The sequence below is a fragment of the Argopecten irradians genome, chromosome 1, assembly GCF_041381155.1.
Source record: "Argopecten irradians isolate NY chromosome 1, Ai_NY, whole genome shotgun sequence".
Classification (NCBI taxonomy): domain Eukaryota; kingdom Metazoa; phylum Mollusca; class Bivalvia; order Pectinida; family Pectinidae; genus Argopecten; species Argopecten irradians.
This window is the reverse complement of record NC_091134.1, coordinates 16,091,451-16,213,346: the sequence shown is the minus strand read 5'-3', so window position 1 is coordinate 16,213,346 and position 121,896 is coordinate 16,091,451. Positions and strand designations below refer to the sequence as shown.

The 121,896-nt window shown below is 35.9% G+C and overlaps 4 protein-coding genes and 1 pseudogene across 4 annotated transcripts; 2 read left to right on the top strand and 3 right to left on the bottom strand.

Moving 5' to 3' along the window:
- Window positions 1-4,059: 4,059 nt before the first annotated feature.
- On the top strand, window positions 4,060-50,538 carry LOC138318968 (uncharacterized). Its single transcript, XM_069261826.1, has 35 exons — window positions 4,060-4,214; window positions 17,964-18,273; window positions 19,027-19,205; window positions 19,807-20,024; window positions 20,387-20,678; window positions 20,950-21,095; window positions 21,770-21,965; window positions 22,215-22,349; window positions 24,901-24,989; window positions 30,015-30,152; window positions 30,992-31,087; window positions 31,251-31,334; window positions 32,440-32,585; window positions 32,842-32,938; window positions 33,492-33,653; window positions 33,881-34,000; window positions 34,275-34,400; window positions 37,029-37,186; window positions 37,351-37,557; window positions 37,964-38,101; window positions 38,365-38,538; window positions 38,870-39,038; window positions 39,336-39,488; window positions 39,797-39,977; window positions 40,152-40,227; window positions 40,551-40,640; window positions 41,685-41,817; window positions 41,970-42,071; window positions 42,270-42,389; window positions 42,970-43,151; window positions 43,474-43,613; window positions 47,254-47,406; window positions 48,249-48,347; window positions 48,476-48,567; window positions 48,965-50,538. The coding sequence occupies exons 1-35, from the start codon at window positions 4,172-4,174 to the stop codon at window positions 49,070-49,072; spliced, it is 5,052 nt and encodes a 1,683-aa protein (XP_069117927.1). The 5' UTR covers window positions 4,060-4,171; the 3' UTR covers window positions 49,073-50,538.
- LOC138308162 (piggyBac transposable element-derived protein 4-like) lies at window positions 26,280-28,280 on the bottom strand (annotated as a pseudogene).
- Window positions 50,539-54,615: 4,077 nt separating the features above from the next.
- On the bottom strand, window positions 54,616-59,917 carry LOC138318962 (zinc finger MYND domain-containing protein 12-like). The gene is made up of 8 exons (XM_069261813.1): window positions 59,697-59,917; window positions 58,778-58,919; window positions 58,288-58,459; window positions 57,014-57,183; window positions 56,520-56,642; window positions 55,935-56,058; window positions 55,488-55,633; window positions 54,616-54,873 (listed from the first exon to the last, which is right to left on the bottom strand). The coding sequence occupies exons 1-8, from the start codon at window positions 59,801-59,803 to the stop codon at window positions 54,766-54,768; spliced, it is 1,092 nt and encodes a 363-aa protein (XP_069117914.1). The 5' UTR covers window positions 59,804-59,917; the 3' UTR covers window positions 54,616-54,765.
- Window positions 59,918-65,468: 5,551 nt separating this feature from the next.
- Window positions 65,469-80,348, bottom strand: LOC138318958 (methylenetetrahydrofolate reductase (NADPH)-like). Its single transcript, XM_069261802.1, has 11 exons — window positions 80,229-80,348; window positions 77,886-78,100; window positions 76,227-76,468; window positions 74,845-74,961; window positions 74,257-74,450; window positions 71,351-71,917; window positions 70,127-70,309; window positions 69,631-69,729; window positions 67,795-67,917; window positions 67,315-67,546; window positions 65,469-65,994 (listed from the first exon to the last, which is right to left on the bottom strand). Exons 2-10 carry the CDS (start codon window positions 78,080-78,082, stop codon window positions 67,319-67,321), a joined length of 1,950 nt encoding a protein of 649 aa, XP_069117903.1. The 5' UTR covers window positions 78,083-78,100; window positions 80,229-80,348; the 3' UTR covers window positions 65,469-65,994; window positions 67,315-67,318.
- A 6,596-nt stretch (window positions 80,349-86,944) lies between these two features.
- On the top strand, window positions 86,945-96,797 carry LOC138318954 (transient receptor potential cation channel subfamily A member 1-like). Its single transcript, XM_069261787.1, has 3 exons — window positions 86,945-87,014; window positions 89,091-89,221; window positions 89,700-96,797. The coding sequence occupies exons 2-3, from the start codon at window positions 89,099-89,101 to the stop codon at window positions 93,249-93,251; spliced, it is 3,675 nt and encodes a 1,224-aa protein (XP_069117888.1). The 5' UTR covers window positions 86,945-87,014; window positions 89,091-89,098; the 3' UTR covers window positions 93,252-96,797.
- The last annotated feature ends 25,099 nt before the right edge of the window (window positions 96,798-121,896 follow it).

The following is a 121,896-nucleotide window of genomic DNA, read 5'->3' as shown; positions in this document are numbered from 1 at the left end:
TTATTCCAGAGATATGTTAATCCTAATTTATTTAATTCCCCTCGTATATTTAAAATCCAACTGTCATCAGAGCGTATTCTGTCTTCGTAGCAAGCTCTTAATACACAGTTATTTGAGTTACGAATTTTAAGCCAGTATTTAATTATACGTAATTTTCTTAATGTTGACAATGGCAATCTTCCGAGTTCACAATATACTAAATTATTACAAGTGCTCTTTTTTACCCCTAGTATTTTTTTACAAAAATTTAAATGAACCTTTTCTATATCTAAGGCATTATGAAAACCCCAAAACTCCGCACTATAACTCAATATACTATTTACATATGTGTCAAATACAGAACATTGTGTACTTACATTAAATTGATGATTTTTGAACTTATTATTGATTGCATAATAAGCCTTATTGCCTTGTTCAGCAACATGTTTTTGAGTTACATAAAATTTCCCATTATAATTGAAAAAGCATTCCAAGATAATTGAATCGGTCAACAATTTGTAATTCGCTTCCATTATAAAACCACTTTTCATTGTTTCTAATAATGCCCCCATTCCTAAACAACAACTATTTTTGTCTTATCAATATTCAAATTAAGGCTATGTTTATTATTGTAAGACTTCAGAGCATCTAATATTTGCTGTAATTTCTCTGGTGTTTCTGCAAAAAGCACTGTATCATCTGCATACATTAAAAGAAAAATACTTATTAAATTAAGTTCAATTGATGGACAGCATTCATTAATAAAGTGCATTTCACAATCATTTACAAATAATGAGTACAAAATCGGGGAGAGAATTTCTCCTTGGAAGAGACCGATTGTATTTGAGAAAAAATCTGAATAATAACCATTATGCTTAACACAAGATTTGACCGAGCTATATAATGATTGAATTATTTGATCATTGTGTACATGTAGCTTTTCTGTGTCGTTTACAACTGTTTTAAAAGAAAAAAAGGGAAGAAAAAAATAAAAGTATCTTTCCTTCCCCCATTAGACTGAAATAGAGTTCATTTATTTACATTTCCATTGCAGTCCCACTAAGTAACCTTACCAAACCCAGTTGGCATCAGTATTGGCTATGAACTGTCATCCGCTTACTATGACGTCATTATCATTGTGTCGTCACAATTGCTGTGTCAGCGATCACAAAAAATAGCTGTTCCATCCTCGACGATAACGAATATTGTTTATTCGTTATAGATACAAAATTTCTTCAGATTTCATTATGAAATTGTTATCAAATGTAAATATAAGCAACTAGACAGAGGCAGATTCAACATGAAGCGCTAGCGCACTTCATGGAATTTGCCTCTGTCCAGTTGGCATTCATATTGGCTATGAACGCCAACTGTAATACTTTCAATGCTTAAATATTAGTGGCATTAAGGGTATCATCATCCTTCTGGGATTACTTAATATGATAAAAACAAAAACAAAACAAAAAAATGTCTTCAGTCTACACAACACTTGTTCCTTCGGCTGACAGATCTCCAGACCCATGCAGATCTGCCACGAAGTCACATTCAAGGAATCGGCCTTACTTGTTGCTTTATGGGAGGGGATAGAGGAGTGGTGTGTTACTAGTACTAGGGAGTGAAACGGTACGGGGAATAATGATGATGGGAATGGGGATGAGGGGTGCGCAAGTATTTTGCAGGTAATTGTATTTCCATAGCCCGTTGTATGCTGCAAATATTGTATTGTGCCTTTGCGTGTTGCTGCTAACGTGTAAGATTATTTAAATTGTAACTTATTCTCAGGTCCCTGTTTGAAGAACGGGGATCGAACGGTTGATAACATATTACATTTAGTATATTATGTATGCAATATGGCGGATGAACCAAACTGTTTGGCGGGTGACCGTAAAAAATGTGAGCTTCAGTTCGCTGCATATTGCTTTGTTCCTTCTGAAAGTATTTCAAGGTCAAGAAAAAACTGTCAGTCACAAATTTTCAAACCAGTCTAATCAATTAATTTCATTTAATCTCATAATTAATGTATCCGTATTTTTTATTGTTTTTATTCTTTAAAGGGCTCCACCACTCACAAAAGGTTTTTTTTTCTCTATCAAAACCAGGAGCAGACGAATAAGAATTTTTATTCAGTTGCAAAAGTTACTTGCATGTACTTTACATCATTACCACCATTGAAAAGTTTTAGCTTCTAATTTTATGAAAATATTAAAAATAATTAATTGCATCCCGAAAAAAATTCCGTGGCACTATGTACTAAATGTCATGAAGTACTGATTGCGCATGCACCAAAAGCAAAGTAATAATTGTATTTTTGTGTGTGTGTTAATTAGACATATATATACACGATTTGAATTTTTCAAATGATGAGTATCATTTATGCTCTGTCGGCGGTGAATCATCTTTAACCTGAAATCATATGTAGCGGGATTGGACTGGGTCGATCATCGGTGACCAGGTAGCTCAGTCGGTAGAGCACTCGGCTAGTATTCTGAGGGTTCCGGGTTCGAATCCCGGTCTGGCCGCTACATTTTCTCCTCTCCTGTTACAGAATTGGCGCCCAACTAGATAACCCACGGTGGTGGTGTTTGGAAGGGTCTCGTGTGTCTTCGAGGGCGAAGACTTCGAGAAAGGAGGGAGGAGTGTAGCGGGATTGGACTGGGTCGATCATCGGTGACCAGGTAGCGCAGTCGGTAGAGCACTCGGCTAGTATTCTGAGGGTTCCGGGTTCGAATCCCGGTCTGGCCGCTACATTTTCTCCTCTCCTGTTACACATAATCCCATGTCTAGTTTGTTAATTTTTCTTCGCAACGGTAAAGAAAAAAATTGGGCATAGTTTCAATTTCCAAAGATGTCCATGGCTCTTTACAAAACCGAACATTGCAGATTGATTTTGTAACTCGATCTACATATAAATGTATGATATTCAACGAATTGAGAAGTGGATTTGTAAGGAGAATTAACAAATCAGTAAAATGGCATTAAATATGCTTGACAATGACCTTTGGAGTATCGAGGAAGGCAGAGGGATCGGGTCCGTCCAACCTTGGGCCCGCGTCATGATCATGACACATTCTGAATCATCAGAAATAAAAGATAACTTTCTTCGGTGGTCACGGGATCCATGGGATCACTGATCATTGCACGGAATAGGCCTAGATCTAAGTTAACATTATACAATAAATGTAGCACTCGGTACAAGTTACAGTAGGGGAAAGTAGTCAAATTTCGGACACCTTAGTAGTAAAACCTTATATGTTTGAAACCTATCCACATACCCCCATAACTGAGGTATGAGCAGAAAGATAATTTTCTTTTCTTGCATTTATCACTTGAAACTCGACACAGACACTAAATTTGTGTTATACCAGTACAAAGTAATCAGCAATGTATAGCTGTTCGAATTTCAGACAGGGGTGTTCATAATTCGGACATAGGGGTGTTCAAATTTCGGACAATTAATTCCCACTGTATTGTTTATTTTTTACTCAAAATACAATAAAAGGATGTGTTTAAACAAAAACAAAAACAAAATAAAATAAAAAGTTTAATGAACACACTGAATAAGACATGTTTGACATGGAGTTCCATATTGCGTCATTTGACCAGTTCATTTTTGTATATTCAACCGCAGGAAAGGTCGCAGTCACATATTCACATTCAAACTTACCATGCAAAATATAATGCTCACATATCTGTTCTTCAGTCTTATTAATTTCCAATTTGAAATAAAGCATCTAGGTCAGTTACAATGACTTTTTATTAAATATCTGGTCTATTTTATGAGTTTTTAAGTATTTTCTAATTACTGTCCGAAATTTGAATCCGTCCGAAATTTGACTACTTTTCCCTACAAGTTCCGGGTTTTCCCCATGAAGTCACCAATGGATAGAAAATAAGTAGATTCTAAATGAGAAAGAGGCTGGAAAATTAATATAGCAATATCTTTTGCAATTTCAATTGTACTTATTAAATTTAAGGAGACAAAATACTTCTATGTGCAAATATTGACCTTATTTAGATAAGCAACACAAAATATAGTGAAAACGAAAGTACTTTGACTGGCAGCCATGTTGTGACGTCACGTTTAGAAAGTCCGCACGCGCGCGTTTTAGGGACGCAAATTTCAATGGCGGATTTCATTTCGCAAGAGATGTAGCCCAAGATTGGACGTGAGCGACAAAATTATCAAGAAAATATGAATTTAATAGTTGCAGCAGTGTTGCTGTTTTTATCTACAGGTAAGATTGGTATGGTATAAGATTGAATAATGTGTTCCCCCCATTATACGACTGGAAACGTCAGAATCGTTGTGTAGACTAGGCCTACTTGAAAATGAATAAGGTAGCTGCCCTACACTACTACTTTCATATTCTGTCCCGGTCGATGATTGACTGTGAACTTATATTTGAATATTGCATGGCCTAATAAATATATTCTTTACAATTTGCTTTGTTTGATTATATAAATATTAGCCTTACATGGGGGTGTATTATGTTATCGACACGGTGCCAACTGTCCGCATAAAATTCAAGATGGCCGACGCCAGAAAATGGAAATGGTGCAAAAATTCTTTTGCTTATATACATATGTAATCGACACAGAAGTGATATCTTGTCCTAGTTAACATATATGCTTTTATTCTCTCTGTTTGTATAATATTTTGTTTTTTTCTTTATCAAATTATCTTGTGTTTTACTAGTGAATAGATTTCACCCAACTTTCAGAGGGACAATGAATTTTGTAGCGCATCCTGATTCTGAGTGTCCCAGATTCAAAAACCCTGTCTGGCTGTATATTTTTCTCCTACTACAGACTCGTCCAGCTCCTACAAAGTTCAGATGAGCGATAATGATTCAGAACTTTTGATAAAAAATGAAATAAATATTGAACGTCGCTAAGTGGGTTCCATTTTCAAACAAGCTGAAGTTAGCCGACATTGTAATTAGTAACATCATTGCGGAGAATGTCATGTGACTACCGTAACTATGTAATGTCTTTCTGAACTTTTCTGAAAACGGGTCATGATCTTTCTGACTTCCGTTCAGCAATAATCGTAACTTCTATGGCGACTACAGTACCATGTCAAAAGTATTCGGTCACAATGACGGCGCGTTTACATGACGGTAAAAATGAAACAAATTTCAAATTAATTTTACTGATATACTGAACAGTCAATACTCCGTTTCCGGAATACAACATTCAGTCATGTTGCCAACTCATTCCATTAATTCCGTTCTGGGCAGTTTTTTTTTTTGGTCAAATCTACAGCCGAACTTCGGCTGTTTCCCCTAGCCAAAAAATGCCTTATTTTCCCAATTTTGAAGTCAAATTTCCGAATAATAACTGATCAAATGCAGTGACATCTGTTTTGATAATTTGTACCAGATTTTCATTCCTAAAATGTGTAAAGATAATCTACATTACTTAAACAAATAATTTGGGATTAGAATCAATTTTTATTTCACAAAATGAAAACAAAATCGAAATGAGCATAACTAGGTCGCTAGGTGCACCTTCAGTTCAGAGACGTTTTACAGACATTCAAGCTGACAAAAACATAACGTGACGCTACCCAAATTGGAACACTTTTTGAAGATAATTGTAAAAATTTTCTTACTTGTGGTTGAATCCAGATTTTTTTCTTAACATTCCACAAATAGATGCTTTTATTATTAATTTCATGATTTGTTTACTTGTCAGCAGTGCATATATTTATAAATACAGAGCTTGGAAGCATGCTCGGTCCAGCCCTGTGTTTCAGCAGGTTTTGAGTACCCAAAATGGAACACCTCCTAAATAAAGTTTGATTAATAAATGCCCAGGCATGATAAAAAATGTTTGAATTCATTAAAAGAAAGTTAAAACATTTTTTAGTTTATTCAAGTCACATGTCTTCCAAAAATATTCCATTCAGCATTTATTTTTCTTATTTTAAAATATATGGTGTTTATAGGGTTGTCGCACGACGTCGTATCCCGGAGTTTTTCAAAATTTCATTATTTTCATTTTTAAATACAGATAATAAGCAACTGGAAAGAAAATGACATATTAAAATTGTCACAGTTATTAGTCAGCACCTTAATTTTTGTTCAGGACTGTCGGTGTTTTTCCTGCCTATATATTTGGGGCCGAAATTCGGCCCCATTCCCAATTGTATTTCTTGTTATTTTTTCCCAAATCTATGTCTAAATTTCCCAAAACAGTGAGTTGAAGCGTATTTTGTGTGACGAAACAAAAAAAAATCTGGAAATTCCAAGTTTAAACATTGTATTTTAGTATACATTCTTACTATGATTCTTAGAGAAGGATAATTGTTTATTTCTACCTTTTCCAAAATTTCCATAAACACCGTTAAAATTTTTCCCAATTTCCTACTTTTATCGCACAAAAATTCCCAATTTTCACCAGGTGGCAATTTCCCAAAATACCCAGGAAAAACACTGACTGTTATTGTTAGTTTAAGATTGTAAACTGAAAATTCTGTATCACATATTTTAAAAGTGTTTCATTTTGGGTAGCGTTCCAAATTGGGTAGCGTCACGTTATAACAATTTTCCATAGTTAACTTACATAATTAGTCGTCTAATTATTTTTTTTCGACATAAGCAAGGAGTTTTTCTGTGTAAAAACGATCTTTGTTCAAGGTAGGAAGTAGTACTTGGGACAGGTAATATTGAGCCGGAATCCGGTTTCCGGAATTCAGGAATTCAGGAATTCAGAAAAAAAAAATTTAACAGAGAAATGAAAAAAAAGTTTTAAATATGCAAATAGTGCTGCAAATTAATTGTTTTATTTTTCTTCTAATAATAGAAGGAAAATATCTTGTGAAATAGCATTAGAAATGTGTATTGTATCATTCTAAAGTTTTTGATTTTCAATTTTCTAGTAAGTACAGTACTACGATGAAAATATGGTATTTTTGGGGGCAAGTGGACTTTAATTTTGGCAATTGCAAGTGAATTATTGGACTCTACTTGCCCGTAGCAAGTGATTTTAAAATTTTTTTCACCTCTGAAATTTTTCCCAATTATTCCCAAATTCCGAGTTATTTTCCCAATTGAAAAGGCATGGGCTGATGAAAATAGTAAGTGAAAAAAACACTGCTGGGCGATGTAGTCTTGGGTGGACCTCGCACGGTGAACTGGAGCATTGTCGTCTTGGAAAAAATAGCCACCAGTAGGAAAACGTCTGGCAAGAACAGGCTAAAGATTTTCCTCCAAAACCACCTGATGTTTTTTGCAGCATTAATATTTCCTTCAACTCAAGCTAATGTCCCCATACCGTTCCAACAAATACACCCCCAAATCATAACCTCGAGTTTGTTTTGGGTATTACGCAGCTGCACAAGATCCGGTCGCCATCCTTCACCTCGCTTTCTCCATATATAAACCCTGTGGTCCTGTCCAATAACTATTTTGCTTTCATCTGAGAAAATAACTCGCTTCCAATTGTATATTGTCCATCTCCGCTTTTCTCTACACCAAGCAAGTCTCTCAGTTCGGTTACTCTGCTTCACGACAAGTTTCTTCCTAGAAATACACCTAGTATACCCATGTTGGCTTAGATGTCGCTGAAGTGTTCTTATAGAAGTCGTAACATTCCTTTGCTCATTGTATTTAAATTTTAACAGTAATATCATGCATTAAGGGAATCCCTCCTATTGTTTTTAACCCTTTAAGCGCTATATACTCTGACTATACAATGGGCCTCACTGTTTAATTAATTTGAAGAAATACAGAAATAAGGAATACCTTTATTTAATGTTCAATAACATTTTTTCCATGCCATTTTCAATAATAGACATATATACAAATTTTGTTCAGTAGATGTTTAGGTTTACATACTCACTCACTCAGATTGTAAATTTGTCTCTAAAAAATTGTCAGGTAAGGATTTACAGGTAAATATTACAGGTAAATAAATACATTTTCTTCAAAATTCCATAAAGTAGGAGTATTTATAATGTAAATCACCTAACTATCATTCTTTATTCCTGTTCTTCAGCAAGGAATAGAATTAATTAGTTTTGGTGATTAATTGATTCAAATTTCAGGTGTGAACAGGTAAATCATAGCTCTAATTGACAGGTAAACATTGTTGTTGAATTATTAGGTCATCTGACCCAAAGGGTCAGGATGACCTATTGTCATCATGCACCGTCCGTCGTCGTGCGCCGTCCGCCGTCCGCCGTCCGCCGTCCGTAAACTTTTCATTCAAACGACTTCTTCTCAATAACCAGAAGGCCCAGGGTACTCATATTTGGCCTGTAGGTTGCTGGGATGGAGGGCTACCAAGTTTGTTCAAATAAATGACCTTGACCTTCATTCAAGGTCACAGGGGTCAAAAAGGCTAAAATCTTTAAACGACTTCTTCTCAAGAACCAGAAGGCCCCGGGTACTGATATTAGGCCTGTAGTATGCTGGGATGAAGGGCTACCAAGTTTGTTCAAATAAATGACCTTGACCTTCATTCAAGGTCACAGGGGTCAAATAGGCTAAAATCCTTTAAAAAAACTTCTTGTGAATAACTAAGAGGCCTAGAGACCTGATATTAGGCCTGTGACATGCTGGGATGAAGGGCTGCCAAGTTTGTTCAAATAAATGACCTTGACCTTCATTCAAGGTCACGAGGGTCAAATAGGCTAAAATCTTTAAACGACTTCTTCTCAAGAACCAGAAGGCCCAGTGTACTGATATTGGGCCTGTGACATGCTGGGATGAAGGGCTACCAAGTTTGTTCAAATAAATGACCTTGACCTTCATTCAAGGTCACAGGGGTCAAATAGGCTAAAATCCTTTAAAAAACTTCTTGTGAATAACTAAGAGGCCTGGAGACCTGATATTAGGCCTGTGGCATGCTGGGATGAAGGGCTACCAAGTTTGTTCAAATAAATGACCTTGACCTTCATTCAAGGTCACGAGGGTCAAATAGGCTAAAATCTTTAAACGACTTCTTCTCAAGAACCAGAAGGCCCAGGGTACTGATATTAGGCCTGTGACATGCTGGGATGAATGGCTACCAAGTTTGTTCAAATAAATGACCTTGACCTTCATTCAAGGTCACAGGGGTCAAATAGGCTAAAATCCTTTAAAAAACTTCTTGTGAATAACTAAGAGGCCTGGAGACCTGATATTAGGCCTGTGGCATGCTGGGATGAAGGGCTACCAAGTTTGTTCAAATAGATGACCTTGACCTCCATTCAAGGTCACGAGGGTCAAATAGGCTAAAATCTTTAAACGACTTCTTTTCAAGAACCAGAAGGCCCAGGGTACTGATATTGGGCCTGTGACATGCTGGGATGAAGGGCTACCAAGTTTGTTCAAATAAATGACCTTGACCTTCATTCAAGGTCACAGGGGTCAAATAGGCTAAAATCCTTTAAAAAACTTCTTGTGAATAACTAAGAGGCCTGGAGACCTGATATTAGGCCTGTGGCATGCTGGGATGAAGGGCTACCAAGTTTGTTCAAATAGATGACCTTGACCTTCATTCAAGGTCACGAGGGTCAAATAGGCTAAAATCTTTAAACGACTTCTTTTCAAGAACCAGAAGGCCCAGGGTACTGATATTGGGCCTGTGACATGCTGGGATGAATGGCTACCAAGTTTGTTCAAATGAATGACCTTGATCTTCATTCAAGGTACCGGGGTCAAATAGGCTAAAGTCTTTAAATGACTTCTTCTCAAGAACCAGAAGGCCCAGGGTACTGATATTGGGCATGTAGCATGCTGGGATGAAGGGCTACCAAGTTTGTTCAAATGAATTACCTTGACCTTCAATCAAGGTCACGGGTCAAATAGGCTAAAATCTTTAAACGACTATGTTGTATTGTACTAATAGTCAGATGACCGTTAAGGCCCATGGGCCTCTTGTTATGAAATAAAACAAATGATGTTGTAAATTCTGACTTTGTGATTATTATTTCACATATTTCTTGTGAGTTTACCTGCTCTGAAGGACTGATTCAGGAGGTAGATATTTCATCAGAGTACTCGTCATTAGCAGGTAATAATACCTGTCAATAATTTACATACATGTGTAGGTATGAAGGTTACGTTGTCACACGGGTGTGAGTTTGAGAGAATATTTTGGAAACGATCTTTAGACATTTTGTCTCCGAAAAATGGAGTAAAAATAACGTTCTCAGTTGCCCAGTAAGTATCGGTTTTATGGACAATCCCATCGCTATAACAAGACCAAAAAATACTTTCATCTCCTCGAGTGACACCTGTTTCCACTCGAAGATACGCGAGTGATTTCCTTGACGACCTTGATATTTTGCGGTCGGCATATAAATCTGTTGGACAACAATATTTAAAAAAATCGTCATTTAGAAATAAGTGAAAAAAATCTATAGGTTCCTGATTTTCCATATTAATGATAAGTTTTGATTCCCTTGTAAATGGGGCACACAAAGGTGGCCCCGATGATTTCATCCAACCCTCGATCCGCTTTGTCCCAGTAGTGGCATTCGTCGTCATTCTCGGGCGAGAAATCATCCATATCAATGTGAGCAATTACTGCTCCATTCCTAACAATATACTCGGGCCCAAAACCTTTAAATTCAGTTTAACTGTCACTATTTTCATTGAAAATATTTTCAATATTATCGTCTTCGTCACTGTCCCAGTCTGAGTCAAAAGCGGCCGCCATGATGAAATTTACAAATTGTTTACGTTTGCTGTCGGGGCCTGTTCAACATAGCATATCGTAATACTCCCGCCGAGAGTATCGGTACACCCACGCTGTTATGCTAGTTTGAGGCCTAAACTACCAATCAGAATTGTTTTTATTTATAAACACGTGGATGGGAAATACCTAAGAGCCATGTGAAAAAGGTTGGCAACAGAACGACATTTGCGGTGACCAACATTACGAGACCGATACTAGCGGAACGACATTTGCGATGACAAGCGCTTAAAGGGTTAACAATCATCTCCAAAGAACGATAATCCCGCAAATTCACTAACTTTGGTCGTCTGCTTCTCGGCCTGTTTTCCACTGAACCACATGTACAAAATTTGTTTACAATGTGCATTTTTAGGCCATCTATAGTCTTCATGTTTCGTCCATCGTCGTGTGCCGTCCGCCGTGCGTTAACTTTTCACATTTTGAACTTCTTCTCAAGTTCTACCAGTGCGATTTGGCTGAAACTTGCATGAAATGATCCTGACATGGTCCCGACAAAGTGTTGTTATTTTTCGGGTCGATCCAAAATCCAAGATGGCCGCCACAGCCGCCATCTCGAAAACACATTTTGAACTTCTTCTCAAGTTCTACCAGCTCGATTTGGCTGAAACTTTCATGAAATGATCCTGACATGGTCCCAACAAAGTGTTGTTATTTTTTGGGTCGATCCAAAATCCAAGATGGCTGCCACAGCCGCCATCTTGAAAATATATTTTGAACTTCTTCTCAAGTTTGACCAGTGGCATTTGGCTGAAACTTGTATGAAATGATCCTGACATGGTCCTGACAAAGTGTTGTTATTTTTCGGGTCGATCCAAAATCCAAGATGGCCGCCATCTTGAAAACACTTTTTGAACTTCTTCTCAAGTTTGACCAGTGCGATTTGGCTGTAACTTGCATGAAATAATCCTGATATGGTCCCAACAAAGAGTTGTTATTTTTCGGGTCGATCCAAAATCCAAGATGGCTGCCATAGCCGCCATCTTGAAAACACATTTTTAACTTCTTCTCAAGTTTGACCAGTGCGATTTTGCTGAAACTTGCATGAAATGATCCTGACATGGTCCCGACAAAGTGTTGTTATTTTTCGGGTCGATCCGAAATCCAAGATGGCCGCCACAGCCGCCATCTTGAAAACACATTTTGAACTTCTTCTCAAGTTCTACCAGTGCGATTTTGCTGAAACTTGCATGAAATGATCCCGACATGGTCCCGACAAAGTGTTGTTATTTTTCGGGTCGATCTGAAATCCAAGATGGCCGCCACATTGAAAACACATTTTGAACTTCTTCTCAAGTTTGACCAGTGCGATTTGGCTGAAACTTGCATGAAATGATCCTGACATGGTCCCGACAAAGTGTTGTTATTTTTTAGGTTGATCCAAAATCCAAGATGGCCGCCATCTTGAAAACACATTTTGAACTTCTATTCAATTTTTACAAGTGCGATTTTGCTGAAACTTGCATGAAATGATCCTGACATGGTCCCAACAAAGTGTTGTTATTTTTCGGGTCGATCCGAAATCCAAGATGGCCGCCACAGCCGCCATCTTGAAAACACATTTTGAACTTCTTCTCAATTTCTACCTGTGCAATTTGGCAGAAACTTGCATGAAATGATCCTGACAAAGTGTTGTTATTTTTCGGGTCGATCCAAAATCCAAGATGGCCGCCACAGCCGCAATCATGAAAACACATTTTGAACTTCTTCTCAAATTTGACCAGTGAGATTTGGCTGAAACTTACAAATGATCCTGACATGGTCCCGACAAAGCGTTGTTATTTTTCGGGCCGATCCGAAATCCAAGATTTCCGCCACCTTGAAAACACATTTTGAACTTCTCAAGTTCTACCCGTGCGATTTTGCTGAAACTTTCATGAAATGATCCTGACATGGTCCCGACAAAGTGTTGTTATTTTTCGAGTTGATCCAAAATCCAAGATGGCCGCCACAGCCGCCGTCTTGAAAACTCAATTTGAACTTTTCAATTTCTACCTGTGCGATTTGGCTGAAACTTGCATGAAATGATCCTGACATGGTCCCGACAAAGTGTTGTTATTTTTCGGGTCGATCCGAAATCCAAGATGGCCGCCACAGCCGCCATCTTGAAAACACATTTTGAACTTCTTCTCAAGTTCTACCTATGTGATTTGGCTATAACTTCATCTGCATGAGATGATCCTGACATGGTTCGACAAAGTATTGTTACGTATCTGGTTGATCCCAAATCGAAGAAGGCTACCATGACACTATATCTGATTAATTTCCTACATGTTAAGACCCTTGGGCCTCTTGTTTGAAATAAAATTTGTTGAAGGAAATGGAAAATGATCCTGACATGGTCCTGACAAAGTGACACCATATGAAATTAATTTTACTATTGCCAAGGTAGTCAGATGACCGTTAAGGCCCTTTGGGCCATTTGTTCGGATTAAAATCTGTAACAACAGATCCAAGATCTTTGAAATAGTGTTCAACTACAGTTGAATTCGACATCCGTGCCCTAATGTTTCCGAGTTTTTCAGGCTTTCTGAGGCGATCTCGGGATGCCTGTTTTTCAAGCCATACCACCAGTGTTTGGACGGTGTAGTATTTATGAACCCCTTGATGTTCCTTCTTTTGCAGAAAATCCCCGCTCTTGTCAATAGTTGTTGTCTAGACAACCCAAACCCCTTTTCTGCATTTTTTGTTACGTTTTTTAGGATTTCATTTTCAGTTTCCGTATCTAGCACCGGCTTTCGCCCTGGTTTTGTTTTCAGATCAAACCTTCCTGAAACACGATCATAGAGGGTAGATTTGGGGAGTCCGTATCTCTCTGCTGCTGATCTTACTGAAAGTTCCCCAGATTTAACAGCTCTGACAGCTGCCTCCATATTCTCGTAGTTATGTTGAATATATTTTCTCTTTTTATTTGGTGAAGTCCTTTTCGGCATTCTGAAAAAAGAAACAATTCAACTTTTATTTTATTTCAATATTTCAAAGAATTTTTCCAATTCATCAAATTTAAAGTTGTATGTCTATCACTTTTACTCTTTTTGTCATAGTGAAAACTCTTCTAGAGTTATACCCATTTTCTCCGTCTGCCCGAGGTCTAAACTTTCTACTTTTACCACTTTTTATAAAGTTGCAGCACTGGAAGTATTTTTAATTATAGAAATAAAAAATCTTTTTACTGTGTACATGTTTAAAATAGCTTGGAAATATACGAACTGTTTCGATCTATTCCGATCTGTACTGGTATTCCCGATATTGAGCACGTGATACGACTTGGAGGTTCCGATCTATACGGGTATCGCTGATGTCAGTCACGTGATGCAACTCGGTTTTCCGATATTACCAGAAAGTTTGAAACATGGTGTTGATTGTGGCGGTTCTTTCAAAGCGTGTGATATTTCATGCAACATTTACCGCTATGTCAATAGTATATTGGTGTTTTCATGGATCTGAACCATCATATATAAGCATTCATATTCACAAATCGTATGTTTTATAGGAGTTTGTGATGGTGAAAAATCAAGAAATACAACTTAAATGTACTGTCTGAAATTAACAGAGTCGTGAAAATGATGTCCGGCAATGTGGGACACTTTAAAATATCAATTTATTTATAAATTATCGTTGAAATATATTTTTATTTTCATATTTTATTATTTAATACCATTTAAATATTTATAAAACCAAAGTTTTTTTGCATAATATGAAATAGAATACTTACATATCAATGATTGATTCAGATACCTTTGTGATTCATATGTTCGCGGGACAACCTTGCCGTAAAGGGTGAAAAATATCCGGAATATTTTCCGTTTCTAATCGTTATACACGACTTCATACCGTAAGTATATTTATAAACGACGAGCTCACAGTCGAAACGAAGGCATGAGGAAATAAAAAGCTTAATGCAAGACATACATCTTAATGCAACTAACATTTTATTCATGTAATGTCCGCACATACCGGCTGTCAAAGATTTGCAGACATTACCCTAATTGCTAAAATTAAAAACAATATGATTCAAGATGGAATTTAAGTGCCTAAACATTTGTCATTCCAAGTGTTATACTGAAAAATAATGGCCTGGTTATGGCCTTGGGGAATAGGGAGGGATATGTGGAAGAGAATGATAATATCATGTTCTTTTCTTTGTTTACTTTCACAATTCAGAGCATTGCAAATTTTACCCTAAGCCCTATTGTAGATATCGTTATTTTTAAAGTACAAAAAAGTGACTTTGTTGGGCACTAGATGTGTTCTGCTAAAAACATATCTTTTTTGCTAAAGAAAAAAGAAAGGTTTTAGCAACTTTTGCTAAGGCGGCTTTGATCTAGAGTTACCAGTAAAGCCACAGGCCCCAATTTCCCAAAGGAGTGAGAAAAAGCTCTGACTTGATTGGTTACCAAAAATATATGTCATTGTCATACATTCTTGCACTAGTCTGTCCCAATTTTCAACAACAAAATGTTCTCAAACTATCAATCTAAAGTTTCCAAATTCCCCCCCAAAAATATTTTTGTAACTGAGCATTAGTACACTGAGTTTAAATAACGAATACACATTTCGTCAATTTAGTCATATGACTTTCATCACACCATGTGACTATTTAGGGCACATTTCAAAACAAAAATGGGCCCAGGGGGCATTATTATTCAATGGACACTGGTTGACTTGTTTGAGAGTGCAATATTAATAAAAGATAATGACAAGACTTACAAAACATAGAGTACTAAATACAATTTTTTTTTTTGAACTCAAATTGAACTCACCTGGCATTTGCATGGCTTGAGGTTTTTTTTGTGTTTAGGTCACCTGACCATAGGTCATGGTGACCTATTGTGAAAGCCTTTTGTCCGTCTTCGTGCGTCGTCCGTCTTGTGTTAACTTTTTGTTGTGAACACGATAACTTGAGTAAATGTGAACCGAGATTAATGAAACTTTGTATGTAGCTTAATATTAACAAGATCTCGGACGAGTTCGAGTTTCAGGGTTGCTGGGTCAAGTTCAAGGTCACTGCTACTATTTTTAGAAAATTCCTATCAGCACTCTAGCGGCTTCATTCCTTGAGTGATTTTGATCACACTTAACACATAGACAAAGGATCATAATATCTCGGACAAATTTGAGTGTGAAGATAGCCAGACTAAGGTCAAGGTCACTGTTACTATTTTTAGATAATTTCTTTGTCAGCACTCTAGCGGCTTCATTCCTTGACTGATTTTGATCAAACTGCACACAAATACAAAGGACTGAAAAATTGAGTTTCAAGGTTGCAGGGTCAAGGTCAAGGTCACCGTTACTATTAGAAAATCCTTTTCAGTGCTCTAGTGGCTTCATTCCTTGAGTGATTTTGATCAAACTTCACACAAATTTAAAGGACCATAATATTTTCGACAAGATACAGTTTCAGGATTGCCAGGTCAAGGTCACTGTTACTATTTTTAGGTCAGCTGACCATACGTCATAGTGACCTACTGCAATAGCCTATTGTCCATCGTGCGTCAACTTTACTTTGTGAACATGATGACTTGAGTAAATGTTAACCGAGGTTGATGAAACTTTGTATGTAGCCTTATATCGACAAGATTTCGTACGAGTTCAAAAATGGGAATTATTCGACAGTAACGTACAAGTTATTGCCCTTTATTCTAATTTTATCATTGTGCTTGTGAACAAGATAACTTTGGTAAATGTGAACTGATTTTGATGAAACTCTGTATGTATAGCCTTATAATATATCAACAAGATCTAGGGTGAGTTTGAAAAAGGGAATTTTTAGACGGTAACTATATTATAGAGTTCATGTCCTTTGTAATAATGCTATTATTGGACCTTGTGTTCTAAAGATATTGTGGTGCTTTATCAGAATTGTGAATTTTATAACCATTGGCTTCTTTGTTTGCCCCTGGGGAGGAGGCTTAGTTTGTTGTAGTTTATATTGAATACTTCTTGGGTATATTTTGTTTATTTTCTACTGGAAATTGTTCAAACTTTTGATTCACATTTTAACCACAAGAGGACATTTTGCTATTATGTCATTTTGACCCTGTCTCATCCCCAAAGGCTGAGGGGTGGAGCCCAGTGGGGTCCAAATGGCTCAAATGTTTAGGTCACCTGACCATAGGATGATAAAATTAGAAAGAAAAATAACAACCATATGTCAGTTATGATAAATTGTTCCAGTATGCAAATTCATCCAAAACCTCATTGCATACAGAGTTTCATCAACATCAGTTCATATTTACTTCAGCTTCTGTGTTGAATACATGTGTTGAATACAGGACAGGGGTGTAAAAATCCACTAGCCCGACGCCCGGGGCTACCAAATTTTCAGCTTGGGCTAGTGGAAATTTTAGCCATACTAGCCCGGGGCTAGTGACATTTTTCAAAGATATTTCAAAACGAAAAACATCAATATTAAGTCATAATAACACTTTAAAATTAAAACATTGCAATTCTATGTAATATTCGTATCTAACTTTAAATCTTAATCTGGAGTCATGTTGTCTAATTTATTTACGACTGTAGACAGGTACAGTAGACCCCGATCACCACAGTGAATAGTGATGCATAGCATTTCATGTGAAAGTTACGTAATTTGCAACACAAGTTCTAGAAAAACAATATACAAACCATCAAATAAGTCATCTCAGCTATCAGATCAGTAAATTTTAATAGTTACAAAAACGATGTTAAAGAACTTTAATTTAAATAAAAAAAAACTAGATGCAAATAATAAAAAAAACTCACTCAATTAAAAATATTTGAATTTATACAGTATAAAAAATACTGGTATTATAAATTTTCCATTTTTTTTTTGGCTGGGCTAGTAGATATTTAGGCCGGGCTAGTGAGATTTTGGTGTCTACTAGCCCTGGGCTAGTGCTTTGAAATAAATTTTTACACCCCTGACCAGGGTAAAGTTTTAAAATAACACACCATGTGTTAAAGATCCTCATAGCTATTATGTTGGCCCTTAAATGACAAATTACTATTTGATGTCAGGTGACCGTTAAGGCCCATCGGCCTCGTTTTTTTTAATTTATGACTTCCCCATATAATTTTGAAGGACAGATAATTCCTCTACCTCAGTGGCCGATTTGTCTTAAAAACGAATCAACCTTGAGGCAGTTAAATTATTTATTTAGATAATAAAAGGACATTTTTCTGAAAGTCCATTCTAATTATTTCTTCTGGGATCCCATTTTGTCTGAAATGGATCCCATTTCTGGAGTACCCCTTGCAAACCTGATATGTTTACTCACATATATATCTAACTTCATTTTCATTGTTGTGTTTTCCAGGATCACTGGAGGCAGCAGTTACTGTGGAATTGGATCCAACTTATTCACCAGGCCCTGTCCCAGCCAATGATTCCGACCGAATCTATCACTCAGCATTGTACCATCCAATGAGCAAACCTATTCTGGCCTACCTAAAGGTTGGTGGTATAGTGAAGAAAGATTTCTATGGCTCATGTAACATAACAACTGTTGACATATACGCTTACAACTCAACTGGCGGAGTGACAGATACCTGGGAAAGTACTGGAGGACAGCTATGTCAATACGTCAACAGAATGCAATACCCAAAAAGTTATGACCCAAGCTTTAGGTAAACATTTTTTCTAACTGACTGAACTGACTGATAATGAATTAATTTTTGTGTTTAATTGAAGTCCTACTATCTGTATCTGTCTTATTTTTTTCATGATTTAGAAGAATGGTGAAGAAAATAAAACTGTTATAAATCATGCAGAGATAGGACTAAATCGAAGTAAAGATGAGTGAAAATGATTCAGAAACTTTTGATAAAAATAAAATATTGAACATTGCTAGGTGGGTCCCATTTAGTCAAACAAGCCAAAGTAAGCTAAAATTGTAACATCATTGCTGAGAACGTCATGTGACTACCGTAACTACGTAACATCTTTCCGAACTCTTCGAGAACGGGTCATGAACTTTCTGACTGCCGTTCGGCAATAATCGTAACTTCTATGGCGAGTTTAAAGTAAAAGTTTAAAATGAAGGCATGTTTACAGATATCGACTTTCAACAACTGCTGTACCAAAGTTATTAAGAAATCATTATAGATATTCTTTGATACAACTTAATTTCAACTACATCTACAAATACTAACAATATCGGGGTTGAATCTAACTTGACTTTTTTTGATAGTTAAGTATAGTGTGGCTCTAATCTTTTGTGTTTTTCTATATTATTCAGAACACTATCTTATTTGCAGATGTAATAAGGAAAGTGGTAAAAATAACAAATTGTTATCGAGTTAACTGGTTGTGAAAGAGAAAAAATGTATCCATATTATTGAACTACATCAATGTATATATATTTCTTGTTGTAATTTCAGTTGGATTTGTGGTAATAGTACAACTTTAGTTGATGTGCCTGTTTATGCAGGTGAACTAAGAGCAGATGCACTTTACCATGCTCATACCACAGTTCCTCCCAGGGATCGAGCTATATTGTTTTCTGTCGATTACGAGGGCACAGTTTATACCGTTATTACAGACCCTATTGAAGTTACAGGTAAGCTACAATCAAAAGCTAGTTATTTAGGTCATCTTAGGCACAATAGATGTCAAGTTCAGCTACGATTTTTTTCTTGAAACAAATTCAATACTAAAACAATGCTAATTTCCTTATTTGTAGACTGATAATCAAAGCATTTCTTGAGTTGTTTTGACATGAGTGCAGTGATTTACTTACTCAATTATTCCAGGGCCTGTACCTTTTGAATTGGGAAAACATTATATATTGCATCTTTCTTGAAACATGTATATTTTAGAGAGTTTTTCTTTATTTGGGAAAATATTTACAACAAATTGGGAACTTATAGCAAAATTTCTCTAGGGGAAGGGGCCTTTATTTGGCCCAAATGTATCTAAAAACTCACTGTGGATAAACCAGTATTTCACCCGTATAGGTATGAGACACAGTATTCTGTTTTCCTAAGGTCTGTTGTTGTCTTTGCTAGCCAAAATAACATCAATAGAATTGTTAGATAAACATAAAGGGCTATTGTTCATTTGGAAAAGACTCATGTGTTTGATATAAAGAGAGATTTCATGTTCATTTCTGAAAAGACCAAAGGTTCCCTAAACATGTGTGATTTTGTCTTACATTTCAGAATATGCTCAGAATATAACTCTAGCAACACCACCTCCTACTTCCACTATGGCCAATAAAGGTTTCAATATGGATGTACACATCTTGGATTCCAGTGGAAACCTGATCACATCTGGCCTTGATTCCACTTTAGATGTTACCATCAAGGTGGCATGGCTGGAAGGCTTGTCTGTCATGTACCATGACGATGGCTACCGTAACATGCTGTTCTATGAAAGTGTGAGTTACTATTCCAATATGCACCTGTAAGTTGAATCATTACTTGATGTCATGCTGGTACACTCCCTACCCTCTCTTGTGTTTCTATGCATTCAATGTTGAAGCAAATGCATGAGCATGACCATGTAAAGTAACATAATGTATCAGGGGGGACTGGGGAAGGGGTTTGATTGACAATTGGTTAAGTTTCGGCTGCAAACAGAAAGTTGGGACACCAATTCAATAAGTTGTAGGATTCAATTTCAAACAAACTCAATAGCTATTTTTAATCGTGAAATTTCATGGTCTATTTTACAATATGTTAAGTTCGTATTCAGTGTATGGCCATCAGATGGATAAGAGAGATGATTGTTATCTTGTAGGTGAGACTTGGAGGTACTGATGCTGTACAGAGTGTGAGTACCCATAACAAGCTGATTACCAAACGAGCCATTGGAGGAGTTGCTTCCTTCACAGATATCCGTCTACTGGATGTCCACTCGTGTGTCCGTCTCAACATCACCCTTACCATGCCTAGATATCCTCTGTTTAGATTACCAACCACCATGAATGAGGTGAAACATGTCCACACACTGACCAATGGACTCAATGGCTATTACATCAATAGTACAAATGATGGCGGTGTTTTCATCACAGACTGCATCACTGTCACAGGTTAAACAAATAATTGTTTTACTTGTATGATAAATTAATGAGATTAAAGCATTTTCTGCTTTATTTCTTAACAATGGGGTTGCTTCAAAGCGTTGTGGATTAAATATATTGAGTGAAAAATATTGTATCGCTAGTAAACATTTATTGGTATGTTATTCTATGACTGCATTAGTAAGATTAAAAGTATTTTTGGTATTCAATACATTTTTCTTGAAAAAGTATCAGGTGGACGGAGTAGTGATTTTATAATGTTACAATTTTGTTTTTCCAGAACAAACGGCTGCTACAATAAACCTGTTGAATAGTGCTGATATACACACCACTGTGGGAGCTAACTTTCCCATAGAGGATGCTGCTATACTGGAAATTAGGGATGCCGCTGGTGACAGAGTCTATTCTGGTCAAGATGCCAATTTGGTAATATAGCCTAGCTTATTGTTTGTAAGAACTATTCCTGGGTTATCCACGGGGAGGAGTGGGCTACACAATTTGATGGGTGGTAGGGGTAAATCCACAATTTTCTAACATTCCTTATACTCAATATTTCTTAGATCGTGGGGTCATAGAAAGTATCTCTTGCCGCTGCCTTATTGAAAATTTTGGGACAACCTTGATTTACATATATTTCAGTTATTGGAATTAAAGGTTTTTGTAATAGTTCAGTAATATTTATAATTGTGTGTAGTAGAGGTGCATGTTGGTGTGTTTTTCCTCATTGTGTAGATGCAGCAGATACTGTATAGCGGATAACTTTTGTGATTTTGCAAATCATTGCTATGATCATGAAAATTTGATCCTCGAAATATTGAGAAATGGTTGAATCATATGAAAGCTGAAAGCCATATATATTGAACACTTAAAACTGCTAAAAGTTCATTTCTCTGTGTAAGATAAAATCACAAAAAAATTAACCTGGGTAAATAATTGACTTAAATATTTCACATATAATTATAGACCTTCACATCAAATTCATATGCCTTAGCAAATACTTTGAAGGCCATTAAGGCTGCTAAAATTAATATAGTAAATACAGCAGAAATAGGATGACACAGAGTTAATCAGAAAACGGAAAGTTTTATTACTTTTGCCAGACACTGACTGTGACATCATCAGGTGGTGGCTGTGTATCCTCCGACTCACAGACTGTGACGGCCGCTCATGGACAGGCAGTGTATGCTGGCTCATTCTGTGATGTTGGATCTGGCTTTGTTCTCTCCTTTGCTGGAAACAGCTTAGTGACACCCGGCGCTTTGACTGGAACAAGTACCAATGCTTTTACAGTGACAAGTATGTATGAAGATTTCTTGCAGTTGTGAACTTGACAAGGTGTTGTTAGATAACACAAAGTTGTTAAACTACAAACTTTCATTTATTCAACGTTTAATTAAGCACTTATGATTTAAATTGTTAATCACAAGTAAAAGTAAAAAAAAAAAGTTACAAACTTTTGTGCTAACAAAATAGAAGAAGAAAATAAATTCATCATAATATGAATGTATGCAGAATGTAACCATTGCAGACGTTGATATGTTTCAGACAAGATTTATATTGCGAATTTCATTGACACTTATGGCTCATCCGCAACATCAGATACAGGACCATTTATTGATGCATTTGCCACATATGCCATAGAAGACATAGCCAATGGGTATTTTCCAGATCTATTGCCAGGTAAATAAACTAAGAATTACAGTCAAACCTGTTCTAACGACCAACTGTCTATAATGACTGGTTTTTAGGTCATCTGACCGAAGGTCAGGATGACCTATTGTCATCGCGTTTCGTCCGTTGTCGTGCGTCATGCGTAAGACTATTCATACAAAAGCCTACTCCTCCTTAACCCTTTAGTGGATTACATCCATATTTGGTGTGAAACATCATTGGGGAAGGACAATCATATATTATATAAATGAGCCTGGTCCGACCCCTAGGGGGTGAGGGGTGGGGCCCCAAAAGGGCAAATTTTCTTAATTTAAGCTTTAAAATCCTACTCCTCTTTCATCTTTGGATGGATTTCATCCATATTTGGTGTGAAACATCATTGGGGAAGGACAATCATATTTTATATAAATGAGCCTGGTCCGACCTCTAAGGGCTGAGGGATGGGGCCCAAAAAAGGGCAAATTTTCTTAATTTTAGCTTTAAAATCCTACTCCTCCTTCATCCTTGAACAGATTTCATCTATATTTGGTGTAAAATATCATTGGGGAAGGACAATCACATTTTATATAAATGAGCCTGGTCCGACCCCAAGGGGCTGAGGGATATGGCCCCAAAAGGGCAAATTTTCTTGATTTTTGCTTTAAAATCCTACTCCTCCTTCATCCTTAGATGGATTTCATCCATATTTGGTGTGAAACATCATTGGGGATGGACAATCATATTTTATATAAATGAGCCTGGTCCGATCCCTAGGGGCTGAGGGGTGGGGCCCCGAAAGGGCAAATTTTCTTAATTTAAGCTTTAAAATCCTACTCCTCCTTCATCCTTGAATGGATTTCATCCATATTTGGTGTGAAACATCATTGGGGAAGGACAATCATATTTTATATAAATGAGATAGATCCTATCCCTAGGGGCAGAGGGGCGGGGTTCCAAAAGGGCAAATTTTCTTAATTTAAGCTAGATCCTACTCCTCCTTCATCCTTGGATGGATTTCATCCATATTTGGTATGAAGCATCATTGGGGAAGGACAATCATATTGTTTATAAATGAGCCTGGTCCGACCCCTAGGGGCTGAGGGGTGGGGCCCCAAAAGGGCAAATTTTCGTAATTTTAGCTTTAAAATCCTACTCCTCCTTCATCCTTGGATGGATTTCATCCATATTTGGTATGAAACATCATTGGGGAAAGACAATCATTTTTTATATAAATGAGTTAGGTCCGACCCCTAGGGGCTGAGGGGCGGGGCCCCAAAAGGGCAAATTTTCTTAATTTTAGCTTTAAAATCCTACTCCTCCTTCATCCTTGGATGGATTTCATCCATATTTGGTATGAAACATCATTGGGGAAAGACAATCATTTTTTATATAAATGAGTTAGGTCCGACCCCTAGGGGCTGAGGGGCGGGGCCCCAAAAGGGCAAATTTTCTTAATTTAAGCTTTAAAATCTTACCCCTCCTTCATCCTTGGATGGATTTCATCCATATTTGGTATGAAACATCATTGGGGAAGGACAATCATATTTTATATATATGAGTGTGGTCCAACCCCTAGGGGCTGAGGGGTGGGGCCCCAAAAGGGCAAATTTTCTTATTTTAAGCTTTAAAATCCTACTCCTTTTTCATCCTTGTGTTGATTTCATCCATATTTGGTGTGAAACATCATTAGGGAAGGACAGTCATATTTTTAGGTCATCTCAAATGTGATATTTAAATATCATGACATTGTACTTATAATTACAAATATCTGCCGTAATATCAACAACAGAAGCCATGATGGCCTCCCCGGTAACATGAGTGCAGCAGTAAACACATGTGTGATTTTCTCGGTTAATTTATTCAGAGTTTTATATAGTAACACTGTGCCAATTTTTGATTGATTAGAAATTTGGTCACGTCTATAATTAGATTGTAAAGTCTGAACACAGGTGGCGCTTTTATCACGTGATACGAAGCTGGCAAAACATTGCTAGTCAAAATGGCGTCCAGAGTCGCTTGTATTGAGATCGTGTACGGGCGTCCAGAGGCGCTTACATTGAGATGGTGTGGGGGCGTCCAAAGTCGCTTACATGGGGCAAGGGGTAAAGGCGTCCAAAGGCGCTTACATGTGGTAAAAGGTTAAATATCCAATAACAGGTCTGTTTTGCATAAATATAATTCTGTTTTATTTACTGACTCGCTGGTTGGCACGAAAGTCCCAACCTGTCTATAAAGGCAACTTGTCTATAGTGACCGTTTTTCTGTCTCCCCTTCAGTGGTTGTTATAGACAGGTTTGACTGTATTATAATTTTTGAAGTAGTTTAGCCTCTATGAATGCTCTTTTTTGTCCTGCTAAAGAAAGTTATTTACAGATCTATTACATCAAGGCTTCATGGTCCATACTTTTAGCTTTTTTTGCTTTTTTGAAGAAATACTACAATTCTAAATTTATATATGTATATCAATATTGGTTGTTTTGCAACCAAATCCTGAAAAAAAATTTGTTAAGGTGTAAAGGACTATTGCTGAATATTCCTGGTTCAAAATCAAATTACATTGGGTGTCTAATTTCCATTCAAGGTAGAGAATTGCACATGAACAGCTATGATGTTGGAAAAGATGGCAGCAAGGCTCCAAGTGCATTTCAAGGGATGATTGACCAAGGCAAGGTATATACACATGACGCTAATAAATATCAATATGGCTCATAGATTTTTATGTATTATAGATATCATTATTGGGTATTGCAACCTTTTTATATGTTTACATGTTAAAGTGTAGTCAAGTACAAGTAACTTTGTTACATTTGAAAGACCAAAATTTCAAATACCTTTAAATTTATTCTTTCAAAGATATTAAAGTCAAATGTTCTTTGTAGTTTTAAGGTCTTTAACACTTTCGTCACTGAATAAATTGCATGATGGGTATTCTGGCCCTGAGAAAATATGCACGTGATTTTTCCTGGCCTGAATTATTTACGTTTTATTGAAGTGTTGATTCGGTCATATTTTAAAAAGCATGTTATGTCATAAATACATCGTAGAATTGAAGAAACAAACACTTATAATTGTGAATAGGGATTATCGACGATATATTTATCAATCTTAAATATGTGTCGACAAACATACGTTGAGAAAATATGTTTATAACTTGCCTTCATTACGTTTATTCTGGCGGAGAACACGCACGGAGACCGATAAGAAGAAAATGTGTACGTTCGTTTAATCGTTTTGTACCACGATTAAATGTATATTCAGCACAGAAACATATAATCCATAATCCTGGTGAATTACGTAAATTCCACGCCTTAATTTTGCATTTGGAAAATGCATTAAATTGCTGTGATAGATGGAAATGATGTGATGCAAATTCTCTACAATCGTTGTTAACCGCTATATTGATGACGTTGGTCAAGAGAGATAACTCTCACCGCAATGAACTTAGGTAGCATAGTACCAATTTTAAACGTTACATAGGAACATACGAAGAAAATAGGTGGAGATTCGAGAAAAGACAATAAACAACACAGTGACTTTAGTATTAAACGCTTGCACCATGAGAGGGTAGTCACATGCAAGCATGAAAGGCCAGCCCTTTTTTTTTTTTTTTTTTTTTTTTTCTCATTTTTTTTTCTCCATTTTTAGTAAACTGTTGCAAACTTCTTTTTTTTTCTTTTGTTTTTTTTGTTTTTTTTTGTTTTTTGTTTTTTTTTCTTCAATTTTCTTTTCACAATACATACAGAGCTTGGTTGCAATGAATAGGCTACTAAGCGGCTCAAGCAACTTCGTACTGCTCGGACATTTTTTAATATACAATGTACAACTTTTGTTGCAATAAATTGACTACTAAGCGGCCCAAGCAACTTAGTACTGCTCGGACATTTTTTAATATACAATGTACAACTTTTGTTGCAATAAATTGACTACTAAGCGGCTCAAGCAACTTAGTACTGCCAAGATATTGTATAGTGACTGTATGACACTTTCTAGAATACTAGAAGTATTTTGCCTGTGAGTGGTAAATTGTGAAGCATGTTGGAAGGCAGAGATGTTTTCTGCATTCAATGCAGCCAAATTTAGTCTGGCTAGCCTTGTCCTGCATTCCACTCTTAGTGCGCATATAACAAACATGGCACCATGACCTGGATGGTAAGGTTCCCGGTAAATGTCGTTGAATGAGGCGGTCATCCAAGGGCTGCAGCGATGGTCTCCCTTTCCTGGCGACAGACGTGAACCCATCTACCAGACCTCTTATTAGGTATTGGGTGAACTGCAGGAAGGAAAACTGTTGTTTTCCTGGTTCTGGTATGTGATGCACGCTTTGTAGGAAGAGTTGGTACGCGTTCAGCTTCATGACTTCCAGGAGTCTAAAAAACACCTTGACAGTCCATTTTCTGGTCTTGTGGTTGAACGAGTAATATTGAAGATACTGGTCCGCCTTGTCTACACCACCCATGTGGGAGGTGTAGTCGGCAATCAGTTTCGGGCAAGCCACATTCTCCCTGATAAATGTGCCATCTTCTTGTTTTACAAGGCGTGAAACCTCTGTGACAGACTCGTCATGAATTGTGGAAAGGGCAGTAACACATTTCTTGTCCTTCCAAACTACAGCCAGAAGGGGACCTTTTTGTCGGAAGGCCATATCACCCCTATTTACAATTCCTGCAGGCTTTTTTTGCATAATAGCCTTTGGTAGGCCCCGCCGGTTACACTAACTGTCCCACATGCGTAAGTTTTCTCTTCAAAAAGAGATGTGAGCAAGTCTGGGGAAGTATAGAAATTATCCATGTATACATGGTAACCTTGCCCCTGAATGCCAGCCCCTTCCAAACATTTTCTCACAACCCTACTGGCTAGGGCTCCTTCTGAATGATGGTATCTCCCTGTAATGGAATAAATTATCAACACATAAGATCAGATACTCTAGTATGTTAATGAAATTGGTCTTGGTTGTATTTCATTTTAAAAGGTTTATAAGCTATTCACACAGTACTCCTATGTAAGATGAAGATTGTCTGCAAAGCTCTGGCAACTATACTGAGTATAGACCATAAATACCATAGGAAGATAGTTTAATGCTTAAATATTAATAAATTTATAGATAGGAAGAAAAGTAATAAAATAATCTAAAGTGTTCAGTTCACTAAATACATGTATTTACCTGGGTAAATGTCAACATAGCTGACATAGCTGCAGTCCGATTCAGCCAACACCCACACTTTTACACCCCATTTTTGGGGTTTGAGTCTCATGTACTGTTTGAAACTGACTTTGCCTTTGAAAGGCACCATGCATTCATCTACTGTTACACGCCTGCGTGGAACATATTCTTGCACAAATTTCTCATTCAGGTGAGAAACAAGACCCTTAATTTTAAATAAGGGGTCATATGTAGGGCTACCTCTCTCTGTTTCCAAATCATTATCTACAAAGTGTAGGTATCGCATAATCTGACTAAACCGATCTCTTGTCATTGTTTTTCCAAAGAGGGGTGTTTCAGAGTATGGGTCAGTACACCAGTAGTTTCACAGAAGGTTTCCTAGTGACACCCATTGCCATGCACAGTCCAAGAAATGCTTTCATTTCAGGGATAGTCACTTCTTTCCAAGGCAGTTTGTTTTGAGCAGGGTGCCTCTCTATTTGTTGCCTAGCATATCTATTTGTTTCATCTATCAAGAGAGCCAAAACAACTGGATCTAGAAACAGTTCCAGAAAATCTACAGGGCCTTTATCCCCTGTCAAGGGTCGTGTTGGCCCTGTGTTCCCCCTTGGCATAAAAAGGTGTGGTAGTCCTCGTTCGAAGTACTCGAATCCTGCATGCCACTCGTCCTGATCATCTAACGCTCCCCCAGGACCAAGCTCTACCTACGGTTCGTCGAAGTTTGATTCCACATCGCTTACATCACTGAAGTCATCATTACCAATACCCTGCTGCCTATGATATGTAGTTATTTTCAGCATCGCGAGCTTCGTCCGGCTCAAATCCGGCAAAGTTTTCGTCGTCTGAAGTTCCTGTGTCCGAAGACATTTTCAGATATTGATATCGGCGAACGAACGCCTAATAAATACCATGACAACTAGGCTCGCTTCGTTATTGGTCAATAAAATCATATGTCAAGTGACGAGAACGTAAACATGATAAAAATTACGTGTTCAAAGTTTAAATAAATCGCTAAAATATAACAAAATCATGATTTGTATCATACGACTTTACTCACTGATTCCGTACACCGCCATGTTGGATAATAGTGGTCATGTGATCAAGGTCTGTTACTAAAATTAGAACACTAGGTTTCTTCTTCTTCCGTATGTCATAAGTCACTCAAAACCCATATTATTAATTTGATTTTGTCTTTAAATATCAACAGAAATATAATACTGAATAACACCAATAACTCTTCAGAAAGATTTTGAGTATTTCCGACAGAGAAAATCAACCATTTTCTGACCTGTAAATGTTTTTAATAATTTTTTAAGTCCTCATATTGAATAATATTTGGAAATGATAGCATCACTGTGTAGTTTGATTCATTTTGAAGCAACTTTATTATAAAAACATTTCTCAAAAATAAACATGAAAGTAAATAAATCCAACTTAAAAACGTATTATCAATCCAGACTGAAAACTTCAAAAAGTGCCATTGAGATGGTCATACACTTAACAGATGTTGCAACAATGTTCGTGTTGAACATTGTATACTTTCCTCATGGAAGCCTGGTGATGCAGTCTACTAGTTTGCATGTGGGAAAGGGTTTTAATGCATCATCAGGGCTTAAAGGGTTTTAACTTAATGGTCCTTTATTAGCCCCTGCCCAACGAAGTTGGTGGGGGATATACAAATGGATTCCGTCCGTCTGTGTCCGTCCATACGAATGGTTTCCGGAGCATAACTCTAAAACCAGTAGAGATATATGCATGGAACTCCATAGGCACATTAGTCTTATGGTCTAGTAGTGCCTTTTGCTATTTTAAGGTTTTCACTTTTTGTACTTTTTTCTGTAACCATGGAAACATTGCTGAAAATGGTAGATTTTTGTGTAAGAATCGTTTACGGAGCACAACTCTAAAACCAGCAGAGATATTTCCATGAAACTTCATAGACACATTGTTCTAATGGTCTAGTAGTGCCTTTTGCTATTTTTAGGTTTTCACTTTTTGTGCTTTTTTCTGTAACCATAGAAACATTGCTGAAAATATCATATTTTTGTAGCAGGTTCATTTCCGGAGCATAACTCTAAAACCAGATATTTCCATGAAACTTCATAGACACATTCTTTTTATGGTCTAGTAGTACCTTTTGCTATTTTTAGGTTTTCATTTTTTGCACTTTTTCCGTTACCATGGAAACATTGCTGAAAATATCATGGTAAATGGTAAATGTTACTTTGCAAAACTCCACCCATCTTTGTGTATATAGTCTAATATCAATGTCAAGGCTGTATACCTGATTCAACAATTGCAGCCCCGCTCTACTTGAATTATACTCCATCTTTCTTTAGCTCAACTTTCTTTTTCCTGTTGTTTTTTTCATACACATAAGTCTCCACAATCAAACTTACTTCAGCTTTGATATCTCCATTGGCGGGGGATCTGAATGACTATGTCCTTGTTAAGATTAAAAATGTTTTGGTCTGTAGGATAAATAAATACAGTAATTATTAAAATATATAAAAAAAAATCTTTGTTTTAAAAAGGCTGATCCAAGCACAAAAGTTAGAGGAATTATAGGATTTGGTTCCAATACTGCAACAAAGAAAATGGCAAGCTACCTGTCAGCAAATCAAATGCCATCTTTAGCTACTAGGGAAGACGAAGCAGAATTTACAGACAAGGTTTGTACCTGTGGTTTTGGTATTTAATATACAACAGTACAGGCTGGAGACATCTAAATGAACAGGATTTCCACCCATTTGCAGCTTGCACCCTGGTACTTGTACTTATAGTCTTAAGTTCATTCTTTTGATTATGATCAGTCTTCTGGTAGATTGCAGAGTTAAATTAGTGTAGGATTTTACATGATAATGAATTTTCAGTACATTTGTAAGTGGATAAATTTGACTACAGTGTATGGTTTTGGGATGTTTTGAGTATATGTACAATGCATGACTATAGAGAACACTGTTGACAAGTGTGAATGGGGAGATATGTGTGGAGTAAGGCCAGTCGTAAGCATTGTAGTGGTCTTTGTAAAACTGTTTGAAACAGGTTAGCAGGCTTGCCAATTTTGTAACAGTTGAGGAGAATATTAATGGCTATAAGCTTGTTCAAACCCAGAACCATTCTAGCTCTAGACAGATGTTCTACCAACCAAGCTATAGTATATTGTGTGGTTTTCTGGTAACAAATTGAATTTTCCATAAGATTTTGAATTGGGGTGTTTTGTATTTTGAAAAGTTTGAATTTTGTACGAAATGTAGCCGGGTGGTGTCAAATATGACAAGGCTAAAAGTACATTTCTACATAAATATTAAGGATACATTCTCACCACTTTTATTAATACTAATACTAATATTTGATAATTTAACACATTACTAGACATCTACAATCGTGGAATATCCTGTCACCGAACTTGTATGAGAAGTTGTGGACACTGTAATTTTATAACAGAATGTTTTGATCTTTGTTTGCTATTATACATGTATTTTATGATTTCACAATGATTTTGTTACAGACAGTATATCCATACTACAGTCGACTGTCATGGGATTTGGCTGCTGTTGCACAGTGTCTAATGATTGCTTGCAGAGACCGAAACTGGAAAAAAATGGTAAACATGTTATAAACTCTCCTGAAAAATTGCTTGATCTAATTTATTTTCACAAATATTTGTCAGTTGTTTTTAGCAAATAATTATGGTTATAATCCCTTTTGTAGATTGCCTGGTAATTAATATTTGAATTTAGAATCAAGATGAGTTTTGTCTATTTCAGATTATTGTTAGAGAAATTGACTACCAGATACATCAGGTTCTCTATCAGAAAGCTGCCTTGTTCGGCTTGGATATTACAGAAGAGGTAATGATCGAGGAGTTGTGGGTTTTATACTTTTAGTATTTATCAATTATCATAATGGCTAGCATAGATACAGCAGCACTAATATTTGATGTGAACAGAGTTTGATCTAGCTTCATGTACTTATATTTTTGCTTTATTAAACCACAAAATAACTTCCCATTGTAAATCCTTTAATTTGAACTTGAAGGGTTTGTTTATACAGCAAAGAATATTTTATCCCACTTTGCTCAGATCAACCAATTTTTTTCTGTTTTAGGTCATCATTCCCAAACTATTACCAACACAGTATACACCAGGTTGTTATAGATACACAAATGGAAAAAATCAAAAACGCAGGAACAAAGATTATTCACTTGTTTGCTTACGCCCCTCTACAGTGGTTCATCATTAGTGAGGCTATCAGGTAAATAGACAGTATTATCTATGTGGAAAGATGAGTTATATAGCAAAATAATAGCACTAAAAAATGTGTAGTACTGATATTTTAGAATGTTGATAATTAATGTATAGAAAGTGCGTTTAAAATATTCAATATGATACATGCAGAATTGTATAACAAACATTGTATAGGCTTTATAACTTCATATACGATGTTCAATTTAAGATGTTGAATATGTATAGTGTGCACACATCAACCTTTAGTTTCTAATCACTTGTTTTATCATGGATTTATAGACACAATATTTCCTGCTACCACGGATATGAATGGGGTCTTCTCAATGATGTTGGCTGGCAATGAGAATCAAGATGAGTTTTGTCTATTTCAGATTATTGTTAGAGAAATTGACTACCAGATACATCAGGTTCTCTATCAGAAAGCTGCCTTGTTCGGCTTGGATATTACAGAAGAGGTAATGATCGAGGAGTTGTGGGTTTTATACTTTTAGTATTTATCAATTATCATAATGGCTAGCATAGATACAGCAGCACTAATATTTGATGTGAACAGATTTTGATCTAGCTTATGTACTTATATTTTTGCTTTATAAAACCACAAAATAACTTCCCATTGTAAATCCTTTAATTTGAACTTGAAGGGTTTGTTTATACAGCAAAGAATATTTTATCCCACTTTGCTCAGATCAACCAATTTTTTCTGTTTTAGGTCATCATTCCCAAACTATTACCAACACAGTATACACCAGGTGTTATAGATACACAAATGGAAAAAATCAAAAACGCAGGAACAAAGATTATTCACTTGTTTGCTTACGCCCCTCTACAGTGGTTCATCATTAGTGAGGCTATCAGGTAAATAGACAGTATTATCTATGTGGATAGATGAGTTTTATAGCAAAATAATAGCACTAAAATTGTAGTACTGATATTTTAGAATGTTGATAATTAATGTATAGAAAGTGCGTTTAAAATATTCAATATGATACATGCAGAATTGTATAAGGCTTTATAACTTCATATACAATGTTCAATTTAAGATGTTGAATATGTATAGTGTGCACACATCAACCTTTAGTTTCTAATCACTTGTTTTATCATGGATTTATAGACACAATATTTCCTGCTACCACGGATATGAATGGGGTCTTCTCAATGATGTTGGCTGGCATTTCCCCTGGGCCAATCAGCACCCACTCTGTCAAGGTGTAAGTGTTGTACCTTTATCATAAGGATGAGCAAAGTTGCTTTTATTTGTGGCTGATTGGATTTCTAGAATTTACTACATATGCGATCAATTCAATTACTGCTTCAGTATATGGAAAGAATGTTGAAAGAAAGATTACCTGTAGAATTTATTTGAACAATTCTCTCCACAAATTAATTTCAAAGAGAAAATTATGAAATGCCATAAAAATTGAACAATTTGACAGTGTTTTTCATAAGTCTTAAAGAACAAAGGACATGAGTCATGACCTCTCAATACTGATTTTTGTGGCACTACATCAATACTGACCCCTTATGATATGAGGTGGGTAAAGTGGTACCCATGTTTGTCCAATCTTGTCACATTGTATTCCGTCAGCTTACATCCTGTTTTGAATTCTTATGGGATTGCTGAGCATTATTTGTCTTCCATGTGCTTGTATTTCTAATTATTGATATTGATTTACTATTTTTTTTGAGCTGAAGAGGTAAATATGATATTTGTTTTACCAAGAATGATTGATTATGTGTTGGTATAATTATTGTTGGTTGTAGCCAATTACCTGTACAATGGCTTGGATTGGTTACTTTGGTGTGGGCGGTACCTACAATGTCAGTGGAATGATGACACCACTCTGGGAGCATGTCATGATTAAGCATACCAACTTCCGCCGAATTAACTATCGTGGTACTGCACCAAGACGTTCCCTCAATGAGGTACAATATAGAGCTTAACAAGAATACATGGATTACAAACAAAACACCAAAATAAGAAGCTCACAATAATAAACCCTTTGAAATATCTTGAAGACATATATTTGAATAAAATATTTTAAAGGCAAAAGCTTCCTTTAACTGGCCATATTGAACCACTTTAAATTAAAAGAATATGTTGGTTGAATTGAGGGGAAAAACCTCCATTAATATGCTAAGTTTTATTCTAGGTAATGGCAGAATGGGGCAAAGGATATGATGCAGTAAGAACGTATGCCACAGCTTTCACAAAGATGATCAATGAGAGTCTGACAATTACTGGACCATCTTTGACAGCTGCTATCAGACAGGTATGATAAGTAAGAATTGCTCTTCATAGCATCAAGACTCAATCTCTATTTTCCATTATTTATTTCCCTCAGCACTTGGATACAACATGAATACTGGTTGAACAGTGGAAAAGGGGAGACAACTTCCATTATATTGTACTAATTGCATTTAAAATTGCTTTCAATAGACTATATCTTTAGACATTAGAGTTAAATATCCACAAATTCAGTTTTGGATGTTCTATTTGATAAACACATTATTGTGAGGCTGACTTATTTCAAATCTATTTTCAAGGTTGATATAGAAGGCTTGTCTGGAAGGATCCATTTCCAATCAGATACAGGTAATCGGCCTGGGTTTCTGGGAATGTGGGTTACCAGTAATCCCCATCCGTTTGATAAAACTTCGAGCACAGCCACGGTAAGTGCATATCCATCCATCCTTAAATATCACAAGGCAAATTAGAAAATCTATCCTCAGAAATTATGTACTACTTAACTCTCAATGATACAGTGTAACTTCCCTAAACCGAACCTTCTCAAAACTGATCACCTTTAGAAACCGAACACAGATGTCATGAAAGGAATGAATTCCTCTTTAATAATAGTAAATAAAACTCCCAAAACTGATCCCTCCCAATTCCGAATACTCTGAATAGTCAAATGTAACCAAAATACACTTCTGAAAATCGGCTTTAGCTGAGCGACACCATAGCTTGCATTGAGGTCTGATCAACCGACCGTGAAATACACATGTACCTGCGTCCATAGTTGTTGCATGCCATGTCCTGGGGCATGTATACAGGTGTGAAGGCTATATGTATGTACACTGTAATATACCAGAGATGGTGGTGTAATTATTTAATCATGTCTATTGCTTAGATATTTAAGGAAGGTCTGCCACGTGCATGTGGTTTGTTTACTGTAGGAAAACAAGCAGAGCTAGTAAAGATAAAGTTTTGTATTCAATATTAGAGCCTCACACGGGTTATTCATCAAGGCCGATTCCACCATTTTTCAAATGGCGCCCCTGGCAGCTGGATTGGGAATTTCATATTTTTTTGGGGGGAATTTTTTCGACCTCACTGCATTAATTTTCTCAATTAAATGAAATCTAACATTCTTCTATATATTACAGATTTCTATATAATTATATTCATTAACATAAATATTTTGTGTGTGAAGCTTTTAGACATAAGCTTTTCAATATTATCATAGAAGTTTTGGAATAATAATGTCATGAATATTAAGTTAAGCTTTTCTCTCAGTGAGTAAAAACATCAGAAATGGAAAGGTTTCTCGACTGTCATCCATCATAAATTAACATAAAAGTATTTCATTTTTTCTTGTGTAAGCAGCTTTCCTATTCAGAGAAATATTGCTTTCACCTTTTAAGAACATGCAATTGAATGAAATACTGATTTGCTAACTTTGATAATCGTTTTAGACACGACAGTATATCATGTCTGATCCATATCCAAGAAAATCGTCGTCAATATTTAGACTTCAGTTTCACTTTGAACGCCGACGACTGGCGAACTGTTCATATTACTCGGTGCGAAGTTGTGAGAAAATTTAGCAAATTTTTGAAGTAAAATCATTATTTACATGACTCAAAGTCATTACTGTTTTATTTACTTACTATTTCAAATAAATTAATAGCCAATAATAAAGTGATAAACGAAGTGACAGATATGACTTTAGACTGCTGTCTATGCGCAGACTGCCAGATGATCGTTCAGTTGTTTCTAGGAAATAATAATGTGTATATGTTGTAAACTAGTTCATTTATGTTAACTTCATTGTTAATCAATTTATCAAATCATTTTTTACAAATTCCACTTGCCTTTTTTTTATGTTTTCAACTTGAATTGTTTCATTTCAGTGTGTTTGATATTTTGATCACATAGACGCTTGCATTCAAGTGCTACACATCTAAACGCTTGAAATGGCATGACTAAAATACGTAACTGTAATTTCCAGATAATCTTAAGAGTTTTTACATTGAAAGTCACAGATCACAGGCAAGCTGTTAGGAATTTTAAGAAAAATCAGACAATTTAAAATGGGACCGCTAGAAGGGGAATGGGGCCGTTTAGCCGTCTTAAAATGATAGTAGAATCAGCCTTGTTCATTTAGTTGCTGGATAATGCAAATTCTCTGTATGAATTAAGAAGCTGAAGCCATGTATTGTTTTAGAAAGTGACTACCAGTATGTCATATAATGACCGCATCGCCTGATCATTGATCAATTAGACCATATTCAATTTGATTCTTGGTGTAACCGAAAGCGATCGGCCGTATGTAGGTTAGTGCAGACGAGAACATCCCCACACGAACATTCACACAACTAACTACGTTAATAAGCGGTATTAAACAAAGTCAAAATTGTTGTAACCCATTCCTTTTAAACATGATTCTCTCGTTTTTGATAACATTCACATTAACATTAACATTGGTCAGTTATAACAAACACTTAGAAACACATGTATAGGTTACAGTGTAGTGTAGAAAAAACCCGATTAAATCAGGATCGTAATGATTGATATTCTGTTCATTTCTCCAAACCGAACCCTCTCCAAACTGGGACAAAATTCTATGCACCGAACATGTTCGGTTTGGGGAAGTTCCACTGTATTATGGCAATATTGTTTTCTAAATCATTACAAACATTAAATAAAAGTATAAATGTGTGTCATTAATTTCAATACTGCTTGATAGATTTTTATATTGAAAAAGTCAATCCTGTCTTTCAAGACCACTCATTGCAAAAGTGGTCTCTACAGTTAAGTGGGCTTTATTTATACACAGGTCACTGTTAGAAAATTTGTAGGTGGTCTTTATACCGACGTGGTTACTAAGGCAGGTTTTGCTGTATATATTTTGTTATGTTTTCAAGTGAAATAAAAGGATGACTGTAATAAGACAATACATACTTTTAAGTGCAGTTTCTTTTTATGTATATATTCAAATTGCATTGAGATTTTATAAAAGGTCGAAAGAATATTTGTAATTTAATTAGACTAATTCATTGGTATACTTTATTCAGACAGTCACATTTGCTCGTATATTGGAACTGGCTCAGGAGAATGCAACAATGATCACAGAGTATAAACAGCAAGCAAAACGTCCTATGGATTTGCCACCCTGGAATCATGTGATTGCTAACGACACCATTCCACCAACACAATACAAGAACAAATGGAAGTATGTTAGCTTTTGCCTATTTGGTCATAAAAGCATAACAATTTTTGTCAGCATCTCTCGTTCATATTTCAAAAGAGAAATTACAATAATTAATTATGTAATTCCTAACTATTGGCTGACATTAAAACCATGAGTATAGTGTTTTGTGTTGATTTGATCTACAGTGTGACTACCTCTACTGGAATGGTGAGCGCTAGTACACAACAGCTCATCATCATTCCACCGGGAACAGGTGAACCAGAACAAGTGGTGGAGACTGAGTACACTGTCGCACCATTCTACTGTGTCGACGGCTGTGGTGGTAATGCCATCAATGAGTACGATATCACACAGTACCAGTTTGGTGACTGCACCAACCAGGATGTCTGCACGTAGGTACATACAGAAGCTTACTAACAGTGTTAGCACAGATGGTTATAGATGTAACTCAGTGGTTATTGGATATAGAATCTACCTCACACTCTTGAGGTATTTTAAAAAGAAACAAGTTTTAAAGAGTGTAATATTCTAACTTCATAATGAACTTGTGATAAAAAGACAGAAATTCAGTCTTTTTAGCAAAATATTGATTGCAAACTCAAGGATTTTTGTAACATGTCAAAATGAAATGTTGATGAGAATTATCTATTTGAATACAGTCTATACATAAAATATTAAGATATGAAAACTTTATATTATTTCCTGGAGATTTCATAAAAGACCAGGTTAGGCAATACCAGAGTGAGTGCCATAACAAAGCTGGGTGATTATGTCATTTATTTACGTTTTTGTTTGTAGATGTCATCCTGGTTACTATGGAGTTACCTGTGATAAGATGGTTTGTAGCTGTGTGTTTGGCCATTGTGATATTCCTGAAGTCTGCATCTGTCAAAATGGTTATAAAGGAACTCGCTGTGAGATCCCAATTTGTAACACGTATGTATGCATGTAACAACTTTTTATATAGATGTTAGTCATGTATTCTTCCTCCAGTGTTCTGTCCTAATGGATCATTCTAAACCCTAGAACTGGAGCCAAATAATTCAAAATAAATAATTTTATTCAAATAGATCCCAGCAGGCTTGATTCATCTATCAAAAATATGTTTCTAACTTTAATGTGGATTGATCATTTAACTTATAGGATTTTTCGTGGTACATCACAACTAGAATTAAACTTTTCTTACCTGAATGAAATAGGATCTCTTGTGGATCCAATGGTCATTGTTCGGCTCCGGAGACCTGTACCTGTGACTCTGGCTACATTGGATCGTCGTGTGGACATTCCCTAGCTGCTGTCGTTGTTGGCTCCCTATTAGGTGCCATTGTCTTAACGATCTTGCTTGTGTTCATCATCAAATATTTACTGAAGAGGTAAGTGGAAAGAGAAACACCATTTTAATTTAGAATAATAAAATTTCCTTTACTATGACAAACCTCTCTGTACAGAAATAAATGATTTATAAAACGATAAATTCCCTAACATAGTTTATTTATAGGATACTAAGTTAAATGTGCATTTGGGTTCATTTAGAGTTAAAAATGCAGAAAGGAGCAGGGAAAAAATATCTTGATAATGAATGCTTTAAACATAAATACATGTATGTGGTTTTGTTTAGATACTAAATATGTTCCATTCATAACTTCCTTGCACAAGAAGAGTAAAGTAAAATACCTGCACTGTTGTACTTGTGATGACTTTTAGGCAGAGGCTAGCAGCTGCTCTAAAGAATTTGGACTGGCTTGTCAAATGGGATGAGGTTATGGTAGGAGATGCGAGAGCTCTTAGTTTCCTTTCCACTGCAGGAGATGAATTCATGCAGTCTAATAAAACCAACATCTGTACCTGGAGGAGCCAGAAGTGCTTTGTTCAAGTATGTATACTAACCAAGGCCTACCTTCTTAACTATCTCAAGACATTCTCTGAAAGATGTGTTCCCTGCATACAGGTTGAGCTGTAAGACTCTTATCCTTATTTAGAGAACACCGTAGAAAAGTTGAAAAAAATAGTTGACAGAGACAACTTTTTCTCTGAAGCAGTTAATGTAAATGCAGCTGATAGTTGACATGATATAACTGATATGATTTGAAGAATTTGCAGTATGTGAATTAGGTATCATCAGAATTTTTTTAATTATTATTTTTTGTAATTCAATGTGTATTGTTTGTAGCAATTTAACTGTGTGTCCTTGAATGTGGAAGATGAAGCGTTAAGGTATGAAGTTGTCCGCATCAAAGAAACCCGACACAACAATCTGATTACCTTTGTGGGAGCTTGTCTGGAATATCCTTATGTGGGACTTCTAACAGAAGTGGCACCAAAGGTAGGATAGGTTATAAAATCAATTGAAAGTTTTTTCTGTCCTTCAATAGCTCAAAATATTATCTTTAAAATGGCTTAAATAGGAGAGGATTAGGGATAGATAGACAATAACCTACATGACATAGCACCAATTTGAGTTTAGATAATACTTATATGGAGAATTTACATTTTGTTTTATTTCAATCTACCTTTCACATATTTAATTGAAAAATAGGTGAAGTATTAGCTATGCTTACAATTGATTTTGTATATCATTAAAGAGGGATTAACAAGCCAGCCTACCAACTAGTCAGTTGTATTCTGTTTCAGGGAAGTCTGGAGGATATGCTGTCCAATGAGAGTATCAAACTCGGATGGGATTTCAGGTTTTCTCTTCTAAAAGATATTTGTCGTGGAATGGAATTTTTGCATAGGTCTGATATTGGATCTCATGGCAGACTGAAGTCCTCCAATTGTCTTGTCGACAACAGATGGACATGTAAAATTGCAGGTAAAATATGTCATTATAAATAGCTCCTGAAAATCATCATATTTTGCTGCAAGGAAAGAAAAATAGTTTCATCCAAAATCATATGGTCGTAAACACATTTTTGTCGTTTTAGAAATTTACATTTCCTTTGAATTCAGATGCCATTAGATAACATATGACTATTTGTTGCCACAGGATTTGGTTTGCCTACACTTCGCTACAATGGTGTAAGGAAACTTCGGCCAAATGTAGAAGATATACCTAAACCCAGGTATGCCATTTAACACAAAAAATAGAAGTTAATTTATATTGCACTATGTTTTGTGTTAACCACTGCAAAATTAGAACTGCTTTTCCAGAATAAAATTGTAAAACAATTAGACACAACTCTCCATAACTTCCTGTATAATTAGGTTGTGTCCAAGGTTTGCCATTTGCAATTGGGCACAGTTTTACTGTTTCCTCAATATATCGTATATATTTTTTTCATACCTACAATAAGGCATAATGGGAAATGCCAGACTTTATGACTATTTGTTATCCTTTGAATGAGCAGTTTTGTTATACTATATGTCAGATAATTTATTCTTACAGTGAGTTACTATGGACAGCACCAGAATTTCTTTCAAAAGCCAAAAGACTTGATGACGTACGGAATGGATCTAAAGCCGGTGATATCTATTCGTAAGTATATGTTGGAGAGATGAATATATAGGCTACTACCTTCCATATAACTTTATTGTGTGAACCACTGAAGTCATTATACCACCTTCGGGAAATCAAGGTGCATGCCTATTATCGTGACGATCCTATTATCATAATTAAAGTTTTTTTATATATTTAAAAAAAAAAAAAAAAAAAACATCTGAAAACATTTGATCAATATAATTTAATACAAACCTTATATGTTGGAAAATCACAATAATATGCTGATCGTGGTAATAGGCATGTACCCGGCTGTAAAAGTCATCAATATAAGGATGAAAAACCATGTTCTGATCAAACCTAATGACATTACGTTTAATACAATTAATGAATCATACTGATGGTAAACCAGGGAAGGAACTCTTGCTGTGTCAGCAGTAGAGGATCACAGAAAAACAAATAAAAGATGGGTCAATTATAGCTAATATTATAAGACTCTTTCATATGTGGATAGAAGGATAGGGATATTCTACCCGAGGGTCACAAAATGTAGTACAACCTGAGGCTTGCCCAGGGTTTTGTAAATTTTGTTACCCCGAGGGTAGAATTTCCCTATCCGTCATATCCAGTTATGAAAGAGTATTTTTCTTTCATACCTCGACATTTTATTGCAATTTTACAACTATAAATATCCCGCCATTTTGAAATAATTTTGAAATCCACGACTGAAAGTTAATTTTCCATACATGAATACGCGATATTTTCAACCAAAGTTCCGTTGTTTGCATCTTTTGTAGTAAAACCAGTCAAGTTTGTGGGGAAAAAATGTTAAAATTTTACCAAGGAAATAGAAATTTTGTTGACGCCGTGACGTCACGAGGCTTTATTGCATGGGTATATAGCCATGCAATACAGCCTCAGGCGACATGAGTGTATCGCTCTTGACCAGCCAGTATTACACCTGTACATGTAGGTATGAAAGAAATTTAGATATATTCCACAGATTAGGAGAAATATACTTATTAAAACTAAATATTTATTTACTAACTTCAAAACTGTTTTTTGATGGTTTTTTGCTTGTAGGTTTGCAATTTTATTGACTGAAATGTGTACAAGAGAGGAACCTTACACAAATGAACTGAGCTATCTAGATGTTGCAGATGTTTTAGTTCTGGTACAGAACAAGGATGCCCCACAGGCTGCTGAAGCCAAACAGGTATAACTGCTAGCTGTTTGAGATTGGCTTTCCAGTTTCCCTTGGCTGACCAAAATATTACGTAGAATTTTTGCAGTTTTAGTCGGTTGAGATTTCTTTAGAATAATATAAAAATTTAATAGCTAACTCATAAGCTAATGTATGTTTTCCAGATCTGGTACAAAAATGGTGGAGACACAACAAAATCATTCAGACCAAAGCTAGCTGATGACTGTTTACCAGAAGAATATGCAGCTAAAACTGGTATGAGAAAGGTCAGTAATAATTTCTTGGGAGATTTCTTCTTGCAGCTAAATAGAATTAGTATAAACTCTTATTGACATCTCTAATTCTAGCTTTGAAGGCTTGACGGCTCATTTTTTAAAATTTTTGTTTTTGATGATAATCAAGACCATCATGTTTTGAAAATGGCCTTAGAATTGATTTTAAAACAAAACTTATTTTATTTCCAGCTCATGGAATCTGCCTGGGGTGTAAACCCTGACAATCGACCAACCTTCCGTCAGATGTTGGACAAACTGAACGAGATCTACCCCATTAAAGGAGAGCTCATTGATAACCTTGTCAACATGGTAATATCCCAATCATATACAATACAGTATAAATTTCACTGTTTTTACATAGGTGGATTTCTCACTGTGATAGTGTCAGGATATTGAGCTAAGCGTCACTTCAACATAGAAACATCTTTGTTTGAGGAGGTGGATGTGGCACAGTGGTGTAAGCTGCTGGCATATTAATTTGGCTAAGTGATTTGGTGCCTTCGATTGTGAGTTTGAGCGTGGCGCGGTGGCCGAGTGGTCTTCAACCTCTGGGTTGTGAAGTTTGAATCCCATGTGGGGCAGTTGCCATGGCCAGATACTGACTGCTGGTCGGTGGTTTTTCTCCAGGTACTCCGGCTTTCCTCCACTAATAAACCTGGCACGTCCTTACATGACCCTGGGTGTTAATAGGACGTTAAACTAATAAAACTCAAGTTGTGAGTTTGAGGTCTGGCCTATACAATAATACTATACTGTTTGTTACATAATTTTGTATTCAATTACACAGACAAAAAGAAGATGCAAATGAATAAAAATTATCAGCTGTTGCTTCTCAAAATCCTCTCATTTTATATTCAGAGATAATTTTATACTTCCTCATATGTTGTAGCTGGAAAAGTACTCGAGTAATTTGGAGGTAATTGTAGCTGATAGAACAAAGGAATTGGTGGCAGAGAAGGCAAAGACAGAACAGCTGCTAAGTCAGATGTTACCAAAGAAAGTTATGGAGGACTTGAAGCATGGCAAACCTGTGGAAGCAGAATCATTTGAATGTGTGACAATTTTCTTCAGGTATTTATTGGATCAGTATGGACATGAAGCAAACAATTAGAATGATAACTAATTATGTTGGCAGAACTATTGATGTATTAGGACAGAAGCATTTACAGAGATAGCATTAATGCTGTCCCCATATGATATTTGAGAAAAGAAAATCAAAAGATCCTGCCTTTTTTTTTCTCAAACTCAGTTCTAATTACATTAGGGGACCCCATCTTATCTGAGTAGGGCACAATTTATGGAACACCCAGCACAAACCTAGCATATAAATTATGTCAATGAGATTTTTTTTTAATCTAAAAGTTTTAGATTTCATTGATTTGTGTTTTGCCAGTGACATTGTCGGATTTACCAAGATTGCTGGAAACAGTACGCCCCTACAGATTGTCGACCTCCTCAATGATCTCTACACCTGTTTTGACTCCATTTTGGACAATTATGATGTATACAAAGTGGAAACTATTGGAGATGCTTGTAAGTGTATCAACTTCTTGTTCAGGAGCCAGTATTACAAATGTAAAAAAAAATTCAAAAGAGATTTGAGGAAAGAAATTTAGATATATTCCACAGATTAGTAGAAATATACTTATTAAAAACTAAATATTTATTTACTAACTTCAAAACTGTTTTTTGATGGTTTTTTGCTTGTAGGTTTGCAATTTTATTGACTGAAATGTGTACAAGAGAGGAACCTTACACAAATGAACTGAGCTATCTAGATGTTGCAGATGTTTTAGTTCTGGTACAGAACAAGGATGCCCCACAGGCTGCTGAAGCCAAACAGGTATAACTGCTAGCTGTTTGAGATTGGCTTTCCAGTTTCCCTTGGCTGACCAAAATATTAAGTAGAATTTTTGCAGTTTTAGTCGGTTGAGATTTCTTTAGAATAATATAAACATTTAATAGCTAACTCATAAGCTAATGTATGTTTTCCAGATCTGGTACAAAAATGGTGGAGACACAACAAAATCATTCAGACCAAAGCTAGCTGATGACTGTTTACCAGAAGAATATGCAGCTAAAACTGGTATGAGAAAGGTCAGTAATAATTTCTTGGGAGATTTCTTCTTGCAGCTAAATAGAATTAGTATCAACTCTTATTGACATCTCTAATTCTAGCTTCGAAGGCTTGACGGCTCATTTTTTAAAATTTTTGTTTTTGATGATAATCAAGACCATCATGTTTTGAAAATGGCCTTAGAATTGATTTTAAAACAAAACTTATTTTATTTCCAGCTCATGGAATCTGCCTGGGGTGTAAACCCTGACAATCGACCAACCTTCCGTCAGATGTTGGACAAACTGAACGAGATCTACCCCATTAAAGGAGAGCTCATTGATAACCTTGTCAACATGGTAATATCCCAATCATATACAATACAGTATAAATTTCACTGTTTTTACATAGGTAGATTTCTCACTGTGATAGTGTCAGGATATTGAGCTAAGCGTCACTTCAACATAGAAACATCTTTGTTTGAGGTGGTGAATGTGGCACAGTGGTGTAAGCTGCTGGCATATTAATTTGGCTAAGTGATTTGGTGCCTTCGATTGTGAGTTTGAGCGTAGCGCGGTGGCCGAGTGGTCTTCAACCTCTGGGTTGTGAAGTTTGAATCCCATGTGGGGCAGTTGCCATGGCCAGATACTGACTGCTGGTCGGTGGTTTTTCTCCAGGTACTCCGGCTTTCCTCCACTAATAAACCTGGCACGTCCTTACATGACCCTGGGTGTTAATAGGACGTTAAACTAATAAAACTCAAGTTGTGAGTTTGAGGTCTGGCCTATACAATAATACTATACTGTTTGTTACATGATTTTGTAATTCAATTACACAGACAAAAAGAAGATGCAAATGAATAAAAATTATCAGCTGTTGCTTCTCAAAATCCTCTCATTTTATATTCAGAGATAATTTTATACTTCCTCATATGTTGTAGCTGGAAAAGTACTCGAGTAATTTGGAGGTAATTGTAGCTGATAGAACAAAGGAATTGGTGGCAGAGAAGGCAAAGACAGAACAGCTGCTAAGTCAGATGTTACCAAAGAAAGTTATGGAGGACTTGAAGCATGGCAAACCTGTGGAAGCAGAATCATTTGAATGTGTGACAATTTTCTTCAGGTATTTATTGGATCAGTATGGACATGAAGCAAACAATTAGAATGATAACTAATTATGTTGGCAGAACTATTGATGTATTAGGACAGAAGCATTTACAGAGATAGCATTAATGCTGTCCCCATATGATATTTGAGAAAAGAAAATCAAAAGATCCTGTTTTTTTTTCTCAAACTCCGTTCTAATTACATTAGGGGACCCCATCTTATCTGAGTAGGGCACAATTTATGGAACACCCAGCACAAACCTAGCATATAAATTATGTCAATGAGATTTTTTTTTAATCTAAAAGTTTTAGATTTCATTGATTTGTGTTTTGCCAGTGACATTGTCGGATTTACCAAGATTGCTGGAAACAGTACGCCCCTACAGATTGTCGACCTCCTCAATGATCTCTACACCTGTTTTGACTCCATTTTGGACAATTATGATGTATACAAAGTGGAAACTATTGGAGATGCTTGTAAGTGTATCAACTTCTTGTTCAGAAATGTAAAAAAAAATTCAAAAGAGATTTGAGAATTAGGCAAATATAGGAAAATCCCATGGTGGTGAAATGCGTGTGAAACGTTCAAACTCGCTCGCGGTCCGCCATGACACATTGTGGTCGAACATCTTATATGCCGAACCCTGTCCCTTGCTCGTAGAGTAATGCTGCTTTTGTCTAGAACTGTTCAAATCGCTCTGACAATAGTGTGTTTACCTTATTATGTGAATTGTCTTGACTAAAAAATCATTTTATCAACTCCTCAGTGGTAATGTAGTTCATTTGTTTAACGTGCTTGACTTTGGCTCGGGTTTGGGTACAGCATACATATTGTACCTGCTTTATCGTATTGATCAACGATTTGTAATTACAACGGTATCAATTAAAAGTACTAAACAATGACATGGAATTTGTCAATATTTCATGTTATATGTTTCATAAGAAATGGAGAACAATACATTTATGCCATATTTTGCTGCTTGGTTATGTAAAAGATTTAGCCTGAGTGAATTGTCCCTTTAATTTGGGTTTGTCTGTCTGTCTGTCCGTCTGTCTGTCTGTCCGTCTGTCTGTCTGTACCACTTCATTTCCGTGCAATAACAGTAACAAATGTAAGCCAATTTTCTTCAAACTTGGTGACAAGGTCAAATGCCTTAATGGCTCGGTCAAATTGGATCGCAACTGTCGATGGACCTTATTTAGCGGAGTTATTGGTCTTTGAATTACTAAAAATATCATTTTCTGCCATTTCTGTGCAATAGGTGTAACAAATGTGAACCAATTTTCTTCAAACTTAGAAACAAGGTGAAATGCCTTAAGGACTCGGCCAAGTTCGATTACGACTTTCAATGGACCTTATTTAGCGGAGTTATGGCCCTTTGCTTAAATAAAAAAAGTCAGTTTTTGCCACTTCCGTACAATAACTAATAAATATTAGCCAATTTTCTTCAAACTTGGTAGCAAGGTTGAATGCCTTAAGTGCCTGGCCAGGTTCGATCAACTCTTCCAGGGGATGTTATTTATCAGAGTTATAGCCCTTTAATTTACTACAAATGTCATTTTTCTGCAGTTTCTGTGTAATAACTAACAAATATTAAACTAATATTGTTTAAACTTGGTTACAAAGTTAAAGGCCTTAAGGGCTTAGCCAAGGTCGATCGCCACTTTTGGCAGATCTTAATTAGCCTTATGGCCTTTTGATTTGATTAAAAAAAAAGTCATTTTCTGCCACTTCCGTACAATAACTGTAATAAATATTAATCGATTTTCTTCAAACTTGGTAACAAAGTTAAATGTCTTACTTCCGAATAAGACTTTAGTTTATTTTTTCATGTTTCAACCAAGGTTAAACCTAACCTCAATAATATCTACTTAAAATATGTCCTGAAAGCGGGGGATGCTTGTTACTCAATGAACTACACTTCACAACAAAATTAGGTCGGCAGGTCTGCCATCACAATGTTGGAAGCAATGACGAATTAAAACTGAATACTGTATTCTGTAATTGACAGACGTTGTGGTCAGTGGTCTTCCTATCAGGAATGGAAATCTTCATGCTGGTGAAATTGCAACTATGTCTCTTGACCTGATGAGTGCTATTGGAGACTTCAAAATCCGACACATGCCTGATGAGACACTACAGCTCCGTATTGGAATGCACTCTGGTAACTTTGATTTGCAATTTTATCATCATTGTATTTTGAATATCATATCATTGTATTTCGGTATATAGCTGTATATGATGTCAGAGAGAGAAAAAAGTATCCTTGACAGGTTTTTTTTTTAGTTTTTAGGTCACCTCGCTGAGACGAAGTCTCAAGTGACCTATTCTAATCACCTTTGTCTGTCGTTTTCAACTTCTCCAAATTCAATTAAATTTTGCACAAACCTTCTAAGGCAACAAGGTCAATCAAAATTGTGAATTTATATAGTCCCCACCCCCTGGGGTCTGTTGCAGGGGCCAAAAGGGGTAAAATTGACAAAAAATTCATAGATCTTTCTTCTCTACTCACAAAAAAAATGTACTTTACAAAAATTCTGAATTATATGACCCTGAAGTTTCACATTACTCCTTTGGGAGGGTGTTAAGTTTTCTTAAGTTTATATAGGAAAAACATATTTATGAACATTGTTTGCTCAGTTTTCATAGGAAATGAGTCAAACTTGATTATGATTATTAGCCTGAGATCTATCATTTTATCATCCATACGGTGACCCCTTGTGTGATCAGAGGGACAGGACCAAATTGACTTAAATTTCAAAAAATCTTCACAGATTCGATGGAAGCAAATACTCTTCATAGATTAAAACATCAAATTTATAAATTCACTGACCCTTCAAGGACCAGTATATAGTGTTTATATGTCTTTGCTTCATTCTATATCTGAACTCAGGTCACCTTAAAGGCACATTGGGCCTCTTGTTCTTTTTTTCATTTTTAAAAAGTTTGGTTTTGTCAAAAGGTTGAATAGATTTAAACTAAATGTGTAATTTTTCTGCAATTAAGGTCCTGCTGTGGCCGGTGTTGTTGGATTGAAGATGCCCCGTTATTGTCTCTTTGGAGACACAGTTAACACTGCTTCTCGAATGGAGTCCAATTCTGTTGGTAAGTTGATGCTTCAAAAAGATCGAGCTCTTGAATGTGATAAGGAAGTGATACAGAACTTTTCCTATGAAGACTATTGTTATATGTTGATATTGCTTTCAATGATTATATATTTGATCTTTTTTTAGCATTGAGAATCCACATGAGTGAGTCCACTGCCACCATTCTACAAGTCCTGACTGGGTATCATTTGGAGTGCAGAGGACAGATTGAGGCTAAGGTGAGAAATCTGCTTTCTCTATCTAAACTGCTTGTTTCTTGAACCTTATACTTTGGCCATGGGCTTACCTAGATGACTAGGCCATTTCTCTTGCATTTTGAACTGTAACCTTAAGAAAAACTTGATTGTGTACAACATTCTTCTATATCAGAGCGTAGTTTCTAAAATATAATGATAATGGTATTTCATAAAGTTATTTCCACTTTAGTAACATTCTAACATCCTCGTCACTGATCACAAACTTGGCATGGAGCTGTGAGTTTTATTTCATTTCTGTGGATAAGGTTATGCAGAAGTATTTACTGCAAAGGAAAGCTCTAATTTGGGGTATCATGAGATCTGAATTGGATTCATAAAATCGTATAGAATTTTCACAGATGTTTACATTTACTTGCAGGGAAAAGGTAAGATGACAACTTACTGGCTGAATGGAAAAGATGGATTTAATAAGAAGCTGCCAGGCAGAGAACTCGCTGCATCATTGTCTCAGCACGAATTCAAGTGATTCTCCTGTATGACTGTGTATTTCAGTGTGACCGAGATGGAATATTTCTTCAGGAAGACACTTAAGATGGACTTGACATTAAGTTTGATCGCTGAAAACTTGCAGGCCTAGGACAATCTTATAGATTGCTTTATGGACAGCTAACAGTTGTTAACATCCTGATAAAGTCTAAAATCACAATGAAATCAGTATTTAGGGAGATTTGATCCTGGAATTGAAATCTAACAGCAATCAACTGATCGAATTGTGAATAAGAGTTGTCTTTATTCCTGTGCAAGGAGTTTTTGTTTGATGATAAAAGTTTATTTACTGTGAGAGTGAATGAAAGATATCATGTCTACCTTAAAAAGCAATAGTTGTAAATGTGAGAGAAAGTGTTAGAATCCTCCTCCTCCACTGTGTGTGTGAGACACTGTGCTTATCAGTTCTGTGATGGTGTACATAGTAGTTCATGTGTTATTTAACTAGTTCAACAAATTTCAAGTCATCTACAAAATGTAGAAAAAAAAGTAGATAGTGTTATATTTAGATATAGGCATGAAGATCAAAGTGTTTCATGGTAACAAGTCTATAGTCAAATTACAGTGTACCATAATTTTTATCATAAAATAACTTATGTTTACATATTATAATAGTTCAGCAATTTATTTATAGTCTGAAGAAAACTCTTGACTTTCTTGAAATGAATCCTTTACACCTTTTAAAAGATATTGAATTTTAACATTGATTTTTAGCATGTTTTGGACCTCTAGTTTACATATATTAAATTGGTGTGTTTTCCTAAAATCCCTTTACTGCTGTTTTGTGTCAATGCAAGTAAAGAAATGTGTGTTTTAACAGCGTAGCATGTGCTCGACCCATCTATCAAATATGGGCAATATTTGTTGTAATTAGTGACAAATTTTATCTGTTCACGGCTTTATTTGATCACCTGTACTACACTGTTACCTACTGAAGGTACTAGGATCAGGGCTACAGTCTGGTGACCTCAAAGTCACAACACAGTTTGTAGTAAATACTACCCCACAAATGCTTGTTGTTGATGGGTAACTGAGCATTGTAGCCTGATCCTGACACCTTTTTATGTTCAGCCAAATGTAAAAGCCATAAAGAGATAATTGAGAATAACTAACTTTATTATGTGGGTAGCAGATTGCAAATCTGATAACTTTTGCGCAACAAGCAAAATTGTCACTATAATATCAGCAGTAGTAATATATTGCTAAATATGGAGAAAATGTAATCAGAAGTAAAATATCAAATTTTGTCAACAATATTATGTGTATACTTGTATATGGTTACATTTGTAGACTAGAGAATGTCTTCAGTGCTACATAGCTTGAGAGAATATTACTTAAATTATCATCAGTACTAGACATATACCATATTGTGTGTAACAGAGTGTGGTTATAGTATAAACCATGTACACAAATCATATCATTGGAAATAAATTATTTTGTCTTTTATATCACATGATTTGTCATTTATTGTTTACTTTTATTTAGTAAAATGAACGAATACTTTATACTATCAAGGATAGGTTTGTCCTGAGTCAGTTACTCTCAATCTGTTGGGAGTTACAGTAAAAGCTAGCAGTTTGTATGTATTAATATCTTTATACTAAATACTGATATACAGTACACTGTCTGACGAAATCATTATTTGAGAACCCAGCTTTATGCAAATAAGCATTTTGTTCTGGACCAAAGTTTTTATTGTTCAGGAAAACTATAATTTGAATACTTGGATAACACGGTTTTATGCAATAATGTTTGACTGTATTAAACGTGTGCATTTGTTTCTTCAAAAATAATGTGGGTGACAAAAAAACTCTCCAGGCTGGTTAAAATTGGTGTCTTCGGCCATTCAAAGTCACAGTGGTCATGGGGATTTTAAGTAATAACCAAGAGGTTCAGAGACGTCATATTAGGTCTGCATGATAGGATGAAGGGATGTCAAAATTTATTTACAATGAATATCTTTGGTACTTTCATTCATTCAAGTCAATTCAAATATTGAGCATGCCAAAGTATTGACTTGTTAACCACACAAAAAGCAGCCTTAAAGAAGGTTGGTATGTGGACTACAAGTCACAGAAGGTTGATATGTGTACTACACATCACAGAAGGTTGATATGTGGACTACAAGTCACAGAAGGTTGATATGTGGACTACAAGTCACAGAAGGTTGGTATGTGGACTACAAGTCACAGAAGGTTGGTATGTGGACTACAAGTCACAGAAGGTTGGTATGTGGACTACAAGTCACAGAAGGTTGTATGTGGACTACAAGTCACAGAAGGTTGATATGTGGACTACAAGTCACAGAAGGTTGATATGTGGACTACAAGTCACAGAAGGTTGATATGTGGACTACAAGTCACAGAAGGTGATATGTGGACTACAAGTCACAGAAGGTTGATGTGGACTACACATCAGAGAAGGTTGATATGTGGACTACAAGTCACAGAAGGTTGGTATGTGGACTACAAGTCACAGAAGGTTGGTATGTGGACTACAAGTCACAGAAGGTTGATATGTGGACTACAAGTCACAGAAGGTTGATATGTGGACTACAATCACAGAAGGTTGATATGTGGACTACAGTCACAGAAGGTTGATATGTGGACTACAAGTCACAGAAGGTTGATATGTGGACTACAAGTCACAGAAGGTTGATATGTGGACTACAAGTCACAGAAGGTTGATATGTGGACTACAAGTCACAGAAGGTTGATATGTGGACTACAAGTCACAGAAGGATAACATGTGTACTACACATCACAGAAGGTTGATATGTGGACTACAAGTCACAGAAGGTTGATATGTGGACTACAAGTCACAGAAGGATAACATGTGTACTACATATCACAGAAGGTTGATATGTGGACTACAAGTCACAGAAGGTTGATATGTGGACTACAAGTCACAGAAGGTTGATATGTGGACTACAAGTCACAGAAGGTTGATATGTGGACTACAAGTCACAGAAGGTTGATATGTGGACTACAAGTCACAGAAGGTTGATATGTGTACTACACATCACAGAAGGTTGATATGTGGACTGCAAGTCACAGAAGGTTGATATGTGGACTACAAGTCACAGAAGGTTGATATGTGGACTACAAGTCACAGAAGGTTGATATGTGTACTACACATCACAGAAGGTTGATATGTGGACTACAAGTCACAGAAGGTTGATATGTGGACTACAAGTCACAGAAGGTTGATATGTGGACTACAAGTCACAGAAGGTTGATATGTGGACTACAAGTCACAGAAGGTTGATATGTGTACTACACATCACAGAAGGTTGATATGTGGACTACAAGTCACAGAAGGTTGATATGTGTACTACACATCACAGAAGGTTGATATGTGGACTACAAGTCACAGAAGGTTGATATGTGGACTACAAGTCACAGAAGGTTGATATGTGGACTACAAGTCACAGAAGGTTGATATGTGGACTACAAGTCACAGAAGGTTGATATGTGGACTACAAGTCACAGAAGGATAACATGTGTACTACATATCACAGAAGGTTGATATGTGGACTGCAAGTCACAGAAGGTTGATATGTGGACTACAAGTCACAGAAGGTTGATATGTGGACTACAAGTCACAGAAGGTTGATATGTGTACTACACATCACAGAAGGTTGATATGTGGACTACAAGTCACAGAAGGTTGATATGTGGACTACACATCACAGAAGGTTGATATGTGGACTACACATCACAGAAGGTTGATATGTGGACTACAAGTCACAGAAGGTTGATATGTGGACTACACGTCACAGAAGGTTGATATGTGGACTACAAGTCACAGAAGGTTGATATGTGGACTACACATCACAGAAGGTTGATATGTGGACTACAAGTCACAGAAGGTTGATGATGTGGACTACACACAGTCACAGAAGGTTGATATGTGGACTACAATCACGGAAGGTTGATACATGTGACTACACACATACAGAAGGTTGATATGTGGACTACAAGTCACAGAAGGTTGATATGTGGACTACAAGTCACAGAAGGTTGATATGTGGACTGCAAGTCACAGAAGGTAGATATGTGGACTACAAGTCACAGAAGGTTGATATGTGGACTACAAGTCACAGAAGGATAACATGTGTATTACACATCACAGAAGGTTGATATGTGGACTACATGTCACAGAAGGTTGATATGTGGACTACAAGTCACAGAAGGTTGATATGTGGACTACACATGTCACAGAAGGTTGATATGTGGACTACAAGTCACAGAAGTTGATATGTGGACTACACATCACAGAAGGTTGATATGTGGACTACACGTCACAGAAGGTTGATATGTGGACTACACATCACAGAAGGTTGATATGTGGACTACACATCACAAAGGTTAATATGTGGACTACACTCACAGAAGGTAGATATGTGGACTACACATCACAGAAGGTTGATATGTGGACTACATATCACAGAAGGTTGATATGTGTACTACACATCACAGAAGGTTGATATGTGGACTACAAGTCACAGAAGGTTGATATGTGTACTACACATCACAGAAGGTTGATATGTGGACTACAAGTCACAGAAGGTTGATATGTGGACTACATGTCACAGAAGGTTGATATGTGGACTACAAGTCACAGAAGGTTGATATGTGGACTACAAGTCACAGAAGGTTGATATGTGGACTACAAGTCACAGAAGGTTGATATGTGGACTACACATCACAGAAGGTTGATATGTGGACTACACATCACAAAAGGTTAATATGTGGACTACACGTCACAGAAGGTAGATATGTGGACTACACATCACAGAAGGTTGATATGTGGACTACATATCACAGAAGGTTGATATGTGGACTACACTTCACAGAAGGTTGATGTGTGGACTACATGTCACAGAAGTTTGATATGTGGACTACAAGTCACGGAAGGTTGATACATGGACTACACATTACAGAATGTTGATATGTGGACTACAAGTTACGGAAGGTTGATATGTGGACTACAAGTCACAGAAGGTTGATATGTTGACTACAAGTCACAGAAGGTTGATATGTGGACTACACGTCACAGAAGGTTGATATGTGGACTACAAGACAGAAGGTTGATAGTGACACAGTCACAGAAGGTTGATATGTGGACTACACGTTACAGAAGGTGTTGATATGTGAGGGACTACAAGTCACAGAAGGTTGATATGTGGACTAAAAGTCGCGGAAGTTTGATATTTGGTCTAGCATATTTGGTCTAGCAATTATGCTTTTACTGTTAGTAAAGATGATGGACTGCAGAGATTAATGTTCAAATAAATGGCCTAATTATTATGACAATTTTTACTGAGAGATCAATAAATTGTTTATGGTATAAAGACTAACACTGATGAAAAAGCTATTTATCATAATTGTATACAGGTATGTTATACTGAAAGTAGTTCTCAAAGCAACTAATTTTTTTCTGAAGACACCAGTAACTATGTATACAAGGAGTCATGAAGAGAAGTATAACTCTGATACAAGCAGACACAAAAGACATCGCTATATAATAACAAGTGATTTAATGTATGCTTCGATCATTACAACAAAGTTTTACAAATAGTGTTCTATCACAGTTGGTCAGAAATCCATCAGGTGACTGAAGCACAACATTAACAAAATGAACATCCATGTCTTTCTCTTCCATAATGTTTCACTTTACAGCCTCCAATATTTTCATGAATTCCACAACGGACCGAGACAAAGAATCATCAGAGTCTCCCTCGCTAGCTACTACTGCCTTTCTACCAAATTCTTTGGCCTGAAAAATAAAATTTTAATAGTTGTTTTCATTTATGGATCAAAGAAATGACAAATATTGTATGGAAATGGCAATGTTCACTTTAAATTAGAGAACACATTACGGTGATTGGTATTTGTTACAAGTTTGAGAGTTATTCAGATGATCAATTAAAAATTGGTTTGATTCCTTTTTAAAAGTTTTCTTCACATCAGTGATAACACATTACTTGTAAAAAAATAATTTTATAGTTCTATTATATTACTTTGAACATATTGGGCAAGAAAGTCTGCAACTTAATAACTATATCACTGACACTGGTACAAAATTGTACAAACTTCAAAATAGGTATCCTTCAGAAGGCGAGATTTGTTTCATGTATCAATATAATAGAAACAAAACAATGAACTCTATTACTTTCCAGCCATTTCCAAGAAGGGGTAACACAAAGCTTGGGGTGATATTTGAAACAGTGTGACACAGAAACTCAACATGTAGATCGATTGATTTTATATTCTTTATTCTTATGCATGAAGATGGCTAAGTATCTTAAAGAAACTACAGGTGTGTTATTTTCAAAATTCTGCATAATATACAGATGTTCAAAGGCATTCTGAACCAAGTGAAAATTTTACCTTGCTAATATCCATGAGTATAAAGTAAAGCATGGCCAATGCATGGCTGACTTTGGCTAGGTCCTCAGCGCGTCGGTTAGACTGGTGTTCTCGCATGTCGTATATGGCGTTAAGGACCTGGACAGCTTCAGCCTCTTGTGCCTCATCTAAAGGAAATGAGATGTTATCATAATACAAGACATTAAATTTTATTTAAGTCTTTTTATCAGAAAAATTGGTTTAAAAAATTGAATTTCTTTTACAGTTTTTTTTTTATATCTACACCTTTGATATGATTATCATTTAACTTTTATTTCTAAAGATCTAAAATAAAAAAAGATGTAATTATGATCCTAAATGAGTGTTTTTTTTTCAAATGAAATTTGTAGTAATCAAGATAATGCCCAGAAGTTACTGTAAATGTTGTTTTTTCCTTGAGATCTTTGATGTGACTATGAGAGTGCTTACCCAGGCTATCTTCTTCCTCTAGGTTACCCTCAGATATAATCGGGCCAATCCCTTTAGGGATGTCTGGGGTTGCAGTGCGTACTCTGACTATCTGCAGTAAGTGTCTATACCAGATATCAGCTACCTGTCAATCAAATATGCAGTACAATACATGACTAACATTATACAATATATGTTGGAGTAAAGGTAAACTTATATAACCATAAGGCAATGACCAACTGATACATCTCGCTACATAAATTACATTGATTGACCAATCTTTAAAAAATATGATTGATATGGATCAAAGATGAAAATGTAGGTCACAGTGATCTAATCTACTGCCCCATGCAGGTAAACCATTGATGCTCTAGTGACAAGTTATGTTTATCTCCTCAGTATTGTTTTACTACCGATACATATTTTCCTAAATTGTATTGCTACTAAAATAGTCTGCGCATGGCGATCCATTTTAAATGACCTTGACCCTTATATTTAATAATCATTGTCACCAATGGATAACAAGAGCTGGCTGCATATGATATAATGATGTGCCTTTATCATCAGGTGAAGCCACTTTCAAGAAAATATCTTTATTAGGTGTACCTGTCTGTAAAGGGTGTCTGCGATATCCATCCTGCCTTGACGGAAGAAAACATTAGCCATATGATAATATCCACCAGACGTCCGGATGTCGTCTGTTCCAAATTCTTCTGAGGCGTGATAAATCTGAAAAACGGGCAGAATCCTTACTAACATTCTGAATTTAAAAACAAAACTATAGATATAAGTAGTTGATAGATAGAAATGCTTCATTCAATGTTTTTTTTCTTTTTTCTTTCAACTGTAGTCTTGTATTTATCTTTTATTATTATTTATGATATAAAAATTAAAATTTATTAATCTTGTTACTTATTTCGTTTTGGAAAAGACTACAATAGAAAATAGGTCCCTGTCTCATAAAAGAAAATATTAAGATATGTTACTTTTCTGTACTAATGAAATTGTTTTAAATTTTTTTGAAAGCTGATCTGTTCTCCGTAGCATATTTGTAATTATGGTTTAATGAGATAGATATCAATTGATATTTTCCTGCTTACATCATCGGCATGCTGTCGGAGGGAGTCGTCGTACTGTCCTTTTGCTGCATACAAAAGACCAAGATTTCTGTAGAGTTTCGATTTGATTGCATTAGAACACTCTGGCGTTTTAAGAGCTGTCCATTGAGCCTGAGCAAGGTACTCTTCTGCCTGAGACAAACGACCCAATCCTGAAAATACAATATGTACATCATATTGATATAGTCTTAACACAGACTTTCTGTGATTTTTTTAGGCTACCTTGATGTCCACTTCATGTAATATTTACGTTTTATAAATGTATGTCTATCTTTACAACAATAACATAGATGAAAGGTTCACATAAGAATACGTATCCTGAAACAGCTTCACTAAGACAGGACAGACTGAACACTTAACCGTGAGGAAAAGCAGACAAACAAAAATGGATTGATAGTTACATTATTATGAAAATATGGCAAATTCAAATTGTTCAACATCATCATCTATAAGAAAAGTTTTCTGCTATGAGAAAAATACACTGGCACAGATTATCTTATGGTAGTCTTCACAAAAAAAAAATGCTAACCAACTTATAAAGTCACCCTTATATTTCATCTTTGCATATTACAAAGTTATCTCCCCTTGTATCTATTGTGACGTCATCAGTCTGTAAGTGAAAAATACTATTTTTTTCCTGACCAACACTTGAACCTACCCACAAGGGCAGATAACTGTAATATGCAAATACAGAATAGTGTGGAACACAGGAAACAGCGCATATATCCCGTTAACATTCTCTTTGATAAGTCTATTATTATCGTGAAACCAATAGTATATCATCATTGATACTCATGGGGTTACTATCATTGACGTTATATCCACCCCTGGACTATTTCATTGTAAAACTGAAGCCAACAGGCAACATAGATAATTTGTTCCTTTGATGTATATCAAAAGTATTGAATAACGGCACACTGTGGTTGACTGTTCCCTTGAAGTTTGGCATCACTCTCTATCTAATCTTCAAAGGAAGTCACTGCAGGCCTGTGATTGATCAGGGTTTTTTTCTCCTCAACTGCCTCCAGTTTTACTATGGGACAGTTCAGGGGTGAATATAATGTCAGTGGTAGTAACCCCTGGAGTATTGAGTATGATAGTATGTACACTCATTGGTAAATGACTCATTAGGGACTATGTACTATATTTTCCTCGATTAAACTCATCAATACTAGCTTTTCCCAGTATTATTAGAATCAAACCTGTCTTAGAGACCACCTCTGTATAAAGAACACCTGCTTAATGAAACAACTCACCAATACTAGCCTCTCCCAGTATCAGGTAGGATGGCACCAGTTCTATGCTAGCTAGACCATGTACATCTATAGCAAATCGGAGAGATTGCATAGCTGCTGGTACAGCTTGCTCATGTCGACCCTCGAATAACAGCTTCTGACCAGTGGTCCTTGTGAGGTCAATCATTTGTCGCTAAAAATAAAACAAAATATGCCAATTCAATCAAGTGAGGAGAATATAAAATGACATTCAGATATTATGTACATAAACTCTTGAAGTTACAACCAGAACTATAATTGTCATAAAATAGAATCCTTGACATAGACCTTAAACAAAATCATTGATTTAATTTACTAGTCGTTGTTTACCAGAGTATTCAAAATCATTTGATAACAATAAATTCTTGTATGAACACTATCAAGGAAATTATTTAATTGTTTCATCTTCTGTAGATGAAATGACGGCCCAAAAAAAGGGTACTGTAAAACAATGGTGCATAAAAATATCTACCTTTTTAACATTGAGGTGGTTTATGCGCTTCTGTCGTTCTTCTTCAGATGGTAAGAATGGTGATGCCTGTCGCAGGGGAATGAGACTTTGACAGATTTTTTCATGAATTCCCATCCAGTCTGCTTTCTGGTGCTCTACGCCGCTATCAAATTTAATATAACAAATAATAAATATATAGATATAACTGGGGTAATTGGTGCCAACAGATTTTGTCTTAATCAATGTTTAGTAAAAATAGATTCATCTAGCTCAGACTAGCGGCATACAGTATTACTAACAATATTGTGAGTACAAGATATTTGATGCTAGCAGAGACATATTAGGCTCAAGTTGTGCTGTCAATATAACTTGTAACACAATAAATTCTTTTTGGCAACATATATATTAAATTTTTGTTGTTTTTCCCCCTTATTTTATCTTTAATGATATTTGTCAAAATTGACACTTCTATCCCTTGTGCTAAAAATCCTTCAATTGATTAATATCCATCTGTGTTGTATCAACTGGTGATTTCATTAACATGAGGAATAATGAATTGAAAATTGAATTGTGCCGGTAGGCGACCAGTTCTCGTCGAGTACAATTCTCGCAATCGCATATCTGTATCTGTACGATTTCCATGCAAATCTAGTCAATAAAGACTTCTTCTGGTAGAAGATCAAACAAGTACGTATGCGATGGCGAGAATTGGTCAATGCCAGTACTGTTAGCTTACTGTACAACATTGTGCAGATAGATACGTTGTATATAATCTGAGTTCGCCGAGAAAAAAACGTATGCATTACAAAATATTTTGATATTTTAACTTCTCGCTAAATAATACAAATCGCTGTCTAGTAACCAAAACGATATCACGTTACAAAAGTTCGGCATATCAGAAGTTACTGGATTCTGTGTGTTTCCTCATTTTCTCACTCACCAGTAATAAGTAACACGACATTTCGTGCATTGAATAAATGCAGGCTTCTGACAGAGCTCACAGGCAAGTTTTACCCCTTTTGGGTTCGCGAGAGGGTTTAAAGTCATCTCTGTGCTGGTCTTCGTGAACAATTCATACAAATAATGAATGCATCACTAGGCCTATATTCCGTCCGTCAATCCGCCATCTTTGTTGACATGGTTGCTAGTGAATTGACGCATGCGTAGCAACGTCGTGTGGGTCACTTCCTGGGAACAAGCAGAGCACCGTGCACGTGGGTGTGTTTACACACGTGGTTTTGTTTACATGTATGGTTCAATCTGTTTTGTTTCCGAAACAAATTAACAAAAGGCTCTTAAGTAACCATTTTATTTTCGCACTGACTTTATATTACTTATACATACTGGTACATTTCTATTTACAAATGAATACTTTTGTATAGCCAATATATACATGTGCAATGTACAAATTTATAGCTAATATATTACATGTATAGCTAATATAGTACAATGTACAAATGTATTCTTACATATTTCTACAACAGTATATTTTCGACTATATGTCTTGACGTAATGTTTAGATGATATGCAATATAATGTTACAATATATGTCGATTCTTCATGATCTGTGATTTCACTTTATTTTGCATATATACAGTAAATATAAAAATGCAAATTGTTAATCACAAGCTTTTAGCTCTATTGATATATGGACACCCAATTATATATATAATACTGACACAGTATTACACAAATACGTAGGTGTCTGTATAACCATTGAGCCAAAAGCCTGTGGACCAGTACAATGTAATTATCATACTCATATGAGCAGATTCATGCATCTATCATTCGATTGAGCTTTCGATCGTGAAGGTATGTTATTATTTATTTTATTATAGTACACAAACTCCTTATTTTTTTAGCGAAATTTGAAGAATTATTAATTTTTAACTTTTATTCATGCACCAAAAGTTGATTTCAAAAGACTATACATATCGCCCCAATAAGAGTTCAGTAATATAAAAATGATACTGTCACTCCGTCAGTGTCATTCTGCATATTTGATATGAACTTTAATCAGATTGGTTTTCTTATAATAAAAAAATATTAAAGCTAAATGTAACAACTAATTGAATAACAATAATTAATAATCTTAAGTTTACTCAATATATGACTTGATAAGTAAGCACCATTGACAAGATACTTTTAATGGTGAATTTTCCTTGGATTTCATTGTCAACTCATCCAAGGATAGGTATACTATATATCTACATTTTACTATGGGTCCCATCAACAACACTAAATGATCACTGCATCATATCCAGTTTATTTTTATAGTCAAAACATATGTTGTCCTACTTTCCAATTTTCCCAGTCAAACACGTGATTTTGTTGTGTAAAGTAATCTATGCTCACCAAATTTGTTAATCTAGGCCACTGAATGACCATGCACATTCTGATATCCTGAATTTTCTTTCTTGTTTCCATAGCTTTCTGGTGTACGCCTGATAACACTCCAAGTCTACTCCCAGTTTCCTTGAAATGAGGTGTTGCATTCAATTTTGTAGAATTTGGGGAGTTTACGAATCTCTTCCTTTTTTTGAGAAATAGCAAGATAAAAATAAATATCAAACCCCAGAATGGCAAACAGTCAGCCATGTTTTGTTGGTCCTTAAAAGGACAATGCAGTGAGGCTATTTCTGTTAAATAAGCAATTACCATGAGGCAAAATATGGCGTAACTGTATTGTTCTTCATTCCTTATGAGACATATAACATGAAATATTGACATATTCTGTGTCATTGTTAAGTTTTTTAATTTATGTTGTTGAAATTCCAAATGGTAAAGCAATACGATTAAGCATGTGTAATATGTACGCTGTACCCAAACCCGAGCCATAATCACTGTGGAGTTGATGAAATTGGTTTTTAGACAGAAGCATGTACCTAATAAGGTAAACACACTACTGTAAGAGCAATTTGAGTAGTTGTGGACAAAAGTTGCATTACTCCACAAGCATGGGCCAGGGTTTAGGATACAAGACATCAGGCCACAATATGTAATGGCGGACATCAAGGGAGTTTGAACACTTCAAACATATTTAACCACCATGAATTTTTTTGGCATATCACATTCAAACCAAATTATCTAATTTCCATTTAAAGGGACAATTCACTCAGGCTAATTCTTTTACATAACCAAGAAGCAAAATGGCATAAATGTATTGTTCTACATTTCTTATGAAACATTTAACACAATATATTGGAAAAAAAATTTGTTATTGTTAAGTATTTTAATTGATACCGTTGTAATTACAAATCGTTGATCAATACGATTATGCAGGTACAGTATGTACTCTGTACCCATACCCGAGCCAAAGTCACGCACGTTAAACAAATGAACTGCTTAACCACTGAGGATGTAATAAAACGATTTTAAGCAAGGCAATTTACCTTATAAGGTTAACCTTTACTGTCAGAGCGATTTGAGTGGTTCTAGACAAATGTTGCATTACTCTACGAGCAAGGGACATGGTTCGGCATTCAAGATGTTCGACCACAATGTGTAATGGCGGACAGCGAGCGAGTTTGAAAGTTTCAAACGCATTTCACCACCATGGGCTTTTCTAGCATATCACAGAAAAACCGACTGATCTAATTTCCATTAGAACTGGTTTTTTTCCGATATATGTACAAATTTTAATGTTCCAAATTATTGAATTTCCATTTAATAGAATTTGTTTATTTCCAATATATGTGAAATGTTAATGTTCTCTTAGACTGAATAGTCCCTTTAAATGTTACAAAACTTGGTACCAATGGGAACATATGGGTGAAATGAGAAAGATTATTTTAGTGATTTATGAAAAATAGTTGTAACCAGAATCACTAAGGATGGATATAAAAAGAAGCACATGAAAGGTGCTTTGGACAGTCTACCATCTAACAATTGTCTTAAAATAAAAACCAATGCCATTATTCCATGCAAACCATTTATTTTTCTTTGGTCTTTTCACACATATACTTATTTCTGAGTAAAAAAAATATGAGACAGAAATATAGTGTGAGTTTTAATATTTTACAGATAATCTTATATTTCTGTATACTGGTAAGTATAGCATTTTTTGTTCTCTTAATGATTCATATAAGCATAGTCATTCTTGTTCTCCATGTTTCAATAAACACAACCATTTTTCTAGGGAAGTGAATAATTTGTAAGAATTGATAAGTATTAAGAAACACTAAAATCAATTTGATGTACATTTTTGCAAAATATGCATGTTTACATTATTTCAATTTCAAAAGGAAACACTTAACATGAATCTAGCTGATGATTTTTGGAAAAGAAATGAAAACTGGGCACGAATACTTTGTCTTTTTTAACCTTAAAGTCAAAATGATGTGTAACGGTTTGGAGTTGTAGAAAGCCTAAAGTAACCCGAGCAAAATCACAGATCCTTAGTCAGTATCCAGCTATTTGTATTGGAACTTGCAATCCGAAATTAGAGGGTTATTTTTTATAAAATTTTTTCAACACAAACCAGTCTAAAATATGTACACATTTCAAACCATCATTATAATAAATCACCTTACCATCATCAAAATCATACACAAAAGACATAATTTGCAAGTCTAAATCTTATTTTCTCTATTTTTGATAAACTTGTCTAAAATAAATACATGTACCTGAAAGATAAATATTCAAAGATTTTGCAGGTATACTTTTTTAATCAATAGAATTGTTTTAACAACAAAAGTGATTATTGCCCCTCTTACTGGGACCAGTAATGGTTAAGTGATGATATATCTGATTAGAAGGGCATTAAAATTGTTTTTATTGATGATGTCTCACTACCTTCCACCATGTATGTGGTTAAAAATAACCTAACCTTACAAAATGTCCGAGTTTAACATTTATTCATGGCGAGATATTATTTTAGTATGTCTGATATTTTACTGAATTTAGATTCAAATTTGTCTAAAGTGCAATCACAATAGATAGATGGAGAGAGCATTTAATCCTAACATGTTCACATAAATACATTCATTTACAACATAAAATGTATACTATATATACATATTGTATATCTGTAATTTCATTATAACGGCAAAATATCAACAACTAGTAATACACTAAACATGTAAAAGTTATGCACTAAGAAAAATAAAACACTCGCATAAAAGACAAAAACAAATCGTTGTATGTTACATACATATATACATATCATAAACTGTCATCATTGTATGTAAACATATGGGTATACATATTACAAACTATCAAACAATATATAGGTATTACACGTATTGTACAAAATCCTTTTGATAAAGCTTATGAATCAATTTTATTTGTTTATTATTGGTATACAACTAAAGTAAAACCTGTAAATTGATAATAAAGAACCTGATAATCTACTTAATCTGCTCTTGTTATTATGAAGGGACGAAAAATTTGTCTTCTTATATTCACACCATAATATGTTATACTTGAGATGGACAATTTAAGACAAGTCAAACTTAAATTTTTCTCGTGAAAGTGCAAAATAAAGTACTTAGTAGGGATGAAAAATCTAGATTGTACAGTTATCAGATTTAACAGGTACGTTCATATCAAACATAGAAGCTCGGTATGACTTAGTTATTTCTGTCTTTTCACAAGCTGTCTGACATTATGAGGTCATTCTGTGAAAAATAATTTTGTTTTCCCAAAAATGAACAAGGTTTTTTGCAAACAAATAATAATTATATAGCTGTAAATAACATTGATCTTATCAAACAAGCAAGTGTAATGATAGTATATATATACATGACTTAGACAAAAACTTCCTGGTGTGAAAATGTCTAAAATAATGTTCACAATTAAAATATATACATTTCCCCACCCTACTGACACCAGCTGTCTGACACTAGTTCAGAAAAAAAATCAACAACAATAAAAATCATACCATACAAATAATACAAACAAAGCACTCTTAATTCTTATTCCATACAACAAAAACACTTATGACTTTCACACTTAATTCTTATTCCATACAACAAAAACACTTATGACTTTCACATCAAAATAAAATCATGTCAGACATGGAAAGTTTAAAAATTCAACAAAGCATTTAGTCTTCAAGACATGAATTGCAATTACTAATATTCAAATGTGGATAGGTGTGTATATAGAATTGGAGATTTTGATTAAGTACCAGTATATAATGAAATGGGTTTTAATTTACGAAATGGCACACTTCATTCAGATTTTAAAGGTTTCAAACAATATATATAGGGAAAACATCACATCTTTCATCAAAACGCAGTTAATATAAATGATGTTTGATCACAGAGGATTTTTTTTCACACCGAGAAATTTCACACAAAAATGTTTGATTATATTTGATCATGAAAGATTTGAACAAAAGTAATTTTATCACATAAAATTTGATGAAAATATAATACCGTAGTTGACAAAAAAGATTTGATCACAAGAGAGATTTGAACAAAAGAAAGTTAATCAAAAGAAATTCGATTAAAAGATAATTAAAAAAACATTTGATTACAATTGGTTTGAACAAGAGATCTGACCAAAAGTTGGATGAAAAGATCACAAAAGTTTGTGGTTAGAGAATACTTTATCACGAGATCATAAAAATTTTGATCTTTATTATTTTCACTAAATAATTTGATCTTAGAGACTATTTGACGAGGATACTAGATTGTATATTAATTTGCCAAACATTATTTGTTCACAAGAAATTTGGTAACAGGAAAATTGAGGTGTAAATTTTAAAAAATTATATACCTCCTACTTATTGCAATTTAATGAGAATTCACTCTCCAAAAATAGTAATTATTTATTATTAGCACATCATAAAATTATTACATTGCTATCAAAGGTTGTACCTTGACATATAACTATGGCCATTTGTAAATATTCCATTGTATAATGTTAGTCAGGAAATTAAAGAAAATGTCAGAAAATGAGTATTTGTATACACGAATACGTGTACTTAAATAAGAAGAAATCTCATCTTTTTCATAAATTTTCAGAATTTAAGGCAATTACATCGCCTATTCTGGCAATTTCTTGGCAATCTCATAGCTTTTTATGGCCTTTTCATTATCATGTACAGATATAATTTGAGTATATATTACAACCGTACCGTCTATAATTATGAGCAATGACAATGGTCATGGCGATACTATGTCAACAATGTCCTATACCAGGATAAAGTTTTAAAATAAAACCCAGTCCTTTCACTGTTTAGTCTTCTTTTACGTTTGTTCCTTAACACCAGTTCCCAGGAGGTGAGCATTCTGAAACAAAACATCAAACTGGATATATCTGTACATGTAATATGTAAATGTATTTTAATCAGTATGAAATAGTAATACATGATGAGGCAGATATTAGTACACTATATCCCCCATTTCATAGTGGAGTACATCTTATTTCTTGTGGTAATAAACAAAAGAATTACATTCTCATAATTATCAAAGATTGTCTATATACCAGAGATTGATATCTGTACTTCAAAAACAATCATGGATGACCCAAAGAGTCTATAGTCTGCAGTAACTTGAACTGTTGCCAGAGTAGACAATTAATACCCCCTGCTGCACAAATTAAGTAATAGCAGGGGACATTGCAGAACCCTTTATAGATACTTAACTCCCCTTTATGGCAGGGTTCTGTGTATCAAATTTTATCAAAATACTGTCAAGTACATGTATGTAGTTTTGGAGGAGTTCACCAAACAGAGTTATGTCTACAGACAGACAGACAACCCAATACCAGTATACAATTTTGTTGTAGAGGGTATAATCACAAAGGTTAGTGATAGGAGAGTCAGATGGGTGGTAATCTAGAAATGATTAAATCAGAAGGACAATCAAATACAACAGAACCTTATTGTGGTACCACCTATTATTATATAGAATTTGTATTATAACACTGCCTTGTTTACTTGGTAAGTTGTTTCTTGCAATAATTGTACAGATGGAAACTAACCTTCATATTAATATCAATATTATCAAACTTTCCCATCATACATTCACGGAGATGCCAAATATTTAAATTGTGTGACATCTTCCTGTTCTTTTCACAACCACACACCAAAACAAATCGGTCCAAAGTTAAGAGACTGAACTAAAAGACTGATGAGTTTTAGTCAATTTATTCAGATACCTGGCTATTTCTGACTTATAGTATTTATCTAGTTACCTGGCTATTTCTGACTTATAGTATTTATCTAGTTACCTGGCTATTTCTGACTTATAGTATTTATCTAGATACCTGGCTATTTCTGACTTATAGTATTTATCTAGATACCTGGCTATTTCTGACTTATACTATTTACCTAGACACCCAGATATTTCTTACTTATACATTTATCTCATTTTAGAAATTGCTGGCAGCAATTTAAAAGGGAATTTGAAGAATATTGTATTTTAGAGGATTTTTTTTATCTAGAATTTGTAGAAATAGCTATTTATAATAGGGACCATTACTGACCCCAAAATACCCCCATACACATTGTTTAGGTATTCTACATACTTACACTATGTAGTATCCATTCACAATAACCCAACCTACGTTATAGTTACCTTTGACCCATGGTATGTAATTAGAGTTACCTTTCTAATGTCCTGTTCCTGTTTCCATGTTGACATGTTCCTGTGATACCGAGGAACCTTCCTCAATCATTTTCTCCACAATTTCCCACAGACAGGTGTCCTTAGGGAACTCATTGTCCACTAAATTCACCAGGTAGTAATTATCATGAATCTGGTTCAGTAAGTTGTGTGAGTTTGTTCCTGGCTCATACAGACTTGCCCAAGTTTCCTTCCACAGCGCAAATGCCTCATCCTGAGAAAAATATGGTGATGGGTAACTGGATAGTTTTGGATGCTGCTCAATCATGATGGTGTCAAAAGTTCACAAATTATCAACCAAGGTTATATATTATAAGATGTTAGCAGCCAGCCAATCGGATGACTGGTGTCTGAATTAGGAGCTAAAGTATTATAAAAATATTTTTTCATGGTACTAATTTTTAGAAATTCTATTATTACGACAATCACCATTTTTATATTTGACATTAAACAGGCACTCACCTTCCATGTCTTGAAGGCGATAGGATCCACGACAGTGGGCTGTATAATCTCCTTGCCAGGGAAAACTCCCCAGGTTACAGCTATGGGTAGGGTCATGTCACAGTTAGTGTAATCCACATCTCCCTGTATAATCAGAAAGCAATAAACATGTATACTCTCATCCTATGCTAGTTTATTTGCAGGAAAATTCATTGATATTAAGAACACACCAAGTGTAGACAATTGGTTGTTAAGGTATTCAACTAATGACAACTATTATATAAATAATTCATAAAGTGAAGTCTAGTTCAAATTTAATCAGATAAATAGCTATTATAATAATTACATTATAACAATACATATCATATTGTCCTACTTATCCTGGTTAGAACTCTTATAAATGTAGTTTTTGTGAAGTAAAATGTGTAAACTTTGTATAAAGTTACAATTCTCATTTCCTTATCATTAAGATGGTGATTGGTCTCTTTGACAATGTCAGAGTAACCATCCTGGTGATTGGTCTCTGTGACAATGTCAGAGTAACCATCCTGGTGCTGGTCTCTGTGACAATGTCAGAGTAACCATCCTGGTGATTGGTCTCTGTGACAATGTCAGAGTAACCATCCTGGTGATTGGTCTCTGTGACAATGTCAGAGTAACCATCCTGGTGATTGGTCTCTGTGACAATGTCAGAGTAACCACCCTGGTGATTGGTCTCTGTGACAATGTCAGAGTAACCATCCTGGTGATTGGTCTCTGTGACAATGTCAGAGTAACCATCCTGGTGATTGGTCTCTGTGACAATGTCAGAGTAACCATCCTGGTGATTGGTCTCTGTGACAATGTCAGAGTAACCATCCTGGTAATTGGTCTCTGTGACAATGTCAGAGTAACCATCCTGGTGATTGGTCTCTGTGACAATGTCAGAGTAACCATCCTGGTGATTGGTCTCTGTGACAATGTCAGAGTAACCATCCTGGTGATGGTCTCTGTGACAATGTCAGAGTAACCATCCTGGTGATTGGTCTCTGTGACAATGTCAGAGTAACCATCCTGGTATGGTCTCTGTGACAATGTCAGAGTAACCATCCTGGTGATTGGTCTCTGTGACAATGTCAGTGTAACCATCCTGGTAATTGGTCTCTGTGACAATGTCAGAGTAACCATCCTGGTGATTGGTCTCTGTGACAATGTCAGAGTAACCATCCTGGTGATTGGTCTCTGTGACAATGTCAGAGTAACCATCCTGGTGATTGGTCCTCTGTGACAATGTCAGAGTAACCATCCTGGTGATTGGTCTCTGTGACAATGTCAGAGTAACCATCCTGGTGATTGGTCTCTGTGACAATGTCAGAGTAACCATCCTGGTGATTGGTCTCTGTGACAATGTCAGAGTAACCATCCTGGTGATTGGTCTCTGTGACAATGTCAGAGTAACCATCCTGGTGATTGGTCTCTGTGACAATGTCAGAGTAACCATCCTGGTGATTGGTCTCTGTGACAATGTCAGAGTAACCATCCTGGTGATTGGTCTCTGTGACAATGTCAGAGTAACCATCCTGGTGATTGGTCTCTGTGACAATGTCAGAGTAACCATCCTGGTGATTGGTCTCTGTGACAATGTCAGAGTAACCATCCTGGTGATTGGTCTCTGTGACAATGTCAGAGTAACCATCCTGGTAATTGGTCTCTGTGACAATGTCAGAGTAACCATCCTGGTGATTGGTCTCTGTGACAATGTCAGAGTAACCATCCTGGTGATTGGTCTCTGTGACAATGTCAGAGTAACCATCCTGGTGATTGGTCTCTGTGACAATGTCAGAGTAACCACCCTGGTGACTTTGAGATGCCCTTTACCTTAGAATCCACAATGTGGTAGTTGACCAGTGGATACTTCTGTAGAATGTCCTTTAGCACCGTAACATTCTTTTCTGACGTGAAGAATTCCAAGTAGGCCTATAACACAAAGTTGAACATAGAGTAAAATGGTGTTTTACATGCTGGTGAATTCACTGTGAAAGATTCTGATCTCCACTTATACATTTGGATTGCGTTGTTTTTCACTACAGCCCAGGTTTGACCTGCTGCTTTCACACAAGACTGTTGCTAGATACATTTAATCCAACCTGATTAAAACACTTCATTCACATGAAAGGCGATCTGGTGCTGGCCATCAACAAGTCATATCCAGATGATTATCATAAAATAAGACTTGGTTAAAAGGGGTCAACTGTAATCATGCATGAGAAAATCCACATATGATTGAAATCTAGGTTGGGTAGGAAAATTTACAAGAAACATGAATAATATATGCCACTACCCCATTTAATGGTAGGGGCACAAATATTCATACCTTTTGGAAAATGTATCCATTTTTGTCTCCCCAGCCAACCTTGGGGTCCGTTGACGGGGCTGCGTTGATGTTTGGCTGGGAGTTTATCGTGAGAACACCTCGTTTGTTTATAGCTGCCAACTTTTCTGTGATAAGATTTGTCTCTGCACTGAGCTCATCATCCTGCCATGGGAGACTGGTTACCTGCCATTATAAAGTTAACAGCTCTTTATAAGAGGTCAAGGGTTGACAACTTTATACAAAATGTACTAGTTTTGATACACATACAATTTGTGAGCTTGGCAAATGAAGTAATCCATGAGATGGATGTCCATGCCCCTAACTATATAACGGACTGGAGGTGGCACTGTGAAATTTCACATGTCTGTCATAAAGACAAGCAATTGATTACTGTCAAATGTGAATTGATGTAAGGTCACCTCCTGACCACCTGGATACAAAATGTTTCCTGATACTGCAATTACTGATACCTTGCTTGTCGTCATTAGGACCAACAAGATAATTAATAATGATTACAAGTATGGATGGTTTATGTGATATTTTGTTTCACAACCACTGGTCCACTAGTGAATGATTCATGTGTGATGTTGTCATGACTACAAGGTAGTACGTTGTGTACACTTCACCTTCATCAGACAAAACAAACCCCGCAATACATAATATTTTCTATTACTGGATCACTAATTAATATTGTTAGAATTTTTCCATAGCTCAGAGAATCATTTCCGAAAACCTACCTGTAAATACCAGTTAATTTACTGTATAATAACCTGGTTAACGATCGTTACAGTAAATCTTACATTTTACTATATTATAATCTAGTTAATGATCATTACAATAAATCTTAAAATGACTATATTATAATCTAGTTTACGATGGTTACAGTAAATCTTTAATTGACTATACCATACTCTAGTTAACAATCGTTACAGTAAATCTTACCTTGACTATATTATAATCTAGTTAGCGATAGTTACAGTAAATCTTATATTGACTATATTATAATCTAGTTAACGATAGTTACAGTAAATCTTACCTTGACTGTATCATAATCTAGTTAATGATCGTTACAGTAAATCTTACATTGACTTCATCATAATCTAGTTAACGATCGTTACAATAAATCTTACATTGACTTCATCATAATCTAGTTAACGATCCTTACAATAAATCTTACCTTGACTATATCATAATCTAGTTAACGATCGTCACAGTAAATATTACCTTGACACTTTGGCTGTTCGGCAGGCCTGTAATGTAGTGGTAGAATACATCCCATACGTCCTGTTCAGAAGACAGATCTTCTCCCCACATCTTCAGCAGCGACTCTTTAGACGAGCGATTCTTCAGGTAGAACAGGTAGTAGTCTGTTAAGTCACCAAACGAAGCGGCCGATGAATTTCCCCAGCGACCATTAGGGAACTCGTCCCAGTTCGAGGTGCGGTGGACATAGCTGTTGGGTCGACATCGCCAGAATATTGGTCGAACGTCCTCTCTACACCGCATGTGGTTAGCAGTAACTTTAAATGGCAGGGTGCGCTGTGGATCTTCTTTCCACATTCCTAGTCTTTTGAGAATTTCTATGGTGGCCACTTCTCGGTTGAGTGTGTAAACATGTAACCCATACACCTCTCCACTATTGAGAAGGTCTCTGCTCATCTGTACAGCCTGTTCCACTCCGTAATTACGGATAGCTTCGTCATTGTCTTTGATTGGTTCAATAGTGTCGATAATCTCCTGTGGAACCTCTAACCTCGACAATTTCACAATGTGTCGTAGAGATTGGTAGGCCTGTCAGAAAAAATTATAGTAACAAAATTTAGCCGACAGAATTTTTTTCTGCTCCTATTCTTGATTAGTTTGATTATTTTTCCTTTTTTCTTTTTAATTTTCCAAGCACTAATCAATCTATACATACTGATGCATTAACAAACAACTGTCTAAATTGTAAAGTAAAAGTTTTACAATTAACTAATAGGATCACAACAAGAGCCCTGTACAAATCTTCCCTCAAATGAAGAGTCTGAATTTGAGCAACAATAATGGTTTAAAAGCAGACTAAAAATTGATAAAACTTACAGAGACTAAAATTACTAAAATTAGATGGTTTCAACAGAGTTGTTTACAAGAGTGTCAGCAATAGGAATAAACAAGTATCTCAATTCATTAGAAATACTTATTTCACCTAATTTCTGGCATCTATTTACTGTCTGGACAGAAAACAAAAGCAGGAAAACTTAAAAACACTAAAGTAGACATTATACATATTAGGCAATCCCAACCATGAAAAGAACCTGAATACTATTATAGAAGTAGAAGAATTTTATACACAGGTAAAATATGACATTTCAAATATTTCTTGATAAGTTGGCTGACCTGAAAACCTTTGTATATTATTATTTGTCATTTATTGATTGATTGTCTATCATACACAGTACCAAACCTTAATGCATGTATACTATGTACCATTTCTGTATACGTATCAAGAATTGAATATGAGTGAGAAATGTAGATGTGCTGTTTCATTAGACCTTTCCATAACATCCATGCTGTACAACCCTCAAACAGTGATAATAATGATTTAAAAACCTTCTGGTTATAATTCCATATGCTTTAATCATTAAATAGTCAACGTGATTCAGTGTAAAAAAGGTATACTTACTTCATTATTTTCACAAGATATTATTGAATGCAAGTGCTATGTTAAAAGAAACATCAAAATCTGTTGTGATGCTGTTAACTCTGGCATTTAAATTGTAAATAAGATATGCTATTTTGCAGTTCGGTTCAATTTTATCATACATTTGTAACTGATAAAATGTACCGTATTTTTTCCTATTAAGAGCACCTCCTCTAATAAGGGCGCCCCCAAGTTTATGCTGAAAAAAATCTTCTAATTTCATACTATTTTTGTGCCAGATTGCGACGATTTGTCTTTGCAGATGCTTATGAAATACTGTTGCACATAAGTTTGATGCTTAACATATATCTGATCATTCTGTATAAGAACTAAATTTATTGCATTGGACAACTTAGGACATCTTTGCCAAGTGTTTACACATAGAAACAGTGAGAACGCCATGTTCAAAACAAAACGTGTCATTTGAATGTCCAACACACGTGTGTGGATGAAGACTAACTGGCAACAACATTTTAGCAATGTCTATACAAGTTTTATGAATACTTACTGTATATCTATGACAAAGGTTCCTAAATAACAGGAATGCTATCATTTCTAAGTGTTTTAATGTGTGCTCTTGTCGGTATTTCCGATCCATCACAAAACGAAAGTAGCGATTGAAAAAAACTGTCCACCATTTTGTGTACGTATGGTAAAAAAAACAGGCTAGCATGAAATGCCAAAATTCTATTAAACAGGCACATTTAATCAATGTTAAATACTTCTGATGCATACTTTTCTTCATAATTATGCAATTTCAATACTTACTTGACTTCAAAATGTAAGTTGGTTATAGTAAGTTTCACAAAAATACGAAACTAAAAGCAAGATGACAATTTCAGAAAAAAACATCTAAAAATTGTCTCAAATAACGCTCCCCCTTGGCCAATTACCTGCGCCCGGCGCCCTTATTAGGAAAAATACGGTAAATGGTGTCAAGCTATTACAATATATATTTGTCCATCTCTTCGCTTTGAACTATTTCTTGTGTGGATGTTTTGGCATGGAAAAAAAATACAAAATAATTTTTTTTTAGTAGGAACACATATGAATGTATGTTACTATATCTGTATGGGGAAGGATCCCTCATGTGGGGGAGGGAGTATAACTTTATCTGTAAGGGGATACTGAGAGTGGGGAGTATAAAAATGTATGGAAAAGATTCCTGGAAATGGGATGGGGTAATTATACCTGTATGACTAAATCTCTGGGGGTAGGGTATATAATTATACCTGTATATGGAAGATCCCTGGGGGTGGGGTAGGTGGTATAATTACGCCTGTATCGAGAAATTTCCTTGGGGTGGGGTTAGTGTATAATTACACCTGTATGAAACAGATACCAATGGGTGGGGTGTTAAAGTGTATCTGAATTGGGAGGACCCCTGGGGTTGGGGTTGGTGGTTAAACCTGTATAGAGAAAATCCCTGGGGGTGGGGGTATAACTGTACCTGTATGGGGAGGATGCCTGGGATGATGGGACAGTGGATTCCGATATTTCTACAATCCTTGACAAACTGGAGGAAGGTGGAGGCCTTGAAGAAAAGCTGTGTAATGATGAAGTCAGCCCCGGCATCCACCTTGGCCTTAAGATGGCGCAGGTCCTCCTGGTAGGATGTACATTCTGGGTGGCCGGTCGGGTAACCTATCAACAGCATATTGTACATACAGTGCAGTATACTTATAAAATAAAGCTCAATCCCAGCATATACTCAATGTGTATTGATATTTTCAAATGTAACTTCTCCATCTAATGACAGCATAGACAGCTTATTTGTGACAAGTTTAGCTAGGTTAGCTGTTGAAAATTGTATACAATCTAAGAGAACTCTATAATCATATCTATGAATTCAGAATTTGATTAAAGGTCAAACACTTACGATTTGCTTCAAAATATAATAGTTAACAATATAGGACCTGCATGCACTTACATGCATGTCTATTCGTTCTTCTACTTTTAAGACTCATTAAGTATATCTAAATGACAAGTCCAAAATTTCTGCTCCTCTAAAAAGATACAAACTATACTAAATACCTACCTGCTACACAAACGGAGAAATCATCGCCATGTTCCTGTTTGATCAGCCTCACCATGTCTGTGGCGTAGTTGTAGCCTTCTTCCTGGTGCGTCCATGAATCCCCGCCATCTGGGGGGTCTGATAAACACCAGTGAATACATTTCAGTGTCTTTTATCTTAGCATAGTGCCATAGTCTGTGATACGTAAATCATAACACAAATGATAACCCTATTCTTGTACGTATACACCATGTAAAGTATTCATCTAAATCAAAATATAGTGTGATCATGATCATAACCATAAAATGTACCCCGGCAGAAAAACAAGGGGCCCAAGGGCCTTAACAGTAATCTGACTACCTTGGCAATATTCATATAGGAAATTAATAAGATATCGTGTCATGGTAGCCATCTTCGATTTCTGATCACCCAGAGATGTAACCACACTTTGTCGGGACCATGTCAAGATTATTTCATGCAACTTTAAGCCAAATTGCATCGGTAGAACTTAAGAAAAAGTTCAAAATGTGTTTTAAAGATCGCTGCTGTGGCAGCCATCTTGGATTTCGGATTGACCCGAATACAACACTTTGTCGGGACCATGTCAGGAATATTTTATGCAAGTTTCAGCCACATCACACCAGAAGAACTTGAAAAGAAGTGTAATAAACGTTTTCAAAATGGCAGCTGTGGCGGTCATATTGGATTTTAGATCGACCTGAAAAATAACAACACTTTGTCGAGACCATGTCAGGATCATTTTATGCAAATTTCAGCAAAAAATCGAACCGGTGGAACTTGAGAAGAAGTTGTGTTTTTAAGATGGCGGCTGTGATGACCCAAAAACATACCCAGGAATGAATCAGGTTTGCGTACATACATTGTCCATTGTTACACTATTATATACATTTTTCAATACAGTTACTGCTTCTGGTGAAAATGCTCTATAATACGCTCCATTACAAGATTAGCTGTTTGGGTCACCTCAGCACTGGCCTACAATCAGAACATCTCAAAACATACTAGTAGTTGTTTATGCTTTCCTGAGATTCAAAGTCAAACACATTGAAGATTTCATAGGCAACTGCAGATTGGCTCACCAAAGGGGTCAAGGTGAAGTGACCCCAAACAGGAAGTTGTTAGATCTTGTATTGGAGAGTATCATAGAGCATCAAAGTAAAGCAGAATTAGAAGTCTAATTTTAACAAGATTAGATGACTGAAGTGGCTCAGAAAAACTTCTAAATATGCTCTCAAATAATGTCTCATTTTAGTCATTTACCAGCACCTTATTAGGGAAAATACAAGATAAATTTATTTATTCTATAATATACCAACCTGTTCTTAATGCCACACAAAATAAGATAGCTCTCGATTACAAAATGATGGAATCCTAGGACTTACCTCCCCTGAGTGCCAGTAAGTTCCTGATACCAAGTTCTTTGGCGTTCTTTAGGTTAGTTTTGATCTCCTGCTCTGTCTGTCGTCCACAGGTGATATGGAGCATGGTCTCTACACAGCAGTAGTTAACCATGGTGGCTGCCATACAGGTGGAGCTTGTGGCCTTCTGTGTATTCCCTGGATCTCCTGCCGGGTGCCATGTGATGTCACAGAAAAGTGGCTGTCCTTCGTTCATACGCTCAATCCTACAAATCAAAACATTAAAGCTTGATTGAAATAATTTTTTATCAAGGGAGATCTCAGGAAAAACAGATCAATTAGAAACCTCTATAAGACATCATGATCAATATGCCTTGGCTAATAATTAGATGAAATCTGAACACAACAGGATGTGATGTGACACGATAGGGATGGGACAGAATTAGAAAACATTCCCCCTCCCCTTGTGTGTCATGGTGGGGCATTAAAAAAATCAAACGAGTAAATTTTTAATTTCTTCATCCTAAATTGAAGTGACGCTCCTCCCCCTTCCATGTTGAAAATAAAGTACAACGTAACTTTCATAGAAATTATCTACTGTCCCAAATTCCTTTGATACTTACATGAAAAAAGTAAACTATAGAACTGGTTTTAAAAGTTTAAATCAGACATAGCCATAATAGCCAACCAAAGAAAACAGAGTATAGAATTTATAAGCTAACTTGTAAGCTAACAATACTTTAGGAGAGCAGTGTTTATACACATAATCTGTCATGTTTACCGTGTACTTATAACTAGCTATTTCATGTCTCATCTGTCGGCACAGTTGATAAATTGATAAACACTGCTACTGTTTACATTGACTGATGGTATCTGTACAGAAGCTAGGAGGGCTGGCACACATTCTCTCTAGCCAATCACAAAGTCTTATAAGCTAAGAGGGCTATTACATATAAACTCTCTAGCCAATCACATAGTCTTATCTCAGTTAGGGACGGGACCTAGGGTTTGATTGAAGGAAGCACAAAGCTGCCTTTACCTATTGCTATTAGCCCCCAATATTGAGTATTATTTAAATAGAATTTTGCTATATGATTTTGATCACTTTTCAGATAAAAGACTAAGGGGAGATAATTCAATACCAAAATTTAGCTGAGAAAATATGGTTATACAAAACTTTAAGACCACAGGAATAGCAGTTTCATGAATATCAAAAAAATTGTTATATATTATGTATAAATTTTGTCTTTATAATTTCTGTTAGTACAAAATGTCTGATACTAAAGCTTCAGATTTCAGACAAGGGGAGACAATTCAGAGAAATATTATGGGTATATATATATATATATGTCTGAGGTATGCAGCAAATTCTTTTTCCTATTTTTTGGATTCTTTCATTTTCTTGCTGCAATTATTAGTAAAAAATTTTAGGAATATACCCATATCAGGTAATTCAATAGCACTTAGTTACATTCAAGGCTTTTTTCAGTTTTTTGGCATTTTCAAAATTCTTTAAAATAAACTTTATTTTTAATGCATTTAAAACAGTTATGATGCAAACCAATTACAATATCAGAATGAAGTAAATTTGCTTAGTAAATGAATATTCATTGTTGCCAATAAGTTTCCATTTGTTTTTTTTTTTTTACGCAGAAAGCATCTGAGCTATATATTTTCAATTACCTGCTGATTAAATTGATTAAATTGATAGCTCCATTGTTTGTTCTGGGAGGGAAGAATTCAAGTGAGAACCATGGGTCCCTGCTGGCAATCCTTCGATTGATCATCTCGGCTAAGGATTTCCGTTCCTGTTCTGGAGGGGAAGGAGGCAGTCCCTCCGCTCCATTAGAGGACTCATTTTGTATCAGCAACTCCGGCATGATGAGTTGGTATTATTTCTGAAACACAAGTCAATCAAACTTTAAAGTGAATAGTCGGGCAAAGAAAACCAGTCTAAATGCGTTCATTGGCCTTCCAAAAGTTCTCACATATTAATATGACGGTCAAGTTCTGCTTAGTTTACCAGTTCTGACCATTAAAGTAAAGAAAAGTTGAAAGCATTGAAAGCGAGGCTGCGTGGAAATGTAACCACAGACATTGTGAGCCGGGAGGACGTTTTAGAATTTCCATACTTTAAATCAATTTCTTCGTACGCAGACAGATTTTGACGAGAGATTTTATTTTTTCATTTCATAAGAAATTATACTGGATACATTCACACCATTTTTACCGACTTCAGCTTTCCTTGCCCGACTGTTCACTTTAATTAAACATTTATTGATATAAGCACTAGGATCTTAAAAAAATGTTGTGTTGGTAAAACCTTCTTCTAACTTTTGATAGTATTTTTTTTAGTAGATTCCACCTTCAACCTCCCACCTACCACCACTCATGGCAAAGCAATAAAAAATAGAACTGTAATGCCAAAACCAGGAAAATCGAAAAACTCTCTAAAAAATTGTTTTCATTGTAATAAATTTTTACTACCGGTAACCAAATTTTTCTGTTGTTCAGATAAGACTTTTTCCATAAAATAAAAAAAAAAAAAAAGAAAGATTTTTGTCAATTTTAAAATGAAAGAATTTTTATTTTTTTTGGTAATTATTTAAAAAGCAGTCTCGAAAGAAACAAGTGCAAAAGAAAAAAAAGGAGTTTATAATCATATATGTAGCATAGTTTTTATAATCATGTCTTTTTTTTATATTTTGTAATGATAAATAATGAAACACACCTAAAAGCACCTGAAATCTATAGAAGACATCTCGAAGACATACCTAGTATATAAATCATGGCAATTAAATCAATTATAAAACATTTACCAAGGATCCCACACAGGTACCCCTTCCCAAAAATAGGTCCATAAATCATGGTAGTGGAATTGCAATGGACTTTAGACATGGATGTTGTTTACTAACTTGTCACCTGAATGTGAGCTCCCATGGAGAAGAGTTATGTAATCAGATATTTTGTAACCAGACTGACTACACATGTGTACACAGGGATCAAAAGGGCCGTCAAGGTTCAGTGAACAAACACAAAAGTTTACTCTAGTTTCACAATATATAATGACACTAGTATATATCTACCAATAAGATATATATATACAAAATATCTGTTATAAGGCCTATATCAATTCCACCTTCTGTTTAAAATGCTTTTATTTCTTTCACTAGATCTATATATTCTATCCTAATTGTTGATTTTTCAGAGAGATGATTAAGATGACTATAAAAATATGAAAAGAAAAATGGGCCTAACGGTGAAATCTACTAAGGAACTTAAAACATAATACAAAGAAAAAGATACAAAGCAAAAACAAAACATACATAGTTAGACTAGATCTAATACTGCAAGCTGAACACAAATTAAAAAATGATGCATTACATATACTGGAGTGGAGAAATTTGATGTATCAAGTTATTTATTATCTTAGAAAAGAAAATGGATAAGATACTGTACGCAAGATTGATAGTTTAACACTAAGAGAGAATTAAACTATGTCGATATCTCGATCGTTAAATTGATTTAAAGAAAAAAACCACATACACACATGCAAAAAATCTGAAGAATAATACGAATAACGAAGATTAGTGAAAGATATCAAATTTCATGTTTCGTATACAAAGCGTATATCGGCGTTGACAAGGTACAAAATTTCTTTAAAGTAGCCATTGTCACTGTACACCAGGCACAACTAGTACAGTATCTTTATAAATAAAAATACACGCATTCAAGAGGTTGCAGAAAATAGGCTATAGAATTAATTTTCAATAAACATTGCTTTATATAGGAATTGAAGGAAATCAAAACAAAAAGAATACATTGTTTATTGTCACCAGTATTCATCTAAGGTCGACCACTTCAATGTTTACAACGGGACTCATTGTTTACATCTTCACACATCACTGACCGCAAAAACTAAAAGGCAAAAAAAACCACCATACTGGAAAATAGATTTTGCATCCTAAAATAAATTATTTGTGATTATATTTCGATTGGATTGTCTGAGTTTGTATAGTGTCATACCTTGCAAACTGCAGAAATCAGCTGTTTTTATTTTCAGCGCACCGACGCGCTCCACTCCGTTCGAGTTTTCTATAAGAACTGAGAGGCAGGAAATTTGTCTGATCCTATTTTATACCTAAGCCTGGCCAATCAGAGGCGAGAATCTAATCACGCACAGCCTTGACCCTGAATAATACGACGCAAACCTCCACTCTGCATGTATAGAATGTAGACGTAGTGCCAGGCAGCGTAAATGAAATTTCTTTGGCGCGTGATCAGTGACAGGCGAGATAACTCGTCCACTCGTCCTTTTTCCAGTACAGTAGCTTACTCTACAATACATGTTTGTGATTGTTTTCTGTTAAAAAAAATCATATGGGCTAGATCTGTTAGTGTTACATATTTTTTAATTCAACAGATTTTTGGCTACATTTTACATTTTTACATTAACATTTTACAATTTTACATAGGACGAAGATCTAGATCTACATAACCTTTTCTGCTGTTTAACGAAACATACATCATAAAATCAATAATTACTCGAAAATAAATCACCGAACACACATCTAACATCAACTTATAGACCAAAGAAATTGCTTTCAGCTATTTTTTAAATAAAATTGTTAGACCTAGAGCCGTTTTAAAATCCGTACTGGAGGAAAAAAAATATGTCATAAGAACGCAACCTTGGGTTTTAAATGATTCTCGTAAATTTACGCCCTTGTTAGGCCTAGAACACAGCCAGTGAGAAATACGTGGTGTGTGCGTGCGCGAGTGCATGGTAGAGAAATGTGCAGTTTGTACTCAATCTATAAATACACTCGTTGTACAGGCTTATACGTTTTTTAAAACGTGGCTATTGATGTCATCCACTAGGGCTTCCTCGACACTCCAGGGGTTCCGATCACTTACGATCTCTACACCCCTGGACTGTCTCATTGTAAAACTGAAGACAGCTCAGTGAAACGAGTCCGAACCAATCACAGGCCTGCAATTTTTTCTTTGAAAACTACAGAGAGAGCGACGCCCTACTTCAAAGCCACACAGTCAACCACGGTGTACCGTTATACGACTCGATCTTTTCTGCTCTGTTATGTTGCCTCCAGTTTTACTATGAGATAGTCCATGGGTATAGAGATCGTATGTGATCGAAACCTCTGGAGTATCGACTGCTAGGGAAGCGATGGCCCGACATATTACCACAAGCCCTCCACCTTTTTATCGCTAGTTCGAATCCCATGTGGGGCAGTTACCTGGTACAATGTACTGCTTGGCCACTGGTCGATTGTTTTCCTCGTGGTACTCCCTTTCCCTTCTACTTGCAAACCTGGCACGTCCTTACATGACCATGGCTGTTAATATGACGTAAACTAAACAAAGCAAACAAATCCAATCATCTATTGTTATAACTTGTGGAATATGTTTGTGAACTATTCCACGGGAAAAGCTAGGTAACTATTCCACAGTTGAATATGACATCAATTTTATAGAACAAGAAAACCAAAAATCCATAATCCTTTAGGGAATTCACATTTCATTAAATCCAGGTAGAGATGGATCAATATATGAAAGCGACAAAGAAATTCAGAATCCCAAGAGACAACAATAATTGTTCATTAAAGATAAATCCCAGATACTTGTCGTGATGTTTTTGTACTCTACCTGTATTTGTCTTAAATCTTCATCACATACATGTATCATTCCGAGATATAATTCCATCGTTTCTTTCACGGCTACTAATCTATAATGTTTCCGTAAAGGAACTCGCTTAATTATTAAATCCAGAGAAGGAACATTGTAGTTTCCATATATATTCAGATGGGTTTTAACGAGAAAACAGTTTCTGTCAAAAAGAAATAACAGATGCTTTGAAGTGTTTCTATGTTTCATTTCCATTTGTCTATTTTTTCATCTTTTCATCCAAATAACTTCATATTCTGCAAAAATAGCATCTATCAAACTTTACATTCCAACATTTTAACATGTATTTATTGTTATATTTATGATAAAGTTTTTGTGCCATCCAGTAATGCTGAAACTTAAATAAAATGAATAATAACCAACACAGCGTCTTTCTCCTAGACAGTCTGATCTGTCAGAGTTACTTCCCTTCGTTCGTTTTTGCTCCATCAATACGTTTTACATTGTTATCCTTCTCATCAACTGTTCCGGTATCAATAAAAATTAAGTGGTTACACGTATAATATGAATTTACAAAAGCGCTTTTCGTTTTAAAAATCTCTAATCTGAATAAGTCTTGGTACAAACGTTATCTTTGTTATCATCGTTTTACTCACTTATTTATGCCAGTTTGCTAATTTTAGGTTTAACATATTTCTTTGATGCAGTTTGAAAGATATCCCAAATAAGTTTCTAGCAAATCCACCTAACGACAGCCTGTGGATGACTTCTGAAATTAAAGATGCTCCGCTGCTGACGAGTAGTATTTTTTCTCAATTAAATCAGGAGCAAGCAAATAAGTATTTTTCTTCAGAAACAAAAGTTACTTTGTCTTACTTTACACTATAACCATCATTGAAAAGTTTGAGATTCTAATTTGGCTACAAGATAAAAATATTAACAATAGTCCCAGGGGCCTTAACGGTCATTTAACTACCTTGGAGATAGTCGTGTAGGAAATTAATTCGATATGGTGTCATGGTAGCCATCTTCGGTTTGGGATCAGCCAGAGATGAAACGAGATCACTCAGGGTCATTCCAGGCAAGTTTCAGCCAAATCGCACCGGTAGAACTTGATAAGTTCAAAATGTGTTTTCAAGATGGCGACTGTGGTGGTCATCTTGAATTACAGATCGATCCAAAAATAAAAACACTTGGTCAGAACCATGTAAGGATCATTTCATGCAAGTTTGAGCCAAATCGCATGGGTAAAACTTTAGAAGAAGTTCAAAATGTATTTTCAAGATGGCGGCTATGACGAATAACAACACTTTATTTGGACCATGTCAGTATCATTTCAGGCAAGTTCCAGCAATTGCATTGGTAGAACTTGAGAATAAGTAAAAAATAAATTTTCAAGATGGCGGATGTGGCGGCCATCTTGGATTTCGGATCGACATAAAATATAACAACACTTGGTCGGGACCATGTCAGGATCATTTCATGCTAGTGTCAGCTAAATCACACTTATTGAGAAGAAGTCATTTAAAGATTTTAGCCTAGTTGACCCATGTGAAGTTGAAAGATGGTGACGGTTATTCATTTTCACAACTTTGGTAGCCCTTTATGTCAGCATGCTTCAGGCCAAATGTGGGTACTATGGACCTTACGGTTATTGAGAAGAAGTTGTTAAATTTTTTTAGAATATTTGACCACCGTGACCTTGATAGTAGGTCAAGGTCACTCATTTTCACAACTTTGGTAGCTGTTTATCTCAGCATACTACTGGCTAAAGATGAATACCCTGGGCATTTCGACTAGTTCGAAGAAGCAGTTAAAAAATATAAGCCCAATTGACCTGCGTGACCTTAAAAATGGGTGAAGGTTATTCATTTTCACAACTTTGGTAGCCCTTCATCCCAGCATGCTACAGGCAACATATGAGTACATTAGGCCTTTAGGTTGGTTAGAAGAAGTCGTTCAAAGATTTTAGCGTATTTGACTCCCTGTGACCTTGAAAGTAAGTCAAGGTCATTCATTTTCACAATTTTGGTAGCCCTTCATCCCAGCATACCACAGGCCAAATATGAGTACCCTGGACCTTTCGGTTAGTAAGAAGAAGTCGTTCAAAGGATTTTAGCCTATTTGACCCTTATGACCTTGAAAGTAGGTCAAGGTCATTCATTTTCACAACTTTGTTAGCCCTTCATGAGTACTCTGGGCCTTACGGTTATAGTCGTTTGAATGAAAAGTTTACGCACGGCACATGGCGGACAACAACGGCAGACATATAAAAATAATCAATTGCGTCCCGAAAAAAATCTGTGGCACTAACAAATTATTATATATTATTTTCATGTTAATTAGACATATATACATTATAAAACACTAATTAATTGTTCAAATGATGCTCTGTCGGCGGTAGAGCATTTTTTAGTTCCTTCTCACCAACTGTATTGATTGTATTTCGTTCACATGCAGTACTTATTGCTTTCGAACGCGATGCTATTGCTTTCACGCCAATAGTTATTGCGATCACACGCAAAAGTATTGCGTTTACAAGTAATTATAGTATTGCGTTCGCAAGGAATAAGTTTTTGATTTTGCATGTCCTTTCCCAGCCACGGCAGTAAACCAAAGTATTGCGTTTAAACGCAATATCTGTTACTCACAAAAAATATAGCGTATGAACGGAACAGTATTGCATTCGTACGTTGCTTTCCTACGCAATAATTACTTTGTTACGAGTACACAATACTATTAAGTTCGTAAGTAATAACTCGCAACAGTATTGCGTTCGCATGCTTTTTTTTCATTTCCTTTCCCAGCCAGAGACGGAGACAAGTTACAACCACAGGGACCTGGCACGTATTTTCAATCAACGGTATATACTTATATATTTACATTTTGCCACTGCGACTCCCATTATTCTAATGATAATCTTGATCTGCATTATGTGCCAATAAATGCAGCATAGAAGACTTGTTGTAGTAATATCTACATAAATGGATGTGAGTCTTGTTTACTGACACCATATGTTAGTCCGCACGGGAACATTGACATTGCAGTTGAATGAACAATTTTGGTTGTGAAACTTCTGCATATTTTTAAATGTCTGGATAATTGAAAGTAAAATGAAAAGCTATCGAAGTTTCGATATTTCGAACATTGAAATTTTGTTATCTTTTTAATTTTTATAGGGACTATCTTTTATCACATTGAACCTGGCTGTTCAGGTTAAATGGCTGAAGCGGGAAATTCAAACGTTCACTCGCATCAAAATTATGTTTTACTTTGAACTAGAAAGTAAAATGTAAATATAACAATTAAAGGATTGTTATTTTGCATTTATTGGTGATATAAATGCAATCTGGGAAGCAGATAAATATTCATAACGCCCTTACGGGCGCTATTTTATTTATCTGCCACCCAGATTGCATTTATATCTCCAATAAATGCAATCTAACAATCCTTTAATCGTTAAATAACGCCCTAACAGGCGCTATTCTATCTATCTGCAACCCAGATTGCATTTACATTTGTATATCTCCAATAAATGCAAAATAACAATCCTTTAATTGTTAAATGTTTGCGGGGATGTACTATATAATTTACTATAGATACTATAATACATATATACCGTTTGTTGGAATTTCGTGCCAAGTCCCTGTGGTTAGAATATCTCAAACGTAGTGACAGCAGACTCGTATATTTTTAGATTCCTGTCTAAACAAATGAAGTATAGCTGTGTCCACTCTTATATAATCAATAATCGTCCATATCTCAACTCCGTACCTTATCAATATGGCCAAGTATTTCTGTCCGATTCATTAGAGTTATTTCCCTTCGTTTCACTGACAGATCAGAATGAGAGCAGTGAGTATACATATGTATACCTATAGGAAATTTCAGAAATACCGCTGTTCACGTACCGTGAATAATAACTGATACACACTAAAGGTCTATCAACATCTTCATAGGGCCAAGGCAGGAGGAATGTGGAGGCCAGTACGTATGCATACTAGGGAGTACCTAATTAGGGTGTGGTTATAAAAGGTGAGTATATAGAATATTTAGAGCTAATACTAGTTATACATATATATATTGTTTTAACTGCAGCTAGGTGGGGATGGAATATACTATTTTATAGTCTGGGCAAAATGACCGGATTGTTATGATGGTGTTCAAGTCACCATGATGTATATACACGTACACATGTATTCATGCATGCTAGGGGTGCATAAATTACTTTCGGGTAATAGATAGAGATAGAGAGGATCAATCCCAAACAACACAAGTGTTGTGTATATGTGTGTATCTGTAACACATGTGTGTGCTCTCACAACCACTATACTGCAGCTGTCAAAATAGCTCATCTGTTTCCCAGACAGATATACCGTCGACAAGGTATGTATATCTCCTAATGAGTTCAATATGCAGTCAGTGTGTATGATAAAGAAAAAATAAGCTATTACTAAATGTACTACACATATACGCTTCATAGTCCTAACAGACTGAAATCATTAAAATCAAATGTTTGGAATAGTTTTATTTGATATCTAATCATTAATCTATAGTCATCGTCGTTTTACATCTAAAATGGGAAAATCGTGTAAACAAAAGAAATGAATAACCCAAAGGTTTTTTTCTCGCTTTAGCTAAATAAAATCAGGATGACACCGGCTTTAACTCGAATTTTGACGAGAAAAGCCCCGAGGTGGGTTGGCTATTTTCTATGATACCTGGAGTGAAGGGTCCGTTTAAGCCATTGTCCCTTTATTTTTGAGTCCTAATAAGATATAAAGACAGCTCAATTGGTACGTTCAAATTCCTTCAGGGCGAATTCCTGCTTCAGACAAATATCAACATACATAATATAGGATACATACCTACCTGTTCTGCTGGCAGTGATCGGACTTTAGTAATTTTAGGGAAGTTTGGTTTTTAAGACACTTGCCTTTCATTTAGTGGGCCTTCGATCCCCGGCACGGACATGAATTAAAAGGCCAGGGGTCATCTGCCCGATGACGTGGGTTTTATCCAGGCACTCCGGTTTTCTGCCATTTTGAGACCTCACAATCGATGTAAAATAAATAAAGTTTCTATTTATTAATTTCAGGTATACTAATAAGGTATGAAGCACCAGGACGGAACCGGGATAACTTGTTAGCCTGATTAGAAGATAACGTTAGTATATTATGTAATTAGAAGTTGTACACTGTAGATCGAATGGGCTAGTGGTCTTTGCCTCGTGATAGAATTGGCTAGTGGTTCGAAAACCTTGACCATTGCCTCGCGTTCGAATAGACAAATTGTTTGTTGTTTGTTTAATCAACTTCCTATTAACAGCCAATAACGGCCTCCCATAGTGTGTGTGAAGTGCGAGGTGCGTGTTTTGGGAGACTGCAGTACTTTTGATAGTGCTAATCACTAAAGCATGCCACCGAAGACAACAAGCAACACACTCCACCCAGTCACATTATACTGACAGCGGGTGAATCAGTCGTCCTTGGAACAGAAACACTCGGGTGGGTCTCGGCCAGGGGACATAACCCAGAGCATACCTCACGGGGGTGGACGCTCAACAGAAGGCCAAAAGTGAGGCGGTGTCAAGAGTGACGTTAGGAAGATCAAATTAAGTTAGTTAGGAAGAAGAGAAAAGATAAGTCACCGTTTACGGTATTGCAACAGGCACAACGCTAATGCCCTACATGCAGGGCCAGAATGGGTAAGTGGTCCGACAACCATGACCATTGCTTCGCGCCGCCGACAGGTGCTTTTGATAAGTTCCATCCTGTCGGAAGTACGTTTACATGTAACTAGCACATATCAGAACATGAAATTCTAAGTTTACACGTCAGCCATTGTAGCCCCGTTTGCACAAAACGTAGAGCGTCGTGGAATTTTGGTCGCTCTGACGTCACAATGGATCGAAATCACATCGACGGCAGGTCACACTCACACGTTTTCTCTTACCCAGACAGGGATATCCACAGTTTTACCGGTGTGAGATAAAAATAATCATTCACCCTCTTTGGGGTGAGAAAGGAGATCTCAACCCTCGGGACAAGATTCTTAAGTTGTCAAACACTCGGCAAAGCCTCGTGTTTGACAACTTAAGAATCTTACCCTTCGGGTTTAGATTCTCCTGTCTTACCCCAAAGAGGGTGAAAGATTCTATTATTCTCATATGGCCTGAAATACTACTGCCGTTGACTTGTTTGTTTGATTAATTAACAGCCAGGGTCATGTAATGACGGCCTCCCATATAAGCGGTGTGCTGCGTGTATTTGAATTGCGGATGTGTATTTTGGGAGGCTGCGGTATACATGTATTCGTGTTGTATCGTCTTGTATAGTGGAACTCTTGTTCTTTTTATAGTGCTATATCACTGAAGCATGCCGCCGAAGACACCAAGCAACACATTTCACCCAGTCACATTATATACTAACAACGAGTGAACTTGATAAATTCAAAATTTAGTCGCCTTTCACGATCATGCAATATAATTCTAACGCCCGACCTACAGGGCATCTGCCGTAGCCACCGATAACGTAGCGTAAATCTGGTAATTCATGATGCAGATACATTATGATATCGCCAAGACTCGCAAAAATCGCTTGTTTCATCTTTCATGCTACCATCCCATGATCGTGTCGTTAGCCCCATTAATTAACTAACGAGCGTTATAACTACCTACAGTCTATATATACACGTACATGTATTATACAGACACAGTAACTATATGTTTCTGGCTTAGATATGTACGCTTACTTAATTGTTAACAATGACGGTCTGCGTGTTCTGCATCGCCTATTCTTTTCAGTACCAGTTTATAATATTATACAACAAACTCTGAATTTTCACACTGAAGGTGTTTTTAGGGATAATACACGCAATGTACTAGATATTGATATCTAAATCTAGCGTTCTTAGGTATCATTACTTGTTGATCGAATAACAAAAGTTTTGAACTACACATTGTACTGACACTCGGCAAACCGATGTAGGGTAGAGGAATTGGCCGTGGTTTGCCTAATGTGTACTGACCATGTGTACTAACTACATCCGGTTTATAGGGGATACTCAGTATAATTACTTAGTAATTGGGAGCAGTAATTATCTTTAACAATTTAACCAATCACTATTTTAACGTTATAGTGTTAAGAAAGTGATTATAAAGCATATACTTTTCTGTTTTGAAAAAAATGTATTATATTAATAAGTACGGTAATATCTTAATAAAACAGCATTTTGTTTCAGAACGGACAATGGATAAAATCGTCTTTAAAACGCTGACCACCAATAGAGTACGTAAAAATGCCGTTTACCAGGCATCAGTCCGCGAGGTGTCCGAGGACGGAGACTTCGCCAGTCTTAAGGAAGCACGCAAGGTAGGATTCTTTATTTCAATAATTATAATGCCAGTGACGTCATAGATGTAAATTAACACATCTTTACTCTTGTCGCGCGTAGTGATTTTATGCAATGCAATATATAAATTATGTACTTTCTATCTTAAAATACATGTATGTATCACATTATTCTTATGATGATGATGGACGACAACGTGGATGTTGGTGGTGATTATGATGATGATAATAGTGATGATGAAGATGATGATGATAATGATAATGGTGATGGTGATGGTGATGATGATGATGATGATGATGATGATGATGATGATGATGATGATGATGATGATGATGATGATGATGATGATGATGATGATGAGGATGATGATGATGATGATGAGGATTATTATGATATTGAAGATGAGTATGATGAGGATTATGTTGATAATAATAATGGCGATGATGATAATGGTGATGTTTCAGTAATTGTGTACTTATTCTTTGATTATTTCCAAAGGCTCGTGCAAAGGCGAAAGAAGAAAAACAGAAAGAAAAGGGCCAAGGGGAGATAACAGAACCAGACGGTCACATCCAACCTCCTCCATACTCATCGGTCACACAGAGGGACGAAAGTCACGAGGAAATCCGGGCACAATTGTTCGACGCCATAGAGAATGGTACTGTCCCAGAGGTGAATTCGTTACTTGCTCGAGCGAGGAGCGTTATTAGTCTACACCACGCGGACATGCTCGATCCTTCAAATGGACAAAATGTGTTACATTTTGCACTGAGTCTTCCCCGTCTTGATGTCGTTGATGCTATCTTGGACGACAAAGTGAACGACGACTTATTGAATCAAGTATTTCAAGTCCCCAAAAGCACAAGATCCGTTTTACATCAAATTACGGAACTTAACAATTTAGCACTAGCGAAGAAGGTTTTAGAGAAGTTCCCGATCACAAGCGAGAAGGTGAAACTTATCGGAATGCAAACATTGAATGATGTCGAGGGTCAAAGGCCGAGAGTGTTTTCTTCGTTCCATCTCGCAGCTTACAAGGGATTTACTGACCTAGTTAACCTGTATCTAGACGCTGGCGTAGATGTTAATTTACTGAACGGAAAGAAGGACACGGCGTTGCTATGGGCAGCGCGATGGGGTCACATAGATACAGTGAGATGCCTTCTTGACAGAGGCGCAGATGTCAGTTTAGAAAACGACAAAAAATCGACTGCCCTGTATTGGGCTGTGCGCTACCAGAAGTACGAAACGGTAAAACTTCTTCTGCGGAAAGGAAGAGCAAATCCCAATCAGACCAGACTTTTAGGGTTAGTGGCACCTCTTGTCATAGCTTCAGCGTTAGGTAACAATAAGATCGTGAAGGAGCTAATTGACCACGGCGCGGACGTCAACACCATAATACGCGGAGGAGAAATGCCACTCCATCACGCAGCAAAAGAAGGTTACGTGGATGTCGTCGAGACTTTGTTAAAGGCAAATGCAATTCTTACAGCCACAGACGAGAGAGGCGACAGAGCTCTGATCCTGGCCGCTCAGAACGGACATGCGGACGTCGTCAGGGTTCTTCTTGATAAAGGATCCGACATGTATCACAAGAACTACTTTGGCATGGATGCTTGGTACAGCGCGATAACACAGGAGGATGAAGCAGTGCTTCAGGTATTGTCGGACCACTATAATAAACTATATAAGACCAACAGAACTTTGAAGTCACCTCTCTGCATTGCTGCAAGTCTGGGTAAATTTAACATGATCGAAGCTCTGATGAAGCTAGGCGCAGACCCAGAACAACAGGATGAGGACGGTAACACGTTTATACACCATGCTGCCGCCAACGACAAGGGGGAGGTAATACGACTGTTCCATAAGTCTGTTAACATTGATGCCAAGAACAACGAAGGGGATACAGCACTACATATCGCATGTAGGGAAGGTAACCATATCGCGGTTTTTGATCTGATTGACCAAAAAGCAAGATCCAACATTTCAAACTCGGCCGGAGAAAATGCACTTCATACTTTGGCATATTCCCCAGCTGCAACACCTCTCGTAGCCCGCGCTCTGGTTCAACACACTATAAAGTCACATGATTGGGAGAGCCTGAATGCAATGGATGCCGAAGGAAACAACGCTCTACATATTGCTGCAAAATTTGCAAAACCGGAAGTGCTTTGGGAATTTCGCTTTGTCCGATTTAGAGATACCGATGTTGACGGAAACACGCCACTTCACGAAGCGGTGTTTTCAGGGAAGGAAAATACCCTGAAGACAGCTCTTGATATGTATGAGGATATGCAGAGAGATGCTGACATCAACACGCTCAATAATAATTCGGAAAGCGTCCTTCATCTGGCCGCAGACGCAGGATTCTCAGACAGTGTCGCAAGGCTAGTGTTCTATGGTGCCGACTTATCGTGTGGGGACAAGGATGGCAACACAGTGCTTCATAGACTCATTAGGTCACTGACTGAGGATAAAGACATGCGGGATACACGGATGAAAGTACTGGAAGTTATTTTCCATGATTCAGTCAGGTGGTGGAGCACACTTCAGAAAGAACCCTATCCAGGGGACAACAAAACACGCTTCAAGGAAATGCAAAGAGAAGCACTTGTTGCACTGACAAACGACTACAAAAACAACGAAAGGTTATCGGTCTTGGCATACGCTTTCAAATTCGGGTCATATGAATTTCTAGATCGTTTTCTCATGATGCCTGATGTCATGAAGTTTCAGCGAGGAGATGAGATCTATTTTGACGTTTCATATATGACACCATCGACAGGCGACGAATCCAAGCGTTGTTGCGGTTTTTCAACAAGTGAACAAATACGATCACACATAGAACTTTTGATGACATTAAAAGCCAAAGAACGTGCATCTCACGTGCTCGACGTGCCACCCGTCAAACACATTGAACGGATGTATACTTCTATATGTGCCTGGGGTTATGCTTTCTTCATGTTGCTGCACGTTATCTACATGGTTGTGTTTTCCTTCCTGGGTGTGTCAGTGGCCGAGAAATTCCGAGAGATAGTTAACAGCAACGCCACTGTGTCGCACGAAGACTCTGTCCTAGTGGCTGCCTACTTACTTGTACCGATAGAACCAGCTATAGCTATCATACACACATCGGTGGCCATCGGTAGAGCCATTAACAGAAGAGAAATGCTTGAGATGTATTCGCTCATCACCAAGATATTTCTTACTGTGTTCGCGTGTCTAACCCTCGCATGGATTGGTATGGTTGCTAGGCGAGACCCTAACCAGGATTATATACTGGCGATATGCTTGTGTCTCGGTTGGATGAGTTCAATAGCACTGACGAGAGGTTTCAAGGGCATTCACTACTTCTTCAAAATGTTAGTCAACATGGTCGTAAGAGATGTTCTTCGCTTTCTTGTCGTCTTCTCCTTCGTGCTTCTCGCATTTGGGTTTGCATTGCACGTTGTGTTCCAGATATCTACGGATATATCCAATACGTACACAGATCCATTTGAGACTCTTTTCATGACCTTTAACCTTATGATCGGTATGTCGGAGCTGTTCGATGACAGTTTTGCGACTGGAATGGCTGGAGTTGGACGTTCACTGACCTTTGCTAAGATTATTTATCTGATATACATCTTGTTGTCGACAATCGTTTTGTTGAATCTGCTCATAGCTATGATGAACGACTCATACTCGGACATCCTAGAACATCAACAGGTCAATTGGCGCGTGGAGTCAATTCAGATCGCCATTGGCGTTGAACATCTCTTCCCGTGGTTTCCCTCTGTCTTTGGTAGGACAAAAATCAGGAAAGAACTCCACGGCGGGGGGAAATTAGCAGAAAGAGAAAGATGGTACTTGGTGACAACAGAAGCTGATGTTTTAAAAGACTTGGAATCTACCACCAATGATGATATAAATGAACGCATGGCCATCACTTTAGAAGAGAAACTAGAGCAAGTTGAAAATCGCATGCAAAGTATCGAGCAGCAGACACAAGAAATGTGTGAGAATGTGGAAGCAATCAAGGAACTTATTCAAAACCTTAACAAAAAGTGACGAAATTATAATTACGATGACCATTTTGGCAATACGATCCCTAAAACTGTTCAAATCAGTTTAAGTTGTTTAAAAGATGATTAGGCCAATCACATGTGCTGTACGGCCGGTGATTACTCCTTTTTATTTTGGGAAAATATGAAAAGAATGATGAAGATCCTTAGAAATGTTGTCACATTGGATTTAATAGAAATTATTTTATTTTGATTCAAAAATTGTTGTTAAACTGTAATAAGCCTAATTACCATGTGACCATTTGGTCTCCATCGATGGCTCTATTATTTAAGCATTAAAGTCTTTTTTTTTTTTAATTTCATTGGGGTATGAAAGAAATTTTGTTTGCAAACTGTGTGAATCCTCGTAGCGGATTCTCACAAAAGTTTGCAAACAAAATTTATTTCATACCCCGATGAAATTAAAAAATAGTGACTTCGATGCTTAAATAATAGAGCCATCGATGGAGAAATGGTAATGAAATTAAAAAAATAGTGACTTCAATGCTTATCATTAATTTTCCAGGCTACTTTATAAAATGAAATACTTTTACACGTACTATTCCATTGATTTTCAAGGGATTATTTTTTCCAAATCGATACGCGAAACGCCAATGTTTCTATTGTGACGTCACGATAACGTCGGGTTTCCGCGCCTTTTTCGGATTTTTCATTGTGGAATAATTAATTTTTCTTTGTTTTCATACCAAATCTGGCTTTCTGATTTGCCAATATTTTTTTGCATACCACTATGAAAAAAAATCCGAGAATAGCGCGAAACCCCGACGTTATCGTGACGTCACAATAGAGACATTGACGTTGCGTATTGATTCGGAAAAAAGAGTCCCTTGAAAAACCACTGTAATGTTACATTTAAACATACTTCATTTTATCAAATAGAGTATAAAATTAATAATAAGTATTGATGTCACTATTTTTTAATTTTATCGGGTTATGAAAAGAAAAATTGTTTGCAAACTTTTGTGAGAATGCGCTACAGTTTGCAAACAATTTTTTTTTCATTTAAGCATTGAAGTCACTATTTTTTAGTTTCATTGGGGTACGAAAGAAATTTTGTTTGCAAACAAAATTTATTTCATACCCCGATGAAATTAAAAAAAATAGTGACTTTAATGCTTATAATTAATTTTCAGACTACTTTATAAAATGAAATACGTTTACACGTACGATTCCATTGATTTTTTGCAAGGGATTATTTTTTCCGAATCAATACGCAACGTCAATGTCTCTATTGTGACGTCACGATAACGTAGGGTTTCCGCGCCATTCTCGGATTTTTTTTTCATTGTGGAATTAAAAAAATTAATAGGCCAATCAGAAAGCCAGAAACAAAGATAAAATTAATTATATAGTGGTAAAGACAATATGGAAATGAAAATGCAATCAGTATGTTCGTAAAGTGAAATTTGTACAGTGAAACACATAGCCATAGTCTATTTTATACCTAACAGTGCACAAGTATTACAGTGAAATACGTTAATAACGAATTACAACGAGCACGGGAATTCATTTTTTTTTTATAAGTAGTTCGTTGTACATGTATTATGAGATAAAGCGAATGGGAATTATCTACTGTTTTGATTGGGTTATACTTCATTCCGTTCTTTCCGTTCCGACCTTTCTTTTTTCAGAAAACAACGACAGGTATTTGTTGAAAACTTCCAAATGAATTTATTTTTCATATGCGATTAGTTAAAGGAGGTGATCGGGCGAAAGGACGATTTCGCCATGAACAAAAAATTCGTTATATACTGCAGTTAGGGAACGACTTTGACTTCGTTATAGAAAAGACATCCGTTTAACCGAGTTCGTTATGTTCGAGTTTTACTGTAATAGTTTATACAAAATGTACTGTTTTTTTTTTGCATCTACAACAAGATGGACGCCAAACTCACCATCTCGGATAACTGGTTCCAAGGGTGTCGGATGACCGTTAAGGCCGTTTGGTCTCTTGTTTTTACAACTATTTTAATTTTAAGATTAAGATTCATATGGTTCTGCCGTACCTATGTATGGCACATGTTAGGGATTTCTCTTCTGTGTTTTTCGTGATGTTTTATCGCGGAATTCATTTGATTTACAGTATCCTTGACACCATAATATGAAAATTTTAACATTACCTTCAATTATTACATCCTCGATACTCCAGGTGTTACTATCACTGTCGTTATATCCACCCCATAGACTACATGTGTTATAGCAAAATTGAAGGTTTTTCAGGAGAAAAAAAAAACAAACAAAAAACAAAAAACAAAAAAATCAGACCAATCTCGCTCAGACAGACGCTTCGTTTGAAGATTACACAGAGCTTCATCCAACTTCAAAGCCAGAGAGACAATCACATTGTTGCATTATTCGATTCTTTTGATGTTCATCAAAGTACCAAACTACCTGTTTCGTCGAGATGCTCTGTTTTGGCACACAGGGCCTTTTCCGTTTTGCTATTAAATAGTCCGGGGTTGGATGTAACGACAGTGATAGTAACCCATGGGATATTGAGGAAGCAATCGTTAATGCTCATATCCTTCTATCTGTGATTATGTTGGTATACATGTACATACACTTTTACTTACTTTATTTTGTTCGATATTATACATTTGTTTATCATATTTCTCTACAAAGGATCCTAAATTTGTGTTCATTTTCATGAATCGAGTCAAGGACGATTTAATTTTTGAGCCTTGACATAGCAAAAAAATTCACTTCGAGAGGAATTTCATACAATATCATAGGAAATGAACACACGTATAAGTTACTTTTAGTCACATACATCAATCTATGTTTAAAGAATTTATAAGATCTACCTATTGTTGACAATCATTAATGCTAATTGTGACTAATGTACATATACTTTTACTTACTTTTATATCTATGTTCTATATCATATTTTCTCTGTGATAAAACTATTGTATTATTTTTTAACAAAACAAATACTGCATGACAAGATGAGGGTTGTTTGAGATAAAATTCATTATTAATATTTTTTTAAACCAGTACATGTAATATCAATTTTAAAATTGATACAAAAATATATTGCAACAAAGTTGAAAATGAGTCATATAAAGCCATCCCTTCGAAGAAATGTGTTATGTTTTATATACTGTAATCCAACACATTTTTGGGTGCAATTAAATTTTGTTTTTTGTTTGGCTGTCAGTTAGTACATTCGTAAAAAGAAATCACTTGTAAAAATGTTTTATGCGCAAGAACAAATATTTTTTTGATTGAAAATCATAAAATTAAACAACTGTGAACAAGTGGAACCGTCAAATTAAGTCCTCGCGTAAATTCAGTTGGTTAGCAGTAAAACACATTAACAAATTGTACTAGATACTCACACATGATTATTTATCTGATGTTGCTCAATTTATCAATTTCTGCCTATGAAAATATAATATAACCCTTGACCTCCTGTTGTAACATGATTATATAGCATGGTGTACATGTAGCATGTATATTTTACCTTGAAAATATCTTAACATACCAGTTTCTGACAAACCAATATTGTTTAAATAAATGAGTATTTCAATAATATTGAGTCCATTGTTTTTCAAAACTGAAATCTTATGTAAACAAACAAGAGGCATGACAGGGTCTATACCGATCATATGGTTAATTGTGTAAATATCCCAAAACCGTGGTCTTATAATTGGAGGCCTTCCATAGCATGACAACCTGTCAAAAATACATGCATACCCAATACCTGGTCTCAGAGACAAACTCGATCACATGAATATAGCCGAACCAAGGATCTGAACTGACCACTTTTGGCACCGTCCCTCAGGCTCACAAGGGTTTTACAAAACCAATAAACTTTATAATTTTTAATCTCCATTTAATAGGCTTGCTTTCTTATATGACTCCAAATTCAAAGTAGTTTCTATCAATACAGTTAATTTGACCACTTTTGGCCCTTTCCCTCAGGTCCCCAAGGAGCTAGCCCAGTTACAGATGGAGCTAAACAAATTTGAATCCCCATTCCATAAGGATGCTACTAAATTAAATGCAATATGAATGTTACCCAATGCTTAGTTTCATGGTTTTAATAAGTTATGGGATCCATATGTCGAAGAGTAAATTTCTTCAATTCTTTCCTCATCAAAATGTTTAAAGGGACAATTTAGTCTAAGAGAACATTAAAATTTGTACATATATCGGAAAAAACCCAGTTCTAATGAAAATTAGATCAGTTAGTTTTACTGTGATATGCATGAAAAGCCCATGGTTGTGACGTGTGTAAATGTTCAAACTCGCTCGCTGTCCGCCATTACACATTGTGGTCGAACTTCTTGTATGCCGAACCATGTCCCTTGCTCGTAGAGTAATGGAATTTTTGTCTAGAACTGCTCAAACCGGTCTGACAGTAGTATTTTTACCTTATTAGGTGAATTGTCTTGCCTAAAAATCATTTTATCACCTTCTCCGTGGTTATGTAGTTTATTTGTTTAATGTGCGAGACTTTGGCTCGGGTATGGGTACAGCGTCCATATTGTACCTGTTTAATCGTATTGATCAACGATTTGATATTTCAACGATATTAACTAAAATACTTAACAATGTCGTGGAATTTGTCAATGTTTTACGTTATATGTTTCATAAGAAATGTAGAACAATACATTTATGCCATATTTTGCTTCTTGGTTACGTAAAAGAATTAGTCTGAGTGAATTGCCCCTTTAAGAATTTCAATAATATCGCTTCAAATCTTTAAAAACATGCATTCTATCTCTCAATTATAGAAGACATGGTTTCCATAACTAGACATAGTATAATGTCAAATGGACAGCCATTTTCCTGTGTATAGTATGTGGAAGGGATAAATAAAAGTTTTCATGATTTTGGTAACACTCGTGTTGGAGTTACTTCCCTTTATTCGAATTGCCTGACTGAACATCTGGTGCAGTTTGCTTGGAACCTTTTCAGATACATATCGTCTTGTCCTGGTTACAAATCCATGTACTGCTCGTCGGTAAAAGCAGATTTTTGTCTGTAAATTATTACTTTTTTTGTTTAACACATTATTTGAATAATGATCTCAAGTTAAGATAAACCCCCTTTTCAATATAAATGCGCACACATTGACCGGTAATTTATGTTTATCTTCGATAAAATAAGCAGGAAACTAAAACATGTCAATATATTTACACGCAGTTGTTTCTGACCCCCTGACCCCCACCCATAAAAAAATCAATATAAGTACTAGTACTGTCATCCATAAGTGACAAGAAAACTATCCACAGTAGCCTACTTTGACCCAACATACACTGAATTAAGGATCCGTAACGGGCAAGGGAAGTGCTTTCTTCCGAAGAATGGCTAAATGTTTGGAAATTTTAGTAATGCTGAATTTAATAAAAAAAAAACCAATGGAAGTCCAATTATACAGTAGCAAGATAAGTTATTTACTGTAACTATTACATACATGTATGTGTTATTTTAGAATTATTCGGTCTTTTTTGTATCAAGAGTACTTATCAACCCATAAATGGAAAAAATGACGTTTTCATTTGTAACGCCGCGTCTGATTGGCTGATACCACAGCGTAATGATTTCCTAGAGATATTAAAGGTCCATGAGAGGACTGGAATTTCGAAGAGATCATTTTCAGCAAAATAAATTATGAGGATTAATTTGAAATAGATTCATTTAGGTTTGGCATATTACCAAAAGTAGACTCATTTAAGGACGACCTCCAGTGTATGAGGTGTCTTGTGTGTAAAGTTCATGTTTTGGGAGACTGTTGTGCTTTCTTTTAAAGTGGAACTCTTGCCTTTTTATAGTGCCATATCACTGAAGCATGCCGCCGAAGACACCAAGCAACACACCCCGTCCGTTCACATTATACTGACAACGGGCGAATTAATCGTCTCATTCCATTGGATTGTAAAAATTATAATGATATTAACGAAAATACAAAACTCTCCACCTACAACTAAGATTATTTAGGTGGTATACCCATAAGCCGTTCATGTGCGGGATTTGGGAGGTTGTGGTAAAATATTAAGTCTGTGTTGTGTCTTATTGCGATAGCGGAAGCGTTCTTAGAAACAAAATATAAAACCGGACAAAAAAGAAAGAAAAAAACTCAACTCTAAAGAACGAGATTTATCAGCTAACAGTTAAATGAGTATCTCTTTTCGAAAGCGAAACACTTTTCATCCTCGGTGACCCATCATTTATTTTTAAATTACTATTCGATTTAATAATGTATATATTGCCTAGATTATCAAGGAATAACTCTTTACAATGGTTGGTAGTCTTGCACTGCTCACTATTTGCAAAATGAAGAAATCGTTGATAAATGTGCATGTCTTTAATGAAAAAAGTACATTGAGTTTTATACAATCGCAAAAAAGTACAACAACTAATAAAGAAGGATGGAGAGATGTGAAAGAGACAAATGACGAACCTATGGCATTCTAAAGAAACTTATCTAGACATCTGTAAAGTATAATAGAAAATCAAGGAAGGGGCTGAAAGAGATTTATTCGTACAGAAACGCCGAATACAAGACAAAAAAATCAAGCAAATTGTTTCAGAAAGAGCTTTATTGTTTGAGCCGAAATGCCGAAGATATCCCACGTAAAGAAACAGCACAGAGAAAAATACAATGTACATGTAATATATTAAGATGGATGAACAATCAGTTCTCCATTCCAGAATTTTTTCAGGACGAATTTAAGTATTTTTAATATCTTTAATCTGAAGTAAAATATCCTGAAGCTCAAAACTTTTCAATGTTGGTATTGCTGTAAAGAAAAAAAAATAATCCGCCTGTTCTTGCATGTTTTTGATAGATAAAAAAATCCCATTCATCAGCGGTGTAGCATCTTTAAGACAGATGTATACACGAATTCCTCGTCATCTCGACTTTCCTGAGTCTTGCATCAAAATAATCTTAATTTGTATTGCAAGATGCAAACCATGTCTACTTATTTCCCTTTGTAGTTTAAACGATTTTGCGCTATTTATCATCGCGAATTCCCAGATTATAATCGCTCCATTATACAAAATACTCTGGTTCGAAGAACATGCTTAATGATATCTGGGAAAAATCAAGGCGAAACATCTATTTCATGTACTATGGGCACACGCACTGAGGACTATTACGGTTCCTGTGGGATTGTAATGTACCACACTAGCTCTCGCTGTAACAGCTTGCATAAATAACTGTCATCCTATACGAGATTAAAATTACTAGATCTTTTAATTTCTTTTCATTTTCAATTTCATTCCGCGATAAAAATGTCGGTATATCATAAAAAACGATTCTGTGTCGTATCGGATAATGCTCTAGTTTATATCGAATTGCGATGTTGACTGTGATAAATGGGCAGATTGTTTGTATATCCAATGATGCGAGGAACGTTCTGTCAGAACGCTGAAATTTGTGGCTCTGAGGATTTTATCGTCCACGTTTCTGTTCACAAACCGTTTTAATAGAAATATTTATGGGAGAGTTTTGATAGAATCTGGGTTTAATATAATTGCTGTATTACCATTTACTAATCGTGAAGGGGACATATACTATGGGAAAACAATAGGTCTCTTACATGTTTTATTTGGCAACCGGAAAGCTGAGAGTAATTCAAACACAAATCATTTTGGAATCTGACTTTGGGAACATGATACAATTTTACCCGGACAAATTTTGCTTAGCCAATCCAGATCGAAGTGACATTTTGTAACGTCGACTGTGATTGGTTAAGTGAAAGTTTAGCTAGTTTTGGTCTGTTTTATAGTCCTTGGACCAAATGGCATCGTATGGCTATACAAAGTACAAAAATGTGAGTCTAGATTCGAAGAGTACAAAAATGTTCTAAGTTGACTTAGAATGAAAGTTAACTTTCTTGACGTTTTGTGACATTTCATAGATTCATTTGAGCATTTCAGTCGCATAGCCATTAGTCGATCCATAGGCGTTTGGCTCTATAGACATTTTCTCTCTACAGTGTATATATGTAATATTGTATCAGTATTACATGTATATATAGGAAAATGTCTATAGAGCCAAACGCCTGTGGTCCATCAGCTATAAAACTTTTCTGTGCGGATGCGTACTCCTCGGGTGTTCCATGCTTGCGGAAAGGCCTGGAGATATCCGATTAACGATATCAATGTGTATGTTTCGTACTCAGATCGCAACTGTTGATTCGTGAAATTAGGCTAGCGTTTTTAAGGCATTTTTATGAAACGTATTAGTTTTTTTGCGCCTCGTGTCAAGCAATAATTAAAGCCGCATAATCCGTATCTTTCAGGGTCCGTAAAACAAACAATGACAAGATATGGTGTAATAGCCCTAAAAAGTTATGAAATTTCCCCAAATTCGAGACGAGTTAATTTTGTTCTGTTACCTAAGCCCCTCCCTCTCTCTCCCTTCAACATTTTCTTAATCTAATATCAGTTGAGAGCTGAATTATATATATTAGCAATGCAAAAAAGAGTCTAAATTGTGTTAATGACATTCATCATGGAGTTTTAAGTTTTGGTCGTCATTCAAGCAAGAAAAACCCATCTCTTTTCATAAACCATTTCATAAACCATTCGGTATCATGACGCTTAGGTAAAACACACTCATGACTTATCCTAAATATCGTGCAATACGAGAAAGTAATAACATACCAATAACTATAGATATTGTATACATTTTTACTAGCACCAATATCCCTTAATTTTGTCATAATCTAACAGGTCGACCGTACTGCAAATACGAAGAGGTGTGCTTCAGGCATGCGCAGAACGAAAAGTACAGCGCAACTAATTCATGCACTCGTAGATTGGGCGTGAGTGCAATTTGTTTGGAATAAATGAAATCGCAATTACTACTTTCTGTTTTTGTTCGGAGTGCAGAATGAATAATGACGGCTTTAAAATGCCAGAGGGCTGCTGAATGAGAATATTAGAAGGCTTTTGAATGAGAATGGCAGGTTTTCTCTCGCATAACACCCTCGATCAAAGATTAACTAATCGGTGGTGATTTTACAATTGATTTCGTAACGATAGATGGAAGTGTTTGATTTTTCTGTTTGTTTAAAATTTTATCAGGTTGACGGAACTCAGCTATTTTTTTTCTTCAAATGTGTGTTAGAATTGTGTTTGTGCACAAAAAGCTCCAACGCTGGTGACATCTTGGCTTATTTATGATATCGGAATTGACAGAATTTGTCGAGTTGAAATGTCAAGTAATCTAAACTCAAACTGAATAGGTGGCAGTGCCTTCACGCCTTTGTTGTAAAACAAAACTTCCCTACAAAAAGTAGGATGCAATGGTATATTTATATGATTCAATCCATTTTGCTGTATTCCTTTTTGCATGCATGTACTAATTTGTTTATTACAAGATGCCATCCACCACAATGAGTTACACAGCAAAGTCAAATTATGAGACATATACTAGTTACATATCAACCTCGATGTATCAGGGGTTACTATTACTGCCGTTATATCCATCCCCTGGACTATCTTCGTGTAAAACTAGCGACAGTTCAGGAGAAAATGACTGACCAACCACAGGTCTGTAGAGGCTTCCTTTGAAAATCACAGAAAGAGAGAGCGACCCCCCGACTTCAAAGCAACACAGTCAACCACAATGTACCATTATACAATTCCTTTGATATACATCAAGGGATCAAATTTCTTCGGTTGCCTCCAGCTTTACAATGATATAGTCCAAGGGTGGATATATAACATCAGTGATAGTAATCCCTGGAATACCGAGGATGAACTATGCGAGTTATACTAGCTACAGGAGGCATGCTGCAAACCGCTCTGATACAGCGGTGGTGTTGAACACCGCCAGTTGTAAGACTTCGATAACAAACTCAGTCATGCTGTAAAATGTTCTTATAGCAATGATGTTGAACAGAACAGCTGCCAAACTATGTGGACAAACTATTCTGGTGGCAGTGTCAAACTGCTCAAAATCAGATAAAAATGGAAGTAATAACGTCAACTGTCTTGTCATGCAGCAATTGTGATAGCAATAGATAGGGCTGAAATAATATTTAAAACCGTACTGTTTAAAGTATTTCATAAACACAACAACACAAAAACATACGAAGGCAAACCATTCTGTGCTTTTGGTCTTTATGGGCCTCTATCTTGAATTTTCACCAGCAGCAAAGTCTAGTTGCTCTGCACCCGATATTTGGTGCAAAGCACCTGCAATGAACACACTTGTACACTACAAGAAATCTAAAGGGATGGATCTATTTAGGCTGGGATAGTTTCCATTAGATAGTTCAATCGTCATGGCGAGATTACCGATAGCAATCTCCAGGAATTTAATTGGGAAAACGATACCTGCTTTGCTGTCAGACTGACGGAGAGAGAATCATCACTTTAATTCATACTTAATTACAAGATGGTCCGTGAAGCCTTATGACAAACAGTGACACCTCTTCACTAACCACTCCACGTGATTAGTATCTAGCACGTGGCGCACGAGGAACCAATTTCACATCAATCAGCAACCCTTTCTTGGTATTAGTTTCGTATCTGAAGTGGTATCATTTCCGAAAATTTCGTACTTTTTACAGGAGAGGGAGAGCGTATCAATATCCGTATTATTTACTGAGCACGGCTTGATTGTGTTAAACGCGACCGTTTTATCATTAGATTGGATGTCAATATTTGGCATTGAATATCACGTTACGAGAGAGATGTCTCTATATTCATTGCCATTAGCTTATTGATTCGAGAATACGATTATCCTACACATATTCCGATTACATGTATATACATATTTTGTAAATACTTTTAATATAGAAAAGATAATGTTACTAATCAGTTTGGTAGCATGTAGAATCGGTTCAGAATGTGACAGCATTTTTGGGAGCTATCAAATGCTAAATAGAACGGCGTTTCTATTTGCTAGACGCCATCTTCCTCTATATATCATCACAATGCTGCTCTATGGATAAACGATTTGAGGCGGACCACGAAGAGCTCGGTAGGGCTTATCAATGAGTTTCGTTGCTCCACTTAGAATGTTTGTTTTTTTCTTCAAAAAGTGAAAAACGAAAACCTGTGTACTATTATGTTTCTACGGAAGCTTTAGGGTCACATTGAAAAAAATATTATGTCGTTATAACGACTTAGAATGTCGTTATAAGGACATAGTATCTAGTAAAAACGACTTTAATAACTATGTCGTTATAATATGAAAGGCCGTTCATGTAAAAAAGGACATATTTTAACGCGTAAAATGTTAACACGTAACATTTAACGCGTTAAAAGTCACTTTTTACGCGTTAAATGTCGAAAAGTTTTAACGCGTTACACCGTTTTTATGTTAATGCGGAAAAACTTGTACTTTTTTTTTAACGCGCGTTAAATTTTCAAAGTCGTTCCGACCAATCAAAATTAACGTTATTAAATCCAGAAGAATAAGAATGGCGAATGCAAGTTTGTCTTTGGATATTAACCTTACTTTCCTGTATCAAATCATCTCGGACGACTGGGGATCAGGTCGACTGGAGACGGGACCGGTTTTACCAACACGTTGTTCTGGTACCGCTTAAATTTCACGGCACTGCGATGAACGTCCATTTTCTTTGTCAAACACATGTTACCTAGTCTGTGTGCAGATACCAGAATATTTTTGATTGGTAGTCGCTTTTAACGCGTTAAATGTAAACACGTTAAAGTTGTAGGCCATTTCTTGTAAATTTCACTATCACAAACTCTCATAAAACATACAATATGTGAATATGAATGCTTATATATGATGGTTTAGATCCATGAAAACACCAATATACTATTGACATAGCGGTAAATGTCGCATGAAATATCAGACGTTTTGAAAGAACCGCCACAGTCAACGCCATGTTTCAAACTTTCGGGTAATATCGGAAGACCGAGTTGCATCACGTGACCGACATCGGCGATACCCGTATAGATCGGAACCTCCCGAGCCGTATCACGTGCTCAATATCTGCAATACCGGGAAAGATCGGAATAGATCGGAACAGTTCGGATATTTCCGAGCTATTTTAAACGTGTTCACGTTAAAAAGATTTTTTACTTTTATAATTAAAAATACTTCCATTGCTGCAACTTTATAAAAAGTGGGAAAAGTAGAAAGTTTAAACCTCGGACAGACGGAGAAAAATGTGTATAACACTTAAAGAGTTTTCACTATTACAAACAGAGCGAAAGTGATAGGCCATAAAACTTAAATTAACGTGATCAAATAATAATTGACGTGATAAAAAAACTTTTAACACTTACACGTTAAATTAAAACGAAACATTTAACGCGTTAAAACTGCATTTAATGTGACCCTAACAGGCTTCGGTATGTTTCAAAATTGTGTGCTGACACGTGTCAGAAATAAGTTTCACATTATATTGTTGTATTATTATACATATTGTATGCGCTGACCGACCTGTCAATAAGATGGCCGATGGGTAGCTATCTTGGATTATGAAAGTTATTTGGTTATGCTATTTCGCAAACTGTAACGAAAGCTTTCTGTTCATGTAGGTTGGCCCTGGCCAGCCATATTGCTCATAAATTGCTGTGAATTCCGGTAAAAAACGTGTGATTAAGCACGACCATTTATCACAAATAACATTGAAATCCAAATCACATAAAATTGAGGTCGATGCCAATGACGTTGGTTGGTTGATTATACTGAATTTCTCATGCCATTGAAGAACGGCCTTCCCCTATATATGTGATCATGGTGTTGGCTGTATATTTTGGGAGACTGTGGTATGTATCAATTGTTATAGTGTTGTCCTACTGAATCACTCTGCTGAAGACAATGAACTGTATCACAAGATAGTTGATACTGACACCAGGCAAACTAACTGACCGCTATAACCTATCATCGCAATACGAACTGACCACCAGTTATGATAGAAGAAAAGAAATTACAAAAAACAGTTAAATGAGCAACATGGACACATTAATACTGTCAACGGTATTGAATTCATTTATTATAAAATCAATACAATAACATTAAACATTGTCACTAGCAGATTTCTAGTAGTAACTACAAAAATGTATGTAACCAAATCAAATCAATGGTATAGTAATTTCTTTTGAATGTAGTTTCCAAAACGACTAATCTGGCATCGCACCATCTTGAAGAAGTTCGCTGGTTTCTTTGCTTTGTTTACCCTGCTATCAGAACCTCCCTTCTTTGAACTTTTAACAGAGCAATCGTCTTTTTTCAAATTCTTGGATTCCGATTCACATGCAACATCCTTCTCTGTTTTTATCGAACAATCCTTTGGAAGTTCGACCAATTCCGGATTTCTAATCGCCATCAAATGACGAATACCGGTAGTTGTTGAACGTTTCTTGGCGGGTTTGGTTAGAGTCATCTGAGTTTTAGTTAACAGGTCAAATGTCTCAACAGCTGTGTATGAACTAGTGGCATGACCTTCATTCTCTCTCTCAAGGTCAAGCATCATTACATCACCATACATGGTAATGTCCTCTTCAATAGTGAAAGCTCCGCCTAAATCTGTTTTTCCAAATTGGTTTGTCTTCGCTAATTTGTGGTCTTGGTTAGGAAGGAGTTCCCGGAATTTAAATATTTCCGTGGTGTCCAAAGGGCTAGAGATATGTCCCCGGAGTGTTGTTTCCTCTTTACGGGCGGGAGCAAGTCCCGAAGAAAGGTCTGGCGTAGCTGAATTAACTCTTACCCCTTTAGTGTCCATAAGATGTTGACATGTTGTAGGTGTTGTGGCCAAATTTGGTGCCAGATAATTTGATAGATTGTCTGCATCATCATCATCATAGATATCGTCTAAGTCCCACATCAGTACATCGCCATGAATAGTGATGTTATCATCAATGTTTCGATTCAGACCCATTTGATTCACCGTGGTTCCGGTATTCGCCATGTCTTATGTCTTTGATTTCCGAGAACAATCCAGCAGATCTTCTTCTCTTTTACAGTATAACTCAATTCTATTCGTCTTCTTACTTTTGCGATGTTGGATTTGTTCCCTGTAGAGATTTGCTTTAAGCGCACTAAATATTGGGTGCCAACCAGAACAATAGGCATCACGTGACGTCGTTGTATAGCAACGTTGTCAATTGGAACATAATCTCCTATCGGAACACCTCGGCCGATTACGTTAGACTGGATTACCTGCCTAAGTACCAATTCTCTTCTTCTTACTGTTGTGATGTTGGATTTCTTCCGCTGTGGAGATTTGCTTCAGCGCCTTAAATAATCGTGCCAACGAGAACAATATGCATCACGTGACGTCGTGGTATAGCAACGTTGTCAATCGGAGCATCTCGGGTATCCTCCAACCGGGACACCTCGACAGATTACCTTCGACTGAATTACCTGACATTATATGAATGCTTCTAAGTATATTTAGTTTTCATACAAATGAGCATATTGCTTCAATGACACATAACATATATTTTTGCTATAACTGCTTAACGATAATGCTGTTTGGTAGTCTTGTAATTATATCGCTACTGTTGAACATGTCTACAAGTGTCTAGAGCATAGAATGACTATATACTAAAGTTTGATTGCAACGAAAGTCTATATGAAACGAAACTTATATCATTCAATGTACATATTATTATGACCAAAACATTCACATCTCGCTGAATTTCGATGTCAGGAATATGTTAACGTCTTTGCGAGATACCAGTTCCCAATACTGTCATCATTCAAAAATCTGGTGTTGGAAGTATAAGAAATTACATCTCCTAACAATATAACACTCGTGATATTGTAATTGATGTTCGAGATATATCAGGTACATGTAATGTATCTAACGTATATACTAAAGTTTGATTGCAACGAAAGTCTATATGAAACGAAATGTGTATCATTACATGTACATAAATATTCACATATCGCTGAATTTCGATGTCAGGAATATGTTAACGTCTTTGCGAGATACCAGTTCCCAATACTGTCATCATTCAAAAATCTGGTGTTGGAAGTATAAGAAATTACATCTCCTAACAATATAACACCTCGTGATATTGTAATTGATGTTCGAGATATATCAGGTACATGTTTTACCCTTGTGAGATGCATGCCCTCAAATACGTACTGCCGTACGGAAAATGCGACGATGACCTGCAAAATGTACATTCGTATCCGTGTGTTTGGCTTGTGTCTTTAAAAATACGTTCACTCGCGTCACAAACTCGGATTGACGTGAAAGGAAAAATTGAGTTTTTGTGTCCGTAGAAATTAATTCACGTCTCTAAACAGAATTAATGTCAACGAGCGGTCCTTCACTTCGTCGGTAGTAAAAGTACTCAAAAAACCCTGAAGTACCGAATCAACATCTCGAACCCTATTATCCCTGCTTGATTACCAATTACAGTTGCTAATGCTTCGACCTTGCCTTGTTTATACACGCCGTTCATATATATATATGATTTATAGGCAACCTGGTAGTCCAAAGTCCTCGCTCATCTATCACAAAATCCATCAATATTTGTCCACATGCCCCATATTTTTGTCTGCAAATTGTGGCTTGTAAATTACGGTTATTTGTGCTCTGTATGCCCGTAGTATCATATGAACATTGGTAGGATCCTTTTCAAGAAAAGTACATGTATGTATATAATATGACTGAAAGCAAGGCCTTAAAGGACGCGGCCAGATGTTTCAGAACCATTGATTAGACAGTACAATTTTAAAAGGTGCAATTTATGGAAATAACGGAGCCGAATTTTCTGGGTTTTTTTTTATTATTATTCATATATTCACACTCTATCCTTGTCCCAAAACCCTCATTCGAGATGGAAACCCCCATTAGAGAATGAAGAAATTTCCTTTCCATGACTGATATTCCGCTTTTGGTCAGCTGATTATATTGGAAGGTGGTCTAAATCACTTGAACGCTTGCAAATAAAGAGCGAAAGCACTGGGCTTTTGCCGGATGAAGATTACGTTTGTTAGATCATAAGAGCGTTTAAACCGCCCGATTTCATAATGAGCTTACTTCAAAGCATTATATCCATGGTGATTACCCATGATTCCCCTCCCCATGGGTATAGATAAAATGGCGACCGCAAACTGAAGCTGCAGTGTGTAGGTGGCAGTGTACAGTAGATTTGAAAAAATTCAGCAAAATAAAGTGCAGGCTTTAATTATGTACACACAGCTTTTTAACCTTAAATGACATCTATATAAAAGTATATATATTTTTTAATCTACACAACATTTGCAATTGTTATGCAGAGTTCATTTTTGGACAGGTCTGCTTTTTGTGGTTTTGTGAGCCTGTAAAAACCATGGTAACCAAATTTGTTTTTTTAAAAAATGCAAAAATTGGGATTTTCAACCCAAAATTACACCCCCTCTAGGAGAATTTTTTTTCTTGGACACAGTTTAAAACCAAGCATCACTGCCTTGATAGCGGAACTGAGCCTATTTCGACATAGGTATATCATTAAACTTTTGAGCAATCTTACCTCGTACCCCGGCTATCAATTTCTGCTGCTACAATATTGAGTTTTTCCATCTTAGACGCACATTCGGATACCCTCTAAACCATTAATCTCGAACCCATTTTTGGGGAATTTCTTTATGCAAATGTGAAGCCTGCATATAATTCTCTAGATTGAATTCACCAATTTTAGGATATATACATTTTTTAATTTTTTTATGCATATAATAAAACAGGGGCTTTCTGCTTAATAAAAATCTCACCCCATGGCCATTCGGTCTTACTGTACACTACTACCGTAGGATTGGATTTTGAAGATTGGGGTTTTTCTTATGTACATGTACTGTTACCGTAGAAGGACCTGTAATTATGAAATAGGAATTAGATAACTAAGTTTACGAAAAAAATACAAAAGAGACTAGACCAGAATGCTAAAAGGTTACAGCATTGAAACGTTTTAACAGTATAGATATGCTATTTTTGTCTTGTCGATAAATTGTATTATCGACTTTTAATCTAGACCTATAAAACGTCTAAAGATTGTCTGTGGAATCTAGGATAAGTGCATATATTGTAAATTTACAGGTCCCTGTGCGGATATACATTGTAAATTCACAGGTCCCTGTGTTGATATATATTGTTATTGGTTCATGTATCCTGATTCGGCGGTTTGTCCTTTTGACGTTGTCCATTGTCGTGTAGCTATGAGAACTGATTATTAATAAATTATCTGTATTTCTGATATGAAAGTGTATTTTTTTCTGTCCCGATTACTCACTGATTCCAATTTTGCCTTCTTCCATATTGTTTTAACTACATATTTCGTCGCCGCCATCTTGTTATCGCGCCCTCTTGAGAGAGTTCGATTCTTGATAAATCTTGCGGGGATTTATGACTTGTAAGGCTTAATTATATTATCTATGATACCTAAGACACACAAATAGGGTTTCGCGGAGATAAGATGATGTACAGGACGTGGTCAATACAGCCGGACTCTCGGACCGTGAATAAGGATGCTAACATTTACTAAAAGTTCGTTCGATCATCAAATATGTCCCTTGGTCTCTGTTTTTATTTTATTTATACGTTCCATCAGTAACGTTACCGTAGAATGGCAGGATGTACTGCTAGCTCGCTCGACCGCGGCATTCATGCGATTTAGAAAGTCTGGACTTTATTGTTTCAGAGCTTGTGTCACTTATTTATCCTTATAGGGCTCCTTCGGTTAGCTATCTCTTAAATGAAACGCACGGGAAACATTCTGATATATCAAATTTTATTTGTGTTGTCTGTACCATATTTAAAATTATTTTTTAATTGAAAAATAACGAGTTATGCAGCCCCATCGGCTCTCAATCCATCGCTATCGCAGTACATTAGATTGGGCATCATCGATACTCCAGGGGTTACTATCGCTGACGTTATATCTACTCCTGAACTACTGTATTTCATAGCAAAACTGAAGGACAACGGAAGTCAGAGGTAAAATTATTCTTTGATGTACTTAAAAGGCATCGAATAACTGTGGTTGATTGTGTGGCATTGAAGTTGTCGCCGGGCGTCTCTCTCTCTGTAATCTTCAAAGGAATTTTCTGCAGGCCTATGGTTGTTTATTTTTTTTGTCCAGAACTGTCTTTAGTTTTACTATGAGATACAGGTGTGGATATAACTTCAGTGATAGTAACCCCTGGAGTATCAAGACCGTAGACTTGGTATCCAAGGGAGGTTATTCTCAACAGCCACCTACTTACCTACTTAACTAGGCTCTTTAAAGATGCTCCAACCGCTGGCAAATGGTATTTTCCCTCTATCAAAAACAGGAGCAGACAATTTAATATCTTTCATCAGTTACAAAATTTACTTATTTTACACCAATACGATCACTGAAAAGTTTGAACTTTTAATTTTACTTCAAGAAAAAAAAAAAAAAGAAAAAGAAAAGAAAAATTAATTGCGTCCTGAAAAAAAATCCGTGGCACTATTCCTATATCGAATTACTGATTGCGCATGCACCAAAAAGCAAAATAAATTATTCTATATTGTTTTTTTTGTTTTAATAAGACATACATCATACATGTACACGATTATTATTGTTCAAATGATGAGTATGGTTTATGCTCTGTCGACGATGGAGCATCTTTAAAATTTGAAATTCTGGCACGTGAAATACAACCGTGAAAGGCAATGTTGGGAACTGTTGCTTTATTCTTTTATTATCTTTTTTATATATATTTTTATTCCGATCCTTGGCATTCCAAGAATTGCTATCACTGTCATAATAGCCACCCCTAGATATAGTCATAGCAAAACTGAAGGCTGTGTCTGCGACAAAAGATGAACAGTTAATCGTATAATGGAACACTGTTGTCGACTGCGTGGCTTTGAAGTTGGGCGTCACTCACTGTAATCTTTTCAGGAAGTTTCTGCTGATCTATGATTGGTCAGTTTTTTCTCCTGCACTGTTTTCATTTTGACTATGAGATAGTCCAGTGGTGAATACAACGACAGTGAAAGTAACCCTTGGGGTATCGAGGATGACATATACCAATCAAAACTACTCCTCCGTCATTATGCTTGCCACGACATTTACATTTGTAGACATCAAACAAGATTGAGTTATGAGTCTCCTTGGGTGCGACTAACAAATTGGCACTTTGTTCTAAGAACCATAAATAAAACAGCCGAACAGATAAAGTCAATTTCAGCGTATATAACCTCTATATTTACTTCCTTTACAAATTGTCATAAACATTCTACGACATTTCTTCGTTATCTCCCGTGAGAAATGAAGCACGCGTTTAGCAAATATAGGTATCTATACGGAGCACCTTATTCTATTTCTCAGCGCTTCCGATTACATTTTACAGGGCCTCCGGGAATTTCTTTTTCACAGATCTTTACGAAACTAAGAAAGTAGACTAATCAAGCAGTTTTGTAATCTTCGTATCGGGATTTATATCAGACGTCCACGATTGTCTCGACAAATAAAAAACGGCCTTGCTAATCTAACAATCCGTCATCTGTTTCCTGTGGACGCCGTAGCAGGCTCGTTAACTACCGGGCCAAATACTTCACATGGAGGTGAGGAGAAGCAATATATCCAATATTTGATTCCCTTGTTATATTTCAGGAGACTGTCAAATTGCATTGCGAAGAGAAACTTCAAGCGGGTTTCAATTCAGGTTTGAGTTATGTCTCTCGTATTGTTGTGAAACAGAATCATAAATATATTGCAAACTTACCCATTTTCACTGTGATTTAAGTTTGCTTTTTCATCTGGAAATTTTTTCAGAGAGATATTTAAAATTTGTGATTTAGAGTCACCTGACTCTACTTAACTTGTGTTCGAAACACTTTTCACTGCCATTTATGTAATAATTGTAATGCATGTACATGTATCTCGCTGACTGCATCATACACGTACCTTCTACAGTCCGCTAAGCCTGCCAATATTTTAACGCTTTTTGCCTAAAAATACTTGGGTGGAGCCTAATAATATAGGCAGGTTTAGCGGACTACATACATTCAAGATGGCTGTCATGACTTCTGATTGGTTGAAACCATTTCCTGTATTTCTTTTAAATGACATTTCGTAATTTAGGTTGAAGTTGAAGTTCTGTGAGAGTGACAATGATGAGAACAAAATCAAGATTGAAGATTCTCACCCAATGTAGGTTCTGCTTGATCAAAGTTGAGATATTTCCGACTTGAATTAAATCTAGTCTGGACATGTTTTACGGTCTATTTTTATACTACGACTAAGGCAAAATTCAATTTGTTAAAAATAAAACTTCAATGACAGCAGTGACATGATCTCAGGTTGTTGGCAGCACTAGGTTCGAACATTCGTGTCTAAAAAGACATTTTTATTTTTCAGATTTTTTTATTAGTTTTAACCCATTTATCAACAAAATCGGGTTGAAAGCGATTCAAACGTAATCAAATTACGTGGTGATTTAAAGAACCTGACTAGTGTGATTTATATCAACAATGCATTAAGTCAATGAAGATTAGAATCTTTGCATTCATTAATGTCCACTTAATGCAAGGTTGGCTGACTTTAAAAACACATTCCAAAAGTAAATCTTATTTGCATCTATAACGATCTGCGTCTTTGGATGTTGACCTTGATAGACACATCAGCTGGAGGCAAGGTCTGTTTTCTGTCAGCGTTTTTCAACAGTCACGTGATAATTTACTTCGTTTTGTCAAAAAACAAAATTGACGTAATGTGAAGGTTTTCAGGGTTGGAAACTGACGATAAGTGTAGGTTTGAGGAGTCCAGGAAAAACAAATATAAATGTGTGTGCATATTCTTAAGCGAATCACATAATTATATTGCCAGTTTTATAAGGGTATCATAGGAGATAGCGTCCATTTTTAAAACGAAGGTTTTACCGTGTTCAAGGTAATCTAAGTTTTTAAATGTCAAATAGTGAAATGTAAAAATATTCTTAAAGTGTTTCTTTTCACCGAGATATTTTAAACCAAAACATTTTGGTACAGTAGAACTAAATCGCGACATTAAGAATATGCTCTGGTGAGATTTTAGTCCGTTGAAATCTAGTTTCAACATTGATCAAAGAGTTTTTGTGATTTTCTAAAACTAATTATCTCAATTTGTAGTAAGTTGTCATATAGAAAATATCTAAAAAAAATAGACTTCTAATGCTCGTAGATTTTTTTATACGCGAATTTAAAAAACTTACCAATTTGGGGACCATTTTAAAATATGCGTTTCATACACTTTGTAGAAAGGAGAAATTTCAACTTTTTGACTTCAATGATTTTACTTAACTCGCAGATGTGACAACATGTTTAGCTTCATCAAGTTATTTTTTGTTGTCATCTCATGTTGGTTCATTGATATGAACATGATAAGCATTTAAGCATTTTAACCTATGCTTTTTTGTTGTTAATTTTAACATTTTATTGAAGATTACATAAACTTGAATTTTTAGAAAGAAATGCCGAAAAATAATAAATTTTATAACAAGAGAAAAAAATCAGGAACACTGACCCCCTATTTTTATGGTGGTTTTAGAAACAGCAACTTTTTTTTTCTTTTGAAATGCAAAAGTTTAGAAAGAGTTAGTCATCAGAACTTTTTCTGTGAAGCGTTGAATCTTTCAAAACTTGTAAAAAAACGAGGTGTTTTTATCTTTAAAATTTAGTAGGTAGGGGTAACATATACAGCTGTTCTGAGTAAAAATGATAGGTTGACAGTGTGATATTATTATTGTCTTAAAGAAAGTGCTTCAATGTGTCTCATGTATGCTCAAATCATTGAAATTCCGGTAAAACCATAAATTACGTCAAATAGGTATCTTTGGTTCATAATAGCTCAAAATCAAGATCGCTACCATATTATTTTATTACATCTTTGAGTTTGGTATGGATTCATATTTCCAAAAAATCAATATTAGACACGATGTTTTATAAAAAAAGTTAGTCACCAGAAAAAAAGTCGCGAAACAGTGGGTCCACAGTTTTGTAAGGCTTGAGAGAGCTCCGTTCATGAATCCGATCGATCGTCAACTTTCTGTACTTGATGATTTTTGAGATTATAGTTTCCTTGCAAGTCAAGATAATTTGAAAACGGTTGCCAGTGAGACGTAAATCTTATAAATTCCTGAACACAGTGGGGCATTTACGAAAGTATATTTTCAAATTAATAAAGATCGTTCGAGCAACATAATGGTTAAAAATTGAAATCCCATTTTATAATTAATAATTAATCATTCAAGGCCTCTGACTAGAAATCTGTTTGTTAACATTTCTCCGTAAAAGACACAATTTATCAAAGCATTATCTCAATATAAAAGGATTTTATATGGCAGACATGAGATTTGCTTTTTAAATTACAATTACAGGGAAGCATCTAAATAGACATTTGAAATATTGATAAACAGAGGCAAATACTTTTAAGATATATTTGATAAATGGTTGATATTTCTGAATGACTGCGTATTATTCATATCAGAACCCAAGGTTTCTTTTATGTTTTTTTATCAGAATAAACTCAAACGTTTTTTTAGAACAATTGATCTACGATGTTTGCTTTAAACGACTAGTTTAAAACGGGGATGATTATCGTTGTTATTTAAGCGATTGCCCACTCAGCTGGCAAGAAGAACACAGTATTTGAAGGTCCGTTTAGGCTCTCCGGTCTAATCTTCTGGTTATTATATACAGTAAACCGCTTCTAGTCATAAAGAATTAACTGGATTTTTCATCAAACTTTGATAAAGCATTCAAAGTATTGCTGACACTGATCTGAAGGAAATTTGGGCACGTCATTTAAATTACTATTGCTACGATATTTGCTTTTAAAACTACATGTGCAATGATATATCTTTTGATAGATATATGAATTAGTGATAAGTATAGCTAATGAAAACTTTGATAAAAATTCATACCTGAATTCGATCTGACCAATGCCTCGATAACGGGATGAAATTTTCTTTTATGTCTTGTTCAAAAGTCATTTGGTCAGATGACGTTGCCCAGTTTTAGCAAGGCGATTAAAACATCTTTGAATCAGAGACTGAAATTATAATGCATAATGTAGGCCTATGTCATATAAAGCGATCGTAAATGAAACCCTTCACAAGAAATGTCAACCTAAAAAAGCAGTTTTTGAAACAGGTGAAACGGTGACAAAATCATGGTGGGCACAGGCATTGAAAAGGCCTTGAAAGTCCCTTGAATTTTTTTTTTTTCGTTTTTTCTAAAATGACTTTTTGATTTCTCATTCAAAATTCAAGTTAAAGCATTAAATTCACATGAAATTTGATCAAAGTTGCAGTCGAATCATCCAGAAATTCTATTTTAAATTTCAGATTCTGGGCTGTGTTCTCGTTCTGATTAAGACACATTCTAGAACTTCATTTATTAAACTATTTCTTCATTCAAGAATTTTTTGAATATAAAACAAATCTTCATTTAATTGGAAGCATCTGTTATTGTTTTTGCCGTCTCTCCAAGCATACTGTTGGAAATACATGTATTCATTTTGTACATAATTCCTCCCACTTCTTTTACGGTGTTGGCAAAGATTTAGCTATCAATAAGCGATGATACTCAAAACAATAGACATTTTTGTTTGTTTGCTGTCTAAAAGTGATTATAAAACAAACTACAGATACTCCTCTTGTTTGAGTATGGTCAGGCTGTTTCTTTTCACCGAAATATTTTAAACCGAAACAATTTTTCCACGCGATATATTTCACAATCGAGTTGAATTCGCGTCTATGAATTGTCGTGGAATAGTCACACATATTGGTAGAGTAGAACTAAATCGCGACATTAAGAATATGCTCTGGTGAGATTTTAGTCCGTTGAAATCTAGTTTCAATATTAATCAAAGAGTTTTTGTGATTTTATAAATCTAATTGGCTCAGTTTGTAATAAGTTGTCATATAGGAAATATCTAAAAAAAAAATAGACTTCTAATGCACGTAGATTTTTTTATACGCGAATTTTAAGAACTGACCAATTTGGCGGCCATTTTTAAAAGATGCGTTTCATACACTTTGTAGAAAGGTGAAATTTCAACTTTTTGACTTCAATGATTTTACTTAACTATGTGACAACATGGTTATCTTTATCAAGTTATTTTTTGGTGTAATCTCATGTTGGTTCATTGATATGAACATGATAATCATTTAAGCGTTTTAATTTTTTACATCCCAATCAGCGTGTCGCCTACGGAATCTTCGGTGTTGTTGATTCATTCGGAACGTTTATTCTAACGGATAATAGTACGTCCAGAGATGTTCCGATTCCAGGCCAGATATCATGTTGTGGTAACCTCGAACGGGACATCGTTAGATCTTGTTTCATAGCGTAACGTAGAGTATCACAGTGGAGCAGAATTACAAGTCTAATTTTAATTAGATTGGGATTCATATTTCCAAAAACTCCACATTAGACACGATGTATTAGAAAAAAAATTAAGTCACCAGAAAAAAAAAGTCGCGAAACAGTTGTGTAAGGCTTGAAAGAGCTCCGTTCATGAATCCGATCGATCGTCAACTTTCTGTACTTGATGATTTTTTAGATTATAGTTTCCTTGCTAGACAAAATAATTTGAAAACGGTTGCCAGTGAGACGTAAATCTTATAAATACCCGAAGACAGTGGGACATTTACGAAAGTATATTTACAAATTAATAAAGATAGTTCGAGCAACATATTGGTTAAAAATTGAAATCCCATTTTTATAATTAATAATTAATCATTCAAGGCCTCTGACTAGAAATCTGTTTGTTAACATTTCTCCGTAAAAGACACAATTTATCAAAGCATTATCTCAATATAAAAGGATTTTATATGGCAGACATGAGATTTGCTTTTTAAATTACAATTACAGGGAAGCATCTAAATAGACATTTGAAATATTGATAAACAGAGGCAAATACTTTTAAGATATATTTGATAAATGGTTGATATTTCTGAATGACTGCGTATTATTCATATCAGAACCCAATGTTTCTTTTATGTTTTTTTTATCAGAATAAACTCAAACGTTTTTTTAGAACAATTGATCTACGATGTTTGCTTTAAACGACTAGTTTAAAACGGGGATGATTATCGTTGTTATTTAAGCGATTGCCCACTCAGCTGGCAAGAAGAACACAGTATTTGAAGGTCCGTTTAGGCTCTCCGGTCTAATCTTCTGGTTATTATATACAGTAAACCGCTTCTAGTCATAAAGAATTAACTGGATTTTTCATCAAACTTTGATAAAGCATTCAAAGTATTGCTGACACTGATCTGAAGGAAATTTGGGCTCGTCATTTAAATTACTATTGCTACGATATTTGCTTTTAAAACTACATGTGCAATGATGTATCTTTTGATAGATATATGAATTAGTGATAAGTATAGCTAATGAAAACTTTGATAAAAATTCATACCTGAATTCGATCTGACCAATGCCTCGATAACGGGATGAAATTTTCTTTTATGGCTTGTTCAAAAGTCATTTGGTCAGATGACGTTGCCCAGTTTTAGCAAAGGCGATTAAAAAAATCTTTGAATCAGAGACTGGAATCATAATGTATAATGTAGGCCTATGTCATATAAAGCGATCGTAATGAAACCCTTCACAAGAAATCTCAACCTAAAACAGCAGTATTTGAAACAGGTGAAACGACGACAAAATCATGGTGGGCACAGGCATTGAAAAGGCCTTGAAAGTAACTTGAATTTTTTTTTTCATTTTTTCTAAAATGACTTTTTGATTCCTCATTCAAAATTCAAGTTAAAGCATTAAATTCGCATGAAATTTGATCAAACTTGCAGGCGAATCTTCCAGAAATTCTATTTTAAATTCCAGATTCTGGGCTGTGTTCTCGTTCTGATTAAGACACATTCTAGAACTTCATTTATTAAACTATTTCTTCATTCATTATCATCAATGAAGGTAAAGAATCAATTTAGCAATTGTTCCAGAAGTTAGAAGCCGACAGAACATTTGATTTTTGTATTGATTTAATCCAAATTCGATTTCAATGAAGCCTTGAAAATGACGAAAAAGACCTTTAAAAATCTTTTAAAAGTCCTTGAATCTGTTTTTTGAATTTTTGTAACAACCATGAAATATTAAAATATCGAACTCTACTAATAATAACATTAAAAGAACACTATATCAGCTTGATGAGCACGGACTTTTGCTTATTTGGTAATCCTGTCCAACATTGTAAAGTGTGAACAAATGAATTTAACGCCAACATTTTAAGAACAAGTATATCATGCCTAAGTGACACCCTTATATCCCTTCCCGATGTCGCGGACATAATTGGCACTACATGTTGTTCAAAGTGGCAATATCAGTGCACACAACCCATTATGTGACAGTGTACAAACGCTAAATAAACAATATAAGAAGATTTATCGCTGTGATACCAGTACAAGTGCATCAACTACCAATATGGTACAGCTCGTTTGACAAGTGACTTTACACCAAACAGCCATTGCTTTTTCTTGAGATGGTGTTCCATTACAATCAATATCAGATTCTATTTTTTTCAGATACTCCTATCGAAAAAAAAACCCCAACATCATGACAGCGAAGAGCACTTGTAAATCCATTTCACTCGTATCATTTACACTTCAGTAAATCATATTAAAAACAATATAAATGAATTGGGCACTCGATATTCCGGACACTTGGATTTCAAGCATTCTCAATATTTATTAATAACCTTGGTACAGCAGTTGTTGAAAGTCGATACGTAACATGCCTTCATTTTAAACTGGCCGCCATAGAAGTTACGATTATTGCCAAACGGAAGTCGGAAAGTTCTTCGTTCTCGGAATAGTTCGGACAGACGTTACGTAGTAACAGTAGTCACATGACGTTCTCTGCAATCGTTATAATGTCGGCTTACTTCGGCTTGTTACTAAGTGGGACCCACCTAGCCAATATTTATTTGATCAAAGTTTCCGGATCATTGTCACTCATCTTGACTTCGGTTTAGTCTATTTTCATTTTTAACAGGATTTGTTCTTTACCATTCTTCTAAATCATTAAAAATATAAGGATTAAGGATAGTGGGGCGCTGGAGGTTCCACTGTGTATATTTCCTTCCGGATTGTGAGGTTTTTTGGCGTACGCAGGTCCACTGAGTATGTTCCTACCATGTTATACCGGTACGTGTAGTTGATGTTTTCATGTGACGGAAACTAATTGTGGTAAATATTCTAGTAAACCTTTTGTTTTGCGTAGGTAATTATAATCATCAACTTCAGTCAAACATCGATATTTGTATGTATTTATATGAATATTATCAATCATAGTAAATATTTGCGAAATTAAGTTCAAATAAGGACACATTACAAGTACAGAGGATTTTACGTGTACTTTTCCTGCTAGAACAGGGAATATCAACTGTAAGATCAATGAGTTGCAGTCTTTTTGTCATAGAAAAAGCATTTAAAGAATAAAAATGACATGAAATAACTTAAAACAGAAAATAATGACATCTTCTATTATATTTTTACTCAATAGATACCGATATTTGGAGGCTAATTAAGCTGCATCCGTACGATTGAACATCAGCCCATGGACTTGCTAAAAGGATTAACATTTGTATAGTTTAAAAGGCCATTGAGTGCATTGAGCACTGTTTGCTCCTATGTCTTGAAGTGTTTTCTAGCTTTTGATTATCTCGATGTAGTTGTTCTTCATCATGACTGTTAAAACAAATCTCTTTGGAAACAACATCTGATCAGAGGTGTCCCTAACATTGCCAAGTTCTCGATGGACGAAGAAGCTGAATTATGTTCCCAACATTACTGCCTAGTCTATGAAGCACGGATAAGCTGTGTGGTGTCCCTAACACCATTTCCGAGTCTCAGAAGCACAAATAAGCTGTGTGGTGTCCCTAACACCATTTCCGAGTCTTTGAAGACCAAATAAGCTGTGTGGTGTCCCTTACATCATTTCCGAGTCTTTGAAGCACGAATAAACTGTGTGGTGTCCCTTACATCATTTCCAAGTCTTGAAGCACAAATAAGCTGTGTGGTGTCCCTTACATCATTTCCGAGTCTTTGAAGCACGAATACGCTGTGTGGTGTCCCTAACACCATTTCCGAGTCTTTGAAGCACGAATAAGCTGTGTGGTGTCCCTTACATCATTTCCGAGTCTTTGAAGCACGAATACGCTGTGTGGTGTCCCTAACACCATTTCCGAGTGTTTGAAGCACGAATAAGCTGTGTGGTGTCCCTTACATCATTTCCGAGTCTTTGAAGCACGAATAAGCTGTGTGGTGTCCCTTACATCATTTCCGAGTCTTGAAACACAAATAAGCTATCCGGTGTTTCTTACATCATTTCCGAGTCTTGACAATTTAATTAAATCAAATTGTAGCACATTGTACCGATACATAAGTGATGAATCTTAGAGGAACAGACGTAACCTTACCAACGAGTGTCAAGTGGAGCAGTTTGACCGATTTACGGTTTTAATGATGGTTATTTAGAGGTAAATCCTCTCGAATGGCTTGTGTCATGTATCGGGCAAAATTGTCGGTAATGTTTCATTTTCTCTTTGAAATTTCATAATGATACCATCTATGGACATACACGGCCACACTAATCATATCTTGTGTTGAAAACTACCTGATTGATTTTATAACATCTTTTGTACATGTCTTTTTTTCATTATCAATTACTGTATCTGCAACATCAAGTTTATTTTGGGATAGTCTCCCCTTACTTGAATTCGAT

What these genes read in the sequence shown, in the direction of transcription:
- LOC138318968 (XM_069261826.1), top strand. Translation starts at nt 4,172, where the DNA reads ATGAATTTAATAGTTGCAGCAGTGTTGCTGTTTTTATCTACAG. An exon ending in ATGGACATGTAAAATTGCAG is followed by an intron (nt 39,978 to 40,151) that starts GTAAAATATGTC and finishes TTGTTGCCACAG; the next exon opens with GATTTGGTTTGCCTACACTT. An exon ending in AAAGCCGGTGATATCTATTC is followed by an intron (nt 40,641 to 41,684) that starts GTAAGTATATGT and finishes TTTTGCTTGTAG; the next exon opens with GTTTGCAATTTTATTGACTG.
- LOC138318962 (XM_069261813.1), bottom strand. Translation starts at nt 59,803, where the DNA reads ATGACTTTAAACCCTCTCGCGAACCCAAAAGGGGTAAAACTTGCCTGT. An exon ending in ACCACCTCAATGTTAAAAAG is followed by an intron (nt 58,460 to 58,777) that starts GTAGATATTTTT and finishes TTTTATTTTTAG; the next exon opens with CGACAAATGATTGACCTCAC. An exon ending in CAGACACCCTTTACAGACAG is followed by an intron (nt 56,059 to 56,519) that starts GTACACCTAATA and finishes TTTGATTGACAG; the next exon opens with GTAGCTGATATCTGGTATAG.
- LOC138318958 (XM_069261802.1), bottom strand. Translation starts at nt 78,082, where the DNA reads ATGCCGGAGTTGCTGATACAAAATGAGTCCTCTAATGGAGCGGAGGGA. An exon ending in CTTACTGGCACTCAGGGGAG is followed by an intron (nt 74,962 to 76,226) that starts GTAAGTCCTAGG and finishes GGTGTTTATCAG; the next exon opens with ACCCCCCAGATGGCGGGGAT. An exon ending in TTTCTCCGTTTGTGTAGCAG is followed by an intron (nt 74,451 to 74,844) that starts GTAGGTATTTAG and finishes TGCTGTTGATAG; the next exon opens with GTTACCCGACCGGCCACCCA.
- LOC138318954 (XM_069261787.1), top strand. Translation starts at nt 89,099, where the DNA reads ATGGATAAAATCGTCTTTAAAACGCTGACCACCAATAGAGTACGTAAA. An exon ending in GTCTTAAGGAAGCACGCAAG is followed by an intron (nt 89,222 to 89,699) that starts GTAGGATTCTTT and finishes TTATTTCCAAAG; the next exon opens with GCTCGTGCAAAGGCGAAAGA.